This window comes from Phoenix dactylifera, chromosome 12 (genome assembly GCF_009389715.1).
Source record: "Phoenix dactylifera cultivar Barhee BC4 chromosome 12, palm_55x_up_171113_PBpolish2nd_filt_p, whole genome shotgun sequence".
In the NCBI taxonomy this organism is placed as follows: domain Eukaryota; kingdom Viridiplantae; phylum Streptophyta; class Magnoliopsida; order Arecales; family Arecaceae; genus Phoenix; species Phoenix dactylifera.
The window spans coordinates 3,534,849-3,676,755 of NC_052403.1; the positions used below are offsets into that span (position 1 = coordinate 3,534,849).

At 39.9% G+C, this 141,907-nt stretch overlaps 10 protein-coding genes and 1 long non-coding RNA gene across 27 annotated transcripts; 7 read left to right on the top strand and 4 right to left on the bottom strand.

The window, feature by feature from the left end:
• Positions 1-4,583: 4,583 nt before the first annotated feature.
• Positions 4,584-10,961, top strand: LOC103704992. Of its 3 annotated transcripts, none has more exons than XM_008788543.4 (3): positions 4,584-4,943; positions 6,244-8,494; positions 8,581-10,961. In XM_008788543.4, exons 2-3 carry the CDS (start codon positions 6,274-6,276, stop codon positions 10,641-10,643), a joined length of 4,284 nt encoding a protein of 1,427 aa, XP_008786765.2. In that variant the 5' UTR covers positions 4,584-4,943; positions 6,244-6,273; the 3' UTR covers positions 10,644-10,961. The 3 variants fall into 3 exon arrangements, with proteins under 3 accessions (XP_008786765.2, XP_017697751.2, XP_008786764.2); XM_008788542.4 differs by having other exon boundaries at positions 4,585-4,853; XM_017842262.3 differs by having other exon boundaries at positions 4,584-8,494.
• Positions 10,962-13,576: 2,615 nt separating this feature from the next.
• On the top strand, positions 13,577-15,281 carry LOC103704991 (NDR1/HIN1-like protein 13). 5 transcript variants are annotated; one of them, XM_026803831.2, is made up of 2 exons: positions 13,577-13,849; positions 14,231-15,281. In XM_026803831.2, exon 2 carries the CDS (start codon positions 14,285-14,287, stop codon positions 15,128-15,130), a length of 846 nt encoding a protein of 281 aa, XP_026659632.2. In that variant the 5' UTR covers positions 13,577-13,849; positions 14,231-14,284; the 3' UTR covers positions 15,131-15,281. The 5 variants fall into 5 exon arrangements, with proteins under 5 accessions (XP_026659632.2, XP_008786763.2, XP_008786761.2 ...); XM_008788541.4 differs by having other exon boundaries at positions 13,578-13,824; positions 14,253-15,281; XM_008788539.4 differs by having other exon boundaries at positions 13,582-13,849; positions 14,253-15,281.
• A 465-nt stretch (positions 15,282-15,746) lies between these two features.
• LOC113462588 lies at positions 15,747-19,371 on the bottom strand. The gene is made up of 2 exons (XR_003385253.2): positions 17,727-19,371; positions 15,747-17,368 (listed from the first exon to the last, which is right to left on the bottom strand). It is a non-coding gene; the product is annotated as an uncharacterized LOC113462588 (long non-coding RNA).
• A 7,519-nt stretch (positions 19,372-26,890) lies between these two features.
• Positions 26,891-29,216, top strand: LOC103704990 (F-box protein At4g18380-like). Of its 2 annotated transcripts, none has more exons than XM_008788535.3 (2): positions 26,891-27,260; positions 27,604-29,216. In XM_008788535.3, the coding sequence occupies exon 2, from the start codon at positions 27,859-27,861 to the stop codon at positions 28,921-28,923; it is 1,065 nt and encodes a 354-aa protein (XP_008786757.2). In that variant the 5' UTR covers positions 26,891-27,260; positions 27,604-27,858; the 3' UTR covers positions 28,924-29,216. The 2 variants fall into 2 exon arrangements, with proteins under 2 accessions (XP_008786757.2, XP_008786758.2); XM_008788536.4 differs by having other exon boundaries at positions 26,892-27,260; positions 27,823-29,216.
• A 7,184-nt stretch (positions 29,217-36,400) lies between these two features.
• Positions 36,401-38,891, bottom strand: LOC103704988 (protein KRI1 homolog). The gene has a single exon (XM_008788534.4). It carries the CDS (start codon positions 38,489-38,491, stop codon positions 36,650-36,652), a length of 1,842 nt encoding a protein of 613 aa, XP_008786756.3. The 5' UTR covers positions 38,492-38,891; the 3' UTR covers positions 36,401-36,649.
• Positions 38,892-39,953: 1,062 nt separating this feature from the next.
• LOC103704987 lies at positions 39,954-45,495 on the top strand. 6 transcript variants are annotated; one of them, XR_005514333.1, is made up of 4 exons: positions 39,954-40,966; positions 43,231-43,561; positions 44,811-45,078; positions 45,180-45,495. XR_005514333.1 is itself a non-coding variant. In XM_039132326.1 (4 exons), the coding sequence occupies exons 1-3, from the start codon at positions 40,819-40,821 to the stop codon at positions 45,013-45,015; spliced, it is 684 nt and encodes a 227-aa protein (XP_038988254.1). In that variant the 5' UTR covers positions 40,013-40,818; the 3' UTR covers positions 45,016-45,025; positions 45,180-45,495. The 6 variants fall into 6 exon arrangements, 5 of the variants coding, with proteins under 5 accessions (XP_038988253.1, XP_038988254.1, XP_017697745.1 ...); XM_039132326.1 differs by having other exon boundaries at positions 40,013-40,966; positions 44,811-45,025; XM_039132325.1 differs by having other exon boundaries at positions 40,007-40,966; positions 44,811-45,495.
• A 2,895-nt stretch (positions 45,496-48,390) lies between these two features.
• LOC103704986 (60S ribosomal protein L30-like) lies at positions 48,391-53,776 on the top strand. The gene is made up of 5 exons (XM_008788531.4): positions 48,391-48,524; positions 48,659-48,764; positions 51,856-51,957; positions 53,301-53,369; positions 53,461-53,776. Exons 1-5 carry the CDS (start codon positions 48,504-48,506, stop codon positions 53,499-53,501), a joined length of 339 nt encoding a protein of 112 aa, XP_008786753.1. The 5' UTR covers positions 48,391-48,503; the 3' UTR covers positions 53,502-53,776.
• A 1,179-nt stretch (positions 53,777-54,955) lies between these two features.
• LOC103704985 (histone H3-like) lies at positions 54,956-59,517 on the top strand. 2 transcript variants are annotated; one of them, XM_008788530.3, is made up of 7 exons: positions 54,959-55,132; positions 55,220-55,260; positions 55,357-55,402; positions 55,494-55,624; positions 55,972-56,046; positions 56,344-56,419; positions 59,099-59,517. In XM_008788530.3, the coding sequence occupies exons 1-7, from the start codon at positions 55,045-55,047 to the stop codon at positions 59,149-59,151; spliced, it is 510 nt and encodes a 169-aa protein (XP_008786752.1). In that variant the 5' UTR covers positions 54,959-55,044; the 3' UTR covers positions 59,152-59,517. The 2 variants fall into 2 exon arrangements, with proteins under 2 accessions (XP_038988252.1, XP_008786752.1); XM_039132324.1 differs by lacking the exon at positions 56,344-56,419 and having other exon boundaries at positions 54,956-55,132.
• A 1,385-nt stretch (positions 59,518-60,902) lies between these two features.
• Positions 60,903-67,494, bottom strand: LOC103704984. 2 transcript variants are annotated; one of them, XR_003385251.2, is made up of 7 exons: positions 67,228-67,494; positions 66,435-66,605; positions 65,133-65,366; positions 64,412-64,501; positions 63,657-63,776; positions 61,183-61,354; positions 60,903-61,076 (listed from the first exon to the last, which is right to left on the bottom strand). XR_003385251.2 is itself a non-coding variant. In XM_008788528.3 (6 exons), exons 1-6 carry the CDS (start codon positions 67,402-67,404, stop codon positions 61,310-61,312), a joined length of 837 nt encoding a protein of 278 aa, XP_008786750.2. In that variant the 5' UTR covers positions 67,405-67,494; the 3' UTR covers positions 60,903-61,309. The 2 variants fall into 2 exon arrangements, 1 of the variants encoding a protein (XP_008786750.2); XM_008788528.3 differs by having other exon boundaries at positions 60,903-61,354.
• An 11,786-nt stretch (positions 67,495-79,280) lies between these two features.
• On the top strand, positions 79,281-111,375 carry LOC103704983 (regulation of nuclear pre-mRNA domain-containing protein 1A-like). 3 transcript variants are annotated; one of them, XM_008788524.3, is made up of 8 exons: positions 79,281-79,588; positions 94,366-94,496; positions 97,422-97,669; positions 98,883-99,035; positions 99,152-99,308; positions 101,279-101,418; positions 101,513-101,548; positions 110,074-111,375. In XM_008788524.3, the coding sequence occupies exons 2-8, from the start codon at positions 94,421-94,423 to the stop codon at positions 110,956-110,958; spliced, it is 1,695 nt and encodes a 564-aa protein (XP_008786746.2). In that variant the 5' UTR covers positions 79,281-79,588; positions 94,366-94,420; the 3' UTR covers positions 110,959-111,375. The 3 variants fall into 3 exon arrangements, with proteins under 3 accessions (XP_008786746.2, XP_008786747.2, XP_026659630.2); XM_008788525.3 differs by having other exon boundaries at positions 79,294-79,588; positions 94,378-94,496; XM_026803829.2 differs by lacking the exon at positions 94,366-94,496 and having other exon boundaries at positions 79,295-79,588.
• A 5,436-nt stretch (positions 111,376-116,811) lies between these two features.
• LOC120112715 (MAR-binding filament-like protein 1) lies at positions 116,812-127,789 on the bottom strand. Its single transcript, XM_039132329.1, has 7 exons — positions 127,575-127,789; positions 126,446-126,519; positions 125,886-126,266; positions 121,331-123,374; positions 120,599-120,805; positions 119,240-119,584; positions 116,812-117,206 (listed from the first exon to the last, which is right to left on the bottom strand). The coding sequence occupies exons 3-6, from the start codon at positions 126,254-126,256 to the stop codon at positions 119,267-119,269; spliced, it is 2,940 nt and encodes a 979-aa protein (XP_038988257.1). The 5' UTR covers positions 126,257-126,266; positions 126,446-126,519; positions 127,575-127,789; the 3' UTR covers positions 116,812-117,206; positions 119,240-119,266.
• Between the last annotated feature and the right edge of the window lie 14,118 nt (positions 127,790-141,907).

Genomic DNA, 141,907 nt, shown 5'->3' on the forward strand with positions numbered 1-141,907 from the left:
AGCTTCGGATTCTCATCATCCCATCCCTTTCCCTTGGGATTATTCTGAAGTTGTGGAGATTGGGATTGGCAACAAGAGGGGACATTGAATAGAAGTCATCATCCACTTATCTAAATTTGTTATGGTAATAATACTCTACATTGGGTCAAATGCAAAAATACATGGTCTAACTTTATCCCAACATCAAATTCTATTTCCATGTCAAGAAACCCTGCAATAGGCACCGGTCATCATCGTATATGATTAGGTCAAGGAAATACTCTATAGATAATTTAAACATCTCTCTTCTCTTGTGAAAATATATACATTTTAAAAAGACAACTTGCGTATGCACAATGACTCTAAGGGAGTCTTGTTTTTTGATTTTATTGGATGCATCCGTACTCGTCAGGTATGATCTACCAGCCTTAGTAAAAAAAAAAAAAAAGGCTTGGTCAAATTGAAGCTAATTGTACCAATAACCTAGGATCGAAAATTTGCACGGTGAAAGGAGGCCAAGTTAGAGAGTTACTACTAAGCGTGCGCTCTATTAGTTTTCTTTTATATATAAAAAAAGAAGTAAAGTAAAGTAGTCAAATTGTCATGCTAGTGTCCGTATGAGGAACATACTATCATATAAGTTTGAATATTGTTTGCTTAGACGTTTTACTTGTAATTGCCGGCACAACTATTATTCTTTACGTGCATTCTACTTGCTAATAAAGTGATTTAATCTTATTAAACAATGATAATTTGTCTCCTCCCATTTATTTAATTGGGTTTACATGGACACTAAAGTTGGGCATTGGTTCCACAAATTTTCTTGAAAAGATAATATGTCAAATCCTTTCATTAATTATATCCAAGCCGGCACGACCATTATTCTTTGCATGTATTCTACTTGCTGATAGAGTGATTTAATCTTATTAAACAAGGATAAATAGTCTACTCCCATTTATTTAATTGGGTTTACATGGATGCTAAAGTTGGGCATTGGTTCCATTTTAAGGTCAAGTTTTCTTGAAAGGATAACATGCCATATCCTTTCAATAATTATCTCCAAGTCTTATTTGGTATCTCAATTAACTCTTCCACTACATTTAAGATGGCCTCTAAAGATGAATCATACCATCAGCTTACATGTTAAGAAATTCTTATTCAAGTTTCTATATTTTGCAGAATATTAAGATTTTATTTTATTTTTTTAAAGAAAATGTCATTTATGTTGTATGCATTTTATGTTGATAGGCCCTTATCACCTCCTAAAATCCAATCAATAAACTCCTACATTTTATGTTGCTCTCTATCCCTTCGTTCTAAAAAAAAATCTAATCCTTACATCAAAAAATAGGTTTATAAAGCTTAATCTTTGAACATCTTTTGATAGTATTTTGAGATTATATTATTATTTGGAAATCAAATTGTAGATATGTTTACTTATGTACCCTGTTTTAATACTACTTGTGGTAATATCGTGTATCCAATAATCCTTTACATGATATAATAGAAGTATTAAAGAATAACTTCTTTGAAAAATCTACTCTCCTGAATTTAGCTCCTTCCACCACTTTGAATATGCTCTCTAAAGTAGTATTGCATGTATCATCACAATTTTTCCACTCTCTCATTATATCAGTGAAACTAATCTACATGACTACTTTTGGGTGTGTTTCAAGCATTAATCTCTAGTCTTGAACCAAGGTTAAATACTTGATAAAGGTTCAACTATACTTAGGGCAATATTTGTGCTTAGGTTCAATGACAACCCTAAGATCCAAACTAAATTGATGAAATAAGATCACATACCTCAACATTGACCAAGATGCCTGAAATCTGCTTATCCATGTGTTCATTTGGTTCTATGGAGCATTCACTATTCCTCCTCCAACTAGTTGAAAATTTCTTTGAGAGAATATGCTGATTTTTTGTGAAAATAAATTTGAATAATTTTTATTTGGAAGATACATCATGTGCTTGTGGCTGCCATCTCTCCAATAATGGGATAATATTTATTTTTAAAATTTATTACGTACATATGAAGTAAGTGTCGTGCATTATTACACCAAATGAGCTGCAATGTGAATCAATAACCTTGCATGAATATGAGTATCAATACCTTAATTCTACATCATGATTCATATGGATCATTGGATCAGACTCTACAATCTAAACAGTGATAGAATGCATGGCATTTTTTTTTCTAAAATTAAAAGTGTGAACATGCGTTTTTCTCTCCTCTTAAAAGAGGGTTGACTTTATTTTTTCCCCCCTCGATTCCTAACAAATAAAGAGTTGCTGTTCTTCTTTTTTTTTTCAAACTTATCCCCCAACGGTCAACAGCAAACATCTCTAGGGTCCAGGGATGGATACAAGTATTCTGCTCCATAATGATCATTTTAAAACACCAAAGGAGTGGGGTGTTGAAAACCATCCAACAAGGCGTTGGATTTGATGAACATCATAAGACCTGGATAAATATGTTCAAAAGGATTTTTGTTAACAACTCAGAGGGTGGGGCTTGTTATAATCAAGCCTAGATCATGTTCTAATAAGCTTGGACCAAAACCTATTCCCAACCTACTCAAGGCACGTATTAGATCAAAATTGGAAGACTTACAATGAAAGCCTGAACTTGGTGTGATTATTTGGAGTACCATATCAAATGGATTGTGTTATCAATGACATGAAGTAGGACCATTACCTAGTTCAAAAAGCAAATGATGGGAGTATCAAAGGACCATAAGAACCATAAACAATGGAGCTCTTTCGCTTTTGTTCTTTATACTAGGAAAAAAAAATGAAAAATTTCGTCGTAGCAAACTTTGATCTCATATCCTAAAGATTAATTTACTGAAAAAAAGAAGTTGCTCTACACCTCATGTAAAAGTAGGCAAACACTTGCTTGGCTTAACAATGAAGTCTCGCAACTTACAAATATTTTTTCTTTTACCTCATAATTTTAGATATTTTATTTTTCTTTGAAAAAAATCATATTTCTAAAAGATGGCGTCGGTTTATAATCCTTAAACTTTATGCATAAATGATTGAAATTTATGCCATTCTCTTTTTAGCAGCAAACTATACTCCCTTTTCCTTGATTATGCAGCCACTCCGCTCTATTTCTCTAGATAGATTAAGAGAAGGCAGCAAGGAAATGCAACCCCCAAAAAATGCGCCTTCAATAGTTCACATTACTATTTTATAATAAAAAGATTCTTCTGGAATGTTATTGGCCAACAGCGGTAAGCCTTTCTTTCTACATATAAAAGAGAGATTTTAGTCGAGCCTATTGCTAAATAATCTTCTAGAGAACATGATTTGATAATTAAAAGAGTTTGAATCACCCATAAGTTTAACTGTGACATAAATTTGAATCAATGAATCTTGGACAAAAGCATAGGTTTGGATCGAAAAAGTAGACCTCAAATCAATTAGCATTATATTGTGCATTTGTGGTTTTAAACCTAGCCCTGACCACATAGTTTAATCTTGTCTAAATGTGTCCACAATTAATTTAATTAGAAGATATATTTGAATATTTGTTAAAGAACTTGTTGGTCGTGTTAATTCAGTCAAATTTTGGATTTTGATGGACTCGACGAGGCACAATGTTAATATAAGACTTAAAAAAAAAATATAGAGAATTTCTATTAAGCATAATTAAGAGTGGCTGTGTAGTTGTTGCTTTAGTATTGTTGGACAATATATTTATGTCGTAGTAATTATAAGTATTACCTATAGATTTTTCGAAGATGAGCTCCTTATAACAATCTCCATTCTTCGATTAGCCAGAGGTGGATGAAAAGTTGCTCAAATTTCATGCAACTTGTTTACTACATTTGAAAAAAAAAAAAAACAATTACCATGTCTCGCTGCGCCTTTTTCCTATGCACCTCTAGTTGTATCTTTTGGCCATTTCATAATTCTCAATTTTTCATTTTCTTTTTTTAGAATTCCTTTATCTAGTTACTGTTTAGAGAAGGGTTAGACTATAAGCATGTTTGGTTCTTGGTAGCTAAATATGTTAAAGATTGAAACCATTGCAAATATGATTACTTACATCTAACATCAATAAATGCTCTGAAGCATTTCCATGCAATTCGAACTATAGATATTTTGCCTGTAGATCATATTGCAGCACTTAGACAACTTCTCTCAATCTAGAGCTATTATTAGAATTTACACTTGCAAAGATCAAAAATAGAAAATATATCAACTAGAAAAACTAGTCTTATAAATAGTTTAATTGTATACAAGTTTATACAGCAGAGTAAATTGAGAAATGACCTTCGAGCTTCTGAATCTAGCTCATATCCAAATTATAAGCAGCTTTTCAATCAACTTTTTCCCTTTTGACAAGAGCTCTTGCATGACTTCATAATGGTATGAACTTGCACTTCACTCTTCATGCTAATAGCAGTACATTATTATACTATTGTTCCCATATAATTTCCTTCTTTTATTGTCTCTGTTCCATGTACGTTCTAGAGAGAGAATGACCGAACTGGTGTGCATTTACTGAAAATGGGAGGCGAGTTATCACACCTCGTGAAAGCCTGGGCATTTGTACAAATCCCACGAACCGAGGAGGACAGGAATAGAAGTAAACAAAAAAAAGTTCTTTCTTTTGACGCCGGTTGGATCTCGTCAGCCTCGTACGACAGAGCCCATTCCCCGTCCACTTTCCTCTTCTTTAGTTTAGATTCTGTTCTCCCACCGCCCCGCTTCCTTTCGGCTCGCCAGGCCTTTGCTTCGCCGCCCAAAACACCAGAGCCGCACCTCATTCGCTGACAAAGGCACAAGAAATTAGTGAGCAGAAGAGCGAGTTTTGGACCGTTCGTTGTGAACATCTTTTCCTTGTTCTTTGATCCATTGTAAGCGTCCTTCTATCTCGTCTTATCTTACTACGGTTTCAGCAGTCACGTCTTTCGGTTTTTAGATCCGATTTTGATCGCTTTTTTCAGGTGAGTTTGATTCATTTTACTATTAAAAACTGGTGCAGAGCTTCTTCTTTTTTTTTTTTTTGCACTTGCGTTTTGGTGGATTTGGGGTGAAATCTTGTTCTATTGATCATCTGGAGATGCTTTTCCACCGAAAGATTTGATCTTGATAAGTAGTTGGAGGTTGGTTTTCTGGATTTTTACTTGGATCATCATCTCCTTGTTTTTCCTTCTCAAATGGGAATCGGTTTCGATCAGTGAGGCTTCTGTTTCTTTTCTTTCCTGATTGATCTGTTATTACATCTATTTCCCAATGCATTCCATTCAGTTGGTCCTCAAGTGCAACTTCTCACTTGAAATCTGATCACGAAGAGAAGGAAAATGGGAGGATACAATAACGGCCTTCGGAAGTAAAATAGCCTAATTTGCCTGTCAGTTGATATCATTTCTAAAGATTTCTTCTTGATGGGTTCTTTGAGGTGGATTTCTGAAGATTTATATGCTGAAGCGCCTTTTTTTTTTCTTGTGTCTTCTTTCTTTCTTTAAGTTTATATGATTAAGTGAAGAAATAGAAGAACCTTGTTTGAGACTGCTTTTGATATCTGGTCAAATTTATAGCCCATGGATTTCATTAGTTATAAATGGTATTGAGAAAGAAGAGTGAAGATAAATCTGTTTTCTGGAGTCTTTTGCCCATTATCATTTTATTTTTTTTTGATGTAAAGGGAGGCAAAAAAACTGCCACCCGTTCATAATTGATAATCAGAGAGTATGTACAACAGAGTAATTTACAGAGAAGGAAAGGTTTTGTAATCTTTACTTGATGAGAGCATTATCATGTGAAAAACAAAGGTTTGCTGTTTCTCAGAATTGGGCTGCTTCCTTGTTCATACTTTAATCTAATTCATTAATGGATATATTGTTTCTTCTTTTCATAAGTTGGTTTCCTTTTGAGATAAATTAAAATCCAGCATATTTTTTCTTTGCTCTTAAACCCTGATCTGTAAAAAGAAACTAAAGAAGAAAAAAGATGTTGACGGCAGGTTTCTAGGGCAATACTTCGTGTCTATCTATCTCTTTGTTTGGTCTTCTATGATTCTGACCGGTTACACCCAGGTTGGGATTTAAACATATGTTTGAGAAATGGAACTATATTTTCTTGATGATATTTTCATTTCTTTTGGAAGTCATATTTAACAGGACTTCAGGTTTTGCTCGCTTTTGCTTGAGCTTGAACTCTTGTATATTCTCCCCTTCCATAAATTTGATTTTGTCAAGTTTCTACTGGAGAGCTAATATCATTGTCTTTCTTTGTTGCCACCAGTTTTTTTGGAGGAAAGAAAGGCAAGAAGATATGGCAATTGAGAGAAAGGAAGTTATATTACATATCAAAAAATTTCTGATATATGCCATCAGAACTAGCTATAAATCTGCTCGAGATCATCCTTTTATTTTCAGTGTGGTGTGTTTCGTGCTTATACTGTACAAATCTTTTCCTTCTCTATTTGCTTTTCTGGTGTCTTCCTCACCCGTCCTTATCTGCACTGCTCTTCTTCTTGGAACCCTTCTGAGTCATGGTGAACCAAATATCCCTAAAATTGAAGAAGTGGATAAGAGGACTCAGGAAATTTCTTCTCTGCAAGTTGGTTCTTCTGCCAGTGATCTTGTTGTTAGGAAAGATGAGAGCTGCATGGTTGAGACCCATGTGGAAAATCAAAGAGAGATAGAGGAAATGGCAGTCAAAGAGGCAGTTTTGGGTGAAAAAGGGGCTACTCCTTGTTGTGAGGTAGAGGAGAGTATCCCTTTTGCAACAATATATGATGAGGGAGATGAGAAGGATGACACTTTGGCTGCGAGCTCTTCAGCTAAGGAACACAAGAAAGAGATTCCTGGTGAGGAGATAGTGACAGAAGAAAGAGAGCTCCACGAGCAGGAAATAGCTGAGAAGAAAGAATTTTCTGGACAAAATGTAGCTGAAGGTGTGCTTAAAGTGGGCAAAGATATTGATGGTTTCACTGCAACAGATCAAATGGAAAATGAGGGCCTTAAGGTGGAGATTAATAAGCCAGCATTGGACAGTTACTTTGATTCTTCTCTGGGTTCACCTTGGCAGCATATTGACATCCATGATGCTTCTTCAGATTCTGAATCCGAGCAGGCAGAAAGTTCTTCGCCTGATGCTTCTATGGCTGACATCATTCCGATGCTCGATGAGCTTCACCCACTTTTGGGCTCTGAAACTCAGCCCGCTCTTTTATCCAAAGGCAGCATAGATGGTGCTTCCCAAGGGTCCTCTCACAATCATGAATCAGATGATGATAGTGTGGAGGAAGAAGCTGAAAACCAGGAGGATGAAGAAGATGAAGAAGCACAGGAAGAAAAAGATGATGGGGCGGAAGCTGCGGTGACATGGACAGCAGATGATCAGAAGAATGTTATGGATCTTGGGTCTTCTGAACTGGAAAGAAATCGAAGATTGGAGAGCCTAATTGCAAAACGAAGAGCAAGGAAGGATCTAAGGTTTGGAACAGAGAGAAATATGATAGACTTGGATGGCAGCATGGAGGAACTGTCACGCTTTCATGTTCAAATTCCACCCATTTCAGCACCAAGACAGAATCCATTTGACCTTCCATATGATTCAGGGGAATCAATCGGTTTGCCACCAATTCCAGGTTCAGCCCCGTCTGTTCTGCTGCCCAGAAGGAACCCGTTTGATTTCCCTTATGATCCAGCAGATGTAAGCAGCAGCCGTACGGTAGAGACTTGGAGCCATCAAGATTTTGCTTCAGATCCACAAAGAGAGATGTTTTTCATGAGGAATGAGACCTTCAACTTGGGAGATACCAAACTTAAACAAGAACAGCAGGAGTCTAGGTTGAAACCCTATTTTGCTGCAGAGAGGATGGACTCGGAGGAGACAAGTTCTGCTGCCTTTCAGAGACAATTCAGTGACAAGAGTAATTTGAAGGTGAGTTCTGTTCCAGATGCTGACACAGGTTCTTCGGTCACAGATCAAGAATATCATAAAGATCTTGTTGAACAAGAACTGTGTCAGGAGGGTGAATTGCTGTCTCCTCCTGAACATGATGCTGAACCTGTTGAACAAGAAGCTCAGCCCTCTGAGGAAGTTGAAGCAGTGAAGGTTGAACAAGAGAAGAGTGAGATCAATATCGCTGATGATCATGGAATTCAACTAGATGCTAACAGTGTCCATGATGAAAACTGCCAACCTGCTGAATCTTTTGGAGCAATGGAAGAGGAAATCAGAGATGAAGTAGACATAATTCCAAGCTCTTCAGAAGCTGAGAAATTGGAAGTGATTGAAGAGAAGTATGAACAGCCAAGCCCCTCCTCGTCAGAAGAGGATGAGAAGAGTCCCAGATCAGGCTTTCGTGAACAATCAGCTAATCTGGAGCAAACTAGGGATCCCATGCTTGCAGTTGGTGATTCTTATTGTCCGAGCAGGGCAGAGAGAGCTGATGACAGTCATGTTGCTGATCCCATTTATGATTCCAGCCCATCAGCAATCAAAAAATCCCTGTCTAACATTTCGGAAGCTTCATCAGACGGTGGTAAGGGCACTTAGCTCGGACCCATTATGAAAGATGTGAAATCCTTTTATCATTGCTTCGTGTAACGAGTCTTTGTTTTTATGCAGATAAAGGAGGTTCTGATGCCAGTTCATTGAAATTTGAAATACAGCACGTGGGTTCATCTCCAAGCCCTGTTGGGAGAAATGTTAGTTCAGGAATTAGAAGCGCAGGGGAGGAGTTGGCATCCTCCACCGGAGGGCTTTGGGTGGCTTCATCAAAATTAGCTTCCGAATATGAATCAAGAACGAGGGAGATAACTGAACTTAGAGAGGCAGATGTTATTGAAGTTGGATTACAACCAGTCCAGAAAAATGCAAGCGATCCGATTGCACCTGTATTGTCAGAGCCAGCAACTATGGATATTATGCATCAGCCGAGAATTAATGTGGATGTGAGCCATCAGACTGAAGGAAATGTGATGATTGATACTGCAACATCTTCTTATTCAGACAGTCTACTGTTGTCTGATCATTTGATTTCATCTGCATTTGAAAAGGCACACTCTACGGAGAAATCGGGAATGCAGCCATCATCTGAAGTTGGTGTTGGAGAATCTCAAATAAGTATCTTGGACTTGCCTCCAATTCCCGAGGAGAACTTAGATGACTATAAACCTGAAGAGGAGCATGAAAATTTGACAAAGCCTGAGTCATTTGTTGGTTTAACTGGATTGCACATACTTGAAGAACCCAGAACTGTTTTATCTGATATAGAACAAGAGCTATCTCTATTTCAGAGGAAGTCAACAGAGGAAAGTGATGCTGGCGGGGCTTGTAGGCTTGCTTATGAGCCAGTGGATGTGAATCCCAGAGTTATTCCTCCAGTTTCTATTCACGATGGTAGTTTTACTGGATTAGAGTTGCTTGAGCCGAAGGAAGGCATGGACTTCTCAATTCTATCAGAGGCAAAGTCCGAGCTTGAGATGAAGTCCAGTACTGTTTTGACTGATTCAAGGGACGACATTGTCAATGCTGTCCAAAGAGAGCAAGAAGGCTATTCTCAGCAGAATATAAACGATTCAGATGAGGAATCTGGTAAGGTCCATCCTGATGTCATAAATGTCGGAGGGATTGATGAAAACCTTCTGTCAGAATTGGATGCAGTTGGTGACTTCCATGTAGAAGAATTGAGGTCAGATCAACAAGGATCTGAACTAGGCCAATCTGATGATGTTGCCACAAGTTCTTTAGCTTCTGAAATGCATGAATTCACTTCCACCCTGCAAGTTTCTGAAGTGAGATCCACAGAGTATGCTGATATATCTCTGAGTCTACCCTCTGAAGCCAATTTGAACCTGTCTGAAGAATTGCATTCAGTCATCGACCAGCCAAATTCTGTGGAATCAGAGGTCGGGTCTTCATTTGAGTCATCATTTGTAAATCCTGAGCAGATTGTTTACAATCCTAGGCTGCATCTTCTTGAAGCGAGCTCTATGGAAATTGATTCGGTTTTCAAGCAGCTCCATGAAGAAGCTGGGGCGTCTTCTGGTTCAGAGCCCATTGTTGGCGAGTCTAAAACATTGGCCCCTGAAGTTGGTGCAAGTGAATTGGTTATCACTGAAAGAGATCCTGAGCAAACAATTACTGATTCAGGACTGCTAGTTCTTGAAGCAAAATCTGTTGAAGATATCAATTTGGCTTTCAAAAAACTTGCGGAAGGAAGTCCAGGTAAATCTATTGTTCCTGAAGTCGGACCATCTCAAATTTTACCAGAAGGGCCGCATTTTGAACCGATGGAGATTCACTCCGACCTGCAGATGGTTGAAGCAAAATCTTTTGAAGAAATACATTTAGCTTTCAAGCAAGCATCTGATGGCATCCATGAGAACCCTCCAAAGGTGGCCACACCCAATGTTGGGTCTGCAGAAGTTGAGATAAGTGACAGACACCTGGAGCCTGATGTTCTTGAAGTGCATTCTGCTGAAGAGATCGAGTTGGCTTTCAAGGAAGCCGTCTCTAAGGAAATTGGCTCAAGCAAGCAACAAAATGCTGGAAAATCAGGTGGGGTTGAGAAGATGGATGATGGTTCTAGCTCCAATGCTTCCGCCTTGAAGAAGAAGAAGAAAACCAAGTCGGCTAAATCAGGATCAAGTTCCAGCTCAAGTTCTAGCTCAAGTGATTCCGATTAATTTAAGGATAACTATTAAGAAAGGTTTTCCTTTTTTGCTTGTTTCTTGCGTGGTTGTTTTGCTTGAGGTGCTGGGATATTTGTTTTACCACTCTGGTTAGTTGAAATTTTGGGTAAATTTTGGTAAACGGTTCTGAAAGTTTTTTTTGGGGTTTTTCATCTTTGATATTATTAACTGATTGATTGCTTTGTGGATAGTGTTTTGGTCAGCTTTTCTTTTATAATATATTTTTTGTCTTGACTGTTTGTTGTTAAAGTAGAGGTTTGATGATGATTGCTTCTTGTAAATTATAACTTCCAATGTAATGATTCTTGAAAAGCTGATGAGGTGATTTTTGTGAATGATAAATATTTTCATGTACTTATTGCTTATTATCTTCATTGGGTGTTCCTAGTCTTGTTATTCATCTAGTGTTCCTGCATGTGAGGTTCAAAGTAGAAAGCACTGATCATCATGTGAGATTTAAGAAATGAGAATGTTATTTTTCAAGAGTAATGTGGGGCCTTTCTCTTGGTCGTTATACTGGAAACATATCGGATTCTTTTAATTATTATTGCTGTTCTAGTGTTGTTGAGAGTATTGCATCAGCATTACTGTGTCAGATCACAGTTAATTACTTCATTAGAAGGTGAATTATTCTTTCGCGAGAAAGAAGATGAATTGCAAAATGATATGTAGGGAAATGAGCAAAAGACCACTTCCTCATTACACATAAAATCCTTCTTAATAGATGTTCTTTCCTCTTCATTATTCTTTGTGTCTGGTTTCAATATTATTAATCTAACAAACTGGTATACATGAACTTGTAATAAATTACAAGCAAATTCCAGAACAAATTTGTCTGGATGTACTTATCTTCAACCTGGTTCGATGGGAAACCACATTCTTAATCAACAAAACCGGCCCTAAACAGCACAAAGTGATGAATCTATATGCATAAAGAGCCCTCAGCAGGAAATTTTGATCTACATACTAGATGTGGCCAAGCAAATTAGGATTCAGAAACGAACAGAGAAAATCAACTTGAGAAAATCTTTGGATGCTCCCAAATTCATCGGCAGTTCTTCATGAATGTCTTAGAATTTGTACTTGAGAATGAATGGTCCATAAATCTCTAAAGATGAAGGAACACTTCATTATGTTCTAGTTGCTGCTTGTTGAAAAGTTAGTTTATTGGAACACAATTCAAGATTCTGATCCGCTAAGGGCTCAGAAAATATTAGTTATTCTGTTAAAGAATATAGAAGTCGTAGCTATTAGATATGTTGTGATTATGAGCGCACATTGGTCCACTGATAACCAGCTTTGCCCCCCTTCAGTTCCCCTTCATCTGTTCCTCAAGCCTTTCTAGGTGCGGATCATTGCTATGTGGATTGTGGAGACTAATTACTAGGCTTTGGGCTTTTCTAGGCCGGCTTAGTTGAAATCAGACCCGAAACCATATTATATCCTACACTGTATGCACCATAATCGTGCACACCACTAATCATGAACGTTTAGTTGTTTCTGTAGACCTTATTGATTAACCTCATTGATTAAGTGCTTATCTTGATACATTGTTATAGAAACAAGCAACACATGGCGTATTTTTGTGCCCGTTTGGCTTGGAAATTATATCCTATTCTTCGTGTACCGCATGCCGGGCTGCCAATCACAATCTTTCTTTTTTTTTTTCAAAGCTTAGTGCTTATCTTAATACATTATTATAGGATCGAATGGCTGTAATTATCCGTGCATGGTGCACCACCTTGTGTGGGATTTTTTTTTTTTTTAGGTAAAAGCGGCATTTTTCATATTGATCGTGGGTACAATCTGCTAAATCAGAAAAAAAGTAAACAGTACAAAGGAGAGGATATATCAGATGTCCAATTAATCTTTTCACCATGCCAAGCAGCAAATGAGGCAATCCAATCAACTATTTTGTTCGTCTCATGAAATATATGATCTATGGGAAAGGATGATAAATTTAGAACCTATCTACATATCTTCCGAATTAGAAAAAGACCATCTCGCGGAAGAATCTCCTCGAGGCACAATTTCTCCCATCTGGCGGCTCAAGGAACATTGGATTCCCATGAAGACAGCATCCAGCCAATCCCTGACAGCTGGATCCCACTGTACACGCAGACAAACACATCGAGTCCTCTCCGCACCGCGTTTCCGTGTGGGAACCCCACACACTAATAAGGCCCGGCAGACACGCGAAATCTAAAGCACACGCGGTCCATCATTCAATTAGAGGGTATCGTTTGGGTGTTTCCAAAAGTGGGTGCGTTTGGGAAAGAAACACGTGTGGGCCCACGCGGAGAAGCCACGAAACCGCGGGCTACCCGTAGCCCGATAGCGTGCCTTCGCGGTTAGCGCCCAACCGCGACCCGCGTGGGCCCCGCAATCTCTCGTTTACAGCTGGGTCTCACGAGGGATCCATGGTCTGATATATTTCTATTTTGGCTAAAAAAAAAAGATATCATCAAATATATTATCAGAAATATTTTATTTAAAAATAGATAGAGTTATTATTTTATTATTTTTCTAAAAACTTTGTGTCATCTTGGGTCGTTCATAATCATGGGACACCAACTCAAGATATGGTGGGCCCGTCAGTCACATGCATAGAATTCCTATGCGATAAATCCGGATGGAAAAATCTCTCGTGTCTCGGCAGTTTCGAAAAAGCCGGACATTCTCACCAAATCCATACGCGCAATCTAATAAAAAAATTTCCAACCTTAATTATTTATATATTTATTTTCTATTCGTAGCTCCTGAACTCATTTATTTCTTCCGAGAATAACGGCTATAATCTCAATATGTGACCCTTTTATTTTTTTATTCAAATTTTGTAATAAATAAATAAAGTATTCTTGGGGCTTTTGCCGTGGTCCTCCTTGAGTTAAATACCAATAAAAGAATGTACACCAGATCTATAAAATAGAGAAATTAATGGAAGAAGTCTTAATAATTAAGGATTACTTTGTTTGTTTGAGCCTTTGGTCGAGGCGCCACTTTACTATATTAGAATTGGAAGGCTTCGAGGCGTCTTCCCTTTCTTCTCTCTCAAACCACCTCTTTTTTAGATCTCCCGACCGTTGTGACCCAGCCGAACGCATCCCTTCACCTAGTTTTCTTCTGGAGTTCGGAGTTTTATAAGAGAGGGAAGAGAAGGATAGAGGAGGAGGAGGTGCTCTTTTCGCTCTCTTTACAAGGTTGCTAATAGGATTTCTTGGTTTCTTCTTTCTTTTTTTTTTTTTATTTTACTTCGTTTTGATTGAAGGTTTGGTTGATCGAAAATTCGAAATACCGAGCTTTTCTCCCCTTCTTCCATTTATGGAAAGCCATTGTAATCTCTTTTGTAGTAATTTGTCATCGCTCTCCGTTAAATCCGCTTAAACTGTTCCACGTTTCCTTATTTGTTCTCCGTTTCTTCCTCGTTTTCTCTTATAAAATGGCCCTCCTTTTCCGGTTTCTCACTCGGAAAACCCTGCTTCCGAGTTTGGTGCTCAAACAACTAGTTAAAGTTTGGTTTTTTCTTTGTTTTTTGGATTGAATCAGTGGCATTCTCTTGCAACGTAACTAAAAGATCGTAGATTTGATCTTTTTCTTGTGCAGATCCTTCTACAAGGCTTTAGATTCCGGCGACTATGGACGACCGCGTCCACCCCGCTGAATCGACCACCGCCGAGGAGAAGATGGCGGCCCCCGCCGAACCGGCGGCGATATCGCGGCCGGAGAACCCCCTCGCCCAGAAGAATATTGAGAAGCTCAAGCCACCGCCGGGGACCTACGTGATCCAGATCCCCAAGGACCAGATCTACCGCGTCCCCCCGCCCGAGAACGCCCGCCGCTTCCAGACCTACACCCTCCGTACCCACCGCCGCCGCCATGGCTGCTGCTGCTGCTGCTTCGCCTGGACCGCCGCTCTCCTCCTCTTCTTTCTCGTCGCCCTCGCCGCGGCCGCGGTGATACTGTACTTTGTCTTCCAGCCAAAGATCCCAAATTACTCCGTCGACGGCCTCTCCGTCAAGGGCTTCAACCTCTCCTCCACCGCCGCCAACCTCGCCGCCGACCTCGCCGCCCTGTCACCGGAGTTCGACGCCACCGTCCGCGCCGACAACGCCAACAAAAAGATCGGCATCTACTACCGCTCCGGCAGCTCCATCGCCGTCAGCTACGACGGCGTCAACCTCTGTCACGGCGTCTGGCCCACGTTCTACCAGGGGGAACGGAATGCGACGGTCTTTCAAACGGCGTTGACGGGATCAGGGATCCGTTTAGCCGCCGCCACCCACGCCGCCTTGGTAACGGCGCAGAGCCATGGGAAGGTGCCGCTGGAGATTAACATTCAAGTCCCGGTTAGGCTTAAGTTTAGCGCCGTCACGACGTGGACGATCACCGTTAAGGTACGGTGCGACGTGACGGTGGACAAGTTGACGGCGGATTCGAGGATCATATCGAAGTCGTGCAGCGTTAAGGTGGATCCTTTCTAACTTCCATTGATGGTGGATGTACAGGTGGTGTTTGGGATATACTGATGGTATGATTAGGATTTTTCGGATGATTGAATTCAAGTAAATAAGCTGATCTGTTCACACTTGACCTTGTTTAGCCATTTAGAATAATATGGTTCAGATCTTGCAATTGGAATATCTTCGCCAGATTGCATAAGATACGCAGGATAAGATTGAATGCTTTTCATGTGTGGTGCCAACCTCAAATATAGCTGTCCTTTTCCATGCATAGCATCAGTCACGCCTAAGAGATCGTCCTATAGTAATTTTGTATCAAGTATCGGTACTCTATTTATACTGGATACAGGTATTGAATCGGTATAGTATAGAATATTCGATTCGGGCCAATATGGTATACCATGGTTTTTCTGTTAGCTCATTTAATTAGCTCGAGAGAAAAAAAGGTTAAGCAAGTGTAGCTCAGAGAGACGAGCCAAGCTAGAAAGCCTTATAATAAGATGTGCGAGTTAGTGCTTCAACGGTCGAATCTCAAGTCTGGTTCTACTGATAGCAATGATTCTCCTCTCAGGTTTTCATCTACAAAGAAGACCTTGAAAGAATGTTAAGATTTTGATTTTTTTTTTTTCTCTTGGACTGTAGATGAAATATTGTAAAACCAATAGATAGAATACCTGTTTAGATTGTTTTGTGAACTAGCTTGCTTATTAGATGCTTTAGATTCTTCAAAATATGTAACATAAGAAATAAAAGAAAGAAGAAGAAGCAAGAAGGAAACTTGTGCATCTAAGATTTTAGTTTGAGCATATTACAGAACAGTGTTTAAAGTGATTTGATTCATAGAACCGTGTTGAAAGCTGATTTGTCTTGCATCCTGCATTCATTAGCCAAATCATCAGGAAATGGGATATCTGTCAGTCTTTCAGCTCGTAAGATGAGTAGTTAAGCAAGTTCGATAATACTATCGTCCATCAGGAAATGAAACCATGTCATTCAGGAAGAGAAATTACACACGAGTTGAGATCTAAACTATCACCTATACGTTATGCTCTTGGTGAAGTATTACAGTCATTATATGTATAGCAGCTACTATAATATTTTTGAAGGGCCATGTTGGGTGATACATTAGGATACTAAAATAGATTTCATTATTTTGCCCCCCTTACCCCAACCTTGGCTCCGCCAGTGAATGCAGTAATATGGCAGGAAAAGCAGTTCTTTCTTGATGCAAATGTTCATATAAATCCAGAAAGCAATATTTTTATTCAGCAAACAATGATGCATATAATCATTAATACTGTTTCTTTTCTTCTTCTTTTTTTGGAGAATCACGGTGACAATACCAGCAATCAGAACTGTTGGTGTCAAACACCCGGGAATCCAGAACCTGGCAAAAAACAAAAAAAAAAAAAAGCAGTTGCTAAACACCTCCCTTCTCCTATTATCTTATTTATAATATTTTCAGAAGAAAGATAGGTTCTGCCATTCTCTCTTTTTTTTTGGCAGGGTCCTTCTATTGTATAGCTTTTTTGGAAGGGTTTGTTAGATAATTCTAGTGTAATTTTCTGACAAATTTGAAAGAATGCTTGATAGTGTCATGGCTTTAGCTAAAAATGTCTCTGATTGTCAAAGTTGTGCCTGGTTGAATTCAATCACCATATATGTAACATGGTTTGCATTTGATGGCTCGATCAATGACTTGTGTTCATGGGTTCAAAAGATCAAGTCCGAATTCGTCTAATCCAGGAGACACTTTCCCCTATCATTAGCGTAGTAGATGTCATTTCATGATAAAGTATTGCTAAATACAACTTAGATTTCCTAAAACTTTTTATTCATGGTGGTATTTATTAACCTCCTAATGTAAGATCTTCTAGGCTCTTTTTAAAATAATAAAAACCCCTTCCAGACAAATCTAAATCTAGTATTTGTGCTAAGTTAGCACCAAAGTCTTGGAGTTGAGCCATGCATGGTTAGACTCCAAAGACTAATAGAAGCTCCCATTCATGCTCTGGGCCTAATGAACGTCTATTTTTACCAATGCAACAGTTTTCATAAGGTGGTTCATTTTTTTGCTGCCCTCCCCAGGGCCCTTGGAGGGGAATTGAAGAAGAGATCCCATCTCTTTCAATTGATCTCCTTGTAGGGGCAGATTCCTGACAAGGAATGGCATCGAGAGCGTCCATCCCAGCTCGCTTTGCCAGATGAGAAGCAGCTCCGAGCTCTGAGCGATGCCCAGATATATCAGCAAAATGTGGTCTGGTTAATGTTGAGAGCATCAATTAATAAAAGGTTTCAAATGAACAATACACGGGACAAGTCTCCAGCTTTACTGTAATAAGAGCATGCAAGAGCAAAATGTGGATGCAAATCTGTAGAGTAGCATGGAATGATGCAGATGTTTCTGCGTTACTAGCAAAGAAAATAGTTTGAACTAAGAAAAAAATAGAGAATGGCATCCAAACTGACTCAAATATTGATACCATAATGAAAAATTGTTCATAAAGCTGAATTGGCACCATCTACAACATATTGTAGGTATTATAAAATGTTTCCCAAAAAAAATATTAGCAGAGATCACAAAAGTCATCAAACAAATGATCAAAAAATAACTTACATTCAGTTCACATCTCCAACATGTCACCAAAGATACAAAAGAAAATCCATGCAACCAGACAGAGAAGGCAACGATCTCACTAGCAGCAGCAGCTGGTACACTCAATCAGATTCAGCTTCTGAAAAAGCCAAACAGAGAGCAGATTATGGAATTAACTCAGCCCATTTAAGCTTCATGTTAAGGTTGTCTTCTCTACAACACCACACACGATAATGGCAACCCTGAAGGTTAGTAGCCATCCAACTTGGCAAGAAGTGCATGGTTCCCCTGTCATTTCCTGATTCACCTACTCTCAACATGCCGTTGTAAAAGATGCAAGCCTGTTTAGTGTTCTATCTGCAGCTTCCAAGAAAGTATAGGATTCTGCAAAGGTGCAAAACAGTGCATAGGAACTGCTGAGAAGGTCAAACATACAACCTTTAAGGTTCATGAATAATCCCAGACTCTTCAAAATGTCCAGTCTTCTATTCAAAATCTCAAAACCATTTGGCTCTGTTCCAATTTCCTTTCAAGTATACTACTTCTCCATCATGTTCTCTTGTTTGGACTATTACAACTCTCAAATTCTTAGGGCTGGACTTGTGTCAACAGAAAACAAGCTTTCCTGCTCAACCCTTGAAAATAATCCACAATCCGGATATATATGAAGATCTTTGAGATTTCTGATGTTTTCTGAGATTTATTCTAAAGGCATCAACACAGGATTTGCTGATACTAAAAGTATGCCAACATTGCAAACTTCATCATTTCATATATAAGCTCTCCATTTGTTCAAGTTTCTCTTAACATCTGTTTGTTGCTGTGTTTCACTTATTTGTTGTTTGATAGATTTCCTCCGCACTGACTAAACTGTCAAAATTATTTTTCCGAGAAAATATACAAAATCGAAGATTCTAGCATCAAGGGCAATCAACATAATATGTAAAACACTGTTTTAAATTTGATAATCTTCAACTTCAAATATTCGAGCTCATCCCACTAATGATGATCATTATATTATATCAAACTTATCACACATAAGTAACCAAATCAATGGGGAAAATGGCTCCAAGACAAATAAAGATATTTGATCAATTATCATCATCATAAACTATCTGAGAGAGACAGAACATTCTAAAAACTAGCGAAAAAATGAAAGAGCTTATCTTGAAGAAGCAAAATGAGCTTGAAGAAATCTACATTGCTGTTCACATGGATATTGATGGTGATGCAGCACGAGAGATGCTTATCAGCCTCATTGAATCTGGTTTATATCAAATTCATTATTTACCAACTCCTTTATTTCCAAAACCTCCCATTCCAATCCAACAACTACCAACAACTGCCAGTCCAATCAACTACCAACTCTCTTTAATTTTATCCTTTGTAATGAAATCCAACCACCCTGAGGTCAATATCAACAGTCCTTTCCCCGCATCCTATCTTATACCAATCCATCAAAGAGACTAGAGAAGGTAAAGGAGCCCACCATGTGATGATGCCGGAAAGCTGCCGCCGGAAACGCGTCTGAGTGAGTTCTGCTGTTTTGCTTCCAAAAGAATAAGGTGGGATTCGACTCCGAGCGGCGCCGACTCTTTCCTCTCCTAGGGTTAGGGTTCCGGTAATAGCTAATGCACTATATTCTGTGGGCCGTGGGTTGCGGCTCAGTATCTTAACCTCGGAACTCACATGGATATTTATATTTTGGCCCTTGGAGTTAATAGGACCTACTTAAAATTGGTCTGGAGCTTGGGCTTGGGCCCGGGTCTGGCTACTTTTGTGGCTGGACAGGGTTGAGTTAGGTCTAGGTTTGGATTTGTATAAAGTTTAATGGATTGATATGATCTTTGACCCATCTAGAATTTAGTTTTGTAAAATTCAGACCTAAGTTTAAGTGTGTCGCCCTACTAGTCTCACCTATGCCGGACCGATGGGCTACGACTTTGAATTATGTATTTTTTTCATGATCCTTCTAATGTTCTAAAGTTTATGTATTGCTTTCTTCGACTCCATCTAATTTTTTCTTTCATGCCCTCTGTAATTCTTTCTCTTTCTTTTGAATAAATTTGGTAGAGTTTTTTTTTTTCCCCTTCAAGGTTATGTATTCTCTCTCTTTCTTTTGAGTAAATTTGATAGAGCTTTGTTTTTCCTTTTCTAAAAAAAAAAAAAAAAAGGTTCTGTATTTTTTTCATATAAAAATCAATTACCTTAGGACAAGACTTGGAGGTCTCCCCGCGTCATAGTCCACTACTTCGCCTCATGGATTTTTGAGGAGGCATTGTCTTATTCTTCATGGGTCAAGGTGAGCCTAAAGGTGATGACCTAGAAAGTGGAAATGATTCAAAAGTGGCCATGAAGCATCACGTTTCTCCAACCTACTCATAAGTCCGAATTCTCATGGCGGCTGGCATTGGAGGCCTTGGTAGAGGTTTGCATGACTAGGAGCAATGAAACTTAGGAAAAAGAAGAAGATGACGATGTTGACGATGATTTTAGGCCGGGTAGGAGGATCCAAATTTACGACGAAAACATTTGATCCCCTCCTTTGCAACTTGCAATTTATAATGGAGGCCCCTTTTGAGACTAAGTTGCAGCATGCAAGAAGTCAATCAACCATGTGGCTCTCCAAGTTTGCATCTTATGATCAATGCCTAATCTAGGATGGCTCCTTTCAACCAAATTGGTGATTCTTATCAATTTAGATGTATGATTTGTATAATTATCTAGATGTCGACTAAGTTACTATACTTTGAAAAGTGAAAAGGAAAAAAAGGAAAAAAATTGGTGATCAACATCCACCAAAGATCCATGGAGCCGACAATTATTAGTTTATTATCATTAAATTTTGGCTCAAATATGTAGCCTAAACTGAAACTAGGCACATGCTCGATTTAAGAAATTAACAACAGATTTAGAGCCTAAAAGGCTTTCCAATTATCTTGGTCTATCCACCCATTAGCTGCTTGTAGGCTGAATTAGATGCTATTGTCAAGCCAACCCAAATTAAGACCCGAACTCAACTAGATTAAGCATTACCTTGTAAAATTGGTCCAAACTAAAATAAGTTTAATAAGAGAGGTTAGACCCTTAAACATAGAGTTGATCCAGACCTAACCTGAAAAAAGATCTAACCCTACCCGGCATGCGAAGATCCAGAAATTGGCAAGACCAACACTGAAATCCAACAAAACCCGACATGCAAAGAGTGTTTGTCTGAAATTTAGAAAAATAGCAAAATGCACAAACAAATAAGGATAACCATGCGTGATATGCTTTTTCGATACCAAATGGCATTTTTAGTTGCTACAGTGTATTACTAATGATCGCATTTTTTAGAAGATTATTGTGGTAATTTGCATTGGAAACAGACTTGATGAGCTTGGTATAATTGGTTTTGGTGAGAAGCTCCACAAGTTCTTAGCCCAATGCTAGCTTAACGGATAGGTTCATTTCTCCTAACAAACCCTGCCTGCTTTCCTTATGAATTGGAGAACCAGGGATGATGGGTACTGCAAGGAACACGCTCACATGCTGAGAGTCACGGAGTTATGGCGGAAAGAGAACTCAGGTCTTTGTTTGATTTTTGAGCAGTGAAAAAGTTGATAAGTGCAATCAAAACCTTAGAATAATTTGAATGTTAAAGTCTGATACACCAAGTACAGATGGACTCATTGGTTTAACTACTAGATTTCTTGTTGGCGTGCCCAGAAAAAAGGGACAACGAAGAGCATGAGAATGGAAGATGATGGTGGAAAGGTGGTGAAAAAGAGAATGGAATAACAACAGTACTGAACCAAGTGGCTTAGTGATGTTTTGGATATCTATTGGTTGCAAGACTCAAATCATATGAGGTGGAAAGCTACTGAAAAAGAGATTGGAATAACAACAGTACTGAACCAAGTGGCTTAGTGATGTTCTGGATATCTATTGTTTGTAAGACTGAAGTCATACGAGGTGGAGAGGTGGTGAAAAAGAGATTGGAATAGCAACAATACTGAAGCAAGTGGCTTAGTAATGTTGTGGATATCTGTTGGTTGTAAGACTCAAGTCATATGAGGTGGAATGATGTTTTCTTTAATTTTATCTTAATACAACACATCTAACTAATGTAACCTATAAACCTGACAAGCCAGTGGAGCCCTAACATGGAAACCAAGAAGTTCTAATCTCATGGAGGAAGAATAGCACTAAAGGGTGCAACCATTTGCAAGTGGGGTTAAGTTGGGGAAAAAAAAGGAAGGAAATTTTACAGATCAATGTGACTTGTGGCTGAACAATTGTTGGTTTAATTCACATAGGAGTTAGGATTTAACATCAGAACAAGGACAGATTGTTTCCCTTACTTCCTGCAAGAAGCAACATGGCATTGATTTTTTATGCAGCCAACCATGCACCGAGGTTATTCTGATGCCCAAAATACTGATACATGAATACCATCCACAGATAGAAATTACTTTGTAAAAACAAATTATGATGATAAAAACTCAAAGATGAAAAAGTTAACTATTCCATTATATAAGAAAGCCCATGATCCGAGAAAGAAGGCTTTTTAAAATCAACCACTTGGGAATGAAGGTGGGGCAGAGGCATTCGAAAGAGGTGTTTTTTCATACGCAGAAAACAAAAGATAGCATTGGAGAATCGGCAACTCTAGAATATAAGTTTGCCAGAAAGACCGATTAGCCAAGAGTTCACAGGGCAAGAACAGTATAACAGTAGCTACGGTAGCTCAGGCTATACAGATTGCAGTGTCTTGCGAACCTTGCTTTACTCGAGCTTTCACGTGGCGAGTTTGTCCCAAGGACTTTTTCGCCTTAGGCAAGCCTATAAATGGAAGATCCTTAGAAGGTAAGGAACTTAACGCCCAAAGGAAAGCTAATCGGTTTTGCTTTTCCAAGGCATCGCACTAATGTTTTGGGACAATGAAAATTACATTTTCTTTTGATCCATCAACATCAAAACTTCTCATGCAGAAGATCATTTCTCCTCCATATCTCCAGCTATAACTAATTTGTATCTAATTAGGCATCTAAACAGGCTGGCATTGTTAAGCAAGATAACAATGATAACATATAAACTTTTAGGTTACGCATTCTTGTTTCCTAGTAATCAGAGCATCCAAAGTTAGGATGACACTATGATTCTAAGAGAAGGAATTGCTCTCCTTGATGCACTGGGAATGTAAGGAAGCTGATAAGAACATGAATAAATTCCCTTTCACGGTTTCACCAACTGTACCATTGCTATTATTCAGTGAATGGACCTATGCTTTAAAGCATCAGGACCTCATATGTTGCTGCTCAAAAGAGAGCTCTGTTTGGTGGCACTTCTCATGTGAAGGCTCAGCAAAAAGAAAAAGCTATTTGGAAAATGACCCCGCCCTTGGAACTTAGCAGGTCCAATAGAGTATATTGGATGGTGGTGCTAGTGGTCCATAGCCAAACCCTGAATAATGGGATGAATACAAGTGACATGAATACATCAGCTAGTACTTCAATTGGACAAAGCTAGGATGCCAAAGAAATCTTCAAGTGGACATTTATATTTGCTTGGGAGAATGTCATCCACATTCTCTTTTCCTTGAATCAGAAGTAACAATTGATGCGGTTCTTAAAATCATACTAGAAAAACAAGAGGCGTAAAAATATGCGCGTGTTTCTAATACATAGGCTAGATGGTTGAATGATGTTGATTAGTGCTGCAATTTTTGTTTATTAAGAATAGAAAAAGAAAAATTATAGCATGCACTGGGTGCACCAGCACGGCACGTCGGCACACTATCAATGGCACCGAGACAAGCACGAGATGAATGAAACTCACCCTGAATGAAGAGTGGGCGAACAAAATGCAGAACATATAAGAAATGTTGAATTCTAAGAAAAGGGGGGGAGGGGGCACTAGACTGATTGGACTTGTTTGAAAGAATTAGCTCTACTTCCGGCTTTAAGAAGCTTGACTTTAAAGTAGTTACTTAAAGACTTCAAATTTTCGAACGGTTTGAGTTACCACTTCCGCTATGCTAATGCATCTTGGTAATTGGTGGCGTGCAACAGCGTGGCTATGCAAGTAGTGCATGCAATATTTACCCCTAAAAAAAATGAGTTGGCAAAGCATGTGTGAACAAACCGACCCTATCTTGACTAATGTTGATCTAGATAGCAGTTTGGAACCATGTCGGCGTGATGTTGGCGTGCTCCGAATCTAGCTGATGATTAAATAATTTGAATGAAGCAATTCTCTAATGCCAATAATTGGAATCTAAGGGCACCCTATCCATGTAAGATAAACTCCCGTGAGCGTTATTAAGATCAGGTCAAACTAAGGAGTCATGTTCTCACTTAGGTTCTAATTATTCTTAATGCATAATGCTAAAGCAAGTCGTATGCAAGGATTTTGAAGCAATAAATATTTGTCGCGAGCTCTATTAAGTTTAATAAGGTCAGACATTTGGACCCCAAACACGCACACATAGTTCTATTTTTAAGCTTTCCTTGATGTCCTTTATCATGTTTGCTTGCTTTCAGATCAAAACTCGGTGGGTTTGGTTGTTACAAAAGATCACTGGCTTGAAGTAACCAAGAATATTTTACCTAATGTGGGCTCATGAATATGGGCACCCAAGAGGAGTAGAGGTACCCGTATATTTACAACGTTCTAATTCAAAGGCTCGATCGAGCTCAATTAAATCAATTCAAATTTCAATCCCGAAAGCCTTTTTTTTTATTTTAAGGCGCGTATACACCTATTCTCTCTGAAATTTTTATTGTCAGTATACAACCTATTACTAGAATGCTTCCAACAATGGGAAAGAGAGCTGGTGTCATTGGGGAAGCCTTTATTTAAGTTGCAGGTTTGATTCGTTCCTTGTGAGCGTTAGTGAGTGAGGAATTGTAAGCTTAGTATCTGCCAAGTAACTTCCATGATGGTATAAAGACATTTCGAGACATAAACAGACCTTAGTTTAGACATGTCTCTCTACTCACTATAATAATCTACTGATTCAACATGTAAGGTTGCAAGCAAGCTGTGCTGCAAATGGGTTTAAGATTTTTTTTTGTTAAATAATTCATTGGGTTTTCAACTCAAGTTGCATCAAGAATAATCCCAGCATATTAAAACATGAAAACATATCTAAATTATTTATTTAGATATGTCACGAACATAGTATATGAAAAATAATAAACAAACGGTACATAGACATCAAGTTGTTTTGACAACTATGTATAAATTATCATCAACTGCACAGAATTGGTGACCAACCATACAAGAATCTTTACTAAAAGCAAGTTTTTTAAATTTAAGAAAGGTTACGCAGATAGTGAAATGATTTAAAATCAGTTTTGGTTAATATCGGATCACCTAATCGTGCATTCCTCCTTGGTGAAGTGATTCGATGACATGGTGTCACTTCAGAGTTTACTAAATTATTATAAGTTGATTCTGTTTTGGACGCATGTTGACCTAATTTTTATGTTCATAATTGATCTCAATTATTAAAGCTCGTGCATTCTTGTGTATCTTATTTTCTTTCAACTCTCCAATATGATCATTTATATATTTATTATTTTATACATAATTGACATTAATATAAACAAAATAGAGTTATTTAAATGTGTAATTCACGTTGTTGTTTTGCTCTCATTAGTATAACCCGCAACATCTCACTAGAACAACTAACAAGAACTATTGTATCTAATGAGAAAATAATTTTAAGATTGTAATAGCTCATGATTGTCGGGGGACATGACCTTTGTACAACATAATGTCATTACTAAATCGCACCATTGTTAGATCCATGCTTGCTATCTTATTATGAATGATTTTTAATGTTAATTTTGAAAATTTCTAATTTTGACAAATATAGTCTTTCTTTGTACACTATGCCAAGTAATGACTAGACGAAGATGAACACAAAGAGATGCAAATACAGGATCATGTACATAATCAAAAAGGGTTTCCACCATCTTCCCCCTTCCATTTGCAGCCCATCCAATAAGATATTTATGATTTTGTCAATAGATTAATGAGTACATATTTCTTGCATTATAAATACATCTCCCTTGCCTAAAAGAAAAAATTTAAAAGAAAGAATACAAAGACTAAATTTAGAAACTAAAAAGAAGCAAATAAGATACAGTGCAAATTGTTGTTAAAAATGAAGAAGAGCCTCTTCATTTTTTTTTTCATAGGCTCTATAGGCTGCCTTAAACTCAAATTCATAAGCATGCCCCTTACTTTGTTACATCTCCATGAAACCAATAATGAAACTTATGGAAAAACAAAGTATCAATCTATCTTATATACACTTTTTTGTAATTTGATAACGAACAAATTTTGCAATTTGATACTTCTTTTGCCAATAGCATCATGGATTGGTTCAAACAAAATTCATTCATGTAACCGACTCACATGGCATCTCAAAACCCACCCCGCAGCCCTCTCGCCTCATGCGCGACATATATCCAGAACCGGTGATTTCACTCGATGTTCTCTTAATCATCAACCATCTCTTCCTCTACAAATTAAAAAGTCCCGCTTTTTGGAGAACCAAAAAGTACTTTCTACCCTCCAAAAATATTTTTAAATAAAAAAATATTTGATAAAAATTTCGGAAAGTTGTTTTAGCTTTTTCAGAAAGCTAAAAATAATTTTTTGGAAGAAGTTTTATTTTAGAGTTTTCCAAAAAAAACTATTTTTTTAATCAAAATACCTATAGTAAAATATAACAATTGCATACTTTATTTCTGTATAAATCTAAAAATCTGCTGGAGCCCTAATAAAGAACCATAGCTGTAGATCAGACTTCCTTCCTTTCAAGAAAAGTATCCTTTATTTGTTTACTAAACATATATTAAAGTGCCATAGTATTTTAAAAATATAATTATTAAATAATAAATAATTTTTTATAAAGCTCTACCGCCGACGGCACCCGCAATTAAAATCAAGTGGAATTGACGTTTTTTTGGTTCAGATGCCGCTATGACGTACAATTACAAAATTCAGAAATGGGAATATCGGTTTTTTATTTTTCCCGTTTTCCTCACTACGTCGAGGTTCGCCGTCTTTTACAAACCGACGCCGTTACGCGCCTTCCCACAATTTCCCCCCATCGACATCACGTCTAGTTAACGGCACCGTTGGCTCCGCCTTTTCTCTCACCGTATATCAGAGAGCTGCTCTCTACTTCTCGAGAGTCGAGAGAGAGAGAGAGAGAGAGAGAGCTCCTTACTATCTCAAAGCACTAATTTTCCGCAGAGTTTCTTCTCAGTATCCGTAATTCTCCTCCTGGACTCGGTCTCCTTCTCCTGGTGGATCTCCCTGTGCGCTGCGATCTATTGCTGGCTTCGCAGCTGGTGGGATTCAGGTGGAAAAATCATATCGTGTACCTCCAGAATCCCTAATTCCTGGATTTTCCTTTTTGAATTGGAGCTCAAGGTCCTCCGATCGGTGGGGGCGTCAAAGAAAGGTCAGATTTTGAAGCGGCTGGTCGGGTTCGGACTCCAAATGGGCTTTCCGGCGGTCCTGGAGTCTTGAACTGGAACAGCAGATCCCTAGGTATTTTTCTGTTCCCTTAGTGGCTTCATCTTGTCATGGATCGTGGATGAAAATAAGAAAAAAGGTCCTTCCTTTGATTGTCTTTGGTATTATTTATTTTGAAATGTGTCATTTTGGAAGAGTTTTGGCTTTCAGGGTTCTGTTTTTCAGTTTAACAAGAGTATTTAATGCATAGATCCAAATCCCAGATCTCCGCACTTTCCTTACTCTTCTTATTCTAGAAAAAAAACAATTTCTGGTTGCTTAAAGCTTGGAATTCTGAAATTTAGCAGGAATTAAACTGTGTTTTTGGGCTTTGTAGATGTAAGATTTGTTCTTATCATCACTGTTTCTTTTTCGTTAGGTTATTCAGATGATTCAGTTTGTGTTGCGGCTTCTCATTTTTCAGCGGCAGAGTCCCCAAAAGCTAACTATAGTCACCATTTCATATCTTAGACTGAAAGCTAGTGTGTTTTTATTCCTAGGTTTATGATTCAGGAACTCCAAGCCTCAAAATTGGTCCGTTTTTGAGTTCAAACTTTCATAACTAGAAGGAAAAAATATAATTTTTTCTTGTTTACAGCTAATTAGAGAAGAGAGACATTCAGTCTTCGGGAAAATGCAGAACAAAACTAGAATCCATGCTGACCCATCTCTTGACCAAGATCAGTTTGACCGTATACCAGACTCTCTTGTCCTCCTCATCCTTAACAAGATTGCTGATGTCCGGTCACTGGGCCGCTGTTCTGCAGTGTCAAAGCGATTCAATGCCCTGGTTCCTCTAGTTCATGATGTCTATGTTAAGATCGACCGAGTTGTCACTGTTGATGGTGATTCTGATGATGCCTTAAACCCATCCTCCCTGAGACCTCGAAACCTTTTCTCCCACTTTCTAAAGCTCATGATCTTCACCCTTCTCAAACCGATCCACCACCTTCGCAGCACCAATGGCGGGAACAAACCCCTGTTCCCGCAGCTCTCTCATCACTCACCTGCACAAGTCTTGAAGAACTTCATCCACATCCGTAACCTCAGGATTGAACTCCCTGCTGGAGATGTCGGAATAGAAGAAGGGGTTCTTTTGAAGTGGAGGGCAGAGTTTGGGAGTACCCTCCAGAATTGCGTGATTTTGGGAGGTACCTGGGTAGACCGAAAGCCTGCTTCTGCCGAGCAGGAAATAGCATTAGATGACAATGGGAGCATACCTGAATCTTTCTACACAAATGGAGGGCTGAAACTTCGTGTGGTCTGGACAATCAACTCCTTGATCGCTGCTTCAACCAGACATCATCTCCTGCGACCAATTATCAAGGACCACCCAACACTGAAGAGCTTGGTCTTGACTGATGCTGATGGGCAGGGGACATTGAGTATGGGAGTGGAGCAGCTGAAGGAGTTCAGAGAGAAGTCACTGGCAGCCTCAGCATCCTCAAATAGGACACAGGTCCCGGCGTCCAGCATGAAGTTGAGATATGCTCCGTACCTGGAGCTTCCTGGTGGAATGGGATTGCAAGGAGCCACATTGGTTGCAATCAAGCCCACTTCCGAGGGAAGCTGTGGTAGCAATAGCAGTAGAAAGGAGACTGATGCCTTTGGTTGTGGAGCATTTGATGGGCCATTCAAGGCTGCTGCGAAGGCATTGCTGAAGCGCCGTACTTACCTTTTGGAGATGAATGGTTTCTAGATCAGTGGCTTCTCTCTCTTTTTGCTGCTTACCATGGTTCGGTTTTTGTGCTTTTCTGGAACTGAGAGGGCCTTCGCTTTCTATTAAAGGTGAAAGCTTCCATCTCTGCTTGGTTGATTGCAGTAGTTATCTGTTGTTTGTGTTCATTTCTTCTTGTATCTGTACAGTAATATCGGCTAGTTATATTTATGTCACGATATATGAATGGAGTTTTATCTCTGTAATTTCCTGTTCCTTTTGGATAAGCGATGTTGTTGGCTTTGCTCTTTCAACTTCTGCTATTTGTTAGGTCTGATTTTGGCATCTCGCAGTTTGTTCGCTATTTCCTTCATTCTTAATGGATTAATTTCCATGTCCTTTTGCTTTCCCTTGTGGAAGTAGAAAATACCCAAGGGAACAGGTCATCATGATGGGGCAGCTAGATAGTAGTGGAGCATCCACAACAGATTCATCTAGATATACATCGTTGGCTACATCCAAGTTAGTGTCGTGGATATGCATGGTCCACAAATTCATGTCCCATTGGAAACCCAGAAAACAATGGCTACAGATTTGCACAACTCTATTTGTCTTCAGGAAAGATGTAACTGGTGGTCCTAGATGCTCAATTTTCTATTGGACTTGTCAACAGGTGAAGCTTTTTATTTCAGCCTTTCGCTCTGCAGGAAAGATGTGTCTGGTAGAAGATGTTCAATTTTATGTCGGCGACTTGTCGTAAGGTCAATGTTTTTACCTGTCAGACTGTCGACAGTAGGTTTTGTAGGATGGTATGGTAGGCATTAAGAAATTATGGGAAAGCTGGATGACTATGGAGCTGACTAGAAGATTTTCAAAGGTTCTGTGAACTACAGTAAGATTTGTCGAACATTGGAAGGGTTATAGGGTAACCTCAAAGACTCCTGGATGATGTAAAATCCAAGAATTCTGACTTCTGTGTAGCCATTATATTGTATGGTCTCTACAGCATCTTTAGCCAGGTTTTCTTCAAGTAGGAGTTGCAGTGTCTGATTTGAATTTAGCGGAGATGATTTTCGTCGAGTGTGACCTTGTAAACTTTTTGATTAGGAATTTTAACAATCATTTTTGTCTCTTAAGTTTGAGCAATGGCATGGAGATTTGGAAGATTGTGGGGTAAAAAGTTGTCTGAATTCTTCTGACAAGGACTTGCGAATAAAGAACTACAATGCTAGGTGGTGAGACAGGACCCAAGTAAAATAGAGTTCCATACTGTTGATCCCCTATTCATCTTGAAAGAAGCTTTATCAGGAATCTATATCCTAAAATAAATAAGGTGCATGTGCGATCGAATTAAGCTGTACAGGAATCTTGATCCCCAAAGAAATAATGTGCCACCGTGATGTCTGCTTCGATGTTAATGACCCAAAATCCTTGGTGAGTAATCTAAGACTCTAGAGAAAAAGAGCTGAACTATTAGGGGATTTGTTGATGGATTTTGAAAAGCTCCAAAGAACTGTAAGATTCAGGTGGAGTCGCAGTAAAAAAAACTCTAGTGAAACACAGAAAATTCTCAGTATATAATATATTTCTTGCACATTAACTAATTAAACAGAGTGAAAAAAATTTTCACATGCGCATAAGAGAACTATAACTACATCATTGATCCTGGCTATTTTTTTCTGGCCAATAGGTTAAGAGATCTAGGCACATGCCTAACTAGTCAGGGTAGGTCAGGTTGCCTAACAACAACTTGGGAAGAAATGGTCTGAATTGTGCTAAACTTTGACTATAGATGTTAAGCGAACGACGATGGTTCATTACTTGAAACAAGACATTATATCATCTTGACGAGTTGCACCCACCAAAAGATATTCTTGATGTAATCGACAACGACTGCATCTTTGCACTAATCAAAATGAAACAATGTTGAAACTAGATTAAAATTCTGTTAGTCATACTGCCAACACAAATTACGAACATTATTAGGTCATGACACTGACCTGATTAAATGGGCAATTCTTTTGCATTGCGAGCTCTTAGCTGGCATGACCACTGCAACAGTACCAGCTGATGAAACCATGATTTCAGATGGAGCCTCCTCAACTCCTAAATCTTTACCCATCCAACAATTCTTGAGAACAAAGGACTCAAGGGTGTAGACCCATAAATGAGCTATCTGTCATTGATGATTGGAAGGTTCTGGCTCTGAGAACAATACAGTTCTAAGGTGTTGATTGGTTAGGGAACAATTAAAGAGCTGTACGAGATTATATATCTTGGACAGCTCTAATCTGTGGACTGAATACTAATTCCTGTCTCCTTCCATTACCACTGGTACTGCAGATTGTAGGCTGTTGCCTCTTAAATATTTTTGGTATATAATAAATTATCTCCACGCGTGACACTAACTATAACCCTACTACTTTGGTGAGCTGTTGCCACTCAGTATTCTAGGTATAAGAATCAAATTAGAGTATCATACAGGGTTTTTCTGTTTTGAATTTTTGGATAACTCTATGCTAACCAAAAAAAGAGTACATTGCTACACACCTCATCCTCTTATGTAGCATGCCTGCTAAAGAACTTTCTTCCTTGCCAGGTGTTTCACCATCGAGGTCGGTAATCCAGCTAAGTTGCGGCCTCCCCTCCCCTGCATGCAAACATCATGTACAGGTAGATCAGCTAGTCTTAAAACCGATAGAACCGATAAAACCTAAACTAGATCGAGCTTACTCACCTATTAGCTCAGGTGATTTCTCTGTATATTGATTGCCACCTCCAGGGCATGCATGATTTTCCTAACAGGAGCTTGTTCTGAACTGCCCTGAAATGATTCTCCTGATCCCCTCTTACATATATGGCTAATGTCTGTTACATTCTAAAACACCCATTTCAAAGGGAATCAATAGTTACAAGAGCATTTGGCTCAGGTGGGAAGAAAAACTCCCAAGTCACCGGACCATTAGCCGAAGTGCCTTCCTTCGCTGCCCAATCAGCAGGCACATTACCATGCCTGCCTTCCATAATGTCGAATAGCTTATTTTAGCAAGCAGACCTTCCACGCAAGGGAGACCTTTTTAGCAGAGTCTTTTATATATGTAGCAAAGGAACAAGTAAATGAAGTAAACGATGCATGATCAGCGTTTATAAAAGTCTATTTATGAAGGTGCACGAACACAATCCAGCGAAATGCATGTCATTCAGTCATTGCCATTGCATCTTGATGCCTTTTTTTCTGTTTTAAAAAGAGAAATAAACTGACACCTACATTAATCATTAGAGCTATAAAAGGTCCACAATAAATCAACTGGATTCAAAACCATAACCTCCAAACGAGAATCCCTGCAGCATGTCCGAGCCTCAGTTAATCTACATGAAAGTCAACCTGCAAGAGCATATATCTGAAGTCCTTATGCACTCTGACATTCATTACTTTCGCAAAATCTTCACATAGTTCTCGTTACGTCAAGTTAGTTCTAGCTGCCAGCGAGTATCAGGTTTCCATTTTCTGAATGACCAGGGGAAGCTCAGGCTGCATAAGTGCAGCTTTAAAGCCTTCGTTGCAACAAATGGATGTACTGTAATTAACAATAAGGATTTCAACAATGATCAAGAGCAAAAGCATTCAAAATATATGGACCACTTTTGAGATACTACAAATTATCATAGGCTCTCTCAATAAACAAACCACCATAGAATGGCATCAATACAAAAGAATCGAAAAACATGGACATTCCATGTTACAAGTAATTTTTGGGCACTGCTCCATTTAAATTGTCATGACTGCAGCAGCAGCATGACACTGTAGGCTAGGGAGATTCTTTGAATACGCCCAAAAAGTGGAAATTCTTGGGCACCACTTCGTCAAAGTTACAAAGAAAAATGAGGGGCAAACGATAAAAAGGAAAGAAAACCTGTTCTTTCTAAGCTCCGTCTTCTTAATCGCCTGATGCCCATGACAAGCAAAAGCATCAACAGTTCCAGATATTGTGAAGACATACACATAAGCATTATCCAGAAGTTCTAAAATCAGGTTTAACTAGTTTCATTTCAGATTATACTTCATTTCTCTGAATAAAGAATCACATATAAGCATATACAAATTCCCTCAGCTCATCAGCAACTTTGGTTGTTGCAAACAATTGAGCAAACTCTACAACCACAGTCCACAGGTTAGGTCTAAAATTAAAGCATGACGTATGATGGTTTGTCATTCTTTCGGTGGTGCCTCATATTTCTTTGAGGTTACCGAGTTGTCCTTGGGACTTTGACGTGCTTAAATTATAACTAGTTACTTCCTTTTGAGGATGATTTGTTAAAAAAGAAAGATTTGCAGAATACGTTGCATTTGAACCCCAATTTCTTTCAAGGATAGTTTACAGAGTGGTCTCTAACAGGCTAAATGTTGAAGCTAATTATTCAAAGCTCTTTCAAGGACAAATTCACAAAAGAAAGCAAGACATGAGCAGGATAAGTTGCATTAAACTATAGCAATGGATCTGTCACAAAGTGCAGCAGTGATCAATTTGATTTATTGATAATCACCTGCAACACATAAGAATTATTTTCTGCATGAATTTGCAGGAGAAAGATGCATGTATTAGGTCTCTAAACATAATCTCACCCTTCTTAGAACCATATCAAAAAATACTGAACCCCAGCCTCTTAATCCACACTTGTATAACTGAAGGATGCTCTTTTTCTTGCTGTGTTGATGTGGCAACATATTGCCAAAATCGACAATCATCCACGTGAAGCAGATCAACAAAATGGCTAGTGGAAAGAAAAATGAGTTTGGAAAAAACGAATATATGTAGAAACCACTTCATCTGTTACAAATTGAAAGCATTTTATTGGGGAAATAAAATGAGGTCCAAGATTGTCTACATAAAATGTGAGTAAAATACAAACCGTGTGTCATATTAAAAGTTTACTTACAGGCCTTTTAGAAGAACAGTACTTTAATTTACATAAAGCAAATTAAAAGAAAACATGGTAACAGGATAGTTAGGTTAAACTGATTTTTAATAACTCATGGTAGCCAGGGCTAGTTGGTCACAGAATAGAAATCTCATCAATTAAGAGTTATCAGCTCAGTAAACAATATAAGGTTCCTACAATTAAAGCTTATGACACAAAATTTAGATGACATAACATCTTTGATGTACCAACACCCTCGAAAACTGCAATTTAATTATTCATGCAGAATGAAACCATGATCCAAAATAGCAGGCTTAATGGTCATTATAACTACATTTATGAAATCTAGATCATCTTCAATGACATCGAATATTCCTGAAAACCTCCCTTTATTAAACCACCGTTGGCATATTCAAGGAGAAAAGCTTAGAGGTTCACTCCATCCAGAGTCTTAAAATACGAATAGGCAAATAACTGTGACATACCTATTAAGACAGTGAGCAACTAGAAGCTCAGAATACACTCCAATATTCACAACCTTTGCCCTTATTTTTGAACATTTTCTACACCATTTTACTTGCCGATGTCAATGAGTATCAATTAAAGTTTCAGCTACCAAAGATGTTAAACGTCTCAGCTAATATTGGTGAAGAACCAATTTGTCAGACAAGTGGTCAGTTATAGTCAGTTTCAGATGATTTATTGTTTAGAATCAACCTCAGTCACCTCGAAACACCTTTAATAATTAAACTTTTGAAAAATCTTGAAAATTATTTTGGAACAAATCTTGACTAAATTCATTTAAAACCAAATGGTTTAAATTTAGGGGAAAGAAATCTTGTAAGGTGCCCAGAGTAAATCCTAGTTTTACATGCTGTTTCAAATAAGTTGATTTAAATATATGAAATGTTTCATTAGTAACATACTTTTCATAAGAATGCATGTGTAATATTTCTAATGGAATCATTAAGTTTTGAAGCCTTAGATGCTTCTTTGAAAATATTTAATCCCTTTCAAGCATGGAGCATGTCCACTCATGTCAAAGTTGACAACAGTGAATGTTCGACATCTCATCTCAATATGGATGAACATCAAAAACACAATTATAAATTACTTCATGGCTGAAGCTTCAACTTAACTATTTACTCCTATGGTATAAACAACTACCTGAAATGAGAGGCAAATAGAAAGGTTTTATGGAATTAGTAATGATAGTCAACTAATTTCCAAAGTACAGGTACAACTGAAAAAATTTTAAATGAAAAATTATAGAATGACAGAAAGCTGGAGGTAACTGCTTGATTTAAGAATTACATGCAAGCAGAAACTGTATCAATTGTACGAGTATTAACTTAACAACCTTGAGTGCACCAATGCCATCCTGTCTCAACTCCATAACATTAACCAAATGATCTTATATTTAAGAAAACATGCCATGCCTTTGCAAGCAGGCATTATGTTCACTAGAATGTGAACATAACTTTCCTTACTCAATTCTTATAATACATAACATTGCTTCAATTATTAGTTTGTTTAAATATCGCCCAAGACACCCATGAGGTGTTCCACTTGATATCTCTCCCCATTATTGTCTTAAGAACAAGGGCAATCTTCGACCCACCTACTTATAAAATGAAGTATGTTCTAGTTGTTCTATCTATTCTATTCAAACATGCATGAAACTTTTGCAATCCACATGTACCAATAGTCGCAACATTGTCTCTAAGCCATCCCTATAATGACTATTGTTCTATCTATTATATTCAAAATATGTTTGAAACTTTTGCAAGCCACATGAACTAATAGTCGCAAGATTGTCTTTAAGTCGTCCCTATAATCATCTTTAGTCATCTTGATGAGGAAATTGTCTAAATTCGTCCTTATTTTGGACTAGCAAGGCATATCACCATTTTGGTAGAACAATGCCCATATCTCCGCAGAGGTTTTGCAATTAAAAATAAATATCTATGATCCCCTAATTGGGCACTACAGCTTATGCAAGTACAGCTAGGAACAAGATTGACACTACCAAGACAAACAGTGGTCAGAAGTTATCAAGAGCTTCCCTCTACATAAATGCTTAAGTTCAAGCCAGACGACATGAGTTTATAACTTTCCTTGCTTGACGGATTCAATAGGAATTTATTCAGTGCAAGCTTGTTGCAGATTTCTTGCCCCCCTTGGCCACACCAGATAGTCTCATCCATCCTACACTACCATTTGATAAGCACTTCCTTGATTTTTGCGTCCTTACTAAACCATCCTTATAAAGCAACAAAACGCTACCTAATGCCCAAACATATATAAATTTATGACCTTCGCTTGCTCAATGCTTTTTAGCAGCAATTAGGCATGGCTGTTTGACAATCGGTATCATGTTAATCCTTAACTCATTTATATGGAATAACTGTATTGAAATATCAGTTATCAATATCAAGACTCCGTTGAAAACAAGATAAAAGATCTTACAGAGATAGAAGAAGAACGAATAACTTTCCCCAAATATATTAGTATTAGTTCCACCCAGAAATGAAGCAAAATACACAGTTTTCACGTAAAGCATTAGAGAAAAACATTATTAAATTTGTCAGTAGTCGGATAATAAATTACTTTTCCACTGCAAAGTGCTCAAATGTGCCTCACAAATAGCAATTTAAACACAACGACTATGAAGAGTATTAGGATTCCAACATTAGAGACCCAGGAAAAGAAAGGAAAGCTGACTGATCACTCCATCTTTTGAGGAAAAGAGTACAGGATTTGCCTACCTAAAAATCAATAACAAAAGAAGACAAAATTTTATAAATGAACAACCTTTTAAATATCCATGCAACTTTCTCCAAAAACTTTAGTGCTTCTTCCGAGGTTTCGAGGGGACCTTTCCATAAGCCATGAGCCTCGAGTGGGACAGTTTCAATTCAGCCTGCCGGCGTCTTCTTCTACTGCGCCTAGACAATGGATTAGGTTCACCATTTGCTTCCTCAGGTTCTGTTTTCTGTTTTTCCTTCTCTGGCTCTGTCGATCTTGGGCCTCCCTCTGTCCTCTGCTTCTTACCATTCTTGTGGGCATCTGTTTTTCCTCCATGAAGAATCAAATCCTTTTTCAACTTCTGGTGATACGTCACCTTCCACTCCTTCTCCCTATACGGTGCTAACCTCTTCAGGGAAACATATTGGTTCAAATCCTTGTCATTAGCCACTAAAAGCTCTTCAGGTTGCAAGCCATATCTATTAGCTGGAACAGACTTGTACTTGAACCGAGTCTTCAGGTCTCCAATTGTATCTTCATAATCCAACTTATAATACTCCTCCAACTCCTTATCAAGTCCAACTTTCTCCTTAAGAGAGATTTTACGCTTCCTCTTCCTCTTACCCTCCTCCTTTTGTGGCTCTTCTTCCTCTTTCTGTTTTAAGACCCTCTCTCTCACTGCCTCAAACCCCTCATTAGATCCACCAACATCCCAACCTTTGGGAAGCCCAAGCAATTCATCTTCCTTATCAAAATCCGGCTTCTCCAAATCAGCCTCGTCATTGCTTCCAAACCCTGGATCAGCATCCTCGGCATCATAATAGTCCGCATCGAACATTTCTTTCATCTTCTTATCATACTCCTCTGGATTGAAATCTTCCTCTAGATCATCCTCATCCAGCTTGCAGACCCCATCCTCTCCAACCCCTGCAATCGCTCGAATCTTCTCGAGCTTCTCCTGGATCTCCTTCTTCTTCAGATTCTTCAAGTGCTTCAGCTCCTCCTTCCTCTCAAACTCAGCCAGCGCCATCCTCTCCTCCTTGCTCTTCCTCTGCAGCTTCCTGCTGCTCGTCTTCTTCCTCACCGACCCTTCAATAAACCTCGAGTGACCCAGAACTCGGTCCGCCTCCCCTTCCTCATGCCGGAAATTGTACTCCGCCTCATACCTATCCTGCTTGTCGAGCTCATCCTCGTCCTCTGAAACATCAATGTCGTCGAACGGCCGCTTGTTGTCCTTATCCTGCGTGGCCCACGGCCTCTGGAGAAAATAGTTCTTCAGGAACAAATCATCCTCGTTCAATTCATCATCTTTCCCGAAGTAATCATCCAATTTCTTGTTGCGCTCATCGGCATCCTCATCAACCTCCTCCACAACCGCCTCCTTCTCTTTAATGATATCGCCATCATCCTCAGACCCGGCTTCATCTTCCTCTTTCTCCGCCGCCTCCAGGAATGCCTTGAGACCCTCCTCCTGCTCCTTGTTGTAGACCTTGGGGTTATTTTTCAGCGGCTTCCCACCGAATTCCGGTCCTTCCTCGATCAAATGCTGGGCCATGACGTCCTTCAGGTACAAAGGTCTCTCCTTTTTCGCAGCTTTGGGCTTCTCCTCCCCCTCTTCTTCATCATCGGAGTAGATTTTTGCATCCTTTTGGAGGATACTGGGGTCCTTCTTCCGAACCCTGACGAGGGCATCGAAGAACTGGAGGTCCCTCTTACCGGAGTCGACGGGATCGTCGTTGCCGTCGTCTGACGAGGACTCATCCTCGTCGGAGTCGTCGGAGTTGCCGGCGAGGCCGCGCTTCTTGAGCTCCTCGTACCTCTGGAGGGCCTCCCGCTTCTTGTTGTGCTCCAATCGCCGGGCGTACTGCTTGTCGACCTCGATCTTGGAGAGGTCGACGTCCTCGGTGCCCGGATCGCACGAGTCGAAGAGATCGATCCCCATCGCGGAGCGGAGATTTGGATCGAAGTCGAGACACTGGAGACCTGACCGCCTTGTAAAAGGATATGCGAGCCAGAGCTAGGGTTTGATCTCCTAGCAGCCGATCGAATTCGATCTCTTCATTCATCCGTCTGCACGGATCTCGAAGCAGCTATTGTGCAATCCAAACGGTCGGCGTGGCGAACGAAGATCAATCGAAAGAGAACCCGAGGTCTCAAACCCGAGGGTGATGCGGGGAGGGGAAGGAGAGGGTTTATGGTTCAGGTTCTATATGCGGTAGAATTATTTCACCTCCTTCTTCTTTCTTTTTTTTCTTTATTTGGTGGATTGCACTAGCCGTTGGATTGCGCAATATTTATTTCAAAATCTATACAAACAGATGAAAAAAAAAAGAGAGTATTTTGAAAAAAATCTATGGGAGATATGATCAATAGTTGATGTCGCTGTTAAAATCACCACTTATCCTACAAGCTTAAGCTAATAGGATGAGATAGATTTATTTATATATTTTATATTTTTTTACGGTCGCAAAAAAGAAAAAAAGATCAAACATTCTTTATGCGAAAGATACAATCTCGGCCCTTATGGTTTGTGATGTTGCTCTTGACCTGGGCTGGAGCATTTAAATTATTTCTTTTAGTAGAAAGAAAAATATGCGCAAAAATAAATATAACAAAAAAGTACTAGCAAAGGCGAAGCTAGAGATAGTAACAGATTGAGTATAGACTATTACCTAGATATGTTCCATACTTGTCTAGAGATCGAGCGGGGCAAGTAGAATCTCCAGGCACGATAGGATGAAATGGAGTTAGATAGAGTAGATTGGAAGGATTAAGTCGGATAAAGTTACAAAAATCAATATTTTTGCATGCAAATCATCTTTTTGTTTTTGCCTTGTTGAAGAAATTTATGAAGAGTTATATACATTTGAGTAGAGTTTGGGATGAATTTTACCATTATCTATATTCACCTCTGATCCACCTCGGGTCGAATAAAACCTACCTCATTACGGTCGAAGTCTGATTCTCAAAACATAATTTGACGGAATAAAACTTTAAATACATTTTGGGTAGAAAGAAAAGTTATGCGAGAATAAATATAACTAATAGTATCAGCAAAATAGAACACAAACGAAGCTCTCCGAGAAGAAACTAGTCTAGGTTTACTACAGATACCGATGATTTCTAAAGGATGGCTCCAAGATATCACACCAATTACGCTGCAGCTTTGTTGCTAGGCTGCATCTACGTAGCTTAGATGTTGATTTGGACGGAGTTGCTCATATAATATTCTCCACGATCCAGGATAATAGCCTCGACAAACTCTTAAGATTCAATGTTCCCACATTCCATGATATGGAAGAACATCACAAGGCACGGGAGTATAAAGGTTGATGTAATCACGCTATATTCATGTATCTTAGATCTTCTGTAGTGTTCTGTCTATTCAACCACCAATGTGTTCTTGTACCTTAGATAGTCCGTAAATTATGTTGCATTCGTTTTTTTATATGTTAGAGATGTGCAATAACGGTGAAATCTTATAAAAAACGAGTTTAAGCTTCCAGATGATTGCAGGGAACTAAGAAAGATTTGAAAGATCCTTATCTAGCTGAATAAAATTACTGCAAAACAAAATACAAGCATGGACATAGCATGGCACGAGAGTGAGGTGGAGAAGGGTGGTCAGAAGTTAGAAATACGAGTTCTGCCTTTGTATATGGGCTAAGAGAGGGAAATTGGACTTGTTTCAGGCCAGATTAGTACATTTTTTTCATCATTTAGGAATCATCATGAAAGTAATAACAATATCTTTCAAATTATTAAAATTTTAAATTCTTTATTATTCTTGTAATTATTTTTTATGAAATTGTTGATCAAAATTTACCATAGAATTTACAATTTATTCACAGGTGTTTATGATCTGAGTGCCAATCATCAGCACCCCATTTTTTTCCATTCGTGTGGATTCGACTGACCCGGAACGGTCGTCTTCCGTGGGGCCACATGTGCACTGCACCACGTGTCACTGGAGGGTGTGAAAGTGGGTGTTTCCTGGAAGTGCGCCCATCTGCTATTTATCTCAAAATGGCAAGGCGCTTAAAACACCTGATAGCTCACGCCGGGCTATCTCACTCCTACTCGCTCGCACTCGCAAAAACACCACTCCTTTAACTCTCTCTCGCTCCCTCCCTCCCCTTTAGATCTCGATTCGCCTCTCCTTCTTGTTGGAATTCAATCCAAGGAATTGGTAGTATGTAGTAGTTTTTGCTTAGATCTTGGGAATGGAAGCGATTTGTATGACTGATCTATAGATCTCTGGGGTTCGAAATGGAGGGTTTCAACCCGAAGGATTTATCCACGATCGGAGGGATCGCGACCATATCGCTGCTCCATTCCTTCATCCCCACCCACTGGCTCCCTTTCTCCATTGTCGGCCGCGCCCAGAAATGGAGCCTCTCCAGAACTCTCCTCGTCAGTGAGTTATATATTCGTCACATTCTTTCCTAAGATCTTGTCATCGTCTTCAGAATCATTCCGGGTTTAATTTTTTTCTACTGTCATACATTCTGTTAGAGATCTACAGAAATGTGGTCTCTAAGATCTTGTCATCCTTGTACTGTGTCTCGATTGCAGATGGATCGTATTAGACGTGGAATTGGTCTTGGAGTGAAAACTTGGTATCTTCAGTGTGTTTAAGGTTCACCAGAAAGCATCCTAATTTAAATCTTAGTTAGTAATTCATAAATAAAGGAATATTACAACTACTTCTAAATATTTCCTTAAGACTCAATGATATATCATTATTACATTGCATTACTTCTTTAAGACCCTTATTTTTTCCCCACTGGAGACATCCTATTTATTCAGCCTTTTGTAAATTGAATCCAATAAGGAGGGGGAAATTGTTTAAGGAATCTCTTGTTCGAGATTGACTCTTTCACTTGTCTTATCAACCCAGATGGGCATTCTCTTTTTTTCCAGCAGTCAATTTGTTTAAAACAACTGCAGGAAAGGGCTTAAAACTGAGCCTTGTTGCCCCTGCAATTTATCTAAGTTGGTTGCATGCTTATAAACACTCCCACTTTTTAATATTCACCTTTATCATTACTCATCATCAAGGCTCTGTTGGTACTTACTATAAACTAAATTCCTGTTTTAACTTTTGGTCGATAGAAAGTTATTAAATAAAACTTTATTTGGAGGAAATGAGTGGTTTTACGTAAATTCGATGTTTCGATATTTCTGTTGTGTATATTTTAGGCTGTATATTGCGAAAAACCTTTTATCAACCATGATTGTGACACCGTTTTCCGGTTCCTTAGTCCTCTTTTTATACACATATGCCTTATTTTACTGCTACCTAGAGTATGTTTAGTTGAAAAGGATTTTAAACCCTATCCACATTATTGCTTAAGAAGATTTTTTTTTATTTTGGGATATGAGGAGTGAAATCTGAAGACCTGCTTCTATCTCCAACTAAAGATTTTGGAGTTGATTGAGTGGCCATCTGGGTTTCAAATTCTCAAAATATATTGTTTTTTTAAATTTCATGTGCTTTATATTGCTGAATTTGAAAGAAGATTGTGGGCCTGTTCCATTTTCCAGTGCGTATATTGATACCAATTTAACTTCTCATAACTGATAATTCTTCTCCTTGCTTTAAGCTTAGGCATTGTTGGAAGATGCACAGATTTGCAAGATGTCCTGTATTTCTTTTATCTTCATTATTTTTTTAGAATTTTTTTCTTCTTGATTTTTTTTCTTTGTTTTCCTGGGAAAACAACAGAGAATGCACATGAACAACAAAATTTTGTGACATGACATTTGACCATAACCATAACCACTAGCCTTCACCCATTTTGTCATTGGCGCCATGATTAATAAAGTTTGGAATGCTTCTGGTGCTAAAAAGATGCTGGTTATCTGCCTTTCTACCTAGCAACTTCTTAGTTTTTTTTTTCTTGCGTTTAAATATTATTTGTTCATACTGAAGACCATGCTCATGCACTCCCTCCACCACACCTCCCCAAAGGGCCGCATCCCTGCCTGGCTTTATGTATCATACCTGTATGCAAGCTTTCAGTTAAGTATCTCTCAGGGATGTAACTTTTAAGCTGTATTACTGTAGATTCCAGTAACAAAAATTGATCTTCTTGGCATAACTCTGCTAACTTCAGTGATGATTAATGGCAATAGCATTTACAGTACCTATTGGTTTAATTGGTATATTTTTAAATTCTGCCTACTGATCAATCAACACGTGAGCAGAGATATATAAGCAAGTATGCCTCTGTCCTCTCCATATATAGGCATTTATATATGTCCCGACATTTTTTGCATTGTGCAGTGTGCAGCATACTCCATTCTATCTGGATTTAGTGATCTTTGACAGTAAACAACCCATGTTTATGTATACATCTGATGATAATTCCTGTGTCATTCATATTACTGGTTCGTCATGTTTTAGTGATGATCAGGTTGCATCCACTTGTAGTAGTTGATTTTTGAATTTGGTAACGTAGTCGAGCTACCTGCGCCTGTCTGGTCCGATCATTTAGCGGCTCTTTCTAAGGGTCAGGAATGTAAATAGAAAACATCGGACAGTTGCTCGTTAACTTTTAGAGTTAGTTCCAGATGTCAAATAGAAACTATTGTTGTTATTTGGACTGCAAAGGTCTGTGTGGTTCGATTGTTGGGACTAACCAGGCACACTCACGAATCTCTCTTTAATTTTACTAGCAGCTGCATTTGGAGCTGTCCTGCATGTGATTTCAACCTCACTGCTTGGCATTGCTGCAATTACCATGGCCACCACAATTGCTGGTGAGGAAACAGTGCATAGACTTGCATCCTTGTTTCTCATAATTCTTGGAGGAAGTTACGTTCTGCTATTCTTATTTGGTAAGGGAGGCCACAGTCACTCCCACAACCATCCCATGGAGAAGCTGGCTGTGACTGGACTTATTCTTGTACCAGCATTATCTCCTTGTGCAACAACACTTCCTGTTTTCCTTGCTGTTGGCAACTCCTCATCTATGATGGTGCTAGCTATTGTTGTGCTGCTATTCAGGTATGCCTCTATATCTACTTTGGTTTTGTAAAAGGAAAATGATGAAATGAATTGGGTGCATTTCATCTTGAATTCTAATTGGTGGCATTTCAGAATGTTTTATGAACTTTCTTCCGAATTTTAGACCTTATGTGTGAGGAATTTATATTGTACCTTGGATAATTAGTTGGGATATTCTAGCAGGTCGGCCTGCTTTAGCAGGGGCTAAGAAGGACATCAGGGTTAATGTCCAACAGCAATGTTATACTGGTTCGGTCAATACTTTGCAGAGGCTTTTTGTTGTTTAAGTTTATATATTATGCCAGTCGTGCCTCATTTACTTATGTATTTTATTTTACCATCACCTCATTTGTTCTTGATACCTCTGAACCAATGCTTAATCTAGTGATCAGAAATAAATTATTAAACTAGGTTGCATATTTGTTATAGAGCTTTTATCTGGATAAATTATATAGTGTTGTAAATGATTGGCAGAATGCTTTGTTGCATTTCTTCATCCAATTTCGTTCCTAATTTGGATGACCCATCTTTGTTTTGTCAAAAACATGAATATCAAATTGTCTATTATAAACTCTTGTTTAAAGCAATCTTGGTGAATGTAAAACTAGGAATAGTTTTTCAACACTTTGAAAAGCTACATTGTGCTTACTACTATAAGAGAATCCCACCAAACAGACGTGCATAGTAGAATCATCTTCTCTAAGTGTTGTTTTGGCAAAATATGTGGCCATTGAAGAGTTAGCTTAATATTTTATTTTTGACATTAACTTGTAATACATTGATTGCTATCAGATTAGAAATGGAAGAGAGTGTAAAGTTAAAATGTGGTTCATGAAGGAATATATATACATCAAGGGGTTGTTTACACTGAAGTTAGGTCCGGAAAAATTCTGTTTAAGAGCATCAGAATTCTGATAAAACCTCATCAAATGAGAACTACCCATGTGGGATATAATAACAAATGTAATTGAATTTGCTTAGAAAGTTTGTTGACAAGGCCCTACAAGCTTAGATGCAAGGCCCTGGCTATCAAAGATGTGGTTTAAAATTTTGTTCAAGCTAAACCAGGCATTATGGATATAACCAGCATTCCATGCTGGTCAAGAGGTTTACGCTTATTTTGTTATTCTGTTTTTGTGTGTGTTAGTGTATCAAATGAACAGCTGATACAAGTCTTACCTTTTAGTTTTAGTTGTTTCTTCAGTTTTGGGAGTTCAATAAGTACATTACAATTTTTTTTTTTTTGCAGTACTGTAACTGTGATGATATCTCTGGTAGCCCTCTCGTTTTATGGAGCCAGCCAGCTCAAATTTCACTGGGTGGAGCACTACGATAAGCTTATTTTAGGTTCAGTGCTTTGCCTGGTTGGAATACTGACATTTGCTTTTCATGATCATGATGGTGAGGAGCATTCAGTCGTGGAGAATGTGCCAAGAAAGCTTATCGTCTTATGATAAAAATTGGGTAATCATAACTCTCCGTGTCATGATGATTTTGATTAATTGATGAGGTGCAAGGTAACTACAATGTGGTTGAAGGAAAAGGGGTATTTTGCCTTCTAGCTCTGATCATAAGGTTTTTTTCCTTAAATCTTTATGTTGCTTTCTTCTTGTTCCAGAGGGTTGGGTTGCATGGTGATGATAGTTTGAGCCTACAATACAAATTGCAGCAAGTCACTGTGTAACTGCAAGTCGATGGTCAGAGCCTAAAGAGCACGAGTTGATAGAGTACAAAATTGCATTTTCCCCAGCTTAATAGAATAGGAATTTTGGTGTTCATATGAAGTCCAGATTTTTCAGTCATAAAAGTATTCCTTTATTTGCTTCAATTTTCTATTTTTGGTATTTTTTTTTTCATATTACCTGTTGCTAGACCTGAAGAAGAGTCTTGACATTGACCTAAAGGTTATCCAATTTTTTCACTAAATTATGAATTCTCTGTCTCTATGTATGTATGTATATTATGGTAACCTAATATATGGGCGTCCATGCAACAGTCAAAAAAAGGTGGGCCATGACCGCATGATTGGGGGTCGATACCTGTGATCTAGGCACAAATTACTATCTTTAAATTATTTATTGTTAAAAAATCATACGATTTGGAGATCTCTAACATATACTTATGCATCTAGCAGTAAAAAAATGGAGAGTTTAAATACATGAAGAATGCATATTTTTTAATCATTTGATGTATAGATTACAAAACTTTAAATCATCTTAATTTTTGGCACTAAGTAATTTAGAAATAGTATATCATATTTAATGATTCGGATCGTTAGTGTTGGGTCCATGGTCGTCCGATCTGGACCAACTTTATTTGGAGTGTGTAGGTATCCACATAGTAGCTCTATTCTATTTTTCTCTTTCTTGTGTGTATTAGTTCATGAATTGGAATTCTTGCTTAATTTGGCTTTTCTTCACAATGAAGAAATAGTATTCTTCGTTTTTGTGTTATTAGCTATTTTGTGGAAGAAGGAAATATTCCTATCACTTACTTCAAACGTTGAACCGGGGATCGTCGCTTCTGCATTATTTCTTCCCAATTTAAGTTTTCTAAATCAACTTTTAGGTCGGATCTCCATGTCCTCCTATCCAACTTAGATCATTGTGCTCCTCCTCTCCATCAATTTCCTCAGTCAACTTCATCTCAAACTCTTTCTTTGTCAAATTCCCTACCACAGCTCCCTTTTGGGATTTTCGTATGAAGATTTCTTACCTTAATCGCTAAACTTGTAGCTGCATCATCAATCCTGATTTCCACCCACTAGCATTAAGCTCCGGATATGAGAACAAAAAATTCTTTATCTATCCGTTTTTTCAGCACTTCATGAGAAACACCTGCAGAACCAACAAGTAGTGATCCAAAGTAGGTGTAGAGAGGCCAAACAATGGATGGAACAGATCCTCTTGAGAAGAATGGACGAGAAATCTATCTAATGTAGTTAGGCTTGTTGATTCTCTTCCATTGGTCCAACTGAAATGCTCTCGAGACATGAACAATGCCAATGTTAGAGATAAGCTCATTAAGCTATCCGGTTGATTTACGATTACCTAGCACAACCATCCTTTTAGGAGAGAACTTGGTTAAAGTCACCATTTATTCAAATTGGTATAAGAAATTTTTATTTTTTCCCTAAAATTTGGTAGCAATCTTTATTTTCCAGAAGGTCTTTTAGCTTATAACTAATTTTATCTTTTTTATCAGTATATCATCTAATAGTATAATATTGACTTCTACTGAAAATTTATTTTAATTACTACAATAATTAATATATTGTTGTCGTTATATTCTTTTTTATTTTCATTTGATAATATTTTTTACATGCCAATAATTGAATTTTTACTTCTCTTTAATTTAACTTTTCATTTAATATAATTTATTTTTCTTATTTTCTCTCTTATAATAAGGGTGTTTACTAGTTGCCATTAAATTGCTTTCTCTCCTCTACAGCACCTTCCTGAATTTCAGGATTGTACTTGTTTCAACTTCTAATAAACCACCTACCTTTATGTTTGGCACCAAAAACAAATAAGGTTTGTACTCGTTTTGAGAAGATTTGCGTTAACGTAGTAGCATCCAATCACTAAATATCATCTTGTTTTTTTAAATTCCCTTTCTATTTCTCCCTTTCCCGGGTAACAATGGCCCATATCCCTCCGTTTGTGCACAACAACTAAAACCATTTGGGGCTCGTTTGGTTCGCGGGAAGCATTTTCCTTCCTAGGAATATGATTCCTGGGAAACAAATTCCTAGAAAGAGGATGCCTAGGAAAGTACTTTTGGCATGTTTGGTTGACCATGGGAAAGTGACAAATTTCTAAGGTGCTTATGTTTGGTTGGCCACCCACTTTCCTAGGAAAGTTATATATAATTCCTATTATGCCCTTAATAAAAATTAGGTTTTTAATGCCTCTTTAATGCTTCTTTAATGCTGAAGGGACTTTTTGGGAAAAAGTAAAAATGGAGTGATTCCCGCCTCATGGGAAAGTAACTTTCCCATGTTTCTCATGGGAAAGACTTTCCCATGAAATGTGGGAATCACATTCCCATGGGAATACAACTTTTCCTTCTCTCTCCTTTGAAAACTCCAACCAAACAAGAGGCATCTCATTACTTTTCCGTTGACCACACTTTCCCCCCTTCTTTTCCCGCGAACCAAACGAGCCCTTGAGGATCAATATAGGATTGAAGTGAAAAATAAAAGTCTAAATTCTGAAAGCTAGAAATTTGAGCAAATCTTGTAACTTAGCTTTGCAGCTATATACTACCTGAGTTCAGTATATACGATGCACATACGATGCCTTCTCCCAAGGCATACGGTGATGTCGATGGAATTCATGCGCGCCTTCTTGTTTTTTTTTTATTTTTTTGCTAAGGCGGGTGGATCATATCTGACGAGTACGGATACATCAAATAAAATCAAAAAATAAGATACCTTGAAGTGCCAAAGAAAACTTCCTATCTTCAGCCCATAGGATACTGCCGGAGTGACAGGTTATATAAGCAGCCACCCAATCCGCAGCTTCATTGGCTTCGTGGTATACATGTTTAGCGGTTCCTTCATTTTTCACCATAGCCCAAATGTCTAAGCTACGAACCAACTGAAGCTTGCCAAGTGTGTGGCTTCGTCTGTATCCTGTTCAGGCGGAAACAGCTGAGCCGCACCCATACATGGCATTCATCTCCCAGACCAGGAGCCAATGATAATTTGCCACATTCGCGTTTCAAGTGGACATCGCAACCCAGCGGTGTCCAGGGCAGGATCCAACGGTCCTGATCTCCCAATTGCAAGCTCAAGGGTAATTTGGTAAATATATCAAACTCCGATGCGATATATACTCAACTTACGAACCCTAGGGTTTTCTTTGCGGCCGGTGCCCACAGGGATATCCAGGGTTCTCCCTCTCTACGCCTCCCTCCTCTCATTCTCGAAGCATCACCCATGGCGCCCACGAAGAAGGCGGTAATCTTTACAAAGATCTCTTCTTTAGATTTTTTTCTTCTTCCTTTGACCGCATGGCCGGAGGTTTTTCTAGTTTTTCCGGGGATTTTTCGTTGATTCTTTGAGGGTTTTTTTGGCTTGTTTTCCTGATGCAGAAGAAGAGTACCGAGAGCATAAACAACAGGCTTGCTCTCGTGATGAAGAGCGGGAAGTATACCCTTGGGTACAAGACGGTCCTCAGATCCCTTCGGAATTCCAAAGGTTTTTTTTTTATTTTTTCTTTTTTTTTCGGATCTCGGATCCCTTTTTATGGCCATTTTTTGTGTTTTTTGATCTCTAACGCTTTCTGGAGATTACCTCCATTTCCAAATAAATAGTCTCATTCGGGAAATTTACCGTTTTTGATTGACAAATGGGCTATGATCTATTCTAGAAGTTGTTTCTAGGGCTGTGGATTTTATGTGCATTGATGGAGCTAGTCTGATTCGGTCCTTTGTTTTCTTGATGTTTTGTTGGATATGGTTGAAACATTTGGGTGTGTTGGAACGTGGAGGGTGAGCAATCGTTTGCGTTAAATGTTGGGGTTTATGGTCTGGGACTGGAGTTTGGCTCTTTGGCTGCTAAACCGTGCCTTTGAGATGAATACAGTTCCCGAAATCAATCCCGACCTTCTTCCCTGCCTGAATCCATCTAGATTTTTTTTCCTAAATCTAGGGGAATGTGTGGAGGGCGAAACATAATGTTATCAACGATAAAATAAGGTTAGGTAAGGTGTTGGATCTCAATAATAATTATCTTTCAACTTAAAATATCACATTCCTAAGTTTTTGCCTTTGCTATAAATGCTTCATTGATATTTTGTACAGATAACTGTGGTTCAATCGGTATAGCTCTCTGAGCTTATCTGTGCATGGAAGTTTATCACCCTTTTTTTGTATTTCTTAGATAGCATGATAATTTATTATATGAGTGTTTGTCAGTTAGGCAGACATTTGAAAATTGACTTTCCAGAAACAAGGCCAATCAGTCATTTGATTTTTTTCAATTTCTGTGTTGCTTGATTACGATGTGGTTAATAATTTCAGCTTAATCTCTTGTTAATTTTGGGACTTTTAGTCGCAGTATGGTAGATTACTAAACACATTATTTTCTATGTCATGGTAAATTATTATTTGTGTGGTCCACTGTTGTAAATTCTGAATGTGTCATCTATTTCATGCTTTTGTGGTGTACCATGTATTGAGCCTGTAACTAAGTTTATTACCAGTCACTTAGTGGCATGTTGTCATAAAGATTGAGCTTTGTGCACCCAAATGAAAAATAGTAATTGTAGTTCTCAAGGGTTATAGCAATTGTTTGGGTTAAATTATTGTATACATAATGAAGAAGCAAATCTGACTTTGCAAACTATATAAAAGGAACTAATGCTTTTTGTTGTGTAAACGAATTACTGAATGAAAACAGAAGTTGTGATTGCTCATTTACACTTTACCATTCTCTGCCACACACCTTTCATTCCACCACAAAAACAATCATCTAGCATGTTTCTCTGATATTCTTGAACATCAGCCACTGATACTGTAAATTCTTGTAGCTGCTATACACAATATTACCCATAAATTTAAAATTGTAAATTACAGCGCCATTATACCATACCACCTCTCGTGCCATCTTTAGGGCTAAGCATCACATAGTCACTGAGCTGATATTTGTAGCAAAATTAGTAGTGGTGTCAGATCAATTATGCCATCACTATGAAAATGTCTGTGGAGCTTATGGTGCAACTATAAGAAAATATATTAGCTAGTAATTCCATTATTCGTAGCTTATCACCTACTAAACACAGAAACAGCCTCTTCGCATAGGAGGGAGGGGATGGAATAAAGCTGCGAGCATCTGACTCTTTACAAACCCCACAATGATGGGATCCTCGTGCGCCGGGCCACCCCTTTTTTTATCACCTACTATCACCCGGCTATATGCTGCTTTTGCATGTTGCAGAATATGGTGCAATCTAGTGGATTCAGTAAAAAAGAATGTTCAAGAAATGGATTCATAGGTGACTTGTGGAAAAGCACTTAACATTCATTTCCATATTGTCAATGCTTAGTGAATAGATTGGCAACCTAGTGAGCTCTATATATTAAGATCATATTATTAATCAAAAGCACCAAATTTGTAGTGTACATGTCTAGAATGAATGGGGCCTAGAATGAACTTCCAATTTTTCATGAGTTTGATATCCGATGCTTCAGTGATTTTATACTCTTGAATTGCATGAGCAGGTTATCATCAGTTTCATGACAATTAATGGTTGCAGAAAATATCATAATTTTGTGGGGTGGAGATTTCTTTGAATGGAAGTGAATTTATTAACCTGTGTTTAGTACGTCTTTTCTTTTCCTTGATTCCAGACTACTTTCTGGCCATTTTTCAGTTAAATTTTGATAATTGTCTTTGTGAGCAAATTTGCAGATTCTTTTGTTGATGTTCTAGGTGTTTTGCATCTTGTTTTCTTTTGGCTCCCTAGGCTTAAAAATCATGCTAATATGAATTTAACTTTCTCAAATCTTGTGTTTTCGATACTTTTTCTAATTCTTTGCCATATCAAAACTGTATACTGAGAAAGCTGTGGTCTTTATACCTACCAGCTATCCTTGTATGCTTCTCATTTATCCAAGGATGATGTTGTTCAGAATTTTGACACCAATTCAAGGGATTGCCATTAGGTTAAAGCCTATTTGTAGAGTCCTTTTATATTTGTTAACCATACCTTGAATTGTGAAGCTGACACCATATAGACTAAGATAAGGCAGCATGGAAGTCTTGCATCCCATTACTACATCACTTTCACCATGTTTGGTTTTGCATTCTATATTTATTCTTTATTTGTAAACTTGCCATCTTTCACTAGTATAGTATCGGGGACATGCCCAGAAGAGGAGGCTAAAAAAGGTTCATCTAGTGAGGTGGTCTGAGGGATCCTCAGAGTTTTTATGGCTTGGGTCTTCGTTCAATTTATTCCCCCTGTGAGGGGGGGTAACTCCGGAGTGAAAGAGGTAACTACGTTACCACTTTCACGTAGGAGTTGGGGGGGGGGGGGGGGAGTTCGCCTAAGTAGTTATATCCCCCAATTTTTAGATGACCTTGTTTTTGAGCTTTTCTTCTTAAAGATTGCTGCAATGTTATCTTGTATAGATATTGTGTAGCATACTACATAGAGCTTATTGTTGAACTTTTTTTCGCATCTTCTGACATGCAATTTTCGTTCATCAGTCTTTTTTTAAAAAATAACTTATAAATTTGATATACATCTGAGGTTACTGGCATCTCATTGATTGATTTATTCCAGGAAAGTTGATAATTATTTCAAACAATTGCCCTCCTCTTCGCAAGTCTGAAATTGAGTATTACGCAATGTTGTCTAAGGTTGGCGTGCATCATTTCAATGGGAGTAAGTATTTCTGTCTGTTCTTAATAGATACTCTCCAACATATCATTTGTGGTGCGATTATTATACTTAGTTTTAACTTTATTGTTCTTGTAAGTTAAAAAGGTGAAATATCTTTTGATCAAATCTTTTTATTAACTAGATTATGATAACCATTTTGCTAGGCATTTGGTTATTAAGTTGTAAACCCTGAAATATCAGAACTGTTACAAGTACATAAATATGAATTGTTTTGTGATCTTTTTTTTATAAGAAAGCAAAACATAATACTGTATTTGATGAATTCTAAGTGTGACTATTTGGAAGACCATATCCTGCTTTATAAGAATTTTTTAATTAATAAACCAAAGGGATAAGAAATTGATTCAATTAGAGTTGGTAGCTTCCTAAGAACTTTTCTTGGAAATGTGGGATGTTGTTGGGAAACCATTAATAAACAGTTTGGATTAGTTGGCTCATTCACTTCTCTACCATTTCTCCAAACATCTTTTTAAATTATTTTCAGGGCTTTTTTTTAACTTATATTTCAATGTTTGTGCCCTCATTCTTGAGTGCCAATTCTGTCTCTTAGAAGCCTACCTGTGACTGTGATCTTAAGTACCCAAACATTCTGACCGTCCTGCCCAAATGCTTGCTTTAATTCATTTTATCAGCTTGTGGGTGTGCTCCCAAAACCTACCAGTCCAATTCTACTTGGTCCATGTGGGTCCAAATGTCTTTTCCTGGGACCAACTCTATATCTAAAGGTTTACATATTTGTAGGATTAAGGACCAAATCTTTCTCTCTGTGTTATTACCTGCCCCTGCAAGTTATAATGTGAATCTCCCATCATCTGACCCTATTTGCATTGCAGTTGGTACTATTGTTTAGCTTTCAGAGAGTTTTGTTGTGCAAGCAGAATAGGACCTTCTATTTCCCTTGTCACTATCCTTAAATGATGGCAAGATCCTCTCATCCTCCAACTATGAGAGAGAGAGCAACGATCGCCTTCTCCTCTCCAGCAATCGGTAAAGAAGAGATGCTAGGGCAGCACAGATTCATAGCTACATTAGGCTACTCAAGATGGTGCTAACCGAACCCTATGAATCTTTTCCTTTAGATCTTTCATCATAAAAAGAGAAGGGAGTATAGAAACTTTTTCTGGTTCAGCATCAGTATGTGTAGTTGGTTGGATCGCACTTATACATCTTGGTGGAACTTGTTGGGCTTAGAAATAAGTTGGTCATGGCTAGTTTTTTCTTCTCCCTTCAAATCCATGCTTTATGCGATGTTTGTTCATGCTGCAAAACTTAGACTTGCATGATATTGCCGCTGGCCTCTTTATTTGATACTTTTTCATTTGCAGATAATGTGGACCTTGGAACAGCTTGCGGCAAATATTTCCGTGTAAGCTGCCTCAGCATTATTGATCCAGGTGAGTTAAATGGACACTCAAATCAATTTTCCTTGTCCTCTCCTTTTCTGCTAGATGGCAATCATTTATTGTTGCATTGCTTGTGTTTCAGGTGACTCCGACATCATCAAGAGTATCCCAGGTGACCAATGAGACGAGGCAGAGATACCTAGGTTGTACTTGTGTTTTAGGAATTATGGTCACTCGATCAGGTTCTCTTGCTGGGCATAGTGTTTCCTACTATAGTGACTGCAAATTTTTGACTTGAAACTGTGGCGAGATAAATGTTAAATTTATCATTGCTCTGTTTTTGTTCCTGTTGCTTTGTCATAATTTATTGCCAATGGAGACTTATTCTCGAGTTCCAGGTGAAATGATCTGAATGTGGATTGTGAGACCCAGTTCTAATCACATTTTTTTATCCCGTATTTATTTCCAAGGTCTACCAATGCGGAGCTTTCATTCTAAGCGTTCTCCAGCAGATCGATTCATGACACGAGTAGGCCACCTGCTAGCTTGGCATGAGTATATCTCGATTGTAGAATTAAGAATTTTGGACTGGTTCGTCCGCTATTTATATCGGAATTAATTTATTTATTTGGTTGGGTGCCTTGGTGGTTGTCAGTAGATCTTGGTGAACACGATTCGCGTGGTTCGCTTGTGTTACATTTGATGGATTGCTGCGTGCTCATCAATCAAGATTGCATTCGAGGAATTTTTGAAGGCAATTTGTTCGCACTAGAGCATTTCTTAGGAGTGTTTAAAATGATATGGACCTCCGGATAAAAGGTGAAATTTTTTTTCCTCTCCCTATCTTGTTGCAGCGGTGTGTATGATCAGGTTTACTAGTTTCTTGACTTTGTTTAGGATTCCGGTCATGCTCGATGAATTGATTTTAGATTTTTTAATTTTTTGGTACAACGGTGGTTTGGAGTGTGAATGTGGTCAACAAAATTAGAAAATAAAATACTACATAAAATTTTGACACAGTTCTATAGTTTGTCTAGATAAAATTTTTATAATGGTGAGTCATGAAGAAAGTAATTTAGTCTGCAATATTGTTTGCCTTTGGATATACATTAGAAGATAATGAGCTCTGATCTGCAGTTGTAATTAATTAGGACGGTTTCCAACTATCCAAATGTTGTCAGATGTGGTTGGTCTTGGAAATTCTGAAATGCGCACCGGAAAATACTCGAATTTTTTTCCAGTACAGTTTTTTTATATTGTATATAAAAGGGAAAAAAATGAGAAACTATTCCGCTGCGTCATGTCTCAACGGTCGACATTTTCAAATGAACGAACTCACTCAAAATTTCTGGCGGAACAATCCCCCTTGGAAAAAGGAACGGCATCCACACGTGGGTCTAAACCTATCGTCCATGCGTGCGCATAGATCTTTCTATGAGTACACCATTTTCTTTACTGTAGTCCACTCTTCCCAGTGACGGCAAACGAGCGGACGTGATTGATTCGCGCAAGAAGATCGGACGGCAAAAGCACTCCCGCATAGAAATGCTGTATGCAGTTACAGAAAAGACGGCACATCCATTTTCGGGAAGAAAAAAAAAAAACTAAAAAAGAACCGCTAGGTTTCCATTCAGGCGCTCACCAAACAAATTTTAGAAAAACAAAAATTAAAGAAAAAAACTCTCTCTATTTCTCTGGTCTTTGTTTCTTCTCTCCCTCGCCGCCCATGGCGAGGGCGAAACACTTCTCGAACAGACCCCGCCGTCGCCCGAAGAAAAGATTTCAATGGAACCAGCCTTCGCAGCAGCAAGCTGGTTCCCTCTCTCTCTCTCTCTCTCTCTCTCTCTCTCTCTCTCTGTTCTTCTAAATCAGTGAAACCCTAACTCCCAATCTTCTTCCAGGTGAAGCGAGTACCTCGGGGACGCCATCTCGCCCTACCCGTGTAAGCCTCCGATTTCTCCGCTTTTTCCCTCCTTTTACCCCTTTTTCTTAATGAATTCTTTTGATAAGTATTTGGTATTATGCGTCGTGATGGCAGCGAGGGAGGCCGAGTGCGAGGGGTGGCGAACCAGAGACGCCTCAAGGTCTAGTTCTCGCCTTAGATTGGTTTTTATTTTGCTTTCTTTGGGCTTCTATTTGATTAAAAAAGGTTTTTTTTTTAAAAAAAAAAAGCAGAAGGAGGAACTCCTGCAGACCAGGCCCGCCGGGGCCGGAGGTTGCGGCCAGGGACCGCGGCCCTCCGTGAGATCCGGAAGTTGCAGAAGACTTGGAAGCTGCTGATCCCCTTCGCACCCTTCTTCAGACTTGTTAGTACTTGCCATTCAATCACTTCTTCCCCCCCACCTAGAATCATTCGGTTTTTGGTTAAATTTGCGGCATATTAGTGGCATTAATGGTATTTCTAGCTTCTGGATCAAGAGTTAGGGTAGGGATGCTGGAGCTTGTACTTTGGAGTGGTCTGTGGTTTCAAATATGTTGTTATGCGTTTATATGGATTTTGCAATTGATTAGCTGATAACGTCGAAACGAGTAGTTGGGTGGTTCTCTTTGTTGTCCTGCTCATGTTACTTTCTTTTCAAGAATAAGCTGGGGTTTATGAAGAAATGGAGTGATTATCTGCTTTGGCTCTAATTATGTTTGTTAGTATTTCTAGGTAAAGGAGATTACTAACTTCTATTCAAGAGATGTGTCTCGATGGACAGCTGAAGCTATGGTTGCAATTCAAGAGGTGACTGCTACTTTTGCTCTCTCTCTCTCTCTCTCTCTCTCTCTCTCTCTCTCTCTCTCTCTCTCTCTTTGTGTGTGTGCACGCGTGCGATTCTAGTCATGCTCTAGTGCCATGTACTATAAACTGCTGCAAATGACAGCACGTTGTGTATGTGCGTGCATCCTTCCAATACATATCTATGTCTATTTCTGTTATCTAAAACCAGAAGTATGCTACAATCTGAATAGCGTCGAACACAATCCACCTCCATACTAATTGATACATTTCATCATTTATTTATTTGTCAAAATCTTGCAGGCAACAGAATGTTATATACATGGATTATTTGAAGATGCAAATCTATGTGCAATTCATGCAAAGCGTGTTACTCTTAGTAAGTTGGCATTCCACTTGTGTAGCATTTGCATGCATATGAAAACTCCATGCTTGGCTATGCTAATCAAATCAAAGTGCTCAGGCTTAATACTATTTTCACATAGAAAACTGTTAACCTTGCCCAATTTGCAATTAGTAGTTAGAATGATTAGGTTTTCTTTTCAAAATTCTTTGCAACAGCTTCGAGAAGTAAATTTCAAACCAGACTTACCATGCATTTGACCAAGTTCATTTGGAAATACTTGACATGATCTTATGTAGATCACAAAAACTATAAATAACATTTGCTCCCTATTTGGCTTTACCTTGTTTGAGATCAAGCATTTTTAACATGTGAAATGCAGTAACTCATGCCATTTTGCTATATATGCATTTTACGATTGTGAAACAGACTCTATTGACAAGTGATGGATGATGACTTCTGTTGGTAACTTTTACATAAAGTATCAGACCAAACTAAAGAATATGTATTTCTTTCAAATAATTGTCACATGATGATTTTAATATGGATGAAAATTTGAATTAGCTTTTTTTACTTTTATCATGTCATGAAGTCAAATAAACAAGATTTTGGTGCGGGTGCATCCATTGTCTTTTGATTGACCTCATGTCAAAAAAAGTTTTCTGCTCTTTGATATAGTCTTAAAAGGTTCACGATTGTAAAGAAATTAATAAAGCAAACTTTCTTGTTAGCTTGCACAGCTGGTAAAATTTTCAAAATTCCATGGGGTAAGTACAATCTAAAAGGTCATTCTTTGTTAGTAGACAGTCTTGTGCAAATGCTTGAACCAGATCTCATTAAATTAAAGTATAATGCCTAATATAAATTATCTGAATGCAACAATTTGAGAAAGATCTATCTCTACCGAGGAACGTGTGGATTTATTCTTTGCATGCCCAAAGTGATATTCTTTATGTGGTGCACTGATGCCTTACCAACAGCCTGTTGAAAGATCAGAGACGTGATATTCCCTTTGCAAAGGACTCATTCGAGTGCTCTTGAATAAGAGTGACCTATCAAAAGTTTTGTTCTATTAAAAGATGTAATGGGTGCTTTTGATGACCAATGCAAGTTTCGTGAAGTCATAAACATTAACTGAAGTGAGTGAGTAGTTGAACACAACAAAATGGTGCCTTTGCAAGTGAAGGGCTGTCTGGTAATCGGGCTTTTTGATGAATATTGTGCATGTAGAAATTTTTTAGTTTTGGTTTTCTTTTTTTAAGAAATACATCCATGTTGATGGATTGGTTTTGTAATGAAGATGCATTGTTGGGTATTTTGGTTTTCTCTAAATTAAACTGATACACGAGAGTTGATGTGGGAACCCATTTTTAAGGGTTAATATGTGGTCGAACAAAGCATGGCAATGAACATATTGATTCATAAGGAAAAGGTGGCCTTTATTGAAGAATAAGCAAGCTCTTTTGGAAAAGCAGAAAGGTCATTACTGAGAAGGAGAAAAAATTACTACAATTTTGTGGAATGGCATTACGTGGAGGACTTCAAAGTGAAGAATGAAGCTCCTACGACTGGATGTAGATCAACTGGAAGAAGGATGAAGTGGCCTTGACACCATCACTATGACCCTCATGTGACCAAACATGATGTTGCATCTTTCTTTAAACAGATGCATGTGTCCTAGCAACTTAACCAACAAGCTTTGTCCTACTTTCATTGGTTTGGTTTTAATGAGCAAGGCATGATGTGTTATAAGTTGGAAACTTTTTTACTAAGAGACTGGTTTTAAGTAACTTTTAGAAGTTAATTTTGAGAATAAAATTTTTCATGCAGTCCATTTAGTATTCTGTGATTGGAAGTCTTGTTCTCATGCTAGTCGTATCTAGAATTGCCTCAAGGATTTTCCATGTGCAGTACTTTAAGAAGCTTCAATTTGTATTTAAGGCTTGATGATTTAATGGAAATTAAAATTATTCTTTGGAAATTATTAATATCTCTCTCTTATATTTTCTATTGTTTTCTGTTGGCAGATCGTTCTTTACCATCTTCTTCTTAAGCTTAATCTGGCAATTATGATATATTCAGTTCTTTCTGATATTATGCCATCTACATTCTGCTTTTATGGCCCCCAAATGCTTCCTTTGTTCTCTAAAATAATGCATTGATTTTCAGAATCTCCTTCTGTCACTATATTGCTTCCATATTTGGCTACATAATGCTTAAACATCACCAAATTTTTTTTTATTGTTTCAAGCTTTTCCACATCCTTCTTCACACCCCCACCATAAAAGAAGTGATGACACATCTGCCCAATGATAAAAATATGATTAAGAGCTTTGAAATCAAAATTTAAATATGTAAAAGGTGCAGTGTGGAGGAGGAGACTTACTGTGCATGTTGCACGTTGATGGAGTTCGTGCTTGTTTTACTGGTGCAAGTTCAATTTAAGCTCACTTTGGATGCCAGTGGGAGTAACTGGCAGCCGATCAAATTGATTCCAAGTCTATATTATTGTCATTTATCGGCTCAGGTTTAAGTTTAATGAAGAAAATTCTAAGAGACTGACTGTGCATATCACGACCATGAATTGGACTGCATATGATCGGTTGAAGTTCTGCAAAGCATTATTAGAAAATATATGAAGTGAAATTAACACTCAATTTTCTCCACTTGCGTGCTCTACCTCCCTTGTTTAAAATATGATGTGTTTTGGTGCAGTGCAAAAAGATATACAGCTGGCAAGGCGGATTGGTGGGAAAAGGCATTGGTGAGATGAACCAGGTTAAGCTGTACTCTCTAGGATTGCTGAATGCTTGTGGCATTAGCAGTTCTCCTGACATCTAACTTTTTAAGCAATGCATCATTCTCAGTACCTAAGCAATTTTTGAGTCCAAACCAGCCTGCTGACAACTTGATGTGTCTGTAATCTTGCAACGTAGGTTGTAGTATTTTACTTGCCTTTTGGCAGTCTTGGGCTTTTATTGATGTCATCGATTTGTTTGAATTCTAGCCCTGTTAGGTTTGCTAACCATGATTGTTGTAATGTGACAGACATTTATTGAAGCTATAGCATTTTTCATTACACCAGCATTTCAGAAATATGATATTTCTGAAAGTTATGTTGTGAAATTTTATCAGGTCTTTCTTGGTATCAAGTTTTATGCATACATATGATTTATGATATGCTAAGTTCAACCTGTTAGCTGCAGACTTACATCGTGCACTATTAAAATTGGGCACTTCCTGTGGGTCTTTTATCTGGTTGGCCTTGTAATGCTAATAATTTGTGTTTCAAGATCGCGCAATTTGTTTTCCATCCATGTGGATTTGTTCTGATGGTTAGCATGAGCCAGACATTTTTGCAATGCATTCTGAGTAGCTTTCATTGCCTGGTGGCTTTGTGTATGCTTACCGTTCTCTTCCGAGGATGATCAAGCCTCTCTCAGAGACTGAATTGTGAAAGCAAATGCGAAATAATTCTAGCCCTTCTATTTCATGTTTGTGGTGCAATTGAAGTTCTTAGTAAATTTAACGGTGAAATGGATTGTTAAACTCTTTATTGCCTCATTTATGTGCTGGGTGCTATAAAAGAACCAATGTCTCATGCATCTGCAAATTTAAACGCAATTTGGATATGTACATGCTGATCAATCAATTAGTTTGTCCATTTAATAGAATTCCTCTTAAATAGTAGGCTTTCTCACATGGAATTACTTCTTAATATCAGACCCATATTACCCTTAAGATAAATTCAGATGACATAGAAATTAAATCTACCTGGTCTACTGAGGTCATACTACTTTTGCAAATGCGCTGCACGAGGTATATTCCCGAGTCGGTTGATGGATTGCTATAATGCCATCACCCAAGAGAGAGGTTTTTGTTGATGTAGGCGAACTCATAGTTGGATCCCTGCTTAAATGCCCATGACGTCCAAACATCGTCCATTTTAATTTCCCCCAGTTTTCTCCTCTCCTCCGGCTGCATTGGATCTCTTTCGCGGAACAAGAACAGAGAGTCCAGTCAGAAAGAAGTCCTTGTCATGCTATAAATGAAAATAATAATAAAAAAAAAACATTCGCAAAAGGCTTGGGCATCAAATAGTAGAGAGATTAATGACATTTTGGCATCGATACTCAATGCATAATATAATACTCACTTTCTGGATCAGTTCATATTAAGTTTCTCATTTAGTCAATTTAATTATTTCTTCTAACATCTCATGCTGCATATGCATAGCTGAAGCTTAATTTTGACAGCATGTAAAATAGCTGGAATTGATCAAGAATACTGCCGGCTAATGAGGGATGCCTGCTAAAATGCTAGGCACAGAATATAACCCAATGCATGCGTATCAAAAATCATAACAAAATCTGATCCGCAGTCACTATACTAACAGCGCTCTCTCCGATGTTTCTGATGGCAAGATCCCACCAGTAGTCGAGAGAGCCAAATAGTCACACCTGCCACCAGAATTGGAGATTACAGCAGTATATATGAGAAAATGCGTAGAACATCCCTCTCCTTCGAAATTACAAAGCAGCTGACATTAAAGAGTGCTAATTTTTTTCAGAGTCATTACAATGTGTCTATTTCAATTTTTTGGTAGTCTCAATGCCACCAATAAATAGTACATTTAACATTTCCATCCCTCTTTCTGCACACACTGATAGTGATATCTGTCTTTCCTGCAGCTCTATAAAATGATAAGTGATCACCCATCTATCATCTCATACTGTAGTTGCTACCACATTTTCATGAAGCAAATTCAAAACATACACGAAGGGGCCATTTATACATACAAATATCATTGTCCGCGAATGAAGTTGAAGAGGGTGCCATGACATCAACATGATGGTCCGCATGCCTGTTCTGATGTAGCTGGTTGGGCAACCCCGTCGTGTGATAAGATAGTGATGGATTCGACTCTTACTGCCGCGGCTTCTTTGATGATGGTTCTGACGGTGGCTCCACCTACCAAGCAGCCATGCAGTCCTATAAGCATATATAATATATGAAATGTCCAAGGCCAGACTGGCAATGCTGCACTGCAGTCTCATTTTTGAGCTTATAAATTGATGGTTAGGTTTTGCATGGTTACATAATACAAAACATTTGCTAGGACTTAGGACAGTGCCCAGCTCTGAAGTAGAAGGAATGGTTATGGAGCCACTAAGCCACATCATGCTCCCCATTGTACTGGTGAACCAACTATAGAACTTCCATACTTGCTTTTAGTTATCAAGTGAAAACACCTGGGATTACACTATATAAAATAAACCACGTCCCCCAATGGTAGTGATTAATTGAAAAATCAAAGCAAGCTCGCAGGCAAAAAAAGAGCATGAAATGTGGACAAATTAACTAATTCCACATGAGAAGTTGCTAACAATTGCATCAGTCACATGCTGGGTTAACCACAATAAAGACTTATGTCCTAAGGGATATTTCCTACCTAAAAGCTCATCCTGTAGCTGAATAAGCTAGCAAGGACACATCTAGTGTTCAGGTAGTAAGATTGAAGCCACTTATTGATGCAAATGGGATATGAACCCAGCGGACTCCGCCTGTCTTCAGTCAGAAGCTTGGATAAAAGGAGAATGCCCAAGAAGTCACTCATATGTGTTCTCAGAGGAGAGAGTGCTGGAGTGAAGTTGATTGTGAATGGGCCATAGGCTGGAGGTGTTAAGGTGGAGACAGAACAGATGAAAAGGAGAGTACAATCTTGGTTGTGTGAAAGCTAAACTTAAGTGTGGTTTTGGCATGGATAATAAGATTAGACCAAATGGATATTTGAAATGATGGAAGATGTTAGGAATGGATTTGCATTTTCGATGTGTTCATCATCATCTTATGATCAATGTCAGGCGTGTGCATGGTTGTTCTTCATATTTTTGTTTGGCATGGCTTCTTACAATTCTGTAGCGTGTTTAAGGATCAGTAAATGAATGTTCATCTCAAGGGCCTACACTCTTAAAAGAAATCAATGAGCAGCCATTTTTTTGTAAGCAATCAGTTTAGGATTTCGACTAACCACTGTTTTGACAAACTAATGTGACCTTCCCAGTATTCCAAAAATGAGTATTTGGAGCTTATATATCCAAATTAGGACAAATTGATACTCAATTAGGCATGTTTATGGAGTAAAGGTAGATCCAAGTCGAGCATAGGTATGTAGAAGATTACCAGATCCAAATCTCACACCAACAATCAGAAAAATAAAATATAAATTAATTTGTCCTCAAGTGGCTGATGCAACTAATTGCTCCACAAGATTTAGTTTTATTGGTGGGAAGAATGCACAAGTAAATATACCACTTTCTCCTTATTCTTCCGGCTATTTTTTTGTGGACTCGTATTTTCTCAGTGATTTCTTACTCAAGCCAATAAAATGATATCATCCGACGATCAATGACAATGATGAACATGGCCTCCTTCAAATTCGGTATAACTTTGCCATCCATTCTAATTTATGTATCTACATTTTCCTATCCCATTATGATAAGACAGTTGCATCGAACTAATGACATAATACATTTACATGTAAATAAATGTATTTGGATGCATAATGCAGCTGAGGTTTCAAAAAGCAGCCACAATATGTGGGCTGTCAAAGTACACATGGTGCGTTAATGGTATTAGGCCACTTAGACAGGCACCCATGAAGTTCATATGTAACAGCTTTAAAAAATAAATAAGTTCATAACAATAGACAAAATAATAGAACATCTAGAAATAGTTTAATAATAATTCAGAAAAATAAGAAAAAAGTGTCAAGGACTGAAGCTTGTGCTTATGCAGTCAGTTGGGTCCCCACTATGCAGCCTGTCTGCCTACAAAAGTGGCTTAGACCCTGCCCCAGTCAATGGGCCCAATATATATACAGACGAATGGACCAATTTTCTTTTTTTAAAAAATATTTGAATTGTTGAATCTAGAAACTAAAGTTCATCATGGAGACAAAATTTCCATGTCAACCACAAAGAAATTGGCCAAAAGACTCATAGAGAGTGATTTTTCTTTTTCAATTTGAAACCATAATTTAGCTTGATCAACATCCGTAATCAAATTTGTGCTGGCTAGCATGGCAGTTCACTGGATTCATAATCCAGGTCAAGTCGTGTTACCCAAGTAGAATCATGGTAAGGGATTTAATTTTTTCAGTTATCTATGTTCATTTAGACAATTCATTTAGTATTAAAATTATTAAAATAACAAAGAAACAATGGCGATATATCTACAGGAAAACAACAGCAGGATAGGATCAATATCTTACAGAGTTTGAGAGCTGCTCACTGATGTAGGTCATTGATCTCAACATGGCTTCCAGTGTGTCTTTTGAAAGCTGAAACTTCACCTCTATTTCCCCTGAAGGAGACTTTGTATAATCTTGCAGCTGGAAGCACAAAAAAGGAGGAAAGGATGAAAAACAAATATGGTAACGAATACTCTAAAACCTGAAGTTTTACCATGGTTAATAGCTAACAATTAAGTGACCCTCTGGAATAAGCAAAAATAGAAAAGTAAAAAAAAAGGAGAAAATTTACAGTTTTATGCATTATAACATGTTTGATGCACTTTTGCACTGCCAAGCTACACACAAGCGCCATATCCAAAATGACCGCTTTTACATTTTGCATAAAAGCAGCATGATGGTGCATTAAGCAGGAATCAGTATAGGCCCACATAGTTCTCCATATCCCAATTTATTAGTTTGTTGTGCCTATCAAACAAGGGCAAAGAGGAGGAAGGGGCAGGGGTGGATATGGAAGGAATTGCTGCATATAATGAATTTCTGATGTTTGCTGCTGTTAACAACTGCCCTCCATTAACCTTAAACCCTTTCTCCTATCCAAAATAAATAAATACATACATATATACATGCATATTACAAAACAGGATTAGAAAACAGACGTCATACATTGACTAGCAGATGGAACATAGACATCACTAACAAGAAAATATGCTTGCATTTTAAATTATGAATTTATCTACAATAAGAGAACAGCCTGGCATGTATAATTAGACTACCTTCAGAGTAATGATAGCCACCCGATTTGCAGGTGTCAAATTTTGATTCTCCATAGTCCATGTCATTGACTTGAGTCGGGGAAGAATCGCCTGCATAAGTATTCAGTTTACTCTAAACTGAGGCATGATATGCTAATATTTTGCTCAAGCCTAAAGGGAACCTACATAATGGAAGCAGCAGAGAAATCTCTTAGCAGAGTCAAAGACATTCATGTTCTTACTATCTAAATGACTGTTATTTCATGTCAAGATTGACATTTTCCATATACAAACTGCGATGTAGATAAATTGCATATGTGAAGTTTAGTAAAATCAATATACTGTTGAATCTCAGATAGATAATAGATCTTAGTGTTTAAATATATGGGAAGATTAATGCTCTAACATCAGATGAAGCAATGAGAAGAATTTTAAAAAGATCCAAAAGCCAGCACATAGTGGGAGCAAGGATTGACAGTTATGGTTATAGTTATGGTAACCAGGATCTATCATGAAATCAAACCAGAATATAAAAAAAAAAAGAAAAAAGAAAAGTGTATTCAAATTGAAGTCAACATCAACTGAAAACAAAGGTAATAAGCACTCGTATATATCTAGGTCAAAATCACCACTTAACACATCTGACTATTAATACCACTACTGCACAAGAGGGACCATGCATCCCTATCAGCAAAGAACTGAATAACTCAATAAGTCTCCAATTAGAACATATGTGCCATACCAGATTATCAAAAGAGCCATTATCCCGTTGAAGGGGAATTGGGGGGATGCTTGGCAGATTTCGATCAACTTTGCTTGGAACAGAACCATAGAGATTACTGCTGTTAGGATAGTTAATTTCATCATCTTGTCGTGGCCATAGTGATGACGATAATTCTGAAGCCAGGAGAGGTGGAAGAACTGGTGGTGTATTGACTCTAACCTGATAAGACACCCTTGTCTGTTGCCAAAGAGGCTAGAATGATGTATTACCACAACAAAAATTGGTGAATCAGTCATCGAGAGAAGGAAAAAAAATATCCACATGAGCATCAAAGTTTGCAACACTAATTCAAATAAAACTTTTCTAAATCCATCCCCATTACAAATTTCTTTGTACTTATCAGTATTGTATATGAAATTCATTATACAATCAAAAATACTCAAGATCTAAAGCTTTCTTAGATATTATAATAAATATAGAGAAAAGTATGAAACCTTGCAAAAGCAATAACCAAAAACTGGTGACATAGTAGTCAACATTGAAAAATGCACTAGTATAGGTGTACCGAGTGTCGGTACGGTACTGTATGCAGTATGCCAGGCGTACCGACATTAGCGTACCGATACTGGTACCCATCGGTACGGGTATGGTATGCCCGATACCGACCGGTACAGCATACCATGAGCCAGACTATGTTATCTCGAAGTTCCTAGATGTTTGCAAAATTAGCTTGTAAACTTTCAGAATCCTCTAAGTTTATGCAGTGACAAAACAAAGCAAGATCTAGCCGATTTAATAAAGCCAGGTTAGCGGAGGGAATCCTGATTTTGCTGCAATTTAGGACAAACATGAAATATCAATTTCTAGGCAGAGAGTGACCAACAAACTTCAAGATGAATCTTATAATCTATCAGCTACTCTGATATTTGATCGCCTATCTTTCTTTCCAAAAGTAACATGGAAGCAAATTGTAAAGTATATGAAATGAAGGCATCTAGGAATTTACTCATTCACAAGAAGATAGTGAGGTTGCCATGATATACTTGATGTAGAATCTTTCACCATTAAATTTCATCCTAATTTTGCATTTCTCTACCAATACATTTTCCCAATAAATTCAGAGATTTTTTCCTATATTTATCGCCATCTGAATTTTGGAAGAAGCTAAAAGTTTAAAACTTTAAGCTATATAAAACAAAGAACCACAAATAGGACAGCCAAACATCCTTTCCTTCAATACACCAATGGACTTTCCTGGTTGATTGTTGTATGAAACGTCGTGCTAATTTATGCACAGATTTTGAGAGAAGATTTGAGTACCTGGTCTCTCGATGCTTCCTCCATCCACTGGTTCTGATATTTCTGAAGTACCATCACAAGAATGCTTTGAAGTTCAGCAGACAGATCAATAGGAAACAAATTTTGTATATCTTCACTTGTGAGCTTCTCGTGTACACACTTCCTGATAATTAAACGAAGGCATGCCAAAACCTACAATGGGAGTTCATATTTTAATAGCACAAGAAATATGAGATTAAGACTTCGCCAAAATAGGCTCATTTAACTAATAATAACTACCTAGCCTGCGAGTCAAACAAAAACTTAGCAGCATAACATGCACCAAGACTCTGTCAGGTGAACAACGAAGTCTACAAATCTTAGTGGGATTTCTGATAGAAGATTAGCAAGCAATCAAAAAGATAAGATATCTAGGACAAAGTAGATCATCAAGACCATTATTGTAGTATAAAGGCGTGCGCATTACCAAATGTAGTCTAAAACATACTAAGTTAAATACTTGAACATAAGATTTTTTTTGACAAAAAAAAAATAACAAGGAAATAACCAGGAAAGCAACAGATTTGTAAAATCATAAAAATGTTGGGGAAATAATAGTTCTAAGTGAACTTTGATAAATAGTGAAATGCATAGCCCAATATGAAACATTAATTGTAACAGAAAATGACAATCGAGGGCAATTAACATTCAATAAAACGGATCCAATTATCCTCGAAGTGCAAAGGGAAAGAGAGTGGAATGGCATCAAATCAACGAAGTTAAGCATAAAAACACGTTGAAATCCTAGACTTGGCAAGGCGGAAAGCGCGCTTACGGGGTCGAGCTCTTCGAGCGTGGGGAGGTTGAGAAGGGACTGGAGGCGAGTCTTCTCGTGAGGAGCGAGGCCGGTCTTTCTCGTCTTCCAGAGGAATTCGAGGACGCGGGCTAGGGTTTCCTCCGACGTCGCCGCTGGGAGCTTGTGGAGGTGGAGGAAGAGAGGGTCGTCCACCATTCTCTCGTCTGGCGAGGGTTTGAAGGCGAGGAGACCCGGCGACGGCTTTTTTTTTGTTTTTGGGTACCCTTGGCGCCTATATGAGGCTGAAAATTATATAAAATTTTATAAATTGATTCATCTATTTAGGCATGATTGCAATTAAAAATCGTCAAGTTATATATTGCAAATCAAAAGCTAACATCCGAGCAAGATTTAGATATGCTTGTAGAAAATACAAGTTGAATGAATCAACAGACTCGGATTTTTCTTACAGAATTTCTAGTCTAATCCTGAAGGAATATCCAAACATGGCTCTAAATACTTGTTGCTGGAAATTGGACCCGGGGGCCGCCGTGAAGCTGGGGAAGGAGGAGCTCCGCTGCTGCAGGAGGCGGGCGGCGGTGCGCCGGCTGGCTGCGTCCTCCGCCGCGGGGGGTGTGCAAGTCCTGCAAGGAAAACCGGTGGCCGGGCTCCCCGGCGCTGGCCCTCCGATGCCTAAGTCAGAGGGGGGCTTAACTTTGAAGAAGAGAGAGAGATCGTATGTGGAAGTCCGAAATATCCCCTTGGGAGGAAGAGGCCTCTCCCGTCTTAGAGGGAGAAGCTCCCCTTTTATAGGGAGGGTGGCCGGATTACCTGTGTTGTGACTGGGCGAATTAATGGGTTACCGTCACTATCAGGGAGCCGTCACGATTGATCGGACCCGTTGGGGTGGTTGAACCGCCGGCCGTGGTGGGCCTGGGGTCCGTAGATGACAAGTGCATTGATTGCTGAGTGAACCGGTGGTCAGAAAGAGCCGTACGCTTTGATGGTTCAGTGATCCGGAGATCATCTTGAGCCGTGTTCATTTAATGACTGAGTGCATTGGAGGCTTGAGGGGGTCTCATGCATTAATGATAGGGTGTGCCGAATGCCTGCGGAGATCTTGTGCCTTAATGACTTGGGGATGGTGGCAGATTGAAGTGGAGTCATATATTTAGTTGTCAGATCCTTTGGAGGGTTAGGCGGAGATTGGATATTTGGCTAAGGCATGGGCTCAGCGGGGTTGCCTTTCTGGTCGGCGCTCTCTGGTCTCGGCCTTCTGTGCTCGGCCTTCTGTGCTCGGCAGCCTTTTGTGCTCGGCCTGCTGTGCTCGGCAGCCTGCTGTGCTCGGCTCGCTGTGCTCGGCCTATGAGCTCGATCACTTAGAAGAGCCCGATCACTTGATGAGCTTGAGAGCGGAAGAGCTCGATCACTTGGATGAGCCGAAGAGCCCGATCACTTGAATGAGCTCGATCTTGCTGACGGATTTGGGTGCTATAATTGCATTTGTGGGGTGGTCCATTTTACCACCAACACTACCCCCCGACTTCCGAGTTCGAGCTGCTTTTTGGCTCGGACAAAGGAAGTAGTCCAGTCGTCGATCATCCTGTAATATAGCCAAATATGTATAAAGATGTACATGCCAAGTAGGGTGTACCTCTCATGCAGTTGGAGTTAAGTGCTCCAGGTTGACTCAGCGGCCTTCTTTGGCTTGTCGTAGGAGGCGTCGAATGGCGTTGAAAGGCGTCGAATGGCGTCGAAATGTCGTCGAATGGCGTCGAAGTGTCGTCGAATGGCGTCGAATGTCGTCGAATGTCGTCGAATGGCGTCGAATGTCGTCGAATGTCGTCGAATGGCGTCGAATGTCGTCGAATGTCGTCGAATGGCGTCGAATGTCGTCGAATGTCGTCGAATGGCGTCGAATGACGTCGAATGTCGTCGAATGGCGTCGAATAGCGTCGAATGGCGTCGAATGTCGTCGAATCGGCGTCCCGAGCTTAGCTAGAGCATCATTGGAGACGCATACAGGAGACGGACCTCGTCCGTTGGCGATCGTGCGCCCTATTCGGGGCGACGTTGGTCGTTTTTTGGATTCTCCGACCTGGAAATAGATAAAATATTGAAATTATTTGAAGCCAAAGTGGCGTCCTGTACCTTTTGGAGATATTTTAATGGCTTCCAAGCTTCGAAGTCCCTTAGGACTTAGCTTGGCACTAGCTTTCTTTAGCTCGATTTTCTGGGGGAGGTGTTCTGCATTCGGGCTTCGGAGCTTGGCAGCCTTCTGAGCTCGGCGGCCTTCGGAGCTCGGCTTTCTGAGCTCGGCGGCCTTCTGAGCTCGGCAGCCTTCTGGACCATAAAAGGATTTAGCTTCATAGTACTTTCTTGGGGTAGAATCTCCTATGGATCTAGCCAGAGGAGCGCTCATCCTTTGGAAGGCATACAAAATAAGGTATCAGCCGAGCTTTCATGATGTACTAAAATCCTTTTTTAAAACCTTGCAATGATGAGGGAAATAGCTACAGCGTCGTCATAAAGAGGGCTCAACACCCTTTTGGTCTTCATCAGAAAAGGAGATGTGACTTTCACAGAGCACGGATGCTTTGAGGAAGCTCTTTTTTCCGAGCTCGGAGCTTCTGGTATCTCTAGTTGCCCGCCCTCTGATGGTATTGATGATGCCCGTGAGAGGTCAGTGGTCATTCTGCTCCTTATGAGGCACTGGATTTTGTTCCTCGGGCTCTCTCCTGTAGGCATGATCACGGACAAAATAACTCAACCGACCTCGGCGGACAAGTGCCTCGATCTCATCACGAAGCTCGTAGCAATCCTCCGTATCATGGCCGCGATCTCGGTGGAAGCGGCAGTACTTTTTCGAGTGCTTCCGCGACTCTGTCGGACGCATTCTCAATGGAGGTCGGAGGTAGCCCCGACCCTCAATCTCCATGAGGATTTCTGCTCGGGTGGATGTGAGAGGAGTGTACGTCTGGAATTTTTGGAGGGGAGACCCCGGGCGAGCTAGGCTCTTGGGCCAAGAAGGCTCTTTCTCATGCCAGGGGAATCTGCTACTTGGTTGGGAGTGCTCCTGGTGCTTCTTCTGCATCTTGGCAGGTCGTTCGGCTTCCTCCCGCCGAGAGGCCATGGCTTCCTCAGCCTTGGCGTACTTGCGAGCTCGGGTCAACATTTCGGTGAGGTCCGCAGGGAAGTTCTTCTCGATAAAGAAGAGGAACCTGTAAGACCGGGCTCCAGTCTTTAGTGCCAACATGGCGATTGACTGGTCCAGCTCCCGGACTTCCCATGTTGCGGCAGTAAACCGATCCAAGTACTCCTTGAAGGACTCTCCCTCCTCTTGTTTGATGTCAAGGAGGGAGTCCGACGTCCGCTGCTGGGGCTGGCTAGCGGCAAAATTACTGACAAACTGCCTGCCGAGCTGCTCAAAGGAGGAGACAGTACTCGGCTTCAACCCGGTGAACCAAAGCCGGGCCGGTCCTCGGAGCGTTGCTGGAAAGGCTTTGCACATCATGGTCTCCGAGGCTCCTTGTAGGGCCATTAAGGCCCGATAACTTTCCAGGTGGTCAAGGGGGTCGGCCCTGCCGTTGTAAGGCTCCACCTGGGGCATCTTGAACCGTGGTGGGACCGGTTCATCTTCGATCTCCGGGAAGAAGGGAGACTTCGTAGTGAACTCGAAGTCGTTATCACGTCCTGATTTTCTCCCGTGGAGTGCCTGAATTTGGCGCTCCAGCTTTTCGACCTTCTTGTCGAGTTCATCATTCTGGGGGATCGCTGCAGCGGTCCGTTCGGGTGCAGGTTGCCCTGGAACCGACTCAGCTTCTGAAGGCTGTGGCCAGCCTCCGTGATCTCTGACTCCAGAGGGAGGCCTGGACTTGAGAGTCCTGACCTCGAAGAGGAAGCCCGCTTGTAGGGGGCTCCGGTTGAACTGGAGCCGGGGGAGGCGGTGCTGCTGGGATGCCCCTGGGTTGCAAGCTTTGGACGGCGGTAGCCAACGCCTGCACTTGCTGCACCAGGGCATCAAATTGCTCCGGCCGAACCTGAGGGGTTGACTCGGCCGGAGGTGGTGAGTTCCGGACGGAATGCTCAGGACTGGGTGGAGGACGTCGAGAGGCGTTGGAAGCCCCTTTGCTTCTTAGCTTCATGGCAGCGAACTCGGGCCCTTCCTCTAGCGCCAACTGTTGCTGGAAATTGGACCCGGGGGCCGCCGTGAAGCCGGGGAAGGAGGAGCTCCGCTGCTGCAGGAGGCGGGCGGCGGTGCGCCGGCTGGCTGCGTCCTCCGCCGCGGGGGGGTGTGCAAGTCCTGCAAGGAAAACCGGTGGCCGGGCTCTCCGGCGCCGGCCCTCCGATGCCTAAGTCAGAGGGGGGCTTAACTTTGAAGAAGAGAGAGAGATCGTATGTGGAAGTCCGAAATAATCCCCTTGGGAGGAAGAGGCCTCTCCCCTCTTAGAGGGAGAAGCTCCCCTTTTATAGGGAGGGTGGCCGGATTACCTGTGATGTGACTGGGCGAATTAATGGGTTACCGTCACTGTCAGGGAGCCGTCACGATTGATCGGACCCGTTGGGGTGGTTGAACCGCCGGCCGTGGTGGGCCTGGGGTCCGTAGATGACAAGTACATTGATTGCTGAGTGAACCGGTGGTCAGAAAGAGCCGTACGCTTTGATGGTTCAGTGATCCGGAGATCATCTTGAGCCGTGTTCATTTAATGACTGAGTGCATTGGAGGCCTGAGGGGGTCTCATGCATTAATGATAGGGTGTGCCGAATGCCTGCGGAGATCTTGTGCCTTAATGACTTGGGGATGGTGGCAGATTGAAGTGGAGTCATATATTTAGTTGTCAGATCCTTTGGAGGGTTAGGCGGAGATTGGATATTTGGCTAAGGCATGGGCTCGGCGGGGTTGCCTTTCTGGTCGGCGCTCTCTGGTCTCGGCCTTCTGTGCTCGGCCTTCTGTGCTCGGCAGCCTTTTGTGCTCGGCCTGCTGTGCTCGGCAGCCTGCTGTGCTCGGCTCGCTGTGCTCGGCTCGCTGTGCTCGGCCTATGAGCTCGATCACTTAGAAGAGCCCGATCACTTGATGAGCTTGAGAGCGGAAGAGCTCGATCACTTGGATGAGCCGAAGAGCCCGATCACTTGGATGAGCTCGATCTTGCTGACGGATTTGGGTGCTATAATTGCATTTGTGGGGTGGTCCATTTTACCACCAACAATACTCATCTTTGATAGACCCACTCTGTTGCATATGCATTTGAATGTGTGACAATCAAGAACACTCAATTTAATAATTTGCTACAATCTTTATAAGGACCTTGCCCCACATATTATTGTATATACTATAGAGATTTTGTTTACTATCATGCCAAAATAACTCAAGATATTCCATCCAGAAATAGATATGCTTATCGGTCGAGCCAGGCCGAGTTCTGGCTGGGCTTAGCCTTATACATAACCAAAATTAGCTAGGCTCGACTCGGCTTCGGGCTTACTTCGCAACATTAAGGCTGGTGGCTTTGGATGTCAGGCAAAGCCTCAATCTTTTTAGATCGTGGCGGCAGTGAGAGAGGGAGGGAACAATATAGCATCAGCAAGAGGAAGAGCGGATGATGCGACGATGGCGAGGCAGTGGATGCCCACCACTCCGTCGAGAGACGGGTCGACGCAGACACGGCAATCGACAAGAAAGGTGGGGCCCCCATCATCATCATCCAAGTATTTGACTTGGGTGTGGCAGATCCAAGCATGCTCGACAAGGGCCATGAAGTTGGAAGGTGCCGAGAGAGAGAATGGTTGATCTCCGTGTTCTAGTGGACGATTCGTTGCTTCAGGGAGAGGGGGAGCGGTGGTGGTGAGAGAGGGAACAGATGATATGAGGACTAGGGCTGTTAACGAGCCGAGCCGAGCCCAAGCCTGGAAGAGCTCGGCTCGGCTCGTTTCACAGTAGCTCGGGCTCGGGCTCGGGCTCGGGCTCGTTAACGAGCTTTGTATTGAGCTCGAGCTCGGGCTTGCTTGGCAAAGCAAAAGCTCGGGCTTGAGCTCGTAAAGCTCGTTTCAATTACGAGCTCTAGAACGAGCCCGAGCTCGGGCTCGGGCTCGGGCTCGGGCCCAGGCTCGTAATCGGGCTCGGGCTCGGGCTTGTTTCCTTAAAAAAAAAGAAAGGGAACTAATTTACATGTTTCGAAATGGCAAATCATATAAATACAAATCAAAATTAAATCAGGCCTTCTACCAAGACCTTGGAAATTTGGAATTTTTCATATGAATAAGATATCAAAGATGTGTTTCGCATAAATTACAACATCTGTCTCTGCATACTGGTAATATGTTTTCTGACTTTTATTCTTTGTTGCCAGTTAAGTGCTCTCTGCTTATATGTTTTCTTATTCTTATATACCAGGTGGATTATATTCACACTGTTTGCCCTTGAAGCTGATGCATACTGGAAACTAGCAGTTAGATGTATGGTATTGATGACCTGCATCATAAGTAAAGCTCAATTACCATCTGAAAAGGCTAATGAAGATATGTATAAGCTGATACAGCAAATTTGAATCTTAAAAAACCTTTGCCTGAGTCATAGATGACATAGACAGAGGAGTCTACACATGTGAAAATAGTTCCTGCTTGATTTGATGTTGCCTTTCCCCTATGGTAAAACAAGCGCAGATAACTTCCAAATATTATGAAAAAAGAAGTAAATGCCCACTCGTACATTAGCAGCAAACCCGTCCATGGCATCACTTGCCTGGGTACAACTGCAAATGCAAGCGCAACTGAGACTATGGCAGCCATGAAGCAGAAAACAACAGAGACTAGACCCAGACAGGGATGGTCTTGAGTCTTTATCGCCACGACCAGCTATTATTGTCCAGGTTGACCTGCCAAAAGAAAAGAAGATACAGTGATAACAATCATGAATACACAGACTGTTCAAGAACTTTAGTGTCATGTACATCTTACAGCAATGATATGGCTGAGTCTGACCAAGTATCATCTTTGTCTCTGGAACTCCAGGAATTCTGACACTTCATATCAGACCACAACTGTAAATTTATATGATATAAATACTGAAATGTTAAATGATGGTTGCATTGGTAACTCTTGTTGGTCAAACGATGTTGTCAATACATGTAACAGTATTGAAAGAGCCCCATGCAGTAGCCAGGCCTATAACAGCAATGACTTCCATCCTGTAATATCGGGAACGAGAGGGAGGCGAGCTAGGATTTAAGAGGGGATTGAACGACACAGTGAGAGGAGCGGGGAGGTGAGGGGGCCATGGGATTAGGGATTTAAGAGTTCGGTTAGGAATGTAATTTTACAAAACTTTAAGGATATTTAAATGATAATATATATAAATATATATTAATTAATTTAAAATAATTGGGCTCGGACCGAGTTGAAGCAAATCTAAGCTTGTTCCGGCCCACCAGGTTGAAAAACCAAGCCCGGATCCATCCAAAACGCGTCGAGCTTGGGTGGACCATCTGATTTTTTAGCAAGTCTACTCATTATAACTCTCTAAAATGACTCTGCACCAAACTCTAGATAGTTTTTTTGATAGAAAGAAATCTATGAGACACTAAATTCTAAATACCATATACGTAATAGATCAATTTATATGGAAATCCCCATTGGCGTCTAATGCATATGCAATTCTTCAATCAAGATATTTAAGGTTTGCTTACATCCCAATCGTAGTCTTAAGTCCTAACAACATTTACAAGATCACTTTGAGAGCTTTACATCATATTTCGGACTTCGTGCAGGCTAAGTCATCAAAGGGATTGATGGGTGTTAGGAAAATTTGAGGTTCTACTTATGTAGGTTTTGCGTCCTATATGCATCACTTCATTTGGGGCGAGTGACCACTTGTGGAATAATCACTTGAGAAAGCCATTAACGGGAACGTAAATTAGGTGGGAAAATTTGAGTCCCCACCTAATTTTCTCAAAATCAAATTTGATGGCAACGTAAAGACTTCCCTCTTTAATGCAATGGTTTCATTGTTTGAATTGAGATTTACATGGAAGGATTTGGTGTGTGCCATAAGTGTCTTACAAAAGGATCATATTATATTGGAAGGGGACTTTAGAACAGTCATATCCTAGATTATTTTAGAAACTTAGAATCGAAGGCTCAATCACCCATTGATGATACATATTTGGAGACTCAATTCGAGTATTACTTCTTGTACTACTAAGCATGTTTTCAAAGAGGCTAATAGGGCGGTTGACTGTAACTTTCTGCGTGGTTGATCACAATGGATCTAAGATTTGGGATACCTCCTCTATTTTACCGTGTTATCTTCGAGATATTTTGATGGTTAATGCAAGTGGTTGTATTTATTTAAAGACTTTGTAAAGCACCCGAGTTAAAATTAAAAAAATATATTCTCGGTGCCTATGGATGATCTAACTCCATTTTCTAATAAATTTTGAATAAGAGCTAGATATTGTATAGTCTTTAAACTTGCTATACCGACTCTATTTAGCATTTTACTTGTGACAATATTCTCCATGAAAAAGATTATGTACTACTCTAGCTGTTAGAATACCAAAGCTTTCTACCCATCGCTCAAATCTTCCTTGCTCTGAGGTGAGATCATGTTGCAAGGTTTGAGGGAGAAGTTCCTCTCCCATTTCTATAGTCATATTTCCTTTTTATTACATATTTTAAAATTTTATAATAAATCTTTTTATGAATAAATAGTAATTATAGTTGAATCATAAAGTTTATATCTCATGTTGATTTGGTTTCATTATTCATCCTTGCCACCGCTCCTCTCACCAATAGCTATTGAACAAAACTTTTTTCACAATAGTGTTTTTTTCTTTCAAAAGATGATTGTATCATTCTTTTAATATGGAGGCGCAATAAACGTGAATTGTATTATATATATAAAAAATATTCATAGGATTTGTTTGTCATTAATTGAAACCCCTCTTTTATTTCTTTTACATTATTATCTGTATATGCATCAATCTTAATTACATTAAAAAAATATTCTTCGTGAGACTTGGCTATCATAAATCGATAACCATTCATATATGTAATACTTTGATCGTTTTAATTTTTATTTCTTTCATACATTCTATCATCTTGTCTCCAATGGTTCTTGAGCTTTATCTATCATTAATCCTTTTGCTGTGATTTGGCCAGCTTAAACCATCATAAACTTGACACAAGCAATGGTTCAATCTAATAGTAAAGTAGAAAAGTTGCTTTATTTAGAATTTTTATTTTGTTCGGTTATGTTATAATAATTGATTCTTGTTCATCCGCAAGACCTTAAATCTACTCATATATTTTTGTTAACAAAATTTATTTGCATCAATTTAAACCTTAATTAAGTGAGACAATAAAATGAGTGAACAAATTAAAATTGGGAGTAGTTTATGAAACAAAGATCGTAACTATCAAAGCTTCCTCCCACATAACCACGTCCTCTGATGTTTTCCTCCCTCGTGTGCAATTCACATGAACCAGATGCATTTGTTTGTGCATGTATCTATGTCCCAACATATGAACATATTATTCTTTGATATACCGGAATGTTCGTACCCAATGGACATGAGTACATCTAAATAGATTAGAAAATAAAATATCTCTAGATTCTATAAGAATACAAGAAGAATTAGACCATAGAATACCTTCTGTATGCTCCATCATGAAGGATGCATCACAATCTACGCGCTATTGGCTTCTCTAAACACATGATGAGCATGAAATGTGAGATATGTATTAGAAAACTTCCAAATATCACATGGCAATGGATGTTTCACTCATGAACTAGTTTTTTTTTGCAATCCACCTAACCAATCACCTTCAAGGAAGATGTGGTTAGCCCGTAGGATATTAACAATATACAATAATCCTTCCCGTGAACCCCTCACCCCTACCTCGGGTATTGATGTATCAAATAACTATCTTCCTCCTATAGCTATCGACCCAGAGTCAAGGCCCTTGATAACAAATCCAGCTCTTTCTCTTCTACCAATTCCGACATTGCCATCAAAGTTAACTTTAAGAAAGCAGGGGGTGGGTCTCTAGGTAATAAAAACCAATCTGGAAGTAGCCAAGTTGGATTACCTCCAATGATAGTTAACTGAATTACCTATATAGATTGACTGAAAGCCCTTTCCAAAACAAATCTATCCGAAGAGTGGATGTTAATATGTGTTTATTCCTAGCTAACGAAATGTGATAGGTAATATAGGCAAATTTGATGCATTGGAACTTAAAACAATTTTTAACTCTATTAGTTTTAAAGAAAATCAGGAAAGCTTTAAGTGGGGATTATGCCACAGTAATCTTAAGAGAAATGCCCGATAATCTGTATACCTAAATAGCTCTATGGCATTGAAAAAGCACACGGTAAACTAATTCCTCGACCAATAGGCACAGATCATAGAAGGGAGATATTTAGCCCTTTACATAGTAATCATTCCCACATTAGCTTCAATAGAAATAGGCAACTATGGAGTGAACCCTAATCCTTCACACCCACCATATCCCTCCTCTACAAAATCTGGTCAACAAATAAATTATAGATATCTTTCGCCCTAATTTTAGATGAACAACTTGAGCCCCACATCAGTTTGTCTCCCTCCTTGCTATTAGGCACCGCAATAGATAGCATTTAATCTATCAAATCAACTCCAAATAAATGGGCAACAAGAGAAGAATTCCGGCATCTATCATTAGCTTATATAAAGTCACTAACACATAGGCCTTGTATAGCATCATGATTCACCATAGCCGGCCATAAAGGTTCATGTGAGGCCGATGATGAAAAAAAATAGTCAAAACAAAGTCCACTTTTCATATTGCTTCATATTAAGTTTAAGAAAAAAACAAACTAACAAACATAATTTGACAAAGACGATAACTATTTATTGGACAAGGATGCTGACATAAAACTGATAATTATCTAAATAAATATCTAGTATGTCTCATCACGAGAGAAACCTAAGGGTAACATCCAAAATAAAATTGAAGATATCATACACATTAAATGTTCATACATTAGATGAACTGCATGTATAATGATGGAGATACATTAGTTATACTCAAAATGCCATTATCATACACAAATAATCAATCAATAAATCTTTATGGTCACGCAGAGTTAACGTGTTTATGCATACTGCATCAACATCCATAGTAAATACTAGCATGTAACTACCACATTTGCCACTCCCCACATGATGGTCGCCTTGCCATAAAAAAAACAAACATATATGCCAGTAAAACACAAGTACATGCAGTGGTCTACAGTCCTATAAAATCCCCAAGCAACCAGGTAACCAAAGCTAGACCATTATTAGCTCGGAACATCTGGGGCTCCCTCTCTGCTCAGGCAGCCTCTCAAATGGTGTTCTTTACTTGGGAGCCTCCACCTCTGAGTTTCCTCAAGGTCAACTTTGATGGGTCAATTGTGGATGGTGGCACGAGAGGAGATGCGGAATTTGTCATTCGCGATCCGCACTCCAGGATGGTGGCAGTGGGCGGCTGCCAATTATTTGACATTTTGGTTTCCGAAGCGAAGTTGAGGATTGCCTGGGCGAGCTTTCGACATGCGAGACGAGGACTACATGCCAGTTCAATTATCTTGGAGGGTGACTTGACCACAGTAATTAGGTGGATTCAGGGTGGTCCGAGAGGTGTAAGCTTGGACCAGCCCTTGCTATAGGACATCTGAATGATGACGAGGGGTGTAGAGGCCTTTTAGGCCAAGCATGTATTTAGAGAGGCCAACGAGGCTACCGATTGAGTGGCCGCTTATGTGGCTAACTATTTAGGAAGTACCCTGTGGTTTGGGGAGGAGGAGTTGCCTCGAGCTCTCCATGAGGTTGTCTTTTTTGATTTTATTGTGTGTCTTTGTACAGGCATACAACTAACTCGTTAAAGCAAAAAAAAAGAAAAAAAAAAAGAAAGAAGGAAAGAAAAAGCTAGACCGCTGCACATAGGCAATTGTTCTGACCCGGGCTCTTTTCCCCTCCTGGACCGGGTCTATTTGGTCTGCTTGACCCGGCCATCTTGAACCGGCTCTCTGCACCGCAAGCCAGATTTTATTGGACGTTGCGAATAACCCCAGGCCGCAGCGGAGCTCTGGCCGAAAGGGCGTCTCGTATTGGATGGCCTTGTAAAAACCCATCCCTTCGTCGCCTTCGTCCCTTCTCTCTCCTTTTAAGCAAGCGGGCGGGCGGGTGAGCGAGCGAGAGGAACAGAGGGGAACCCTATTCTCTCTTCTTGTATCGCCCCGAAGAGATTCTTGGACGCGTTCGCTCGTGGTCGTAGATCGGATCGTAGAGGCCTTTAGAGAAAGCGCCTTGGAGCGGCGGAAGCTTTGGATTGCATCTGTTCTTGTTGTTCTGCCCTAATTCCTTTTGCAAGAGGATAGGTATGAATTCTTTCTTAGGATTTTCTAGCCGTTTCTTGTTGTAGATTGGGACTCGTTATCCGGAATTCTCGAAATTTTGTTTTATATTTTACCGTTTGTTTTGATTGGGAGAAGAAGAAAGTAAAAAGGGCCCGTTTTTCTCTGTGGTCAATGTTTTCAAGAAGACTAGGGGGATGTTTGTAGCCTTATCTAGGATCCTGGACGCGATATGGAATTTGTTACCTTGGTATGGATCGAATCTCGATGCCCTGATTGAGAAGTAAATCATTGGTATGGGTTTCTTGATGCGCTTTGTGATGGACATTGGAGGGTATGATGATAACCTCTTTCTGGCTACTGGTTTACAGGCGGTGTACGTTGGCTGTTTTTTTTTAGTTATTAAATGCTAATGTTCTCAGATGATATATTTTGCTGTTGCTGCATGATTTTTATGCCACAGAAACCTCCAAGAAATTGTTTATGTCTCAAGAGTAAATTAGCGACCTTTAACTTGTAGTGCCTTCACTAGATGAAAAGGGATTTTCCATGCAAACCCCAATGTGTAGTGGTTCTAACTTCTATTGGGTTATAACCAATTGTATCTCATGATCTTATGGTCAAAGCCCTAATATCTATTGTTCAAGTGATGGGCTCTTTGTTTGATATGGGTAATGGAATATAGGTTATGACTCATATGAGTATGTTATGCCTGTAGGCCAGTTCCCTATTGTCCTGAAAATTTATTGTAACATGAAGAGGGACCTAAGATGAACATCTTGATTTTAACTGGGTTAATGTCACATTCACATCTTGAGGGCCTTTGTTTGTTTTGCACTTTTATTTTGGAGTAAACCAATGATTTTGATGCAATGACCTTGTTTGCTAAACCACTAGAGGAGTTTGAGGCGTAACGATGTTTGTGGTTGACTATACTAATGCTACTTAGGTGTTATGTGGGACAATTTATAGTTTGCATAGGGATTCTTTTAGGGTGTTATGGATGGGGAAAATGCTTTTTAAGTATTGCCTAGACAACCAGACAATTGTATCAGGGAACTCAATGAACTAGTTGTTTTTGGATAAGTAAGAAGCAGATTATCTAGGATGAAGTATGCAGGTGAATCATAAAAGATATCTCACCCTCTCACTGAGAATTTGGGGAGTGAGAGAGCATGATTTTGTTATCAGTCCCAGATGAAAAACTTTGGTTGGATGTTGGCATTTTTTTTTGAGTGTGACTAACAGAGTTGATAAAACATAAAGAACATTCATATTGAAAGCTAGTAGAGTTGATAGTCATGGTGGGCATCATCTTGTAAGCAAACATCGAGTTTAAAAGAGAAATGGGTCCATTCATCAATGAACTTTGAGTGGTGAACCTGACATTAGTAGTAAAATGTTCATGGTGGTTTGGTACCTAAATACCAAGGGAAGGTGGGCACATGAAGAGGGGTAATTAGATTTAGATGTTTTACATATGGAGGGTCTGAATTATCTACCTATTAGAACTATCACAACTTTCTCATAACAATTGTCTTTTTGAAAAGTTACACAATGTTTCGTTTTTGCAATCTGAAGTTGTCTGTCTTGTTCTTTTGTTATTGCTTCAAAGATAGTCTTTGGTGCAAGAGTGCTTTGTACTGAGAGGGGATTGAAGTGGCATGATACTTCTTTTGTATGAAGAAAATAGAGAAGGATTGTTGGCATAGATTTGTTTCATTTCTTGATCTTCTTTAGTGTCTGCATATGAAAAATCCTTCTACGTTTTGCTAGTGGAATATAAATCTTTTTCCCCCACAAGTAATATTTAGCCCATCTGTTTCATTAAAAATGTAGGCATATACTTGATTTGTGATCTTGAGGAAGATCCTTACATGTAATATCAGCATGTATATATTATTGTAATCCATATCGATTCATTCATAATCTTGAAGTTGGAACATTTTGCATTGTTTTAAGAGTTTGATTTAAGACAAAGGCGGTTGCATTAAATTCATGGGATTTATTACCTCGATAAGGAAGTTGGATTTTACTAATTGAATTAAAATGATTGATGGCAACCTTTTGCATGTCATTAGGCTTGAAATTAAGTCATTTGCTTGTTTTAAATGGGTTGTATGGTAGTATGTTGTTTGCATGACATTTGCAAATTACTATCTATTGGGTGTCTTTACAAGTCTTGCTTTCCCATCATTCAGTGTCTTTCCATTATTGTCTCTTAGGTATGCTCCTGATGCCACTTTGTACATCAAGAAAAGCCTGTGAGATGGATTGCTTAATGTTATAGGAGCTGTACATTAGCTTTTGATACATTTCGATTATTTTATTTGGTGACTTGATGGAAGGAAAATTACTACAAATAGAAAAAAATATTTCAAGCTCTAGTGCCAATGATCATGTCATCTATTAGCTGCCATTGTGTGTTCCTTGCCATGCTGGCATGTGTTATGCCATGTTGAATGAAAATTTTAAACTAGGTATGCTTGTTTCTTAAAAAATTAATATATATATATATATATATATATATATATATATATATATATATATATATATATATATATATATATATAATGATGTGTTTCTTGCCATGCTGGCATGTGTCATGCCATGTTGAAGGGAAAATTTTAAACTAGGCTGAGTATTCTTTTTACTTAACAATTTTAGATATAATTAAAATGTGTTTTGTTGACTCGTACTGGGTGCCAATATTGGCTTGGCATGGTACATGCTGTCTGTCACGAATTGGCATGGGATGGCATTTGAACTTCGAATCCAAATTTTTAAGGGCTTTAACGTAGTCATGGTGAGCTCTCATTGGAGGTAGATCAGCAAGTTCCTTATGCATGTGGAAGGGTATTTATCAATCTAGGGACCTTATATGTGATATTAGTTGTAAGATCAGAAGATGAATTATTATTAGATTTGGAAAGTAATTTCTTATGTCATTCTTTTGTTACACTTTCTGAGTATAGCTTTGGTTTAAGACATATAGGATTGCAAGGTAGACAATGGTATGGCTTCCCTGCCTGTAGTGAAATTTTAGTTACAACCTAGAATTGTCTCCACTTCTTGGTTACTTTTTGGGCTTACCTGTCATGAATTCAGTGATTGAAGTTGTTGGACATTAGAGAATAATTTTTTTTTTTTTTCAAAGAGTGATGGCATTCCACTTCTTTAGTGTATGATTTGGAAACTTTTGGTATTCTGAACAGTCTATCTTTCTTGCTTGTGATCATTAGGCATGTCATTGCATGTGATAATTATCGAAGTGGGTCAAACTTGGACTACATGAGTATTGCTACAAGAGGAAGGTTATGATGTCTCATACTAGTTTTCATAACAACTTTGGAAACTTAAGTGAGACATATTCGCCTATTCAACATCTGTAAGTGCACTATTTTGATTAGAACGGAATTACTATATACAAAGAAGGGGAAGTAGGATCTTATCTACTTTAACATTTTGTGGGATGTTTTATCAGGGACTAATGGTCCTAGAAGGTTTAGAGTTAGATTGTGGATAGAGTTACTTGGTGGCCATGTTGGGTGCTAATTGATGGCCTTAATTTTGTCTTTCTTTGGCACAATTTTGAGCTTGAATTGGATTTTTAGCTTTCTTTTCTTTTGTTGCTTTTGGTTTTTCGGAGGTCATCTTTCTTCTAATTGCTTCTTGGCATTAAGTTGACTATATTGGGTTTTACTATATTCTTGACCGTAAAATTATCATCTTCATTCTTCACAACTACCCTTGAAGTGAAAAGTTCATTTTGGAGGTCCCATTGTGTTTTTTTTGAAGCTTGAAGATCTTTATGGTATTTAGCTACATAGGTTTAAATATCCATACCTTTATCGAAGGAGAAATTTCTGAAAAGTCAAGAACCTTGACCATAAATTGAAAATGCTACTCTTCTATGTAAATAAAATGCTTAGAAGAGATGGATGAGAGATGATTTTACTGGGTGTTCTCTCTTCTTGAAGAAGAAACTATTATCATAAAGGGGAGGGTTTTCGAGGCATCTAGGTGCTTGGTTTATCCATGGTTTGTTGTGCCGGTATTGGGCATCAGACCGATTGCTCGGCGGCACGGGTTGGTATGGGGCCGCACCGTGCCAAGCTTGTACCAACACAGTAAAGGAAGCGGGGGAGAGGGGGAACGGGAGTGAGGAAAAGACAGAGAGAGAGAGAGAAGGGGGAGAGGGAGGGAGAGAGAAGGAGGCCGACGCCCGGGCAGGAGGCGGAGGCCACGACCGGGTCCTTTGTTTCGTTCGAAATAGGAGTCCGACCGCTTTTTAATTTTGCGATTTTGAAGGATGCCGACTTCACTTAAAAATTGCGAAATTAAAAAGCGGTCGGACCTTACTCCGAACAAAACAAGAGACTCGGCCGCGACCTCTGCCTCCACCTCTTGCTCGAGCGCTGGCCTCCGACAGCCCTCCGCCAGTCTCCGCCACCCTCCTCTCTCCCTCCCTCTTTCTCTCCCTCCCTCTTCTGCTCACTCTCTCCTTTCCTCTCTTTCTTTCTCATTCTCCCTCTCCGGCAACGAGTTTCGTTTCTGTTGTCAGAACCGTCTCGGTCTGCTGCAGGGACGGCTTGGTATGACCAGAACTGCCCGGTTCCGCCGACTCTAGGTTTATCCTTCTTTTGGTGGCAAGCTGGAATTACTATCGACTCTTCAACATTTGCATCTAAAGACTAGTTTAAGGGCATAGTGATTTGTCTTCCTACAATCCTGTAAATGAGTAGTATCTGGTCAAGTACATTGGCTTGGGATTGTTTCAAAAGGCTTTTCATTGTCTTGGTTTACCAAGGCAGCTCACTTAGTTGTCATTTATATGAGATATCAATAGTTCTATTCATTGAAAATGAAGTTGGGTGAAAACAGAGTGCAAAAAAAGAAATTAAAGAGGAGAAGGAATGGAAAAAATTCCTCTTCAACTCACTATGGTCCAAATTGATCCATGGGTTAGAGTAAAATTGAATAGCGAGAGTTGATTTAACAAATGCTAGAGATTCTAGATGACTTGAGGATCTTCAATGGTCAAATCTGAGGAACCTATTTCTTTCTATGAGTCCGTCTTTAGGGTCTTTCGTGGGATGGCCGTTAGTAGTCTATAGGTTTCTTTGGTGCCTTGAATTGGTTGTAAAGTCATAGATAATTAGATACTCTCTGTCGCTTTCAAACAACAAAAAGTTAACTTGTCCTTTCAGAATATGATGAGAGCAATTGATTTAGAGGAGTTACCGGTCCTAGTCAAAGAGGAACATCTAGAAGAAATGGTCTAGATTGAGTTAATGCCTGCAGAAAATGGTCCCTTCATAAAGTCCAATGTCTAGAAGTCAGGTGAATTAATTCATCATTCATGAAATGGGAATAATTGCTTGCTGGTAAAGTTCTAGAGGTTACATTTGTCATCTTTTCAGAAAGCATGGATACCTTTTCATTGAAGAGACTGCCAATGTCGGAACTTGTTCAATTGATGTTTCTTTCACTAATATAGGCTGCAGCTGAAGCTTTATGTTGCAAACTGAATTGTTGGCCGTTGGAGGCTTTGTTCTTCAAAATTGAATCGGCGGTCATCTCTTTTGGTAGAGATATCACTTCAAATCTTGATACTATTAAGCTTTTTATAAGACCTAGGATATACCCGATGCACATGTCATGATGGAGTGGAATGAATTATCTTTTATTTCAAGATGTTTAGAAAGAATTATTTTTTCATCTCAAGATATATGAGGCCTTTAGTGCATTTATCCAGATGCCCAGGGATTGAGATCTTAAGATTTAAATGATAGTAATGAGAAGAGCAAAGTACATGCATTGATTGAAAAGAAAAAAACAAAATAGATTATAGATGAAGTTCAAGGCATATTGGAAACCTACATTAGAATTTGTTAAGTGATGCATGGCTTGTTTATGTCTCTTTGGCTACCTTTATGAAGAGGAAAGTTAATTTTGAGAAACATATGATTAAGGGGCCTCAAGGCTTTTACAAAAACTACCAATCTGTAGAGCAATGGAAATATGGAATTATAAAACAAGGCTTTCCCACTTTCTATGAGCCTTAGGGTCTTCTGTGGTGATATTGATTTAAACTCATATCTCATGTGAATGCTTTATGTCTCAGAGATTTGGAGGGTAGTGATTTGCTATAACTAGTCTAGCTAGTTCCTTAGGACTACAGGTATGATATTGTAGAACATGTTTATCTTGTAATGACTAGTTTGAAGAGGGCAATGGTTAATAGATCAAATGGAGAACTAGGAGCAAGCACAATGGAAGGACCTTTTCTTTTTGAAGAATCATTGGAAGAACACAACCACGAGAAGAGTATAAGAGGAAAAAGAATCATATGCTTGCATTTTAAAGTTATGATGGAAGTTAGAGTTGAAATCAAGGTTTTCAATTTCAATATTGGAATCGGCAGCTTATTGGCACAAGCTGGGTTGGTACGGTATGCCTCTCTGCCACCAAGACATGGTATCTTATTGGATGTGAGATAGCAGCTGTACTATGTATCTGCGCGGCACTGTATCGATCCCTTGAATTGTATTGGTACCCTGCTGAGTTGGTATCATATGCCTATTACTAGGTGATATTGGTCGGTACAGAAAATCTTGGTTGAAATAATCTCTTGAGATCCACACTAAGCATAGGAAATCGCAAAATTCTACCAAAAATCATTGCTAAGCATACCCAATCACTGTACTTCCCTTTCTTCTATTCTCCTCCCATTCTTTTCTTTTGTGCCTTCTTGCTAGGGGTGTTAGATATTTTACAAACGTGTGCACACATTAACACTAGATTCATGCACGTACAATGCATGCGATTTTTTCAGATAAGAGAACATTAGATGGATGGGCTGGATAAGAAGGAATCCACCTATACATAAAGTCTAGTTAGAGAGAAGGGATTCCAACTCCAAAAGCCTCTCTCATTAAGTATATATAGAGATATGCTACGTGGGGCTGGCCTTTGCAAGGCGGCAGCCCCCCTTAAGGAGGCAAGTAAGAGGACTTTGGAGCTAGCTTGAACTCAAGTGAGAACGAAAGAAAAGGAAGAAGAAACTCAAACCAAGTTATCTCTGTTAATGCTTATCAAAACTCATCCCTATATAAGCCAACTAAAGTTACAATTTAGCTATCATGGGCCTACACTAAATTGAAACTTAATGCTGTTTTATGTTATACCATTGTTTGAACAAGTTGTACCTAGATGGCCCTCCCTTCTTGCACAACTATTTTCTGCAATCCAGTCCTGCTATCTTACTTTATTTTGAACTATCTTACAAAAGTAAGACACTTTCATGCTTGTAATTTTTTTCAATCTTCACTATGAAGACCTAAGGTAACACTAGACACTAGCAATACCCAAAATTATTTAATGTGAAAAGTTTGATAAATTAGATATTCACTAAATATTGCTATTTGTCAAAAACAACACTACATAAGATGATCCATGCCTAGATGCAAGAAACATTTGTTTGGTCATTGTCTGTCCTAAAAGCTATGTACCTTGGATTCTTTGTTGAACAAAGGAATTCCTACTAGTAATCAGATTGGATGATGGAATTAGCTCTCAACAAATGGTACCATGGTCAACATAGGTTTTTACACAAAGCGATTAAACCTAGTTAAGGAGTAAGATGGGATGTCAACAAGGCATCCCATTAGTCATTAGCCCCCAATTGACGCTGAAGATGGGTGGGTTGCAAGAACTGAAGGAGCTATTCAAACTTGAGGTATTAGGTCAAGTTCCACACTTCAATGGAAACAATCCCTCGAGTCAAGGTCCGCCTAATCGGTAGGGCGCCCAATTTTTTTTTGGTGGAGTATTTCAAGTTGATTTAATTGGTAATCACTCTTTTTAAACTTTTTCAAATTTGATATTTTTTTGACGCATTTTGATTTTTTTTGATCTATGATCCCTTTTTTGATCTATGATCCCATTCTTCTGGATCATGCTCTTCTAGACATAGGGCTGTGATTTCTAAATCTGGCTCTATCTTTTAAATCATATTATGTAGAGTGGCCACAAGTTCGTCTACGATGTATTGAAATTAAGGGTTCTGGTAGTATGCTGCAGATAGAGTTCGTTATTGTCTTAGTAAAATTGTACAAGTACCGGAGCAGTCTAATTTTTAATGTTCTTGCTTATCTGCTGGATAAAAGTCCTTGCACATCTGGTAGTCTTACCGCCGCTCAAGGATGTCGATATACTCATAGGCATATGTCAAATCCGCCTCCATGATCTGAATTTTTGCCCTCTCTATCATGTGATACAAGAAGCCTATTTGGGAGTATCTTTCGCTGTCCACATCTCGAAATACTTTATACAATGGTTTGATAGCCTTCACTATTACAACGGCCTGTTGTTAGAATGTCTGCCTCGTCACCAAGTCCTCGACAATGCTTCTTTCAGTGCTGACCCTCGCATATCTATTTTTCTGCCACTGGGGACTGACAAACATCTGACGTAGGGTTGCTTTTTTTTTCAAGAAGGCTATCAAGTGCAATGTAGTTGGTAGCAAACTATGTAACTCCTGGCCTTAAGATTTCTCCTCTTGCATACCTCATCAGTAAAAGGACCCTCATGTGGTTATAGATATAGGTTTGTGCTGTCTCCACTGTTTGCTGCACCCGACGATCTTCACAATGTCCATCAACATGAGGTTGATAAAATGTGCAGCACATAGGGTGCAGAAAATATGTGGCCGCCGTTCCATCAAGATCTCCTCGACAGCTTTATATTGTGGCCCATTATCAGTGATGATCTGCACGTCATTCTTCTCTCCTATTTGATCAATCACGTCCTCCATCAGTTTGAGGATGTACGTGGCGTTATGCACCTGATTAGAAGCATCAATCGACTTGTAAAAAAAGTCTTCGTATCACAATATGTCAGAAAGTTGATAATGCTCCATCTGGTAGGACCGGTCCAACCATCATACATCATCGTAAGTCCATATGTGGGCCACTTGCTTTGCATGAGGCAATTCATTTCTCTAACTCCTTATTACTATCAAGAAGCTCACCGTTGATGCTCTTCGAGCCTGAAGGATCTACACTGAAATCGACAATCTGTATATCATAAATAGCAGACCTATAGTACGTATTGTCTACACATTCACTGGGATGTGGTTGAAGTGGAACCGGGATCCAATAGCTCGCCACATATCTTTCTTCTTATCCTTTTTTAGCATTGAGTCAATCCTTTGCTGCTTCGAATCTTTACTGAAAAAGATATGTGGATCTAAATCATAGATTGCTACTCATGGTGGAATCTCTCTGGATGATTTTTTTGCTACCAAAAGTCTCCAGCATAGATACAATACGACCACCACCTCTGTTGATGGCCTCCTTGACTGAGGAGGTTCTTTTGAACTCTGGATTTGCCCTGCCGCTCGAAGAACTGGAGCCCGACTCCTAGTACGAGGGCCCAAATCGAGCCCTATGCCTGGCCACCTCATTCTGCTGCCACTGATCATCCAAGCTCGTCTGTATGGCAGTCTGGATCTCCCTAGTGATAGGAAAGTGGCTCTGCCTCTTGGCTTTCTAGCTTCGCTTTTTTCTTGGAAACCCTTTCCTTCGCTTCTCTGAAATTGGCGAAGTGCTTCTTCATTAGCTGCCAAACCTACTATTGGCATTTCTGATATATAGATACATTCGGATAACCACAAGCTAAGTGCTGCTTTAATCTTTAACCTGGTTATCCCTTCTTCCTTTAACTTTGTGTTGCACCACTTATACTTCTAATTGTGCCGATTCGAGAGTATTTGTCCACGATCCCAACTAATATCATGCTCTTGCTTCTTTTTTTCTTGATGGCTCTATTCCTACGGATTTATCAACTACGTCAGTTTATCAATTCTGTAAAAATAGCAAAATTAACTTATGATGAAGATAATATTTTTTATGTCAGAAAATACATCTGATTCATCTAATATATCATACTTATTTTTTATATTTTATTTATATATATTTTTAATATTTTTTAAATTTAAAAATATGTTTAAATATCGTAAATTCATAAAAATATGTTTTCTACTTCAGAAATTACTTCTAAATTATGTAATACATACTACTAATTTTTCATAATTTTTGGTATTATTTATATGTTTTTAATTATTTTTTGAATTTAAAAATAATTATTAAATATTAATATTTTAAAAAATAAATTTCAGCTCAGATCTACGAAGAACCCAATAATGGATGCTACATATATTTTTCTAAGCTCTTGGGCATGCATCAAAAGCTACTTCTCAATTTTTTAAATTTAAGCTTAGGCCACTGTGCGCATGATCGCATCAAAACTTAAATAAATAGACACCAAATTTTATCCTTAAATATGTTTCTAATTTTATAGTTTTTTAATTTTTATTTTTTTTAAATTTTTATCTGAAAATATATTTTTAATTTTAAAAATTATATGTAATTCAAAAATTAAAAAATCGTATCATTGTGTAAATCGTCCATAGATCTACATGTAATAAAATCAAGCCAAAATCGAAAATTTTGGCATGATCTTTTTTATTTTGCAATTTTCGAGCTATTTTTTCAAGCCCTCCTAAAAAAATAAGAAAATGAGATAAGAGAGAGGAAGTGCACCTTATTTAGGCTTGGATCTTTCTTTATCTCATTCACTCATTTTTTTGGAGGCTTGAAAAAATAGCTCTAAAATTACAAAATAAGAAAAGATCATGCCAAATTTTTTGATTTCAGCTTGATTTTATTACATGTTGTAGATCTATAGACGATCTAAATGATGACACAATTTTTTTTAATTTTTGGATTATATATAATTTTTAAAAATTAAAAATATATATTTGGATTAAAAAATAGAAAAAATAAAATAATAAAAATAATTGTAAAATCAGAAGCATATTTAGGGGCACGCTAGCTACTTTTCAGCAAAATTTGGTGTTCATTCATTCAAGTTTTGTTGCAATCATGAGCACAATGGCCTAGGCCTAAATTTAAAAAAATAAAAAATAAGTAGCTTTTGATACATATCCAAGGGCATAGAAAAATATATGTAGCATTCATTATTGGGTTCTACATGAATCTGAGCTGAAATTAATTTTTTAAAATATTAATATTTAATAATTATTTCTAAATTTTTAAAAATATAAATAATACCAAAAATTATGAAAAATTAGTAGTATGTATTATATAATTCAGAAAAAATAATTTCTAAAGTAAACATATTTTTTTTGAGTTTATGATATTTAAACATATTTTTAAATTTAAAAATTATTAAAAATATATATTAATAAGAAAAAAGAAGCCAAAGCATGACATTGGTTGGAATCATGGGAAAATGCTATCGGGTCGGCACCATTGAAAGTGCAAGTGGTGCAACATAGAGTTCAAGAAAGAAGTGATAACCAGGTTGAAGCAACACTTAGCTGGTGGTTATTCCAATGTATCTATGTGCCGAAAATACCAATAGAAGGTTTGGCAACTAATAAAAAAGCACTTCACCGATTTCAGAGCAGCGAAGGAGAGAATTTTCAAGAAGGCAAATGTGGAACGCCGAGTGGTAAAGCCATCTTCTTATCACTCTATGGAGTCAGAGGAGACGTCCGCTCTAGATGACGAGGAGACACAGATCCAGGCTGCCATGCAGGCGAGCCTGGATGACCAGTGATAACAGGATGAGGTGGCTAGGCATAAGGCTCGATTTGAGCCTTCATACTAGGAGTCGAGCTCTGTTTTTTTAGCAGCAGGGCAAATTTCGAGTTCAAAAGGATCTCCTCAGTCAGAGAGGCCGTCAGCAGAGGCGGTGGTCGTATTGTAACTATGCTGAAAACTTTTGGTAGCAAAAAGAAGTCATCCAGAGAGATTTCACCTGGAATAGTAATCTGTAATTTAGATCAATGCCTTTTTCAGCAAAAATTCGAATCCGCAGAGGGTTGACTTAATACTGAAGAAGACTAAGAAGAAGAATATGTGGCGAGCTATTGAATTCTGGTTCCACTTCAACTACATTCTAGCAAATATGACAGGCAATATGTACTATAGGTTTGCTATTTTCGATATACAGGCTGCCGGTCTCGGTATAGATCCTCCAGATCTGAAGAACATTTATGGTGAGCTTCTGGACAGTAATAAGAAGTTAGAGAAATGAATTGCCTTATACAAGAGCAAGTGACCCATATATGGACTGATGGTGATGCGTGATGGTTGGACCGGTCCTACTAGGCAGAGCATTGTCAACTTTCTGATGTATTGTGATACGAAGATTTTCTTTCATAAGTCTGTTGATGCTTCTAATCAGGTGCACGACGCCATGTATATCCTCAAACTGATGAAGGAGGTGGTTGATCAGGTAGGAGAAGAGAATGTTGTGCAGGTCATCACTGATAATGGGCCACAATATAAGGCCACCGGAGAGATCTTGATGGAGCGGCGACCACATATTTTTTGGACTTCACGTGCTGCACCTTGTATCGACTTCATGTTGATGGACATTACAAAGATTCGTAGGGTGCAATAGACAGTGGAGACAACCCAAACAATCACCACTTCACCAGATATATTTATAACCATACATGGGTCTTTTCACTGATGAGGAGGTATGCACGAGGAGAGATCTTGAAGTCAGAAGTTACACGGTTTGATACCAACTACATTGCATTTGATAGCCTTCTTGAGAAGAAAGCAACCTACGTTAGATGTTTGTCAGCCTCGGTGGTAGAAAATAGATATGTGAGGGCCGACACTAAAGGAAGCATTGTCGAGGAGTTGGTGACGAGGCAGGCATTCTGACAGCAGGCCACTACAATAATGAAGGCTATTAGACCATTGTATGAGGTGTTTCGGGCCGTGGATAGCGAGAGATACTCTCAGATGAGCTTCTTGTATCACATGATAAAGAGGGCAGAGATTAAGATCATGGAGGCGGATCCGACGTATGCTGATGCTTTATCCAAGTTTTGACAAACTTCAACTTTGCAAGATTATCAATCCAACTTTGAGCTCGTGGCCTATCTTGCTGATCATCTTTTTGAGAGTTTCCTAATTGGCTACTTTGCTTGTGGGCTAATCGATGTAATTCGAATTGATGTCCAAATGCTCCATCCTACATCTTGGCGTGCAACCATGCTAAAGCTTTCTTGCAAGAGAAGCTTAATCTTCATCACAGGAAATAACATGTGGATGGCACCACGAAGGCCTCTACTGACAACTTTACTACCACTACGGCACCTCCATTGGCTAAGCATATTTCATTGATGGAAGCTCGACAATGGCATGGAATTGGGTGCTTAATTATTGTGGTGCAAAATTTCTGCCAGGTCGCCATTGTAAAAATAGTCTTTTTGATGCCAATAGGTCCTACTATAATGATGGTGATGAGCTGATAGAAAAGAGAGAGGTCAAACATTATTGGGCATCTTCACCTTAAGAACAAGGTGAAACTAAGGAATGAAGATGCTAATGGATATCACGTGTCATGTAACATATTATGAGTATTGTGTTCTGTGAATGTTACTGCTACTGTGTAGTAGGTCTCAGTTAAGTTCTGAGTAGTGCCTGAAAGAGTCAAATTTAGTTGTTTGAGTTCTAGTGTGGAAATAATGGACTCATGGTTGGGTGGTCATCCAAAATATCTAATAGGTGAGTATCCTTAAGAGTGTATATTGTTGCATGCTGAATAGATGTTGATCCATCAAAGTCACCCCCAAAACTCCTATCCTGAATGGAGGTAATAGGAGGAAGATCCACCTCTAACAAATCACTAGCCTTCTCTTTTGTTATTCTTTCATAATAGAAGAAAAGTGAGTGTAGTTTGATCATGCCTTTAAATTAGGGGAACTCTTGTAAGTTGTGCACTTGGAATCTACATCTCAATCTTCGACAGTGATTTCATGAAATGAATTCACATTGTTAACCTGTTAGATGTCAAATACAACAACCTGTAGTGCAACTCTTCACCTTTCTTGTTTGATGCAAAATAATTCATAATCTCATGATACATGCTGCAACCATGTTAGAGTAATACCAAACCTCACCTATAGCTTTGAACATAAAAGAAGTGTTTAGCAATTCCAGTTCTCCCTTTTATAAATGCAACCCAACTACTTGGATACTTGAAGGGAAAAATATCACCTATGGCAAACACTACTTGTGTGGTTGTGTTAACGATGAAATATCACTGTATGTTTCAAAAAAATGCTGAAAATGTTTCAGATGGCTTTCAAGGAACTAGATAAAATCTAATAATATCTGTACTTTTAAAGTCAGGCCTATATCTTCTTTCTTGATGGAGTTTTTTTAGTATATGTCTCTTTTGTAGCCTTTGTTTTTATTTCATTAGTTGTCTTGTTTCTTCTCAATACTGAAAAACAGCAATCATGCTCTCCCCCTCTTTCAGTGTGATCTTCTTGCATTAGGTGAGTAATTGTCATTATGATTTAGTTCTTGGGACCTTCTTCTTGATGGAGTTTTTTTAGTATATGTCTCTTTTGTAGCCTATGTTTTTATTTCATTAGTTGTCTTGTTCTTCTCAATACTGCAAAATGGCAATCATGCTCTCCCCCTATTTCAGTGTGATCTTCTTGCATTAGGTGAGTAATTGTCATTATGATTTAGTTATTGGGATCCCCCCCTCCGCCCCCCTAAACATAAAGGGAAAAAAAACCAAATGCTATAATATTAATGGCCATAACCTGTATGCTTAGTTGCTTTCAGATTTCTTTCTTAAACAAAGGTTTTTATTTAGCAAGTTGATGGCATTTCTTTCTGTCTTTTACTGAAATGTTGATTTTCGACTTGCTACATGCTAACTTACATTTGCAGCTCGTGGGACAGGAATCTGGAAATTTCATGTGGACTTCCTAGTAAGAAAGGCAAAATGAACAACACTTTCAACAACCAAGTTTTAGCTGAAAAGCTATCTAAGCTGAACAATTCACAACAAAGCATTGAAAGTATCCTTTGCTTGAATTATTTTCATGTGTATGCACAATTTAGAGTTTGCTGCACCTAACTGAAAATTGCCAAAAAGAAAATGCTATAATGATTTATTGTGCTTAACAGATGTTACCAAAATAATATCATACCTTTCATGCAATATGCAGACTAGATGTCATGCTTCTATTTGTCAAATCGAGATCAAGCTTATTGTGGTGTATCATGCCATGTATAATCAGAAATTTTAAGTATAAGTATAAAACCCAATATGGGGTTGGAATCTATATGTGAAGCACCATGCATGTGGAATTGTGGATAAAACATAAACGTAGACAGAAAGTAGGGTTTAGGGAAGCAAGAATGCAAAATTCAGTTTCCTTCATTAAAATAGGTTTCATTGATGTTCTATGGTGGTCAGAGCAAAGAGAAGAAGAATACCAGCTACACCGATCAAGTTGCCAGCAGTTAACCAAGAAAGTCGTGCAAACAGGGTAGATACCTGAAACTCTGAGACATCGATTTTTACGTGCCTAATCCAAAGAGTTAGTGGAATCAATATCCTCTGGTTCAGAGTCTTCAAGAAAACATCACAAAGCCGTTCAAGACAATACCCTTTGACCTGCAGCTTAGCACCTAATTGAAGCGAAGTTTTTGTTTTTTTGTTTCTTTTTTTTGGCATTAACCCTGTCTTCTTGGACTGGCACTAGAGAAACAGAGTCTCGGATTGGAACAAGACAGACACAGTCCCACACATAACAGTAATTTCACTTTCTCCTGGGCAACCTGTTAGTCTTTGATCTGCTTTGGCCTTGATGGTTGTTGTCCAACTGAGATAAATGTACATGTTATGACTATCTTTTAATTTTGATGGCTATATTAACTGTTGATTAAACATATTGGTAGCTGCTCTTCTGAGAGATGAGGAGAATACATACATACTTTTGTATTAATAAGCCTGCACAATTATATTAAAAATGATTGCTTATGTTTATTGATATTTTAGATTAAAAATGATTACATTTGTTTCTTTTGCATCTGCACATATTTCACCTAAGTGCCTTTGCAATTATCCTTGCTAATTTTTGAAATAAAGCCAAGCTCGTTTCAACTGATATTCATGACTTATTGTGTTACTGTTGTATGAAGCTAACAAGATACTTGTTTCTATGACCATGTTGAAATTAGGAAAATGCCATTGTGGGGGTTATTGCTTGTGAAACCTAGCATATGCATCTGAAATAACTACGATCTATGATCTTTTCATCCTGTAAAATTGTATATATCACATTATGAATGTTAGTACTATACGAATATTAGTATATGCTGCCCAAAGTTGTATTGTTTTTTGCTAAGATGTGTTGTGTATATCAGCTGTCATAATTTTTTCATATTTTGTATATCTCTTGTAAAGCTACGAATTGTTGTTTTACATTTTAGATAACTCAACATTCATGAGGTGGTGCATGTCATATTCTAGAAGCGACTTAGATTGCCCAGAGTTCCAGCAATCTCTTGTTTGGATGCTTCATACAAATATTAATAACTTTTAATGCATGCTCCTTCTGTAAACATGAATCTGTCACCCGAAAGCTATTTTGGGTTGGGTCACCTGAAAACCACATTTATTCAAAAAATGTCTAAACAATTATTAAACCTCTGACCCTAATGGTTCGACTTTTCAAACCACCCTCTAGGTTGGACGTTCTGCTTGACTTGCTGACTCATTAATTAAGATTAAAAAGAAAATGCTGTCCCTACATTGCATATGCTTTTTTGTTCCTTCCTTTACTCTCTCTTGGCCGGACTTGAACACAACCATTGGTCCTAGGGTGCAATCGAGCTGAGTCGAGTCGAGTAGCTAGAGGCTTGAGCTCGACTTGATTTAAAATACTCAGGCTCGAAACTCGACTTGAGATTGATCAAACCTTAATATCCAAGCTTAAACCTGACTGATAGAAAAAAAGCAATATTTGAGATTGACTCGTCTCGACTCGAATATCAAGCGAGCCATACGAGCTTGAATTCGAGCCTTGGTCATAATTAAAAAAATATGTTTAAAACAAAATATAACAAAATATTATATTCTAAAATATTAAATTAATAATATATAATAAATAAAATATGATATTTAAAAATATATATACTCGACGAGGCTCGTGAGCCTTCGAGCCTAGTATTTTGCTACTTAAGCTCGACTCGAAAAGCTATTCGAGCTACTCGAGCTCGGTCATAGTCGAGCCGAGTCAAGCTTGGGTAGGTTGTGAGCTGCTTGGCTCATTTGCACCCCTAATTGGTCCCAAGGGGAGCACCATTACTTATTTGAAGAGGAAGCCGTTGCCATGGTTGAGAAGCCGCGGTGGTGGGAGAGAAAGATGCCATTGAAGGAGGGAGACCATCACCATGAGAGAGGATGTGAGCTCTTCTTGGATTCTTTCTCTTATGGATGTATCATGTGAGCGACCATGAAGGGGGATGGATCTCGTTTGATTAATTAAGATTTTAGGAAGGTAAGGTAGGGTGGATGGATTGAAGGGGAGAGAGATCTAGGAGGAAGATAAGTTGGTCGAGGCTTCAGAAAGAAGGCCTTATGAGGAAATCCTGAAAGGGTAATAGGAACGCCTCAACAGATTAGGGAAAATGTTGATCCACTTCCTTGATTGATGGGATTTGGGTGAGAGTGGTTGGCCGTCCAACTCCAGTTGACCCATGTTTGGACTGGTCAACTATGACTCTTCCATGACATTGGGTCAGGACGGATTAGCGGTTTCAAACATTGATTTAAGTTTCAAGATTTACTTATCATGCAATAACAACTATGGTCCTTGTTTGGCTGGGCTTAATAGTTTTCTTGTACCTTTCAGCCATTTCTCTTTTGTCAATGCAGCAAAATTGTTTTGGTTAGTTCTGCTTGTGTTTGTGAGTGTTTCTTAACTCTGGAACAGCATTGTCACATTGGTGTATTTTTCACCGGAAGAAAGCCAAAGAAGTTGTTGAGACATGGGAGAAACTGTTTAATAGCTCACCGAAAGAACAAAAAGTCTCTTTTCTGTATCTGGCAAATGATATTCTGCAGAACAGCAGGCGCAAGGGGAGTGAGTTCGTAAGTGAGTTTTGGAAGGTCCTACCTGGATGTTTGAAAACTGTATATGAGAATGGAGAAGACAATGGAAAGAAAGTGGTCATGAGATTAGTAAGTTCTCTACTTTCTTTTCCTTTAAGACCTTGGCATGATGTTCTCTATTGATTGCATATATAGCTGTAGATTGTATTTTTCTTTTGTTAAAGCAATCATTTTGCTTGCAGCCTTTCCTATGCAAATTTGCTTTTTCCTTTTTCCAGTTTTACGTTGTTTTATTTTATGCCATTTTTCTTTCTTTAATGATGTTTAGCAAATATTTTTTGGTTGACATCTTCACTTTTCTTGCCTATAAAGGTTACTTCCCTTAAACTTCAAGTGTTCTTTTTCTGAAGATTGGACTACACAAATATTTGATTTCCTTGACAATGTTGGCAATTTGGTGTAAAGATAGCTGAGATATAATAAAGTTAGAAATTTTGCATGAAATTGCTCACTTATCCTTGAACTCATGCCTTTTTTTCCCCTGAACACTCAGATGTTGATTTAGGTACATGATATATAACAGCTTCTGCCTTAAGCTGGGCACTTATCTTTAGAGAATAATCTGCAATCTTCTGTAATTGCCATGACATTTTAGGTTTATCAGACAGTTATAGTTCTTATTTTGTAATATGTATGTAATATGAAGTAGTTATCTTGATATAATAGCACACTTGATGTAGTTTATGAATAAGATAGCCGTTTATTTGGTTAGATTTAATTTTCTTTTTGCTCCCTTGTGTATAATTCTGATATGCTGTACTATCTTGCATAATAAACTCTTTCGTAATAGATATGGATACGTTGTTTCTATGCACAATTTACTCCAAGATCTTTATAGACAAAACCTTTTAAGGGAATGGATTGACTGAAGGTTTTATGCCGAACCACTGGAATGATTGTGACAAAAGAAAGCAGTCCCTGGATTTTTTTTTCAGTTCTTTAAATTTCAAAATATTCACAAATTTTAGTTTAATTGATCTTTATGCCAGAACATTTCCTATCTGAATTCTCACGTATAATCCTTGTTGCAGCTAAAAGCCATTCTTGACTAATTGAGGGTTTCCCCTAGTGTATTGACTGCTACCTCATCATTTAATATCTGCAAAGTAATGGTGTTTTATTTGTTTTTCTTTTATGGATTTCAATAAACAATGTTGCTTCTTTGTAGAAGAATGAGGAAAGAGACCATCATCCCTCCTAGGCAGCCCGATCTTTCTGCTAATTATTAACGAAATTATATGTTGAAACTTTGATCATCATCTTTTCTTTCCTTGATATTCAGGTAGAAATATGGGATGAAAGGAAAGTCTTTGGTTCTCGTGGACGAATCCTTAAAGATGATGTTCTTGGTAACACTTCTCCTTTGTTGGATAACAATGGAAAGAGTTCGAATCCCATAAAAGTAGTAAAGAAAGATACAAGTTCAATAAGAATTGTGAGTTATTAAAATTTTCCTTCTACATGGGTCCTTTTTCTGTTCCTTTTCATGGACTTCCATTCAAATAAGGTTTTAAATGCATAATTTATCATGGATGCTTGCTCAACATTTAGAAATTGGCTGTTGGAGGAATGCCTGAGAAGGTAGTAACTGCATATCAAGCTATACTCGATGAACATTTCAATGAAGATACTGCCTTAAATAAATGCAAAGCTGCTGCTTATCTTGTTGAGACGATGGAGAAGGATGTTAATGATGCCTGTGCTCAAGGTATAAACAATTCTTTAGAATCACTTTCAAAATCTTATAAATGTTGTGAATCTGGTGAAAACATGGACGTTAGCACTGTGCACTGTATATGATACATTGACATTGATCCTTTTGAGTTTTTTCATCGAATTACGATCATCATATGCTTAATTATCTAATGGCCTCTTATGCCGTCATTTCATAAACAAACTTATATGTATATCAGTAAGATATATTATATGTATGTTCATGTACACTTGCACACATACACAAAAGGAAGCACCTATCTACTAAGATTTAATACATTCTTCGGTTCTTTTGCCTTTTCCTGGAAGGTTGGAACCAGTCAACCTCTGCTGCTGGTAATGATTGAGAAAATTTTCTATGCAACTCTAGCCAGTGAAAACCCCACTTCCATTCATTTTCTATCTTACAGACAGTTTAGAACCATGCTTTTCTTTCGAATTACATGACTTAATATGCAAGTTAAAAGAGAACATAGTGAAATATTATGCTTTTCTGATTTATTTCTTGTCGAGCATAAGGAACTTATCTCTCTTTTAGTACTTATGCTGGAAAATCTTCTAGTCAAATTTACTATGAAGCTTTATGGTGCAAAACATCATTGCCAAGTTTTTTGAAACCTATTACTTTCTCTCCCATACTGGAACCTGCTCCCTCTTCGAGCTAATTAGGATCTGCTTCCGTCTCCCCTACTCATGAACCTAACCAATATGGACCAGCACAAGCCAACATGCAGAATACACAGGTACATATCCCATGCATTATGCCCATCTTGGTCAGCACGGTACATTTGACAACATAGATCAGCATGGCAGGATACTTGAATCCATGGAATGTCGTACCGTCCCGTACCGGTCGGTACGTACCGGTCCGGTCCTAGACCGGTACCGGAACGACAAAAAAACGGTATTTTCCGGTTTTTTATTCGAACCGGCCGGTACGGGTCGGCCGGTTCGCACCGGTACGATTTTTTTTTTTTTTGAACTACAGCGCCGCGCGCTGTGGTTTTTGAAACCACCGCGTACCGGCCGGTACAGTACCGGTACCGGCCGGTACGTACCGGACTGGACTGGTACCGTACTGGTCCGGCCGGCCACCGGTACACCGACCGGTACCGGTACGGCGGACCTTGCTTGAATCCATGGTTTATATACATATACAAATACAAATACATATGTGCGTATTTATATATGTGTATATATATTTTATTTATATGTATGTATATTTTATTTATGTGCATGCATGTATGCATGTATGTGTGTATGCATGCATGTATGTATAGCATAGTCCTATTCCTTGATGAGTTTTAAGCAATTTTCTTTTGAATGCTATTGTTGAATGAAACCTATAACTTTGTCATGAAGTGATGTCCTTTACAGAAAGACTTTTTGGGATGTGGAATATCATCGGTACAGCACTATTTGTTGAATTCTATTGGGATGTGCATTTAAATATCTTTGTTGGATTTTGTTGAGTACTCATCCAAGCCTAGTTGTAAAGATCTTTAAATTATTAAAGATACTTGGTTTATTGTAAACTTTTTGTGAAAGCCTTTTCCCCCATTTTATAGTGTCGATCAAATAATTGTTTATTTAGTTTATGATAAGATATATTATTGTTGAAGAATTACATTTGAAAAATTTTCTAAAAGTTTCTTAATAGGTTGTTGTATTCTACCTCATCAAGATGTTCTAGTATTTTTTTTAATTTATTAAGTTTTAATTTCTAAGTTTTCCTAAAGTTGAGAGGACGAATTTTTTTCTTCTGTCAAAATAAACTTTGTATACACATTGCTGGGATGGTGAGATATGAACCCATGGTCGAAAATACATACTGACATTTGACTATGTCCAATTGTTTTACTGGTTCTCCATTTATACATCCGCTTTTAACATCGTAAGGAATTGTTTCCATTTTTCATCCTCTTGATTCTGGTTTTTCCTTATTTAAGTGCTTTTCTTGTTCAGGTAATCAACAAGGATCACCATTGATAAATGACCTTCAGGAGCAGGAAACCATTCTAAAGCAATGCACTGAGCAACTTGAAAGTGTCAAATTGGCTAGATCATCCTTGATTGCTCTGCTAAAGGAAGCACTTAAAGAACAGGTCTTGATTCCGTGTTAACTGTTAAACAAGCAGTATCTATATTTGAACACTGAGATTTTGTGATTTTTATACATTCTTATTGGACTTATTTCAGGAATCAAAGCTGGAGCTTGTCCGCACTCAAATACAAGTAAGTATTAGTGTTCTCCCACGAGAGCTATTTTGAGGCTGTACTGTTTCCATGGAATCCCACTCCAATGGGGGATATCTAAATCATACTACCAGTTAAAAATCACTTCTTTTTATGTTTTTTTTCCGAAAATGATATCATGTAAGAAGCATATCTTTCTGGATCATTTTTGAGCATTTTGTTGCAGTGTGACATTGTATTTTTTAACGCAATTAGACTTTTGATGTTCTAATATAGATTAGGTTTAGGGGTAATAGGCTGAGAACCAATTAGATGTGGATTGGTCTTAGCATTCCATATCCATGCTTATTTTTGTTCAATAAATACGTATACAAATACCCTGATATTTAATGGATATTAAAGTGTTTGTATTCATTTTTTTTAAAAAAAATAGATGCTGGTATGAATAAGATATTAGTCAATTTCATTTTTATCAAAAATAGATACATATACAAGTTGAATATTAGTTATATATCCGTATAAATGGGTATGAATATGAATCCGTTATTAGACTGGATACAGTTGGCATACAAGTAATGTGTATAAGACAAAGAGATCAATAAAATAACTTATAGAATTCGAAACATATGAAAATTTTTGAAAAAAAAGGAAAAGAAGCATAAGAAATGAGTTGCTATGTCAACTTTTGACCTTCAGGGACCTGATACATATTACGTAATAGATAATTTCTCTTATTTTTTTATATAAATATATCAATAAACTTTAAGTTTGTCTTACCATGACATATTGCACCCCCCACACCACCCCGCCCCCGCCCCCCCCCCCCCCCCAAAATGTCATCTCCCACCTTAAGGGTCCATCAGTAGTATCATCCCACCTTCAGTTATCAGTCTATTAGCATCTCTGACTTTTTTTTATCCATTATTCCCTTTACCTATGGACCCAACTGGACCTGGACTCTATCCATATTCTATCCATGCTCAACCCATAAACCCAATGGGTCTTATAATTTTACATCAACTAAAACCTGACATGATTGATGGATGTGTAAGGTCTGGGTCAACATTTAGAACCAAACCTCCGAATATACCCGTGTCGAGTGGTACCAAGACAACATTTAGAACCAAACCTCCTAATATACCCATGTTGTGTGGTACCAAGACCCTGATTGATGGCACTCCTACCCGCTCTCTGGTGCCATTGACCATCCCCTTCCCCAGCTTGAGGTTACCTATTTTTCTCTATGGCTTCAAGCCTCCATGGTCCTATTGGCAAAAAGAAATCTCAAAGCAATGGTTCTATATGGTCATTTAGTATCTTTTTTAATTTTTTCTTTTGAAAGAATAACTTAGTAAAGCCTTAGTTCAATTCATTTTATTGGTTGTTTGTCGAATTAATCTGTAACATTCATAGTATTTTAGTTGATTTTTTAGTCAGTAAGAACTGACATCAATCATTATTCTGCCCTATTTTCAAGTATTTTAATGCGAGAAATCATTTCAGATTTAGTATTCAAAGAAAAATAAATGTACCATAATTTTTGCATTTGTTGCTTACACAATTTTATTGTATAACTATGTCATGTTATTTTTGATTTAGTCTTTAATGGGGTGAATATCCGGTTTGGTTGTGATAACTGTCTTTTTTTTTCAATTTTTTGATGCCTTCAAACATGCGAGATCTACAACCCTATTGTGAGACCTAGATTCATAGTGGTGAGAGACTACTCTCTTTGTTTTTTTTCCAATAAAGAAAAACCAATAAACCATTAAATAAGCCTTCACCTTGTCATATCATTCTAAACCCCTAGTTGATTTTCCCTAGGTTGTACTACATCACTATACAATTTACTTTTCACCTATATTCATCAAGAATAGGTTTAGTGATCAAACTCGCATCATAAATAAAGCTGTCAAACAATGTCGGCAGAAGTGGTACTGGGCATCGTATCGGTTGCTCGGCAGGATGAGTCAGTACGGACTCGCGCTGTGCTGTGGCGGGCCCGTACCGACATAAAGAGGAGGTGGGGGAGAGGAAAAGAGAGAGAAGGGGGAGAGGGAGGTCGGCGGAGGCCGGCGAAGGGCCGTTGAAGGCCGGCGACCCAGGTAGGAGGCGGAGGAAACCTTTGCGGTCGAAAAACAGGGCGGGTTCCCTTTTCGTTCGAAACAAAGGTCCAACCCTTTTTTTATTTTGCGATTTTAAGTGAAGTCGGCAAATCGCTTGCCTACTTTACTTAAAAATCGCAAAATAAAAATAGGGTCAGACCCTTGTTTCAAACGAAACAGGGGACTTGCCCTGTTTTCTGGCTGCGGAGCCTGGAGGAGCATCCTCCGTGCAGCTTGCCGGCCTCTGTCGGCCCTTCGTCGATCGGCCTACACCTCCCTCTCTCTTTCTTTCCCTCTCCCTCCCTCCCCTGCCTCCTCTCTTTTTTTCTCTTTCCTTCTCCTTCCCCCCTCCAACAATGGATTTTGTTTCCGTTGCCGGAACCGTGCCGATCAGCTACTAGGACGGCTCGAAACTGCCCAGCTCGGGATGGTTCCATTGACCCTGCTGTCAAAGAAGTGCATATAATTGGCCATGTGAGGACTGCGATGACATTGTAATTGTATCAACACCATACCTCTCAAGCTAGAGCATAGATATTTGTGTTGCTTGAGTTGGATCTTTTATAGCAAAAACAATGAAGCGCCTTTGCTTTGTGAAACCAACAGGGGAAGGGATATTTGATTGTTGGCTGTAATACCAAGATGTACAGTAATTATAATAGAAATATAGTATACCAGCATATCACTTAAGTTCAGAAAATAAAGTGCACAACTATGGGTCATGTGATGCTGGTCATTGCATAATAGACAAAACATGACCATCGCTTGCTCATCTATGTTGCCATGTATTTCCCAAAACAAGTATAATATGTCCAAGTAGGTCTTGTCTAGTGGGCAAAGTTCATTATTCCTAGTAGGTTAATTAACTAGTCAAATTGGTATGAATGGAAGAGGAGTTAAAAATAGAACTTGAGAGAATATTTGTCAATTATGTAAAGATATTCTCTTCTTTAGTAAATACACCCTTTGTTACTTGGAAAAGACTCTCCAAGTAATATTTTAGATAGATAAGCATGACACGTACATGAATGAAGAATGTGAATACTTTACTAGTTATGATAATGACACGTACATAATCCCTCACCCTTGAATCAATCATGCATATCTACAATCAATCAGATAACCATTTTCGAGTTAGAATGTTTGATGGATTATTGGAATGTTATGAACACCTTGTCACGAGTTAATCTATTTTTTTAAAAGATATTACAGATTTGTTTTTTCATTCCCATAGATTTGAATTGTAGAAATTTTTTGTTTTATTGTGAGAAAACTATGGAGTGCTTATGGAAAGCTAAATTCTTAATGTTTATATCCGTAAAAAATATTAAGTAGTTTGATCTTTAGGCTCCTTCCTAGCTAGGCCTTTAAGAGGGTCATCAGATAGGACTATTGAGGTTGTTCGTTACATCTCAACTCAATTCAACTAAGCCTTAATCCCAAACTAGTTGGGGTTGGCTATATCGATCATTTTCCTCCATTCCACTCCGTTTAGCGCCACTCTTACTGAAAGATGTAGTGATGTAAAGTCTTTCCTCACTATTTCATCCACATGATTTTTGGTCTACCTCTATTCCTCCTTCCTTTTATTTGGATCAAATCACTTCTTCATACTGGTACATCCCTCAGCCTATGTTGTACATGTCCAAACCATCGAAGTTGTCATTCTCTCAATTTATCCTTAGATGTGCTACCTCACAAATGACTATTTCTTATTCTATCTTTTTTTTTTTACTACCATACATTCATCTTAACATTCTTATTTTGGCTACACTCATCTTGCACACATGTTATTTTCTAACTGTCCAAATTCTGTAGCATAAAACATAGTTGGTAGTATAGCGGCCCTATAAAATTTTCGCCTCAACTTGACATGTATGTTGTGATCACATAATATCCTAGTTGCACCTCTCCATTTTATCCACTCTGCTTTAGTTCTATGGATATCATCCTCTTCAATATCTCCTTTCTTATGAGTAATTGATCCTCAATACCTAACATGATCGCTCTTAGAAATTTCGTGATTCTTAATTTTTACTTCATCTTCATCACTATTTTTAATTTTCACTACTCTGATGACTACGACAAAATAGTCATTCCAATCTTTTATTGGTCATTGTATAAATGGCAGCCATATTAGTGCGATATTTGACCTCACCCATAACTATGAATAATTTTCGAGTATCCAGAATGACCTAACTCTTCCCATAGAATACATAAATAGTGAAACTTGCAAACTTTTTTCTAGCGCAAAGGCCCATGTGTTATCCAACTCTCTAATTATTTATGACCATGTGGAGAAGAGATAGCCATGATATTTCAAAGTTAATATGCTAAATGGCTTTTAGGGCATACCCTACTTCCAATAATAAGGGGGTTAAATAGAATATGATATCTCCAAAAGAAATGACAATAGGATGGTTAAATAGAATGTGATATATTAAAAAAAGCAAAATAGGGTGGACTAAGTAGAGATGTACTGATACACACTCCAAAGCATGATTCTCCGTATCGACCTATTTTGCTTATCAAGCATACCATACTAGTATGGTATCAGGATTTGATATAGTGCAGGAGCCGAATCGGCCTGCATTGAGTGGAGCCGACTGGTTCCGCACAGTTTTGTATTGTACCAACCTGTACTACTGGATTTTGGGTTGTAACATGGCTGGGTATTAGAAAAGGGTCCCCCAACCCTATATCGATAGGGAGTTGTACCATACCATATCGAGCATTGCATATTGCACCTTATCAACAATGTACCAGCATAGTATGGTATTGGTAGGACATACCTTTCTCTAGAGAGCTTGAATCATTAAGTACCATTAAATCTTTGACAGTCATGAACCAAACTGTACAATATATATCTAGGAGGCAGTAGATAGGGCGTGAGAGTGTGTAATTATAAGAATGATCATGTGGATCTGTGGTACAAAACTAGGAGGCTTAAAATTAGAAATGAGCTGATTGGAGGAACTTATGAGTTTTGATAATAGAAGATAAATAGAGATTCAAAACTAAAACTAAAGTTTTTAGGTTCTATCTTAGACTAATGAGATTGCTTAAGTTGAACCATAGAAGTCCCAACCTTTGAGAGAAATTAATGTAATAAGTTTGACATAAGGAAAATAATCTGGAGGCAACCTAGGGATATGAGAGGTTTTATTAGAGATTTAAACCTTTTCAAGTTTTGGTAGAACTTAAGTTTAGTGGCCCTGTTTAAGTTAAAGTAGCATCCTTGGAAATGAAGAAGAGGGCAAGCGGATGGATTCTTTGTTTTTCAGTGATTTGTGTAGAAAGGGTGCGGCTTAAAAGAAAATAAAAAAGAAAAGATAGAATGGAGAGATAGGTCGAGTGACACCTCTAAATAAACTAGATTTTGCACCTCGAGTCAAAAGGGGCATGCCTTCTGGTCATGATGTCACATTATGAAAGAAGAGAAACCATTTATTTTATTGAATAAAATGAAGCTTTTATATTTATGGGTCGGGATGGTAGCTTTTATGTAAGTTGTCATGGGTTCATTTTTGTTCAAGAAATGCAAAATATAATTAGGAAATCACCTCTTCTGCTAGAAAGAGAATCAAGGGCTCATGTTGTGACTTAAAAGAAGGTTATGTAATCCCTTTGCTAAGAGACTCTTACATGCAAACAGAAAATAGCTAGAAAGAATGAGAGAACCTGCAAATTTCAGATTCCCATGGATTTCCATAGATGATAATGCCTTTATCTTTCAAAAATTGAATTCTAATGTCCTTAAGAAGGTTAATAAAGTATGTTTTTTCATCTTTCATGATCCTCAAAATGAAAGCCGATTAGACAAGAGATAGGATTTTGCTGCATAGCATTATGTTCAATGTTGGATGTGATCATGGGGCAATATACTGCTCCTTATATTTCTTTTGGAGGAAGTTTTGATCTTGAGTTCGGATGCGAATTGGTAACATAGTTGATCTTCATGTGGCTTTCATTTTATGGCCTTCATCTCTATTTCAATCTATATGATAGTACTCTGTTATTCTTGATGCCTTGATGCTCATATTGGTTTTTAAAGGAACCTTGTCATGCATGTTAACCTAGTTAGAGATCATATCATATGATGGAAGAGAGATAGATGTCTCTTATTCTTCATATGGCACAGTTGCGCGATATTTGATATTGGTGGCCTCATTTTCTTCAATTAGATCACTTTGGTTTCTTGCTCTCTGTTTCTATGCAATGCCTTCTTGTTGTTCTTCCCGTCCTATCTTCACATAAGTTCTTTCGAGGCTCTAGCTACTATTCTTACTCAATTTTGTCTGGGCAACTCCTTCCACCCTGTTGGATTGCACATATTACGACTCTTCGACATGAAGGTGAAGGTGTTTGTATTCTTATCTTGTTGCATCTCTTAGTCACAGATTAACAGTCAAGATGACAGTGCATGACCTGCATAAATATTGCATCACATTATAGAGTCTTCAATTCTTTTCAAGCATAAAGGAAGCTTGACATAACTTTTTGATAAGGATGATCATGCAATTATCCAATTCTATGGTGTAGGTATGTGGGTACATCTCAACCAGCAAGTTCAACTTGTTGATCACCCTGTCAGATACAAAATTCATTTTAACCTATCATAGGACGTTTCATATAGACAAGTGCCTGCAGGAGGTCTGAGCCAGAAATATAACCAGATTCTGGTTTTATGAATTTCTTTCTTTTTTGCAAGTTTTCCTTTAAAATTGATTCAACTTTCAAAGTCAATCATAATTTCCTTCTCTGCATATGTGAGAGCAGTAGAAATAGGGTAGTTCACTGATGATTCACCACTCTGAGAAAGGTATGTTGGCAAGTGGCTTTTCCTTAGAATTTAGTGGTAAAATTTCTTGCTGAAGAGCTATTTCATCACGTGAACTAAAACAAGTGCTTTTAGTGAGCCAGTTGATCTTGCTTCACTCTGTAAGCTTGGCCTTTTAAAATTCATATTAGCTATGCGGGCTGATCGCTCATTGGACATGACATATCAGTTGAAATAATTCTTTAATACTGTGATCAAATCTAGAAAAGCATGTGCTTCAACATTCCCTGTGAAATCATCACCAATGATCTGAATTCATTTTGGCTGTGGACTCGTCTCTCACCAAAGATGCCAGATCTGTTGAAAGAATCTTCCAATGTGGTATCACCAGTCTAGGAAAACATTTTGTTTGGCATTCCCCCTAAGGTTGTCATCAATGATGTCATCTTCAAATTATATGTACAACAGCTATTTATTAATTAACGTGATCTTTCTTCCAAAGAATCAGAAAATCGGAGGTTGGTGTACATGTTTTTTTAGCAAATTACATCAAACAAATGTATTGTTCATATATAATTGATACAAGAAGAGTTGCTTGACTTGTGGCCTTGTCCGGCCTTGTTAAGGGGCACAAAATTTAGAGGTCTAGCCTTCCATGCTAACTTTTGCCCACATGAAGGGGTTATAAGGCATTAGTGTGTGAGAAGGTCAGTAGCACTGCTGAGTTTTTGAAAGAACTAAAAGCTACTACCCAAGGTTCCCTGACTCAGTACTAGGACTGGGACCTCTTACCAGTACCACATTAGCACTGTGTTGGTATAGTATGGTATGGATTTTTTTCGGCGTACTGAGTATCGGTACGCCTTCCATATCCTATACCGGTACCAAATCAGTATGGTATGGTATGCCCCGTATTGTCAGGTTCGGGCTGGTGCTACTACCTCTTACGATGGGAAGGAGACGAAGATGATTCCAAGGACAAGAGGAACTTGGGACTCTAGCTCTCACTGAGGTTTACACTCACGCTCCATGGATGGTGTTTGCTTCTCATTGGTGGGAACCATGGCTTTTCAGAGACGTTGATGATGGATTTATCGAGGGGAAAATGATGGACTGTAGAGCCCTTGGCCATCAAAAAATGAAAGCTCCGGAAACCAAGAGCAGCATATAAAGGTAAGGCCCCACCCTTGGGTGAAGGCTGTTTACTGGGGTTAGTCCTTATGTGCAGTTTGAAACGATCATATATAGGGATTTTGAAGGATCATGTATGTATATCAGTTTGTGAGATTTGCAACAGTTGTATCGGTTCTTAGAATGAAATCATATTGGCTGCTTTAATATTGGCTGAAACTTCTCAACTCAGTTTTGAATTATTTCTTTTCACACTTAGCAAATAAACCATGATGATTGGATGATCATGTTTGCTCACACTATTAGAATGGATGAGTTGATCCATGCCCATGTTTTTTGGGGGGGGAATATTAGGACTTTTTTTCATCCCCTATCATGATTAGTCGTTGGCTTTTGCTCCTTTCCATCTTTCTTAGCAAAGGGGAGCGGACTAAATCTAGTTTTAAGTATCATCCACATTCTGCATGCTGAGACTTGGACCTATATCTTTTGTGAAACCACTGTTGCTTGCATTCACACCTGTCTGAATGTTCCTACTTCATTTACAGGTTGCTCAAGCTGAGATCGAACATGCCAGCAACATGAGGCAGAGACTTGGTTCAGCCACCACCAGCAATGGTCCCGGCCCTAGCCTCACCCCTCCGAACATGACCCAGCCAATCATAACTCTTCCACCAGAAACAACAACTGCAACAGAACCCAACCCATCCGCCACAAAACCCATCACCCTGCAAGTTCAACCACCACAACCTGTGACAACTTTTGCAAGTACCTTAAGCAGTGCAGAAGAGGAGCAAAAGAAAGCAGCAGCAGCTGTCGCAGCAAAGCTCACTGCTTCATCTTCCTCAGCACAGGTGCTGACCTCTATTTTATCATCTTTGGCTGCTGAAGAAGCCGCTTCCAAAAATAGTGGTCTAAGTACTGGAGTCTTTACGAGCAGCCCACCCATTTTCTCAGTGGATAAAAGACCCAGACTCGAGAAGCCCATGACTGTCTCTGATATGAGTAATGGCTCCTATTTCGGACAGGTTCAGCATCAGTCACCGCAGCAAATGACATCTGTTCCTCTTGCACTGCCCCAAGGCTCGGCCACAAGTATGCAGCCAATGTCCCATGCAACTCAACCATTTTCACCACCTCCGCCACCTTTGCCACCAGTGCCACCACCACCCATGCAGCAGCAGTATGCACAGACTAGTGGAATGATGGTAGGTATGGTACCTTTTGGTTATGTGGGTAACCCTCTTCCCCCGCCGCCACCTCTGCCAACCCATGTATCAATGGGGTTGACAAGACCTGGTGCTCCACCTCCGCCACCGCTACAGCAGCAGCAGCAGCAGCAGCTGCAATCAGCTACAGCAGGGTTTTACCAGTCTTCGGGAATTGGTTTGTATGGGCAAGTGCAGACAACTCCGCCTGTCCAACGGCAATGAAAAGTGTATAATGGCTTCGGTTCTTCCACATGACCCAATCTGTCTTAATATGTATATTAGTAGCCCTTTTTTGGGTGACATATTTAGTGGAATAGGTAGATATAGTCAAGGCAGAGTAGGATCGGCACTGATGGAAATGTCTGTTGACAGAAGTATGGGTTTATTATCTGTTAAAGTGGTCACAGATGACAATCTGAGATCTCCTGAGAAGTCTGTGGGGACATGCATGTCTCCATTCTTTGTAAGCTCAACAGTCTAGGTTTTTTTTTTTTGGTTCTCACTGGAGGATGACCCACTTTCTGTTGATGGAATTAAGAGAAGAGGTGTACTTATTGCTACAACCCTCGTCTTCTCACTTCTCACTGATAATGTTGTTTTTTGAACCAATGCAAGCATAGCCTTCAAGATTAGTTGTCATGGACTAGACCATCATAGAGGTTTAAAGAAAATCTGCTTAGATGCTTGTGAACCCTTGACATGGTTGTGGTTTTGAATGGCTCTTGGTTTGTCCCTGACACGGTTGTTAATGTCCAAAGGATGTCTGGGCCTGGATGTCATAATTATGGTTTATTTGCTGTCGCTTTGATACCAGAACAGCTTGCACCAAGAAATGCTTTGTTTGGCGCTCAAGGCGAGGAATTAATAAAAGATCCAGAAGCTGGAACGAAAATAAGTGGAGTCGTGTTGCTGGTTGATCTATCCACAAGGTACCAGCAGGACAAGACGATGATGGTGTCTCTTTTGTTTGGGTTCACAATTATAAGGTCTCGACTTCTCTAGCACACAAATTTATCCCCAAAATTCGGATACAAATAAAAATGAAAAACTTTGGAAGATAACTGGGAAACAAAAATGTAACTGAGGTAGATGGATATGGATTTATATGAAACAAATGGATTGGGCAGGTTTACAATTTTTCAACATGGTTACAAAAAAGCTGTATTTTGAGAGAACCCGAACCTGGCTCGACCTGATTTGAACCCAGCCCAACTGGACCTATTGCCACCCCTAACTAAGAAAGAGACCATCTATTTGATTCAAATCGCGCCAAGAAATTTCAACGCATTTAGCAAATAATGCACCGGAGTCTTGGCTTCAATTTCTTTCAACCGTATTGGATAAGTTCCCCCTCAGTTTAACGTTGCTTAAGAAAAGACATTGAAGTGACTGGCGAGTACTTCTCGCCATGTTAAAAGCCTAAAGCTTCCTTTGCTTTTTTGTTCTTTTTCACGGGAAGGGAAAGGCGACCCACCTATACACTACAGTACTTAGATTCTAATGCTTGAGGATGCGTGACCAAAAATTTTATCTAAAAAAAATAACTAAAAAATATTATTAAAATTTTTTGGTCCCAAAGATCTTTTCAATGTATAACCGACATAGGATTACATACATATCTATGTAGACATGCTCTCTAAGTTTGTAGCATACCTTAGTCATGTGTGAGCTATAGTCCAAATCTGCATTGATGCCATTTGTAATAGTACAATTTTGCTGGAAATAACTGAGCCAGAAAATATTGTTAGGATTTCTTGGCCTATTTGAAATTTTTATAGCACATAAGGGATTGGGTCTACACATGCGCATGTAGTTAGATTCTTGTAATATTTATAATTGGATTTGAACTCTGTAGCTTATATATACATGTGTGTGTGTGTGTGAGAGAGAGAGAGAGAGAGAGAGGAGTCATGTGCTTTAGTTGCATTAAGAGAAGAACTTTGGTGTTTATACAAAACTAGCCTACCACAGGACTACAAAATTCAAATAATACCTTTTTAATAAATCTTTTTGGTCGCAAGTAGCTAATTTGGGAAACGCGTGGTGGTTACGGACTGGGAGCTCAAGGCCACAAGCTTCCAGCAAGAAAGACAGATGACATGTGCATCACTTGTACGAAAAAAATAGGGAGGCGGGCATGTTGCCTTAATATTAGATCTTAGAAAGAGATGCCTTTTATCCGCCTTTATAGACTGGATTTGTTGTTCCCTTATACTTTTCCAGTTCATCCAGTGCGTCCCGGAGTGAGTTCGTGGGATATGAATTAAAATACTCACCTCCTTCATTCGGAATATTAGATCTTAGAAAGAGATGCCCTCGCGAGAAACACAACAAAAAATGTGAAACAACAAGAAAAATTATGCTTTTAATTTTTACCAACCAAGATTTACAATAAATTGGCGATTGAAAGGAAGTTAAGTAATTTTGTCTGAAGAATAACTAGTAAGACCGGGTGGTTTCCGAAGCTTACCAAGCTTCATCTCATGGCCTTGTTCTCAAATCAGGGAAGAAAATCGCTGAGTTTTTTTTTTTTTTACTATAATATCCTTTCTGGTACTAGACTTACCAAGAATACAGTTTCATACCTACATTGGATTTTTCAGGGAAATTAAAATGATTCTTTTGAGAAACTTGCTCCAAAATCTGAACATGGAAAAGAAATTTCTAGGAAAAAATGCTTACAATTTATCACTGAAAAAGGGATGGGACAAGTGTTAATCCTGACATACATTGTTGATCCTTTCCTATGAGATCAAGTTTTTGGGTTCAATTAGTTAGTTAACACGATATCGAAGCTTAAATTGGCTGGAGGTCATGAGTTTGAATCCTTCCAGCAATTTAGTTATCTATTTACTAATTACATTTTCTATTTCCTATACCAGGATCTTTTCTTAACAATTGTTTTCCATTTTCACTTCCATATTGTTCTTGTTTCCCGAATTAGTTTACCTGAGCAGTTACTATGTTATTAGGTGGTGAATAATTGGTGAAACCAGGGATATCTGAAGAATTATCTAAAATGATAATTTCTGCAGATGAGGACGGCCACCATGGTCCTCATTCTGTGGTTCTTCCATACGAAATTCGAGTCTTTTATTCTTTAATTTTTGTGTAATAGAAGGGGTGTCTCTTATGGTATTTGATTATATCACCAAATAATATCAATTCTATCATTTTATTGGTAAAAATCATAATTGTATCATGATACCATTTCCTATACAAGAAAAAAAAAATCATATATGTATCTTTTATCCTTTCAACTAGCCTAAGTTTTACATTTATTCAGTAGAATACCTTTGAAAAATGAATTAAAAAATCATAATCACTTAAAAAGTTAGTGGCACCATTTACTATCTTTTCCCTAGAAGGGTCTTACAAGAAAAAAAGTTGGTATATTTTAATGGGGAATGAACAAGATTGCCGTTCAAATGAGTAAAATGTCATTACTTTCGAACACAAAATTTAGATATGAACTAATCTTGCAAGTTGCAGCTAATTTTCTATTTACTTTCCTAGTAACTGTGCAGTAGATTGCTGATGGTCTTGTCATCCGATAAGAGAATCAATATTTCGATCTCTTGTATAAACATTACAAGTTTACCTCCAATGTCATCTACCCTAGCATGGCCTACAAAGAAAACTCTTTAAAGTCATCAAAGCTAAAGCAGAAGATCAAGGAGCAAACTCCCCTACAAAGTCATAAAATACAAAGAAGGAATTAAAGCTCAGTGCAAAAATATTGGAAGAGAATGTTTCTCTTTCCTGTTAATCTTTCTTCTAATTCTGCGTTGGATTCGACTTGCTTGGTGGCAGCCTCCTCAAGCTTGCACTGACCTCTATCTCAGGTTGCTTGTCTACCGCTGCATGGAAGCCTTTCAGACTAACAGAGTTGGCAGCCACAGGGTCTAACAGCCTCCTGAAGTGGACCTTTTCTCCTAGAGATTTGCTCTGGAAGGAGGAAGGTGATGGAAAGCTAAGATAGAAATGCAGGAGGATTAAAACAGAAAGGACATAGCAAGCTCTGAAGATGGCTTTCATGGTTGGTTGGGATGGTTAAAAGATGATGGTGGAGTCCATTTATATAAGATCTCTGAGCCCACTATTACACCTTACAAAGACAAGTTTAATAAAGGCAATAGATAAAAGAAAAATTACACTTCAGCTCACTGAACAAAGAGCGGAGTATTTGAGAGGCAGGAGATACCATGTGACGAGGATTACACAAAAGCATGGTTAACAAAATTGTATTTATCCTTCAATTGTGAGCTACCCAATTTAATTTGGATCATAGCCTGCTTTGTGTCATGTGAAATTTAGGCATCACATGGATGTTAGCATTGAAGCAGGGAAAATTTAAAATAACTCCCAATATTGAAGCATGCCATTTCAGTCCATTCTACATCACACGGTACGTGACTACCATAACAAACAAGCCTCACTTACGCTCATCTTTTTGAAACAATAGTCATAAGCATAACCAAGGCACTCCTCATTATTTTAAACTAAGGTATATCAATTCAGTGAAATCCCCTTCATGATTATGGATAGTAACAACAACAAAAAAACAAGATTCAGCTGTATTGTTAATCCGTTCCTATCATTTCCACCAAACCTCTGAATTCGGTGCTGCATTATTAGACTTTTCAACTAAGCAACACATAGAGGTTATTACAGGTTAATATGAATCTACAAATAAATTTCCCTCTGCAGTGATCATAAACAATAATCCATTCTTTGTTTTCTAATATAGCTTGGGACTTGGAAGTGGCTGATCATGTGATGCTCAATTGACTATTCATATCTCTGATCCCCTCACAATCCTCATCACAATAGTTTATAGGAGTCATGTGACCATGCCACTGATATCAAACAGTAGCCCCTGATATTTATATTGCAAGCAGCTCTAGATTTAGATGAGCTGGCTTAGCTTAGGTTAGCTGGGTTAGCCAGCTTTCCAGGGTACATATCAGAACACCAATCAGGTTAAGACATAGAAGTACCATGTTCTGGATTCCCTTGGCCTGTAGATTCCAAATGAAAATGCCATGGCACTGGAGGGAAGAAACCAGTATATAGACTTTCACATGCAAAATGGAAGAGAGTGTCAGACTTAAAAATTAGGTCATTTCGCCTACGCTAAGTTTGACTGCCAAGTTCTAACCATACCCTCTCTGCTGGACTCAATCATTTAGGCCTCAACTTCGATATTTCCCCAAGGATTTCTTCTTTGTTTTTCTCTCAAGATCCACAGAGGTGGATAGCATATGGAACATGGTTTCAGAAATTTTCAAGCTTCTTAGTAGAACTCACATGCCTAAAACCAGCATCCATCCCAAAGGACAAATATGTAATGATACTTCCTCAAAATAGTAGCTTTCTTTCTGTTATGCAGCATCTTCCTTTCTATCATTGCATCACTAGTGAGGTTATCTCTGCTGATTTTTACTATTATAAGGATGCTTGTATTTTTAACCTACTTTCAGATATTATAGTATTCCTTGAATACATGATAGGAGGGCAATCAAAAGGAGTACAAACACAACAACATCTCTGTATTTCTCCAGTCTTCAGGAGAGATTTGAAAAACATAAGAGTTTTTGTCTCTAAAAAGCATCAAAAGAGAAAATCGGGACAATTTTATGAACTGAACATTTTCCACATCTGTCTATATTCTTCCTTTGTTCACAGCACATTATATTAAAGACTGCCTCGTCCTGCATGAATAGGATCTTACAAGAATGCAGCATTATTGATCATATGATATTTTATTGGCAATTCACAAAAGTATAATCCATAATTATTTTGAAGTACATATGAAGGTTAACTACATATAAATTGTGCCATGAACGAACAAACGAATGGTAATATATCTGCCATGATAGGCTGTTATACTTCTCAACAAAAATTCTTGTGACATTCCATATGACCAATGTTGATCTTGGCTTCACAATTTACGGTATAAGTGATCTTGTATACCAAAACGAGAAGAGGGAAACATTGATACAAAAGAGGCCTATCATTAGGACGGCCATTTGCTTCTTGGTCATTTTAAATAACAGTATTTTCAGGCCTAAGTAGCCAATCCCCCAAGAGAGGAACAATAATATATTTTTTAAAAAAAATTAGAAATCCAGTAACACAATATTTATTGCATAAAGTTTGCCATCGGACTCATTTATGTACACAAAAAATATCAAACAACCCCCATTTTTCTGTATCAGTAATCTTTCTCCGTTAAACATTTGGATAGCTATAAAAGAAACTAAAGAAAAAAAACGACACCAACAAACTTACCTGTAAGTGTTCAATCAATGAAAAACACAAGAATGACAAACAAAATATATGAAAAGTACAATTTGTTTCTATCAACAGCGGTTGTTTACCCAGACACTGTCAAACATTGAAAGATTTCTTCTGATAAATTTGATATAAGCTCGAGAAGCCTAGAACAACATCCCAATAAAAGGAACCTGTAAAATCAAAGCCTGAATTATGCTCAAAGCAGAATCAGTTGATTGCGAACATCAATATCGTTTTGATGTGTTAAATTGCTAAAACTTACTCTATATAGGATGATCAAATGCAAGATTTGCAATTTAAATTAAAAAGCCAATCAGGTATTTCTCACATAGTGATTAGTACAGAATTGCTGTTGAATAATGTATTATTGTATGACAGATGTGCACGTTGCTGCTGGTGCTAAGGTCTTTTTTTTGTCCTGGTGAGAAATTGGGTCTCCTATGTATCACTACCAATTTTTCGGTATTCATGCTGGTTATTTACACAAGTTTCATAGATGTGTGTGGAAAGCTCGAGAAGCATGTATTGGAGTAAATGCACGACACATACCCACTTTTAAATTTACAAAAGATAAGTGCAGGTACTCACATAGAATATGCACATACAAGTCTACAACTTTATATCAGGCAAGATATCTATACACTCAAAGCAAAAAGGTCAATATGTTCAAATCTATATCCAAAACCGTCATTTTGAGGTTAGCTTTATGAATCGTTTCTTCCAGTAACTTGTCTTAATTGTTATCTTTATTATTAGCAAAAAGTTTTCCACAGTCCTTCTCACAACTTCCACTCATGCCAGCTTAGGCCTTTCAGCCCACTTTCTAGATCCTTCAAAACATTTTAAGTACCTCTCTTTCACTGAGACCTCCTCTGATTTCCAAAGCATTGCTTATAACATCCTAGTTTAGCATAACCTAACTCTATCCTTCATAGCATTACCACATTCATATCAATGTTCTTATTTCCATCGCATTCAACTTCTTTACTTAGAACATTTTTTTTGCTCAACCTTCTAACTCATACAACATTTAGGGTCTCATTGTTAATTTATAAAATTGTCGGTAGAGTCTCTAAGGAATGTGCACAAAAGCAATACATAGAACAACTATGCACATTTCTCATTATTTTATTTAATTATCAGCTCCAAGTAAGCTTTCCATTTAATTAGTCATTTAGTCTTTTGGAAAATAGGTCCATAGATTGAGAGGATTAGGATTCCTTTTTGGACTGGAGAAGTGAATTCAAAGGTTTCAAGTATAGCAATGCATACCTTTTTTTTGTTAATAGTATAAGGGGCAAGCCAAAAATTCTTATCATAGCTTTAGTTTTATTTGATGAATACAACTCTTTTATAAATTATACATGCGGCAATAAAACTGTAGAAGCTATGAGGCCCTATTCTACCTGTACGGGGCAAATTCTTAGAAAGCCAAAGATGATAACTCCGTTAGTATACTCATTGACATTATTCAAAACTTGTCTCTTAAGTCCTGCAATGTACACAGTTCTAAGCAAGTTCCCTCTCTTCACCATAATATGACCACTGAAAATCGTATTCAGCATCCACACCCATCACTAACCGACCTTAATTTAGATCAACAGATCCATAAAAGCATCCATAGGTCTAGTGCAATCTAATAAAGACAAAAAAAAAACCCTAAGAAAGCATTTACCCTAACTGTATAACCTTCACCATCTTCTTGCTTTCCTGGACCTAAACCAAAACAGCATGCCTGCAAACCAAACAATCATCAACAGCCTAGGTTATAGTCAACACCATTACCAAAACACATAACTAACAACCATTTGAGGTTCATGATCAACTTCTTAGAATGTTCATATAATTGGCCTAGCCCATCAGATGCATCTAAACATCATGTACATTCCCAAGTTTTTTATTTATACAACTGCCTTGTACAAAGAAACGAGTACATACACAATTAGGAAATATATGGTCCATAGAAAAATAAAAATATTGTAAATTAAGAGCAGAGAGAAACAAGCTCTCCTTGAACAGTTGCTTCTTTTAAATCTAAGCAATAAGCCCTTCCAAAAAATACTATGAAAGAACATGTAGTTTATGACAAGAAAAACTTTAACAGCAATAGGCACTCTCACCTTACCCAATAAAGAAACAAGAAAGGCATGTTAAAATAGAAGGAAAAGGAAACCAACACCAAAAAAATTAAGAACGAACTTACATTCATCAGCCTTCATCTAATTTGTACTCATTCCAGTGAAAATTCTTTCACCGATCTAGGACTACAGATGATATCAAATGGCCTGTCACCAAGGCTGTCTTTCAAGATAGCAATCTGGCCCTCTTTGGTGAGAACATCTTCTTCAAGTTTTTCAATTTTCTTTTTAAGAGAAAGGACCTCATGATTCAGAAGCATAACTGCCTCTCTCGAACGCTTCACCTCCTCCCACATATGGTCCCTCTCCTCAGAAACTTTTCTAAGTATATTGTGAGTTGCAGTCAGTTCCTTTGTGCACTCTTGTAGATCATGCTGGAGCTGCTTGATGCTTTCATCTTTCTTCAGCATCTGTTTATTATTATCACTTACAATTATTCGAGATAAAACAAATAAATCAGAGAAAATACCATAGTTTAAATGGCTAATTAGTAGCTAACACATACCACTATAACCTTGCTCAATTCTGTTTTAAATAGAAGACAAAAAGCCAAGCGCAGAATGGTGACAGGCATCTGCCCATGTACTTAAATAATTTTTGCTGCTAACAATGGACCATGTAGATTTTTTCATTAAGACATAGACTGACACTGAACAATGCTATCATCTTCAAAGCAAATAGGATGCATCTGCTGGTCTATTGATATAATTTATAAATGCTTTGCTGGTAAGTTTGTATGATGTAATTTTTAGATCAAGACACTCAAAAAGACAAAAGATGGGAAAACATTTTCTTGGTCTATAAAAAGAAGTCCGTGAGAAAGCAAAAGATGTAATTTTACAACAGATGAAAAATTTAAAAAGAAATTGAAAAAAGTTACAAGTACATTTATGTATAGTTGTGTATGAAACATATGTACATCCATATGCTTTATTATTATGCCAGCTACTGGTTAATTATTCAACATGTAAAATCAGGTTGCCACATCCAATCAGCTTTAAAAATAATAATTTATAAAATGCTTGACCGAGATTGCGAGCAGCAGAATTAGACACACCGACATACATATCATAAAATAAAGGCACATACAAATCAAACATATTGCGAACATGGAAGACTATGAATGTCAATTCTAGAAACACAATTCAAGCTGTACAGCTTTTTGCGATGCCATTAATAGACATACACATCAAATATATTGTGAACATGGAAGAATACGGCTGTCAATTCTAGAAACACAATTCAAGCTGTATAGCTTTTTGCGATGCCATTAATATGTAGACGTCCCTTACTTATACCTTTAATTCTTGATATGTTTAGGAAACTGTCAGCATATGGTTATTATAATGTACAAATATACAACACATCCATATCGTTAACAAGATAATACTAATGGAAGATATGTTTAGCAGATGATGCCACACCTGAAGCTCTGTATCCTTCATCTTGTGGGTGAGACCGGATAGTTCGTCCTGCAGCCTCTGAATCTCAGTTTGCAAGACATCATGAACCATTATTGAAGAAGCCAAGTCTGCCTTTAGTTGATCAATTTCCAGTTCTTTAGAGCATAGCTTCTCTCGCAGTACTCTCGTTAGCATAGTTTCTGCCATCAATTCATGTTCTAGTTGATCCTATACAAGGAGAATGAAAACATCAGGCAAAAAAGGATTTCAAGAGAAAAATCCTAGATACCATCAGTAGGGAAGGATCTTCACAGAGGCCTATTATCACGAAACTGCACACTGATTTTAATCCACAAATTAGTAGAACTTTTGTTACTATCACTATTTATATTATATTCCAGCTCCAACACTGAAAATTTAAGTTCTTCCTAGACACATACGTGGGCAGGTGCCATCCATCTGTATACTTTCTCCTCATATCATAGCTTCCGCCCCAGTGATGGCATGAAGAAAGAAGCAGACAATGGATCACATGTCCACACATATGCCACCAATATGTACTAGAATAATCTGTCTAGTATTTCATGCAGTAATCACAAGGCTACACTGGACAGGCATTTCAAATATCAACTGTCCAGATTACAAAGATACTTATACAGTTCCTGATGTAATATTAAAACTGGGGATGGATTTAGAATATCAAAATTTCGATTTTGGCTGTAAAAGTATAAAAACATAAAAAGTGGATTATACCTTTGAATGCTGTGACCCGACATGTTCTGTAGTTTCTAACTGACAATCCAATGCTCGTGAACTGGACTTATCGACTAAAATTGCTGCTATTGTTTGCATACTTCTTCTAAAATTTTCACGTCCTCTCCTTAAACTCTGATATTTCATAGTGTAGTCAGCAAATGGATATCCATCAAAATCATTGTTAGCTTCTTGGTCATGTTCACACTTCTTCTGGCAATTTATAAAGCTCAATAACTCACCAGTAAGTTGATCAAAATCATGGAGCAAGGACAAGCCCTTATGCTGCAAGAAATCTACTTGGGCACAAAGCTCCTGGTCAAGCTTAACTGCGGAGAACCCATAGCCATTTCCAGTAGCATGCAGGCGATTCAAGAGGCCCATGTTCTCATGCCTCAGGGATTCCAGTTCATGCCTTAAAGTCTCTACCTCCTTCCTTAGGTTTTGTTCCACACCTGTCAATCTTAATATCTCCATCTGCAACATTCTTTCATGATCGCCTCTCTCTATTGATTGCTTTGCAATTTCATCAGTAAAGCCCTGTCTCAAACCATTAATTGTCTTATCTTGTTCAGTGCACACCCTTTGCAACTGTACAACCACTTTCTGCAATTCCTTGTTCTCCCTCTCTTTCTCCTTGTAGCTTCTTCTGATAAACTCCTGATCCTCTTCTGCACCATTTAAGCGTTCCTGCAACTGTGATAAGGCTTGATGGAGGTCGTGGTTCTCTGTCCTTGCTTGCTCCAAACTAGCTGTCAGATCATTTACTTGCATTTCAGAATTCAAAATCTGATTTCTTGTATCCACCTCAAACCCTTTAAGTGAAGATATTTCCCTCTGAAGAGATACATTTTGCTCTGCCAGTTCCCTTACCCGTTCCCGAAGCCTCTGCTCATCAGATAGAAACTTTTCAAGCTTCAAGGACCAGTCACTGGACCTTCTGTCCAATTCCTTTTCTAAGCTTGATTGCAGTTCAATCTTCTCCTTTTCTAGCCTCCTAGTTCGAATGTCTTGTTCTAACTTAGCCTGTTTCAATCCCTCTTTTGCATCGGACCTCTCTGCAAGTCGGAACTTTATCTGTGATAAGAGCTCAACTGCCAAGCTTTTCCTGTTTTCACTAATATTCCTAATTGTCTGCAGCAATGCTGGTGCATTTAAACTGCAGTTCTGAAGTTCTTCCAGCTCCAAATCTTCCTCAGATAGAAGCATGACAATTTGTTCTACCTCCTTCACCTTTTTAAGTAACTCTTGGCCTATATCCCATTCCAATAGCACAGGACTTGTGAATTTATCATTTTTATTGTCCATTGAAACATTTTTGAGAAAACAATTTGGACTTTGAAAACCCAATGACTCCTCATTACAATAGTCGTTAAAATTCTCATAAGGCCGAGAGCAATCAGTAGAACAATGGTGGTCAATGTCATTTGAATGTTCTGATGAATCCTCATATATATCTTCAATTGTTGTAATAGTTTCAGAGTCATAATCTTGTGATTTCATCATAGATCTCTCATGCCATGCATGCAATGGATTCTCTGGAGTCTTTTTTGTATGCCTCTGTGGGGATGCTGGCACGAGATCATCTCTTTTCCAATCTCTTGCAGAAAGGTGGCGTCGGATATCTTTTACTTCTCTAAATGAGTAGGTTCTAAGGTTCTCTTTGCTATATGATGGTGAAGATGGCGCCGTACATTGAGCGCGTGGTGGTCTTCCTGAGCAGGGAAATGCTTTATTCTTTGCTGGACAACAATCATTTTCAGTATCAGGAAAATGGTTCTGAGAATCCTTCTGGGATTTGACATCCTGATGCTCTCCATCAACATAGTGGTCTAGAATTTTGTTTTTATCTAAAACCTGAGTTAGGCAAGCAGCCCTGCATCTTAGTGGAATTGGAGACTTGTAAGGTGAATTTCCTGATAAACACTGACAACCTTTGGATGAACAAGGAGAATCTAGTTTCTCAACAGCATGTAAATGACGAACTGCAGATCGACCACCTCTTTTAGGTGTTGTACAACCTTCTGCATTCTGAGGATTGCAGCTAAGGTAAAAAGGGGATACAGTCAGATCAAACAGTTTGAAACAAGATAAGAAATTTAACATTGGAGACACCAAATAAGGAGCATCTCCAGATGTTTAGTTATATGACTAAGAAACATTTTTAATTTGGGAGGGCAAAGTAGAATCCATCATAAGCAAGTGTACTTCATGTCTAAAGACGATCACATTTGTGAGTCCTAGTGCACAAGCACATGTACATGTCTGAGAAGGAGATAGTATTTATATGCATATATAAATACATACATACACACATCATATATACATATACATATATATTCATATATATGTATATGTATATATATATTTACATATATATACATATTTATTTACATATATTCATACAGATACATATATGTACACATATATATATGTATGTATGTGTGTGTGTGTGTGTAGATATACACACACACACACACACACACACACACACACACACACACACATACATACATACATACATACATATATATATATATGTGTGTGTACATATATATATATATATATATATATATATATATATATATATGTGTGTGTACATATATATATATATATATATATATATATATATATATATATATATATATATATATATATATATATATATATATATAGATAGATAGATAGATATAGATATATATGTATATATGTATATATTTATATATGTGTATATATACAGGTTCAGGTTCAATTTACAAATGGTGTAACTCTTATAGAGTTAATCTTTTTTGAGTTGGATAATAGGGATCCCACATAATAGTGAATTACAGCAGGAATGTACTTTTTTCGAAAAATTTGCTATCAATGAGAAGCCCATATCCAAAAAATTGCTAACAAGGTAAACATGACAGTTTAAGTAATTTTAAATTAAAGTTTACTTGAGCTTCCCCAGCATAATATCTAAGAATGATGAAAGTCAAGACAGCACAATCTGCAACATCACAAATCTTGCTGAGGAACATATTTTAAAAATTCTAAAATGCTGGTTCCCAAGTTCTATAATAAGAGGCTAATGCCTGTCCACATAACGTCTGTTTTACATCAGAGACAAGGTGATTTTAGAAATAAGTATGTCATTTTTCCTAAAAACTGTTTTATTAAAAGCAATAAAAAGTTAATAAATCTGAAAAATGACTTCTGCAAAAATCAGAATTCTCATCCACCCATCTTCCATTTTACAGCAAAAAGAAAATGTTATCATAATTTCTTTTCAGAAATATAAAAGGCAACCAAGCTGCCCTGTATTGTTGGGTCATCATTATCATGCAACATATGTTACTAATTGAATTTTATATGTTTCAATTTTATCTGATTCTTATATAAGGGAAAGTATGAAGGCAATCAAAGAACTAAAGGTGATACAAATGCCATTTTCAGCAAATCAAAGCATTATATTTTATAACTTTTAACCTGTTGATGAAGCAACATGCATCAGCTATTATGACAAGGAAGGTGAAAATAAATAAAATATCCAATAAAATCGCTACTCCACATCTTAGGTTAAAATTAAGGGAAAAAATTACGAGTAGGAAGTGACAGCATGCAACTGCAGTGAAAGCCAATTCTTTCCAATTTCAACATACTATGAACTATGAAGTTCTGTAGAGGCACATGCATCCGAAAACTTAGAGCAACAAAGAAAGGAAATGTTCTTTATTCTTGCAGAAGAGGACGTAGAAGAATTAGAAAACATAAGGATTTAATAAAAAAGGCATAGCAAGCAAAAATATAACAACCATATAGCATATACACATATATCAATTAAAACTATTTATTCGTTATGAGTTATCCTTGATTATCAAAACAATTAGAGTACCATGCAAGTGACTAAGCAGCAATCTAAAGTAAATTAAGCTTAATATGGGGTTATGCCAGTCTAAGCATGATCACAAGTGCAGATGCATTGGCATCACCAGACTTCATGTTTGGGGAGTTGGCTTGATAAATTTATAGATCATGATATCCTAGCTGCTTGACAATCACAACTTATAAGTCCATTTTTCTCCTAATGAATGTAGGTGGAGCAAACGGACAGAAATGCCTTAAAAGCACTTCTACCCAAGAACATCATCATAGTGATGTAAATGTATCAGTGGTCCCTAGTCAATTCACTGGGGAGAGAGAAAGCATGTAAAGCTCGATAATGTAGTTATGCAGTACATATCTTATTCAACAAATGATGCGACACTAAAATAAACACATAAAAGTATCTTTGTGGGAGCTGATCTAGATATAAGAACCCTTAACCATAAAAATAAATAATCAAATTACCTGTTTAGTTAATTAAAACTAGAAATCTAAGAGTGCCTACAAGATGCAAGTGCTGTTTCATGCATGCATACAAATTGCAGTCTATAAGTTGGCCTCATCTGAAACTAAGAAAACATCCTAATAATCACAATTCAGCGCGAAAAAATGATCAAACAGAATGAAGAGAAAACCTCTAGGAACAGAAAACATATGATTCAGTAACTAATAGGTATAATACACTTACCGTGCATGGCATTCGGTGACATGACAGGGTGAACTTCCACAGCTAGATGGTGATCTGCTTAAATTGCTTAAATAACACATATTTCCTTCTCCTGTGCCACTTTGAATTGCAGAGGAAAACGAAAGGCTCCTTCTATGAAGCGAACAAGATGAAATATCACTTTCCTGGTGTTGATTCACTGGCTTAAAAGCAGAGTACTTGAGCATTTGAGAGCCATCCTGAATCTTTTCAACCACTGGAATTTTTGCACCATTCTGACATGGTGTCTCCTGATAGCTGTTGACCTTTCTGGAAGATACAGGAGCTGTAGGTGTTGGGTTTCTGTTTGCATTGCTGGATGATGAAGATCTAAAGGAAAAGAACTTCCTCATTTCTGAAACCCTGTATATTTATGCTCATGTGAGGCACAGGAAGTATCTTTCAACAGTTTCGATCAGGAGACTAGTGGAATCCTTGATCAAGAAATATATGCAAAATAAGAGTAGAAAAACCATGTGAAACCCAAAAAACCAAAAAATTAGCTTAGAACCCATATATAAATGTTGAAATACAGGTCTTACAAGAGTTGAAGAACCTCTTTTAAACCCCACCAAGCTCAAGTAAAAAGATGGAGGCCGTGTAAGAATCACTTATCCTGGATGAGATATAAGGACATAGAAGATTGCTAGAATTGTCAGATGTCAAACAAAAGTCCTTTTGTAAGCAATCAGGAGAAAAATCAGCAAGAGAGACAAAAGAAGCAGTCAAGATGTGAAAGAATCCCATCTGAGGATATGAAGAAACCCGAGTCAGTAAAATCTATAAAAACATAGTTTATGATGTAAAATATGTTCAAAACCAGAAGCAGAAACTAAATACATGTATAAAACTTAAGAAGAATCTTAAGCAAAGACTTAATAAGAATTTACTAGATGCAGCAATGATAGAAACAGGACAAACCCAGATGAGACAAAGACGAACATCCCCACCCTTTGGAACATCCAAAGGGAATAATATTATAAAAGAGTGATACAAAAGTAAAAAAAGTTTCAAACAATGGTCCTAATATAGAGTTCAACAACCTTTTTTTTTTTTAATTCAAGGGCACAGAAGAAATACTAAGAAAGAAAAAGAAGAAAAATAGAGCTTCTAAAATATTTTTTTAAAAGAAACTTTGGTTAATCCACATAACATGTTCTTCACATAATCAGATTACAAATAAATCAAATCTTGTTCTCCAATTATTTTTTAAAAAAACTCCCTTTCACTATGCTCTCGTGAACCATAAAAAACTAATATTCAGAATTACCAAAAAAATAAAATCAAGAACGAGCTACGGTACGATACTCCAACCGAAATCATTCGATTAAAATATCATCGAAATAAAATCCACGAATTCCTTAATCTAACATCTCGGGAAAAAAACCAAACAAAACGTGTGAAGAAAAAACATCCAATATACAAAACCCCCAAGAAAATTCAAAAGAATACGAATTAGAACTTGAATAAACTCCAGAAACGACTCAGAAATCAAGAAAAGAAAAGGACCTCGAAGCTTTCTCTCTTCGGCTTACCGCCCATGGACTCAAACCAAAGCCCCCCGGAAACGAAAACAAACTTAAAACCGAGGAGTTTTTGGGAATCAATAAAAGCAAACGGATTCGGAATCCCATTTATTCTCTCATTAACCACTCAGAGCAAGAAAGTTACCGTTAGCTCATTCTCCGAATCCCTCGCTTTTTTTGAATTCCAAGCTTTTAAGAATTCAAGAAAAAAAAAAAAGCTTCCCAATGATCGCGAAAACGTGCCGATTTGCTCGAATCGATCGAACGAATTCTTCCTTGCCTCTTTAGCTTTTTTTGTTTCCTTCCATAAATTTCTTCGTATAGAAGGAGAAGGAGAGAGTACGGAGAGAAACGGCGGCGTTGGAGGATTTCAAGGTAGATTGTGCGGGGCGGGCGGGATGTGGGGATTTCAAGGTATATTCACAATTATACCCCTATCACGTGCCCGTTTCCTTTTTCTAAAGGCAAACGCTAAATCCGGTCCAGGACATCGCTCGATACACCGGTTCGATGCGAAAATCGGTGATTGTCCAAGAAATCGATCGGTCTGGATGCTATTCGCCCTTGAATTGTATCAATCCTTAACAGCCACATGAGCCAATGAGAGGGGCAATCTGATTTGTTACTGGTAGCAGCACTCTTTTCAAAATTCCATTATATAATTAAGCGGAATTTTATTAAAATTTAAGTATCTATTTACATAAGGCTTGGATGTGGTTGATCTCTCATGAATTTTAGAGAGCCTATGATGAAAATCTTTTCTTTACAAGCTTGTTTGGATGATTGCACCATGATTGCACCATAAAACCTATGGAATTCATGGGTTGGGCTATTAAAATTATTGGGTTACAGAATAAGCTAGGCCTATATTCATAAATATCTATGAATTGCTTTGGAGTGAGCCGGCCCGATTCGTGGGTTGGGCTAATATAATTAGCAAAATCATAGAATTACAAGTTGGACTATACCTATATTCATAAATATCTATGAGGTTATGAAATTTGAAAAGAACGGTTATAAAACTGTCTTTCATTTAAGCTAATCCTTTGAAAATTTGTCTGTTGAAGAACTCAACGGACGCCTCATTTAAAACTGTCTTGAATAGGAAAATGTTAGAGACCAACTAGGTGAGGCCTATAGAAAGTCATATTGAGAAGGAGAGAAAACAGGTTCCTCTTATTTCTCATTTATTATTCTTCAGATCTTCTTTGTTTCTTCACGGTTTCACGCGAAGAAAGAGCCTTTCAAGCCTTGCTTTCTTTCTTTTTCTATCATCTCTTCATCGCTCGTCAGACTATCGTGTACGAGTATACGAAAAAAAAACCCTGGCGAGTTTAAGAAAATTTGTAATACCATGCACGTCTACAAATTTAACAGTCCATTGTATCTTGAAAAGAGATCGCCAAAATTCGGTGCACGTAAGAAGGCGAACTCTTTTAAAAACAGTGACAACACATCTTCGACCGACCTATAGGTACTATTTATTTTATTGTGGATCGAAAGAAAATGACGTCGAAGAGCTATGCATTGGAACCGGTTGTTTCAGTTAAATTAAATTACTTGTGGATTATTTAAGTTCGTTTGAGATGATTATTCCAACAAATATCCAGCTATAGCTTTTAGAAAGATACCACATCTTCAAAAGATGATGAGTAATGCTATGAAAGGAAGCTTTTTCATGCCGCATGGCATGGGGAAATTGGTACCAAATTCAAGGATTGGTTGATTAAGACTTGCCAAATCATTCTAGTAGAAGTGAACCTGAATACCAAGAACCCGGGCCAAGCTATGCCTGTGCCTAAGTGCCTTACCCATAGTAATGTCTTTGAAGGCTCCACAAGGTCATACTCATACATGCATCCAAATAGAAAAGCTCCAATCGCCCCTTACGTCCTAAGAGATCTCTCATACTTATAAATGAGGTGCTAACCATCTACGAATCGCAGCACTTTCCTCGCCGTGTCTTTTAAAGGTGTTATTAAGGATGCTCTAACTAAAAGAATGAAGTCATGCCACTGAAATGCAGTCATCTATTCTCCTGACAAACTGCTTCGGATGCTCCAATTAGATTGGTATCAATAACAATGCGTTAGCTTACTCCTCTCATCAATCCCCAGTCTCTGAATTGCTCCTAGTTTCCCTCCACAAGAATGATTGGCGGAGGATTTACGAAACCTCTCCTGAAATGTTATGTAAATGAAAACCGAAGGCAATAACATTAGTACCCTTTAGTTAATTTACTAATATCTTTCTTTGTTTTTTTGGATTCCAAGAGATTCCCTTTCGAACTTTGTCATTTGTTTGGGATTTGTTAAAGTCCTCCGAGTGGATCTTTGATACAGTCTCATAATGTGTTGGATAATTTCTTAAATGATAAGATGGTAAATGTTGCTGGAAATTGGACCCGGGGGCCGCCGCGAAGCCGGGGAAGGAGGAGCTCCGCCACGGAGAGGGCGGACGGCGGTGCGCCGGCCGGCGGCGTCCTCCTGGAGGCTGTGGAGAGTGGGGTGAGCGACGAAGAGGGCGTCCTGTCCTGTCCTACAAAAAGAAGCCGGTGGCCGGGCTCCCCGGCACCGGCCCTCCGATGCTTAAGTCAGAGGGGGCTAGTATGTGGAGAGAGCAAGCAAGAGATATGTGGAGAAGATGAAGAGAATATTAAGCTTAATTGTGTCTGTGCTGTTTCTTTTTCTCTTCCAGTCCGAGTCCGGGCCCCCCATCTCTTTTTCCCCAGGTTTTCTTTTATAGAAGGATTTTTGTTACCTGGGAGGTGACAGGAGGTTTGTCCTGTTTTGTAATAATTGGGCACGATTTGGCCCATTAATGGCGCAGTGGAGAATAAGGCCGAATCGGACCGGAGTCAGGAAGTTGTCACGGTCGATCAGACCTGTTGGAGTGGTTGAACCGCCGGCCGTGGTGGGCCTGGGGTCCGTGGATGGTAAGTGCATTTATTACCGAGTGAACCGGCGGTCAGGGAGAGCCATACGCTCTGATGGTTCAGTGATCCGGAGATCGTTTTGGGCCGTGTTCATTAAATGACTGAGTGCATCGGAGACTTGAGGGGGTCTCATGCATTAATGGCAGGTCATGCCAAATACCTGCGGAGATCTTATGCCTTGATGGCTTGGAGATAGTGGCAGGTCGTAGTGGAGTCGCGTGTGTAGCCGCCAGACCTTTCGAGAAGGTTAGGCAAGGCATCGGCTCGGCAGGGGTGCCGAGCCGAGCTGGTCGCCCAGAGGGGCGCCCTGTGGCGGGGTTGCTTCTAGTACTTCTGCTCGGGGCCCTTCGGGCGAGCGTCTTGCGCTCTTTGGTTGGTTTCCTGGTCGGCGCTTTCTGGTCGATTCTTTCTAGCCGAGCATCCCTACTTGGTCATTTTGGTTGGGCGCCTCTTCTTGGCGCTCTCTCTGGTCGGCGCTCTCTAGCCGAGCACCCTGCTGGTCAGCATCCTTCGGTCGAGCGCCTTTCTGGTCAGCACTCTTTGGCTGAGCATCTTCCTGGTCGGTGCACTTTGGCCGAGCGCCTTTCCGGTCGGCGCTCTTTGGCCGAGCGCCTCCGTGGCGGTATGACTTGGGATTTTTCCCCCAACACTACTCCCCGACTTCCGAGTTCCAGTTGGCTACCAGCTGGAGCGTGGGAAGTAGCTTTAGTTGGGTCATTACGGATTCCGAAAATTCTAATTTATTGCGCATTTTGAACTATCGAGCGCTTCGAGGTGCCTTTAATAGGCGGCGTCTCTCCCTTCCCGAAAAGTCTCATTATTGGGACACTTTTTGCGAAGCGTCCTCGCGTCGTGGGCTCATGATGGGGCCGCACGATCCGATGGGGCGCTTCGGCGTCCGAAGCGTTAGCCCTAATTAAATGTGTCGTTCTGTCTTTTGGACCGACACGTGCGGTCATCTCAACGGGATGCGGCTTTTCTTTTCGCCGATCAGGGCCGTTGGGGAGGTTTATATAAACTCTCCCCTGGCCTTCTGTCCCATTCTTATCGCCTTTTTCCAGCTTTTCTTCCTTCAGCTTTTCACGGTCCGGAGTTCTATTCTCCGGCGTCTTCCCCAGGTCGTCCTTTTTTCCTTCTTAATCCCTTTCTTCCCTTACAATGGGTTCTCTCCCCAGTGAGGTCGAGTCTACCATGAGCGTCCTGGAGGTCGAAATGGCCGAAGAGTGGTTTTTCCCTCTTCACGGGTTCCGCTTGGAGCCCGCCAGGCGAAGGGATCGGATAGTCGATCCTCCGGTAGGCCGGGTCGGAGTACATCTGGAATCGCTCTGGGCCGGCCTCCGATTTCCTCTTCACGGCTTCGTGAATGAGTTGCTGACGGTGTGCCAGTTGGTTCCGGCGCAACTCACTCCGAACGCCTGGAGGACAGTGGTCGGTTTCCTATCGCTGTGCTTACTGCAGGGGATTCCGACCTCTGTCAACGTTTTCCGGCGACTTTTTATCTTTAAGTCGAATCCGGGAGACGGAGAGTGGCTGTATATCGCCCTTCGGGCGGGTCGGCCACTTTTTCATGGTGCCCCCTCATCCATTCATGGCTGGAAGGAGAAATTCTTCTTCCTTAGTTCTGCACAGTCCTGGGGGTTTGACCCCAGGTGGGGACCGGCTCAGCTCAAGTCCATCAACAAACCCCCCAGACTTTCTACACGTGAGCAGGGGATCCTTGACGCCATCCGCAGCCTCGGGGACGGCATCTTACTGAACGGCCTCATATGTGAGGACGCTTTGGTGAACGTGGGCTTGAGCTCGGCACGTCCCCACGGTAAGGGTAATTACAAAGTGTATTTATTTCCTTACTGTTCTAATGTTCTAATCCTTTTTGCCTTTGCAGATATCGCAAAGATGGTAACGAAAAGCGAAGTCCTCTACGCCCGCTTCCAGAAGAGGGCAGCCGAGCTCTCGGGCGAGCCCACTGAGCCGAGAAAGAAACAGAAGGTCTCGGCGACCCCAGCGCCCCCGGCGCCAGCAGTGACCGAGGCGGGTCCTTCTCGCCCTTCGCACTCTGAGGCGGGTCGGGGGGAGGGCGCGGATTCCAGGGGCTCGGGCTTCCGGGGAGCTTCGGCGGCGCGCCCATGCCCGACGCCCTTGGCGCAAATTCCTGGTCGGCAGGACGCTCCAGTTGCCGATCAGGAGAGGAGTTCCGCAGGTCCCGCGCTTGCGCGTCCTGCTCCAGTCGTGCGGCAGTCAAATCAGCCGCTTGCCCGACCCCAGCCCCCTAGCTCCGAGCCGGGGGGTAGTCAGGGAGCCTCGGGGTCGGCTTTGCCTAGGTCAGCCGATGCTGGCCTTTCGGGCCCATCGGGCTCGGAGGAGCGAGTGCCTCTAGCACTCAACTGGTCGGTGTTCGAGGGCGATTCAGCCCTCGAAAACCCTCGAGTGGCGCGCGAAGTTTTTCGGGTCGCGCTGCTCTCGGCCGACCGGGCCCTGATACAGTCCATGAGCTACAATGCTTTCATGGACTCTACCCGCTGCAACGCCGTCCGGGTATGTAAAATTTTTCATCTGTGTAATTTGTAAAATTTTTACTCGCAGCGCCTGATGTTTTTCTTTTCGTCTCTTTTACAGCATTTGCACGAGACGGAGATGCTAATGCACATCACCCACGACTACCGGAAGCGGGCCTGGAGGTATCAGCGTGGGTATGACGAGGCCCAGGCGAGGTACCTGGCCGCCGAGGCGAGGTACCAGGCCTCCGAGGCCGAACGTCAGGTGCTCTAGGAAAAAGTAGGAGCATCCGAGGAAAGGGTTCGAGCTCTCACCGCCGAGCTCGACGAAGAAAAGGGCGCGCATACGTTGGCGAGGTCCGAACTGCGCGCCGCGGAAGCTCGTCTGGCTGCCGCCGAGCTGGTGCTGGCCTCCCGCGAGCAGGAGGTGGAGAACGCCCGCCTTCGCCACTTAGAGCTCGAGCGGGGATTGAATAACCTCGAGCGGAAGGCCGCATATCATGAGGCTCGGGAGCTCGAGGCCCGGGAGCAAGCTCAGAACGCGGTGAGGCTCTTCCGCGAGTCGGAGGAGTTTCACGACCTCCTAGCAGAGGAGGGCGTGAATGGGCTAATCCAAGGCTTCCGGGATTTCCGCAATCAATTGCGGCGGCTCCTCCCGGATTTTGACGTGAACCTGCTCCAACCGGGAGCAGGGGTCGAGAGGGGTGATGCGGCCGAGGCGATCCCCGAAGTCACCGAGGTTGCCTCCGAGGTCGCTCCTGCTGCTGCCGAGGCCGCCGAAGAGGCCCCGATTGGTGAACCAGCTACTCCTGGTGCTGCTGGAGCCGAAGTAGTCGAGCTTGAGACTTGATGTAATCTTTGTTATTTTTTGTAAAGTCGGGATGGCCCCCCATACTTGTAGGGGCTAAACCCGAATTTTTGTACTTAGCCTACGGGCCTTTTTTGAAATGAATATACTTTCTTGGAAACTCGTCTGCTAAGTTTCTCTGCTCGGATCCATTTTAGGTTCCGAGGGTATGGGCTCTAGGGCCTCAGCTTTACCCGCCACAGGGTTTGGTTTTAGGTTCGGCTTGCCGAGCTCCATTACTCGGCCCTTCGACCAGTGGTATAGCAACGCTTGTGCTTAAGGGATTTGGGCTCGGAGAGTCTTTCCGAGCCTAGCCCAGATTTCGACCAAGCCCTAAAGCGGTCACTGGGACGACTTTTTAGCAAAGTTAGTAAACTTTGGGTCCGAGCCCCACATTACCGGGGCGGGTCGGATTCTTTTCCAATGAATGGGTTGAACACTCGTCAGCTCGTGACGGGGATTCACCGGGCTTGTATAATTGTGCTGGTGTCGTGAGCACCCCTTCACCGAGGCGATTGAAAATGCTCCTCTGCTCGGTGTCCGTTCTTTGAGGACGTCGGCAGAGAGAAATCCAAAAGCAGAATAGATAATGTAAAAACATTAAATAAATGGGTACCTTGTACCGTGTGCGTCCTTGCGCCGAGGCGACTGAAGATGCTTCTCTGCTCAGACTCCGTTCTTTGGGGACGTCGGCAGAGAAATTCAAGAATAGAATAGACAATATAGAGACATTAATGTGGAAACGTTAATTAAATGGGTACCTTGTACCGTGTGCGTCCTGGCGCCGAGGCGACTGAAGACGCTTCTCTGCTCGGACTCCGTTTTTTGGGAACGTCGGCAGAGAAATCCAAGAATAGAATAGACAATATAGAGACATTAATGTGGAAACGTTAATTAAATGGGTACCTTGTACCGTGTGCGTCCTGGCGCCGAGGCGACTGAAGACGCTTCTCTGCTCGGACTCCGTTTTTTGGGGACGTCGGCAGAGAAATCCAAGAATAGAATAGACAATATAGAGACATTAATGTGGAAACGTTAATTAAATGGGTACCTTGTACCGTGTGCGTCCTGGCGCCGAGGCGACTGAAGACGCTTCTCTGCTCGGACTCCGTTTTTTGGGGACGTCGGCAGAGAAATCCAAGAATAGAGAGCGAGCCGAGCTCGTTGGCTGAAGCCGGCGGACAACGAGCCGAGCTCGTCTTGGTCAATGAAGACCGCATCCCAACGCATCGGGGCATCCCGATAAATCGGGGCATCTCGACGTCTCGAGGCATCCCGACCGAGGTCGGGGTAGGAGAACGAGCCGAGCTCGTTGGCTGATGGAGCACGAGCCGAGCTCGTCGGTAGAAGTCGATGGAGAACGAGCCGAGCTCGTCTGGTCAGAGAGGACCGCAACTCATATCTCGACGTCTCGAGCTTCCCTATAACCGGGGCATCCCGACGTCTCGGGGCATCCTGACCGTGGCCAGGGTAGGAGAACGAGCCGAGCTCGTTGGCTGATGAAGCACGAGCCGAGCTCGTCGGTGGAAGTCGATGGAGAACGAGCCGAGCTCGACGTCTCGAGCTTCCCTATAGCCGGGGCATCCCGACGTCTCGGGGCATCCCGACGGATCGGGGCATCTCGACGTCTCGAGGCGTCCTGACCGTGGTCAGGGTAGGAGAACGAGCCGAGCTCGTCTGGTCAGAGAGTACCGCAACTCATAGTCGATGGAGCACGAGCCGAGCTCGTCGGTGGAAGTCGATGGAGAACGAGCCGAGCTCGTCTGGTCACTTAAGACCGCACCCCGACGTCTCGAGCCATCCCGACGGATCGGGGCATCCTGTTGTGGCAGGGCATCCCAATATATTGGGGCATCCTGACGTCTCAGGGCATCCCGAAGTTCGGGGCATCCCGACGTCTCGGGGCATCCTGACCATGGTCAGGGTAGGAGAACGAGCCGAGCTCGTTGGCTGATGGAGCACGAGCCGAGCTCGTCGGTGGAAGTCGATGGAGAACGAGCCGAGCTCGTCTGGTCACTTATGACCGCACCCCGACGTCTCGGGCCATCCCGACGGATCGGGGCATCCCGTTGTGGCGGGGCATCCTGACCGTGGTCAGGGTAGGAGAACGAGCCGAGCTCGTTGGTCGATGGAGAGCGCACCACGAACTCACGAACATCTTCAGGGAGTCCACGCAGGTACTCCATCCCGAGGCATCGGGGCATCCCAACCGTGGTCAGGGGAGGAGAAATAAACCTGACACCATAAGATAATCAAGAGTATCGGTGAGCTCAAAATAAGTACGCAGACCATCATAAAATGAAATTCACAGAATGAAATTCATAGTTGAACAATGGGGGACCCCTTGGGGTTTTATTGATGGTACACACGGAGATTTTCAGAGTTCCAGCTCCGCGGAATGGGAGTCCCATCTAGAGACTCCAATTGATAAGTTCCGGGTCGGCGGATGCGCGTAACTCGGTATGGCCCTTCCCAGTTCGGGGCCAGCTTCCCTTGCTCAGTTGGTCGGGAGGCTTCAGCTCTTCTGAGGACAAGGTCCCCCGGTCTGAAAGATTTGACCTTGACCCTGGCGTTGTAGTACTGAGCTGTCCTTTGCTGGTACCTCGCCATACGAACTCGGGCGGCCTCCCTTATTTCCTCGATCAGGTCGAGGTTGCTTCTGAGCCGCGAAGAGTTGGAGCTGGCGTCGTGGTGCTCGACTCTTGGAGAGGGAAGCCCAATCTCTAGTGGAATGACGGCCTCCGTCCCATATGTTAGGTTGAAGGGAGTCTCGCCGGTGGGGACGCGGAATGTGGTCCGGTAAGCCCACAGGACATTATATAGGTCTTCGACCCATTGTCCTTTGGATTTGTCGAGCCTGGCTTTGAGACCCTGCAAAATAGTACGATTTGTTACCTCAGTTTCTCCGTTCGTCTGAGGGTGTGCGACCGAGGTGAAGCGATGGTCAATGCCAAGCTCGGAGCAGAACTCTCTGAAGTGGATGTTGTCGAACTGGCGACCGTTGTCAGAGATAAGGATGCGGGAAAGCCCGAATCTGCAGATAATGTACTTCCAGATGAAATCCCGCATCTTCTGCTCGGTGACTCGGGCGAGGGGCTCGGCTTTTACCCACTTTGTGAAGTAGTCGATGGAGACGACCAGGAACTTTCTTTGCCCGGTGGCCAGTGGAAATGGCCCGAGGATGTCAATTCCCCACTGGGCAAAAGGCCAAGGGGAGCTGATAGAAGTCAAAGGAGCCGAGGGCCGGCGCTGAACATTGGCGTTCCTTTGGCACCGGTCACATCTTTGGACGAAGTCCATAGCATCCTTCTGGAGTGTCGGCCAATAGTATCCTTGGCGTAGAATTTTGTGGGCCAATGCTCGTCCTCCCAGATGATTCCCACAGATCCCTTCATGGACTTCGCGCATGGCGTAATCAGCCTCCGTTGGGCGGAGGCATCTGAGGAGGGGAGAAGTAAAGGATCTCCGGTAGAGCTTTCCCTCGTATAGTACATACCGGGTGGCGAGGCGCTTGATTCGGCGAGTCCCTTGTTCATCAGTGGGGAGGACTTCGTCTTGCAGATAGCTGATGAGTTCGTCCATCCAGCTTGGCTCGAACTCAGTGCAGAGGGTCTGCTCGGGCTCGTCTGTGCTGGGCTTTTGGAGATATTCCAGTACTGCCTCTTTGGAAAGCTCGCTCATGCGAGAGGACGCCAGCTTTGATAGCTGGTCGGCCCTGAGGTTCTCCGACCTGGCAACATGTTGAATGTGAAAAGAGTCCAAGGTCGAGGTGAGATCCCGTACCTTCTGAAGATACTTCTGTATGGTCGGGTCTCTGGCTTCGAAGTCGCCCACAATTTGGTTGACGACGAGTTGAGAATCACTTAAGGCCTTCAAGTCCTTTACTCCTAGCTCCTTGGCTAGCTTGAGCCCGGCGACGAGCGCTTCATACTCCGCCATGTTATTGGAAGTAGGAAACTCGAGGCGTAAGGCTTGCTCGGCGACCACCCCCTCTGGGCTGGTGAGGATGAGCCCTGCTCCGCTACCCCCCGAGTTTGAAGAGCCATCGACATGCAGAGTCCATGTCAAACTCGGGGTCTGCTCCACCGGTGGCTCAGGTTCGGGTTCGACCTCATCCGGTATGGTGCACTCGACTATAAAGTCTGCGAGTGCTTGTGCTTTGATCGCCGGTCTGGGCCGGTACTCAATGTCGAATTTTCCGAGCTCAATGGCCCATTTGGTGATCTGACCCGCACGATCTGATCTCTGCAGGATCTACTTGACCGGCTGGTCGGTCAGCACAGCCACTGTATGAGCTTGGAAGTAGGGTCGGAGCCTCCGAGCCGAGATGACCAAAGCATAGGCAGTCTTCTCAAGCTTGGAGTATCGGGTCTCGGCGTCCCTCAAGACCCGGCTGGTGTAGTATACTGGCTTTTGGAGTTTGCCTTCCTCTCGGACCAGGACCGGGCTTACTGCTACAGGGGAGACACCTAGATACAAGTAGAGGAGCTCACCCTGTTGAGGTTTTTTGAGCAGGGGAGGGGAAGCCAGGAGATGCTTTAGTTCTTCAAAAGATTGCTGGCACTCGTTCGACCACGAAAAGTTCTTCGGCTTCTTGAGGGCTGCAAAGAATGGAAGGCAGTGCTCGGCCGAGCGGGAGATGAATCTCCCGAGGGCTGCGACTCGGCCTGTGAGCCGTTGTACCTCCTTGACCGTCCTGGGAGGCGTCATCTCTTGGAGGGCTCGGATCTTCTCTGGATTGGCCTCAATTCCTCGTTGTGTAATGATGAAGCCGAGAAATTTGCCGGAGGTGACCCCGAATGCACATTTAGCTGGATTGAGCTTTATCTGGTACTTTCGGAGTGTGGAGAATGCTTCATTGAGGTCGGCTATGTGGTCATGCGCCACCTTGCTTTTCACCAGCATGTCATCCACGTAGACCTCCATGTTTCGGCCTATTTGGTCTTTGAAGATTCGGCTGACCAGCCTTTGATAAGTTGCCCCGGCATTTTTCAAGCCGAATGGCATTACCTTGTAGCAGTAGGTTCCCCCGTCGGTGATGAAGGCTGTCTTTTCCTCATCTTCTGGCGCCATGCGGATCTGGTTGTATCCGGAGAAGGCGTCCATGAATGCCAGCAGCTCGTGACCCGAGGTAGAGTCCACGAGCTGGTCGATGCTGGGAAGTGGAAAGTTGTCCTTCGGGCAGGCTTTATTCAGGTCGGTGTAGTCCACGCACATACGCCACTTTCCGCTGGCTTTCTTGACGAGGACCACATTGGCGAGCCATTCCGGGTAGGATATCTCCCGGATGAAGCCGACTTTAAGGAGCTTGCCGACCTCCTCGGCTGCTACTCGTTGTCGTTTAGGGGCGGCGCCTCGCTTCTTTTGTCGCACGGGCTTGTAGATTGGCTTCACCTGAAGCCGGTGAACCATCACCTCCGGATCTATCCCCGGCATGTCTGCAGGCGACCATGCGAAGACATCCATATTGTCCCGTAGGAAGTTGACGAGGCGACTCCTCTCGTGTTCGCCAAGGCCAGAGCCGACCTGCACGGTTAGCTCGGGAAAGTTCTCTCGTAAGGGAACTTGAATTAACAACTCACCAGGCTCTACCCGCTCTTTCTGGGGGTTGACCCGTGCCTCCATAACTTCAGTTGAGGGCTGGTCAGTTGTTGGGGCAGGCACCTCGGCTGGTCGTCTTGCCTCGTGGGTCGCTAGGTAGCATCGCCTTGCCACCATTTGGTCCCCTCGAACTTCACCGATTCTCTGGCTGGTGGAGAATCGCATCAGCAGGTGGTGAGTCGAGACCACTGCTCGGAGGGCGTTGAGTCCTGGCCTTCCGAGGATGGCGTTGTAAACCGAGGGCAGGCGTATTACAAGGAAGCTCATACCCACGGTACTTTCACGAGGGGCGAGCCCGGCTGTGACCAGAAGGTCGATCTCGCCCTCTACTGGGACTGAATCCCCAGTGAATCCAACTAACGGAGCATTCGTCCTCCGTAGTTGTTCTTTTGTCATCCCCATTTTACAATAAGCACCAAAATACAAAACATTCGCCGAGCTTCCATTATCAACCAGGATGCATTTTACATCAAATTTATTTATGATCATGGAGATGACCACGGCATCATCATGGGGAGTTTCGACTCCCTCTAGATCATCATCTGAGAAGGAGACGGCCTCAGAGGTGCGCGGGCGCTTCGAGGAGGCTTCTTCCCCTGAGGCTTCCCCAGCCGAGGTCCCGCCTCGGATAGTGTTGATGACGCCGGCAATGGGCCTGTTGGCATTTGAACCTTCAGGCTGTGCTGCTTCGGCTGGCTTCTTCCCTTCACGCCGGCCTTGCACAAACCGATCGAGCACCCCTCGGCGGATGAGTGCTTCGATCTCATTTCGGAGCTGGTAACACTCCTCGGTATCATGGCCGTGATCCCGGTGGAAACGGCAATACTTCCGGAGATCACGCCGGATTCTGGTATCTGGCTTCGGAGGTGGGAGCCGGATGCAATCCCGACTCTCAATCTCCATGAGGATTTCAGCCCGAGGAGCGTTAAGGGGAGTGTATCTTTTATACCTCCCTTCGGGCGTGCGGGCCCGCTGTGGGAACCTCTGCTGTGGTGGTCCCCTCAATCGGGGTGGACTCTTCGGGCGGGGCGGATTCTTAGCTCGTCGCGGAGATGAGCTTCTGGGCTGGTCGCGCTCCTCGCGGCGTCTCTTCTTGGGGTTCTGCTCGGCCCCGCCCCGCGTAACGGCCACGGCTTCCTCAGCCTTGGCGTACTTCCGCGCCCCGGGCGAACATCTCGGTGAGGTCCGCAGGAAAATTCTTCTCAATCAAGAAGAGGAATCTGTAAGACCGGGCTCCAGTCTTTAACGCCGACATGGCGATTGACTGGTCAAGCTCCCGGACCTCCCATGTTGCGGCGGTGAACCGATCCAAATACTCTTTGAAGGACTCTCCCTCCTTCTGCTTAATGTCCAGGAGGGAGTCTGACGTCCGTCGCTGGGGCTGGCTGGCGGCGAAGTTGCCAGCAAATTGTCTGCCGAGCTGCTCAAAGAATGAGACAGTACTCGGCTTCAGCCCGACAAACCACAGCCGGGCTGGTCCTCGGAGTGTCGCCGAAAAAGCTTTGCACATCATAGCCTCCGAGGCTCCTTGTAGGGCCATTAAGACCCGGTAACTCTCCAGGTGGTCGAGGGGATCAGCCTTGCCGTTGTAAGGCTCCACCTGGGGCATCTTGAACCGTAGTGGAACCGGTTTATCTTCAATCTCCGGGGAGAAGGGCGACTTCGTATTGAACCCGAAGTCGCCGTCACGTCCTGATTTCCTCCCGTGGAGTGCCTGGATTTGGCGCTCCAGCTTCTCGACCTTCTTGTCGAGTTCGCCATTCTGGAGGATCGCTGCAGCGGTTCGTTCGAGCACAGGTTGCCCTGAAACCGACTCAGCTTCTGAAGGCTGTGGCCAGCCTCCGTGGCCCCTGGCTAGGTGCTCTCTCCAGAGGGAGGCCTGGACTTGGGAGTCCTGACCTCGAAGGGGAAGTCCGCTTGTAGGGGGCTCCGGTTGAACTGGAGCCGGAGGAGGCGGTGCCGTTGGGATGCCCCTGGGCTGCAGGCTTTGGACAGCGGTAGCCAGGGCCTGCACCTGTTGCACCAGGGCATCAAACTGCTCTGGCCGAACTTGATGAACTGACTCAGCCGGAGGTGGTGAGTTTCGGACGGAATGCTCAGGGCTGGGTGGAGGACGTCGAGAGGCGTTGGAAGCCCCTTTGCTTCTTAGCTTCATGGCAGCGAACTCGGTCCCTTCCTCTAGCGCCAACTGTTGCTGGAAATTGGACCCGGGGGGCCGTCGCGAAGCCGGGGAAGGAGGAGCTCCACCACAGGGAGGGCGGACGGCGGTGCGCCGGCCGGCGGCATCCTCCTGGAGGCTGTGGAGAGTGGGGTGAGCGACGAAGAGGGCGTCCTGTCCTGTCCTACAAAAAGAAGCCGGTGGCCGGGCTCCCCGGCACCGGCCCTCCGATGCTTAAGTCAGAGGGGGCTAGTATGTGGAGAGAGCAAGCAAGAGATATGTGGAGAAGATGAAGAGAATATTAAGCTTAATTGTGTCTGTGCTGTTTCTTTTTCTCTTCCAGTCCGAGTCCGGGCCCCCCATCTCTTTTCCCCCAGGTTTCCTTTTATAGAAGGATTTTTGTTACCTGGGAGGTGACAGGAGGTTTGTCCTGTTTTGTAAT

Bases quoted from the DNA above. Each gene is read 5' to 3' on its own strand.
- LOC103704992 (XM_017842262.3), top strand. From the start codon at position 6,052: ATGTTTGAGAAATGGAACTATATTTTCTTGATGATATTTTCATTTCTT. The intron at 8,495-8,580 runs GTAAGGGCACTT...GTTTTTATGCAG, and splicing joins GGAAGCTTCATCAGACGGTG to ATAAAGGAGGTTCTGATGCC.
- LOC103704991 (XM_026803831.2), top strand. From the start codon at position 14,285: ATGGACGACCGCGTCCACCCCGCTGAATCGACCACCGCCGAGGAGAAG.
- LOC103704990 (XM_008788535.3), top strand. From the start codon at position 27,859: ATGCAGAACAAAACTAGAATCCATGCTGACCCATCTCTTGACCAAGAT.
- LOC103704988 (XM_008788534.4), bottom strand. From the start codon at position 38,491: ATGGGGATCGATCTCTTCGACTCGTGCGATCCGGGCACCGAGGACGTC.
- LOC103704987 (XM_039132325.1), top strand. From the start codon at position 40,819: ATGGAGGGTTTCAACCCGAAGGATTTATCCACGATCGGAGGGATCGCG. The intron at 40,967-43,230 runs GTGAGTTATATA...TAATTTTACTAG, and splicing joins CTCCAGAACTCTCCTCGTCA to CAGCTGCATTTGGAGCTGTC. The intron at 43,562-44,810 runs GTATGCCTCTAT...TTTTTTTTGCAG, and splicing joins ATTGTTGTGCTGCTATTCAG to TACTGTAACTGTGATGATAT.
- LOC103704986 (XM_008788531.4), top strand. From the start codon at position 48,504: ATGGCGCCCACGAAGAAGGCG. The intron at 48,525-48,658 runs GTAATCTTTACA...TTCCTGATGCAG, and splicing joins TGGCGCCCACGAAGAAGGCG to AAGAAGAGTACCGAGAGCAT. The intron at 51,958-53,300 runs GTAAGTATTTCT...TTTCATTTGCAG, and splicing joins CGTGCATCATTTCAATGGGA to ATAATGTGGACCTTGGAACA.
- LOC103704985 (XM_008788530.3), top strand. From the start codon at position 55,045: ATGGCGAGGGCGAAACACTTCTCGAACAGACCCCGCCGTCGCCCGAAG. The intron at 55,261-55,356 runs GTAAGCCTCCGA...TCGTGATGGCAG, and splicing joins CGCCATCTCGCCCTACCCGT to CGAGGGAGGCCGAGTGCGAG. The intron at 56,420-59,098 runs GTAAGTTGGCAT...GTTTTGGTGCAG, and splicing joins TGCAAAGCGTGTTACTCTTA to TGCAAAAAGATATACAGCTG.
- LOC103704984 (XM_008788528.3), bottom strand. From the start codon at position 67,404: ATGGTGGACGACCCTCTCTTCCTCCACCTCCACAAGCTCCCAGCGGCG. The intron at 65,367-66,434 runs GTACTCAAATCT...ACATCATTCTAG, and splicing joins AGGAAGCATCGAGAGACCAG to CCTCTTTGGCAACAGACAAG. The intron at 64,502-65,132 runs GTATGGCACATA...ATACTTATGCAG, and splicing joins ATGGCTCTTTTGATAATCTG to GCGATTCTTCCCCGACTCAA.
- LOC103704983 (XM_008788524.3), top strand. From the start codon at position 94,421: ATGAACAACACTTTCAACAACCAAGTTTTAGCTGAAAAGCTATCTAAG. The intron at 99,036-99,151 runs GTGAGTTATTAA...CTCAACATTTAG, and splicing joins ATACAAGTTCAATAAGAATT to AAATTGGCTGTTGGAGGAAT. The intron at 101,419-101,512 runs GTCTTGATTCCG...GACTTATTTCAG, and splicing joins AGGAAGCACTTAAAGAACAG to GAATCAAAGCTGGAGCTTGT.
- LOC120112715 (XM_039132329.1), bottom strand. From the start codon at position 126,256: ATGAGGAAGTTCTTTTCCTTTAGATCTTCATCATCCAGCAATGCAAAC. The intron at 123,375-125,885 runs GTAAGTGTATTA...TTTTTACCTTAG, and splicing joins GTCACCGAATGCCATGCACG to CTGCAATCCTCAGAATGCAG. The intron at 119,585-120,598 runs GTGTGGCATCAT...AATAATAAACAG, and splicing joins TGAAGGATACAGAGCTTCAG to ATGCTGAAGAAAGATGAAAG.